This window comes from Trichosurus vulpecula, chromosome 1, assembly GCF_011100635.1.
Source record: "Trichosurus vulpecula isolate mTriVul1 chromosome 1, mTriVul1.pri, whole genome shotgun sequence".
Taxonomy (NCBI): domain Eukaryota; kingdom Metazoa; phylum Chordata; class Mammalia; order Diprotodontia; family Phalangeridae; genus Trichosurus; species Trichosurus vulpecula.
This window is the reverse complement of record NC_050573.1, coordinates 547,943,013-548,066,373: the sequence shown is the minus strand read 5'-3', so window position 1 is coordinate 548,066,373 and position 123,361 is coordinate 547,943,013. Positions and strand designations below refer to the sequence as shown.

Genomic DNA, 123,361 nt, shown 5'->3' with positions numbered 1-123,361 from the left:
AATTGTTCTTGATCATGTGTGTCACTTTCCATATCTACTAGATAGCAGATTTTTATCAGTGATATTCTCTGCAGATATCCACCCCCCTTTCACAGTTTCTTTTTATTTCTTTTTCATTAATTTTGTTAAATGACCCACTCATTACTCAAGAAGCTATTGATCTTTTTTCAGCTCATATTTCCCCTAATACTATTTTTATTGTGGTATGGTCCCAATACCATTTTTTCAAAGAAAGTATTTATTTGGTAAGTGCTACCAAAACAAGCAAATAAAATTACCTTTAAATACCTCCTTCCACCCACGTTTACATATGCCAACATAGTCTCCGCAAAAGTTCACTGGTTATATCTTTTAACAAACTACCTCAAAGAGTGTTTGAACTTTTATTAAAAAAAAAAGGTGTCCCAAATTTGCTTACCTTTCCTGTGAAAACAAGTGGCTGTTAGTAGTATGCTACTTGGCAGATATTTTCTTCAATATTTTCTGTGTCTCCTTTACCAAATTATTGGTTTTCTTGCATCACTGTCATTTCTTTTCCCAATTTTTCATCTACCTCTTTTATTTAAATTTTTTAGGGATCGCTTCCAGGAATTCTTTTTGGGCCTGATACCAATTCATATTTTCTTTGAGGGTTTGGATGTAGCAGTTTTTGACTTTCTTGTCTTCTGAATTTGTGTTTGATCTTCCTTACTACCATAGTAACTTTCTATGGTCAAGTTCTTTTTTTGCTGTTTGTTTATTTTTCCATCCTATTTCTTGACTTTTAACTTTATATACTAAAACTGGGCTCCACTCCCAGGGTGGAGGGGGCACTGTCCCAAGCTTCAGGTTTTTTGGAGCTGTTCTGGGGGTTTGTATGCTTTCAGTTCTCCCAAGGTGGTGTGATCTCAGGAGAAGTGTGTTTGCTACTCTCCTGGCCTGTGCTGTAGTCTGTGAGTTACCACAAGCATTTTCTTTCTGCCCTGAAATTGTGAGCAGGGTCCTCACTCTCCTTCAGCTGCAAGCTCAGGCATGCCAATGCTCCTCCTTGCCCTGGGACTGCAACCTAAGACTAACCCACATCTGAGTATGGGCAATGCAACAGAGTCCTGTACTCAGTGCCAGCAGAAAGGACTCCTGTTATCTCCTTATGACCAGTTGTCCAACCCCCAGTGGCTGTGGAGGCCACTGCTGCTGCTGATTCAGTCACCCTCCTCCCCTCCCAAGTCTTGTTACTAATTTGCCTGACTTGCATTAGTGTGGCCTGTGCTGGGCTGCATTTTACTCCCTCCCTGGTACAATAACTGGAAAATTGTTTCACATCATCTTTCTGTGGGTCCTGCCACTCCAGAATTTGTTTTGAGGCATTATTTAAAGTTATTTGGAAGAGAATCTGAGAGAGCTCAGGTGAATCCCTGGCTTTTCTCTGCCATCTTGGCCCTGACCCTCCCCAATGCCGTTTCACAGGATCAGTTTGTACCTATGATCAGCAAACCTCCTCTTACTGCCCTCTTCAGAACTGAAAATGGCTTAACATTTATATTTTAACAGGGGACGCCTAGGACCCAAAGGCTTTCAAGACTTAAGGGATTCAATGTCTAAGTGGAATTTCAAGCACCATGGTAGGCAGGGTAGGAGAGATGTTGTGGATCACTCCTGGCATCCTTCAAGACATGGAAAGTACTTGCAAGACTACTCCTGGCTATGACAAACCTCCTCTTTTCTCATTCATATGGTTGAATAGAGGTACAAACCATCTTCCCTCTGAATCTGTTTCCCTAGCCATAAAAATGTTGTTTGGGGATTAAATTAGAAGCATTATACAATTGTGACTATTCTTATCATCCAATCAATAAACAAGCATTTACTAAAGACATACCATGTGCCATGCACTGTGCTAAGTTCTAAGACAGGGATTCTTAACATTTTGGGGGTGATGGACCACCTTGGCTGTCTGTTGAAGCCTATGGACCTCTTCTCAGAATAATGTTTTTAAAAGCATAAAACAAAATACATAGGATTGCAAAGGAATCCAATTATATTGAAAGTTATCCCAACATCAAGGGAAAAAAGTTCATGTAATCTAGGCTAAAATACCATGCCTAGTGAGCTTTTATTCTAATGGGAAACATGTATAGAATAAGCCCATACAGAATGTGGACACTTTGAGCAAGAACTATGAGTTTCCTTGGGTCCCATGGTTGTGGGTGGACAGGTAAGATTATGGGGACCCAAGAAGCAATAAAGTCATCCCTTCCACATGGGGGTGTGTGTGAAATGTTTCATTGGGGTTTTGAGTTCAGAAAGTCTAGAAGAGGCTCATTCACAAAGGGCAGGGAAAAATCTTGAGGCATCATGGCATAGTGGATCTGAAATCAGAGACAGGAATAGCTGAATTCAATTCCCACCCAGATCCTTATGACTGTGAAACCCTGGGCAAATCACTTAACTTTTCTCTGCCTCAGTTTCCTTTGCATACGCAAAATGAGAGAATTAGATACAATGGTCTCCAAGGTTCCTTCCAGCTCTGAATCTATGATCCTATCATCTGATGACCTTTAAGAACTGGACTTGTCTATTGATCTCTACCTAGGCTGAAGAGAAATATGGTGGAAGGTCCTTTAAGAAGAAAAGAAATAAAGGATTGATCTCCTCTTACTCTTCTCCCTAGCCCACTGACCTGATCTCTGGGGGCCTGATGAAAGGTTTTCCTCAGTGCTCCTCTTCCCTAGGGGTTGGGAAAGAGGGCCATGTATGGGAAATCACCATTGATGCTGACAGCCCAACACACTTTTTATCCTTCCCTCCCCCCTTCTCACTTTGGGTAGCCAGTGTGAAAAAAAAAACAGTCAATTGCTTGTCCTCACCTTGAGGCTGATAAGAAAAAATCAACCCTTCCAAACCCAGAATAGACAACCCCTTGTGGGTGTTTGCCAGTGTTCCCCAATTTTGCTGGGAACTCCATTCACTGTTTCTACTTTTCAGACACAGGAGTTGGTTGTTCTTGTTCTTTGTTTTAATTTCTGATGGAAAACTGGGAGTCAGGATTAAAGCCAATTTTGTAGCAATGAGGAGAACAAGGAGATATCCAACACCTTCATCCTTATATGAGACAAAGATTTCTGGTTCCCAGTGTGGGGACCCTTGTGCCTGGTGACTCTCCCCTTTCCCATTCTTGACCCTCAACACTGACAGGATAAACCCACATTCAGGCACTGTGTCACTCTAGTTAGAAAGGGAAGGGAGAAGACTGACTCCATTTACACACAGTAATAGTGGTCCCCCAGCCCTCCAGCCTGCCAGACCCAAAAGGGAAGTTGCAAGACTGAAGAAAAGTGGGTTGACTCAAAGGCAAGAGGTTTTATTCAAACATGCCAAAATGACAATGTTTCCCAGGAAGTATGACAGGCTTTGCACATCCTGTGGTTGTGTCGTATAAAGGATTCAGTTCCATTCCCGGGCTGATGAAGGAGAGTTTGTAGAAGCAGCCTGACAAAGGGCTCTCATCTCAGACCTAGCTTCGTCCAGGGAAAGAGGGGGCTGAGATTCTACCCCTATGAGAACAGGCCCTAGAAGAGTGGGATGGCTGCATCCTTAGGAGAGTGGGATGGCTGCATCCTTAGGAGAGTGGGATGGCTGCATCCTTAGGAGAGTGGGATGGCTGCATCCCTAGGACAGTGGGATGGCTGCATCCTTAGGAGAGTGGGATGGCTGCATCCCCAGGAGAGTGGGATGGCTGTATCCTTAGGAGAGTGGGATGACTGCATCAGGAGCTGGGGGTCAGAGAGTCTTCATTTTTCAGATCAGTCTCTTCGGCTTTATCTTCCATCATGTCCTTATACTTACGTTTGAAGAAACCAAGCTGTGGGTGGCACAAAAGGAAGTAAAATCAGGAAGGACAAGTCAGGAGGAGTAAAGGGAACTTAGAAGCGTGGGAGGAGGGGGATGGTGGGGCTGGGGAGGAGGAGTCTCACCTTATACAGTCCAATCGTGATGAGTGCCAGCAGCAGGAGTCCCCCCACGGTGCTGCCCAGGATGAGGGGGATAGGGTTGTGGATTTCATACTGTTCCACCACTGTCTCTATCTGGTTTGGGGGAGACCCAAGCAATCAATGCATCAACATTTGTGGAATGCCTATTGTGTGCCAGACACTATGCTAAGCAAGCCCTTTCCATTTGAAAGGATCAGATTTTGCTGACAAACGTCATTATCACCTTAATTAATAATAGCCAGCATTTCTGTTAGGCTTTAAGGTTTGCATAGTGCTTCGCAAAATTATCTCACTTGAGCCTTACAACAAGCCAGAGAGGTAGGTGCTATTTTTATCCCCATTTTACAGAGGAGGAAACTGAGGCAGTCAGAGGTTAAGTGTCCTGTCTGAACCCAGGTCTCCCCGACTCTAGGTCCAGTGCACCACCTGAGCCTCCAACCACTTTTCTTCTTGGGACCCCGGGACCTGCCCCTATATAAAAACATCTGGAGACCTATGGAGAAATCCACTTTTTATTGTATGCTCTCAACCTTAAGCAAGAAAGTCCACTAAATACCGACTTACATTATACCAAGAAATGGCCTTACTGACTCCATGGTCAGTTACCTGGGTACTCAAAAAGACCTCTTGTCCTGGAAACTGGGAATACTTTAATTCATCAAAAGTTGTTTTAGCTGAACTCACAAATAACAGCTTCTTCTGCAGAGTCTGCCAAAGAGAGGAAGGAAGGCTGAAGTAGCTGGTTCTGGGGAAGTCAGAGAGCAATGAAAATGTGTCTGCTTTGGGGTGGGGAGCAGCAACATCTGAGAATGAGGACCATATAGCTGATTTGGACATAGGACCCTTGGGAGGAAGCAGAGGGCCATGAAAAGAGCACAGGCACCAGGTTGGCAGTATTTAACCTCTTTTTTGTGTCATGGACTCCTTTGTCAGTCTGATGAAACCTGTGGACCGCTTCTTAGAGTAATGTTTTTAATGCATAAAATACATAAGGTTGCAAAGCAAACCAATTATAGTGGAATATTTAAATATTTAAGATATTCAAATAAATTATTTAAATTTATTACTTAAAATTATTAATTTCTTTATTATTTGTTTCATTTACTTATTATTTAAATTAAAAGATTTAAAAATTTAAATAAAATAAATAATAAAATATTTAAAAATTTTAAAATGTTGAAAATCTTTAAATATTGAAAAATGTATTAAAGAACAAGTTCATGGACCCCAGGTTAGGAACCTCCTGATGTAGAGGATGTAGGTTCAAATCTCTCCTTGAATGCTTGCCACCTGTGTGACCTCTCAGGTTCTCAGTTATGTCAGCAGTAGAATAGGGGCAGTGGTCTCAGATGACCTTTGCCATGCTCCTACACCCTCCCCCTCCACCCCCACATACCTGGCTGACCCAGCCAAAGCTCAAATTGCCTTTAATGATGAAGTTGAGCTCCTCTTGGATTTTGAAGGTGGGGATATCACAGCCGATTCTCAAACAGACAGCAATGGAGCAATTCTGGAGAGGGAGCAAGACTAGGTTCTGAAGGAGTCAGGTTTAGGGTTTGGGCTCAGAATAACATTGACCTCTGTTTAGTTTGAAGTGAGAGAGTGGGGACAGGTAGATGTGAGACAGAGGTGTCTCTGAGGTAAAACAACAACCATTGAACATAACATTTAACTTCTATGTTCTTTTAATAAATTGGGGATCATTCTAGAGTCCATCCTCACCAGCACTGGGCTCTTCTGGATGTGGGTCAGGAAGTTAGAGTGACTGGGCTCTTTTCTTTCTACAGCACACTGAATTGATGAATCCTAGGGGGAGAAAAGTCAGACAGAGACAAGGTCTTTAGTGTGAAATAGGAGGTGGAGGATTTGTCGGAGAAACAGGGAAGCTATGGTCCAGTTCAAAGAAAGGACTTGGAAGGTAACTTGCATTTGATCAAGATTACCTGGGGGTAAGTGATGTTAGTCAGATTCCACACAGACTTCTTGTTCAATTCCACAGGGACCCAGAAGTCTATGTGGACAGGGAGAGCCCTCTGTCCCAGGTTATTTATCTGCAGAGAGGATAGAAAACAATGTTTTGAATCTTGCCCTCTCTTTGGCTCTCCCCCAACTTACACTAGATTCTATTTCCATTCCCAACCCCTCATATTTTGTACCTAAGTGCAGCCAAAGCCCATTGAAATTGACCCTGGAGCAAATTCAGTGGGGAGGGGGCAGTGTGGCTTATAAGACAGTCCTACCATTGATATGTATATGGGACACAGAGGTGAGGGATGCTACCCTGGGAGTGGGAGCAAGGGGTATTTTTCCTCTGTGCCTCTGGAGGAGTGTGAGACAGGGAAGAACTCCCACCCCGTGTCTGTGCCATGGGGCAAAGCCCCATTTTTTTCATTCTAGTTTTGGCTCTGCTTCTTGGTCACTATGTCTACTATGTCTTTCCCAGATCCCCAGGGATTTGGGCCCCTCCTCCCTCACTCGGTATCTGTGTTCAGTCATGTTAACTTGCTTGTCTTCTGAAACTGAGAAGTTGAGATATTTGGTGGAGTCTCCAATGCTGGTGGAAAAAGAGAAAGTGTTAATGGGAGAAACACCACCACCCCTGAATAAGCTTCAAGCTGAACAAAGAGGGTCAGGTTTGAGATTATTTAGGTAACATCTACACAGAATTATAGAGTTAACAGGGACCTTGGAGATCAGCTAATCTAGGGGAAATGACTTTTCTAAAGTCACACAGTTGCGATGAACTAATGGGGCCCTGTTGTGAACTGGGATGAAGAGACAATTGCTCAAGTAGAGACTATGGAAAGACTCGTTGTTTGGGAAAGTGAATTCTACTGTGGCTTTCAAATTTGGAGTGGTTTAGATGCTCTGATCACCTGTACGCCTGGGAAAGGACTGCCTGAGGAAATGGACAAAGATATATGAAGGTATAGTGGGTACAAAAGTACTCGCTATACTATGTATAGGGCAGAAAGCTGGTGCAGTGAACAGAGTACTGGAACTGGAGTCAGGAAGATCTGAATTCAAATTTGGCCTCAGACACTAGCTGTGTGATCCTGGACAAGTCACTTAATCCTTATTCGCCTCAGTTCCTCATGTGTAAAATGGGTACATAGTGGAGAAAGTAATGTCAAACCACTCTAATATCTTTGCCAAGAAAACCCCATGGACAATGTCCACGGAGTCATGTAGAGTCAGACGTGACTGAACAACTAGACAACATATCAGGTTTAGCAGAGAGTACCGTATGGGAATCAGGTGACTTGTGCTTTAATCTGGATGGCCTAACTCGCTATGGGGTGTTGGCCAAGTTCATTCCTCCTCTTGGGTTCTCAGTTTCCTACTCTGTAAAATGAAGGAGTCGAACTATATCTTCTCTAATGTAACTTCCAGTTCATCAGTTCTAGGGTCCTGAGTTGAAGACAAAATGTTTTTTTATGTGCATGTACATGTATGTGTCTATGTGTGTATATGTGCATGCATGTATATGTGTATACATGTATGTGGGTGTGTGCATGTAGGTGCATATGTACACGTGTGCATGTGTATGTGCATGCATATTTATGTATACATATACACACATATACATATATATGTATTTAGTTAACAATGATTGACTTTTTAAACTTTCATTACGTCCTCACAACAAGCCTAGGAAGTAGGTGCTATTACGATCCTCTATTTTACAGTTTAGGAAACTGAAGGAGGCAGATGAAATGACTTGCCCAGGGTCACACAACAACTAGTGAGTGTCTGTAAGTAAGTAAAGTTGGATTTGAACTCAGGTCTTCCTGATTCCAGATTAGGCATTTTTATTTCATATGCACTGTCTCATTTGAAAGTCTCAAGAAGCCTGGGAGATGGATATTATCCTCAGAAAGATTAAGGTGCCTGATCAGAGTTTCTCAGCTGTTAAGTGTCAGAGTTGGGATATGAACTTTGGTTTTCCTGACTCTGAGCCCAACAATCTTGTCTCCTGTGCCACACAAGGCCACTTAGCTTAGAAAAAGTTTCGATGAAAAACTCAAACCATAAAATACTCCCTCTTCTGATTTCAACATCTCTTCCTCTGGAAAATTCCAAATTTCTTGACCTATGCGGCCTGGGTTTGGGCCTTACCCCATTGCTCTGGTTCTGAGGGTGATGTGGCAAGGGCATTGGTGATGTGTATGTGTCTGGGGACGGTGGAGCAGAAGAAAAGCATGTCTTCCCTTCTGCCCAGTAAAGACACAATAGTGGGCTAAGTTTGAGAGTATTTCTAGCATCCCCCCTCTCAGCCAAGAGCCCTGGATGTGGAATCAGGTGGCCTAGGTTCTAATTTTCATTCTACTGCTTACTACCCATGTGACTTTGGGCAAATCACTTAACTTTGGTGGGCCTCAGTTTCCTCATCTGTGAAATGAGCCAATTGGAATACATGATTTCTCTTTTTACACATTTAATTTTTATTTTATTTTTCTCAATTACATGTAAACAGGTAATTTTTAAACATTTGTTTAAAAAATTGAACATTTGGTTTTTTTAAAATTGAGTTCTGTATTTTGTCCCTCCCTTCCTCCTCTATTCCTTCCTTGAAAAGGCAAGCAATTTGATGTAAATTGTATATGTGTGGTGGTGTAAAACATTTCCATATTAGCTATGTGGCAAAAGAAAATGGAGATAAAAAGCCCCTCAAGAGTAATAACAAAAATTTAAAAAAGTATGCTTTGAACTACATTCAGACTCCACCACTTCTTTCTCTGGAGTTGGAGAGCATTTTTCAGTGTTTCAGAAGACTGGCCTCTTGACCACATTGCTGTCGCTCACCCCCTGCAGTTAATCACCCTGCCCTGAGCTGTTCACACCTCTGCTCCCCAGGGCTTAGATCTAGCACCGCCTTTCCTTCTGCTGCTGCGAAGCTCAAACCACCGGCCACATCCCCCTCTGCGTCCCCCTCTCGCCCCAAACAAAAGAGCCTTTAGAAAAGGTCAGTCCTTATTAACTGTTAGATTCCTCTTTCAGAGAGCCCCTAGAAGCACAGCAAGCTTGCCCAAAACACGTGATATGATGGTAAACTCAATTTGACTTCAGGACTGTGCAAATCTGCGTGCTCATTGACAGTGTCCAGCGGACAAAGGTAACGGCCTGTTGCAGTGCCTGTCGCTTTTACGAACGCGTACGGAAGGGGATAGGTACGAATATGGAAGCTTTGATGTGTAGGGAAATGCGAGGCGAGTAGCACTATGGCTTAGGCGGTAGAGAGTTGACCTTGTCATCAGGAAGAACAGAGTTCACCCTAGACAAATCACTCAATCTCAGTGTCTCAGGAGATTTTCTATTAGATTATCTGTTTCAGAGTGGATGCTGGTCTGCATTAGTAGAAGGAATTTCCTATACTGAAGAAATAACAGGTCCAGTCCAAAAAACCCAAACCAACCAAAAAAGCCAGAAAGCTTCTTACTATACTAGGGACTCCATGTGAGTGAGTTTTCATGTACTTTGGTCTCACCTGCTCACAGTGGCTAGGCATCCAAAGACAAACGTCGTCAAGGACATAATGCAGGCATTCAACAAATTTTTGTTGACTTTATTTGATTTGTTGTTGTCATTCCTTTGCTCAAGAACTTTCCGTGACTCCCTATTGCCTGCCATCTCTTTTAAACTCTTCTACCTGGCTTTCAAAGTCCCTAGTAATCTGGCCGCTATGTGGTACAGTATAGAGAGGAAGACCTGAGTTCAAACACAGCTCCTGATCCTTAATAACTGTGTGACCTTGGGCAAAATGCAGATGAGCTTCCTCATCTGTAAAATGGAGGTGATAAGCGCACCCACCTCCCACAGTTGTGAGGATCAGATAATATTTAAAATGTGCCTAGCACTACGTAAATGTCAGCTGTTATTATCGATCTGCCTCGCCCCTTAGCTTTTACTACTCTTACAACCCCTCATTCGGCGCCCCTCAGCTCCAACCCAACTGGTCTCTTCATCGTCCTCTGAAAACACCACACGGGTCAAGGCTCCGGTCAAGTCTCGCCTTTTCTGTAAGATCACTCTGTGAGGTCACACGAGATATAGACTGACTTGTTCCTTCCTAGAGCTTTCAGAGAATGGGACCTAGCACTTGATTATCTTCTGTCTGTTTCTGTTTCTTAGTTGTCAGTTTTATTTCCACCACAAGTTTGTAAATGTAATGAAAGTAGGGGCAGAGATTGTGTCTTTTCCTTCTGTTGTTAGTCTGAATAGAAATGAGTTAAACCAGTTTTGGCATCGTGGAAAGAGCCCTGCATTCGGAACCACCAGAGCTGGGTTTGGGTCTGTGTGACCTTGAACCAATCACTCTCTGAGGCTCAACGTTTTCATTTATTCAGTGGGAGTAATGACACATGCTACTTCCCTCATATGGCCATTGGGAGGATGCGGTGAGATGATGTGTTTTGTATAACTTTAGTTCTAAATAAATATCATCTTCATATGACGGTGCTTCACACAAAAGGTAATCTATACATGTGAGAGGCAGCGTTATTTCTAGCGCTCAGTTATGCTCTCATGATCAGCATGATATCTTCATTTTTTTTAAAGTTGTGTCTGACTCTTCATGACTCCATTTTGGACTTTTCTTGGCAAAGACATTGTAGTGGTTTTTCCATTTCCTTCCCAGCTCATTTTACAGATGAGGAAACTCATCTTGCCCAGGGTAACATAGCTAGTAAGGGTCTGAGGTCAGATTTGAATTAAGGAATATGAGTCTTTTTGACTCTAGGCCCAGCATACTATCTACTGGGCAACCTGGGGGCCTAGATATTCTAATATAAAGGACAATGACAAAATCACATTAACATAAAAGTGCAGTCCCTAGTGGTGTTGTGAAGGAGGCCCTTGGGGATGACTGGGTATTAGAGAACAGAGTGTGGTACCTGTTGATCACTGTGTAGATGGCGTATTTCACTGGTAGTTTCAGTTGGAAGACGTTTTTACTGGTCATAGGTGTGTTGTTCTCACTGGAAAAAAAGAGAAAGGAGATCGTTGGGGAAGGGACGCCAGAGGAGAAGGCTTTCATGCTTTGGGTAAGATAAGCTAACCTCAAGTCAAGTCGAAAAGTATTTATTAAATGACTCTAGTTGCCAGGCACTGTCCTGAGCTCGGGGGATACAAAGAAAGGAAAAAAAAACAATCCTTGCTCTCAGGGAGCTGATAATCAAATGGGGGGGAGTGGGGGGAAGACACACAACAGCTATATTACAAACAAGATATATGCAGGATCATTTGGAGAGAATCTCAGAGGGAAGGCCCTAGAATTAAGGGGTACCAGGAAAGGCATCTTACTATGCTAAGTACTATATGTCTCAGCACACAGCATATAGTAAGTGCTTACTAAATGTGTCTTGAGTGAATGAGTGAGTTTTCATGTACTTGGTCTCACCTGCTCACAGTGGCTTTGATGAGTATCTGGTCTCCAAGTTCGGCTGTAGGGGACACATGAAATGTCATCACAAAAGTAACCTGATGGAAGAGAGTGAAACAGAAAAATCACGGGATGAATGAAATAGGGAAGACCAGCCAGAGGAAAAGCTGGCACATAAAGATGCTGACCTCGGCTCCCATTCGGAAGATTGGGTGGTTGATGCTACAGCTGCTGCTTCTCAAATTCTCCAACTCCGAGGCTGCTGCTGTATCACAAACCAGATGCGGGAGATGCTGCTGATGACTTGCGGTCTAGATGGGGGAAAGAGAGGTATAAAAAACCTAACCCATCAGCTAAGAATAATGCAAAGATATGAGAAGGGTCTCTAGGACTCCAGCTATTAAAGAAACATACAACCTTAAAGTTGGAAGGGAAATTCAAAGGGTACTGAGTTTAGCCTACCATTCACTCCATGATAGGAATCCCTTCTAGGGGCTGGTAGGCAGTGCAATGGATAGAGCACAAGGCCTGGAGTCAGGAAGACCTAGTTCAAATCCAGCCTCAGACGCTTACTTACTGTTTGACCCTGGGCAAGTCATTGAGCCTCTGTTTACCTCGGCTTTTGTCACCTGTAAAACGGGCACAGTGACAGTATCTAGTTTTCAGGGTTGGGGAGATTAAATGAGAAACACATATAAAAGTATTGAGCACACCCAATGCTAAATAAATGTTTATGCTCTCCTTCACGCCTTCCCTCCCCTAGGGTACCTCTAACTAGTAATCATTTTGCTTCTTGAATGTTCCCAAGTGAGGGGGGACCTCATTACCTCCCAAGTGTGTTGCCCTCTTTTGTTTTGGCCAGGAAGTTCTTTCATTTATTGTGCCAAGAGCTGCCTTCTCCTGTGTCTCTACTCATTGGTCCTAGTTCTGCGCTCTGGAGCAACACAGAGAACCAGTGCAATTCCTCTTCCTCACTTCTCCCTGGAACCTTCCACATACACACTTGAAGATAACCATCATGTTTCTCAATAATCTCTTTTTCACATTGTCTTTAGTTTCTTCTACTTTTTTACATGGCATTAAATTAAACAAATTATTGTTTATTGAGCGCTGTGGGAAGTGGAGAGAAGTAAGAAAGTCTCAAATTTTGGGGTTGCCCACCGATCGCATGGCTTTTAAATCCCTCAGCATCCTGGTTACCATTATCTGGAGACAATGACTTTTCATTGTTACTCTTAAATTGTGACATCCAGAATTGAATTCAGTATTCCAGGTATGGTCTAACAGGCCCAGAGGAAAATAGTACTGTTATTTCTCTGTCCTTTTGGACTCTACATTTGCATCAGGACCAGCTAGATGGCACAGTGGATAAAGCACTGGCCCTGGAGTCAGGAGGACCTGAGTTCAAATTTGATGTCAGACACTTACTAGCTGTGTAACTCTGGGCAAGTCACTTAACCCTGTTTGCCTCCATTTGACCTCATCTGTAAAATGAGCTGGAGAAGGAAATGGCAAATCACTTTAGTATCTTTACCAAGAAAACCACAAATGAGGTCATGGAAAGTCAGACGCAACTGAAACAACTCAACCACCACCACTACCACATTTATATCAAATAGCTGAGCCTAAGATTATACAGAGAAACCACAGCTTAGTGAACAGAGCCTTGGACTCAGGAAAAGCAGGGTTCAAATCCGGCCTCTAACACTCTCTAGCTAACTTTGTGACCATGGGCAAGTCACTTAACCTCTTGGAGGCTCAGCTCTCTCAGGATAACAAAACCTAATGCACAGGGCTGCAAAAAGGCTCAACTGAGATTATGCAAACCTAAAGCACTATGTAAGTGCCAAACCTTTTTATTATTAATTATCTCTCGTAGTAACAGTTTCACACAGAGCCTTGTAGTAGGGCCAATAGAATAATGAATGGCTGCAATGCTTTCCATAAGGGGTGATCCCTGTAGTTGCATATCCCTGTTAATAATGTATATGAGGATGTGTTTGCTATTCTGTTGCTGTTCAATTGTTTTCAGTTGTGTCCAACTCTTCGTGACCTCATTCGGGGTTTTCTTGGCAAAGATACTGAAGTGGTTTGCCATTTCCTTCTCCAGCTCATTTTTACAGATGAGGAACTGAGGCAAATAGGGTTAAAATGACTTGTCCAGGGTCACACAGCTAGTACGTGTCTGAGACCAGCTTTGAATTCAGGAAGAGGCATCTTCCTGATTTGAGACCCAGCATTCTATCCTCTGTGCCACCTAGCTGCTATTTAGGACTTGTGTAATTGTAAGCACCAACCTTCTCTCATTAATGTAAATGAATTGTTATTGCTCACCAGAAAACGTGTGTGTGTGTGTGTGTGTGTGTGTGTGTGTGTGTGTGTGTAGTATGTGTGTATATCGATAAATCGAGACCTTTTCCTCCTTAAGGTCAGAATCCTTGTGAAATCTCTCTATACCTCCTCCTTATCTAGGCAAGCAATCATATATAGAGTTTGAAGGGAAAGATCTAAGTATAAATCAGAAATTCTTAACCTGGGGTATATGGATCCCCAAAATGAACATGTACTAGGGGATAGATTTCAGGTGATCCATGAACTTATGTAGGAAAAAAATTACATCTTTCTTTTCACTCATTGAGATTTAGCATTTTTTCCGATCATTTTAAAACATTATTCTGAGAAGGGGTCCATTTAATTCACCAGACTGTCAGAAGTGGCCATGACACAGAAAAAGCTAAGAAACCCCATTTTAGAGCAGTGACTCTGGAGTAAGCGCCAAGGCCATTCCTCTTGATTTTGGTCAAGTGAGTTAGAGACAACAAAATTTTTAAAAGCCTCCTTTGGATGCTTTGACGGTCTTTCCCTTCCTCGAGGAATTTCATTATTTTGCCTTAAATCTTTAAACTGCTGGGAAAATCTCTCTTTGTCTTCAATTGGCCCTATCTGAAAATGTATAGTTCATTCTGTTTTGTCAGCTCTCTGCCAAGAGGGAGTGAGAATGATTCATTATCGGTCTTTTGGGGCATGATTTGTCATTAATCATGGTTCTTACGTTTTTCAGAGTTGTTTTCCTTTGGGGTGCTGTCACTTTATACCTTTTCCCCTAGGTCAGCTTACTTCACACCACCATAGTTTTTCTAAGTCCTTCCATGTTTCTCTTACTCTGTTGCAGTGAAATAATATTTCATTACATTCATGGCTCAGAGTGAGTGCAAATAGCAATTGTTTCTGTTCTGGGCAGAAACTGAGGATCTTCCCCTTCTAGACTGATTTTTTTGTGAAGGTAAACTAGGCCATCTTTTGCCTCAATTCTTAACTAGCCTTTAACCATTAATGAATGTTGCCTCAGACAAACTGAGACCTGGAAAAGACCTTAGCTTCAAAAGGCCAAAGTCTGCCACTTCATCCAGGTCCATCTCTAGTTATCCTGAACTACTTCTTGCCACTGGACTCTGATGACTCTGGAGGAGAGAGTGAGGCTGGTGACTTCGAACAGGCCTGCCTCACTTAAATCCAATTCACTCACAAGTCAAGATATCTCCCTCCTGATATCATTGGTCCTCTTCAAGAAGGAACAACAACAAGTGAGTACCCTTTTGTAGTGCCCTAGATTTTATAGATAACAGATTAAAAATTCTAAGGAGAGATAGAAAGGGTGACTCCTCCTGTTCCACATTCACCATTCAATTCAGCCAATCACTGTATTAGAATCCCTTGAAAAAAAATCTAAGCATCTCTACTTTCAGAAATGAGGCTCTTTTTATACAAAAATCTTGGCAAGGGGGTGGTGGGGGTGGAGGAGGGCATTGCATCACAACTCCCTTTCCCTCCAGCTATCTTTGGAGCTGCCCCTGCTCCCTCTTTTTCTTCCCCTCTAATCCCCAGCTGATTTGAGACAGCCTCTGAGCTGTCCATAGAGTCATCTCTGGTGTTGCAACCTTCCTGGAACCCCTAGTGATTACCATCTACCCTTTCTCAAGAAGGAAAAAAAATTCTTGAGTCATGTTCTTTTGATTCAGAAGCAAACATAGGTTAAGATTTAGCAAGTCATGCTGTAATGAGTTAGATTGACAAAGGGATGCCCATCAGGTGAGGAATGGCTAAACAAGCTGTGGTATATGACTGTAACAGAAAATTATTGTGCTGTAAGAGATGACAAGCAAGATGATTCCAGAAAAACCCAGAAAGACTTACATGAACTGATGCAAAGTGAAGTGAATAGAACCAGGAGAATGTTGTACATAGTAACAGCAACATTGTTCGATGAAGAACTGTGAATGACTGAGCTATTCTCAGCAATACAGTGATCCAAGATAATCCCAAAGGACTAATGCTGAAGCATGCTATCTGCCTCCAGAGAAAAAACTGAGCATTGGATACAGACTGAAGCATGCCATTTTTTCACTTTCTTTCTTTCAATTTTTCCTTTTATTCAAGTCTTCTTGTACAATATGACTAATATGGAAATGTTTTATATAATTACAAAAAAAAGGAATCAGAGTTTCCAATGGGAAAAAAACAAGTTAGACTGAAATTTCTTCATATTCTTTTACTTCCCCCATTGGCCAAACTGAGACCATAAACCTCATCAGTCTCAGATATCTAGTAGAGACCCAACTCAAAACATGGGCCTGAGAATCATCTCAACTTGTCTTTACCTGTCCTGAAACCTCTACTGACTACAAAGAATACCCTTTGAGACCCTGCCTAGATTTGTTAATTTTATGGATGTGTTCAGTTTCCTCCTCCAAGGGGTGTGGTAGTTTATTACAAATCATTCACTTAGGGGGCAATTGCCACTCAGTGTAGGAAGTAATGTGAAGAGGGACATCTAATCTATTCTCCTCTTCAATTATTCTCTGTGAACCCCAAGAGTAGTGCATGAGAAACAGCATGGTGTAGTGCAATAGGACACTAGACTTGGAGTTAATAAGGACCAGGTTCAAATCTTACCTCAGATGCTTGCTAGTCATGTGATCCTGGACAAGTCTCTTAACCCCTTTGTGCCCTAGTTTTGTATGGTAAAATAAGGGAGTTGGACTTGATGGTTTCAAAGGTCCCTTCTGGTTCTAAATGTGTAATACTAGGAACCTTGACATTTCAAGGAGGAGGAAAAGGGGAAAACAACACATAAAGCTGATATTTGATCACCAAAAAAGCACTGACCTGCAATCAGATGTTTTCTCCAAGAACCTGTCAAGCCAGGTCTTCCCCATTCTGTGTTTGTGCAGCTGAATCTTTGAGTTTACATTTGTCCTTATTTATTTTTACTCTGAATATGATCCTTCATTCTACTCTCTATGTATCTTACATGTAACTATTATTTATATGTTGTCTTTGCCATTAGAAGGTAGGTTCTGTGTTGCCTTTCTTGGTATCCTCAGTACTTAATTTGGTGCCTGGAATATAGTAAGTACTCAATAAATGTTGTTTGGTTGCTTTTCATCTTTTTACACCTCATTCATTAAGGAACTGGTTTACCTGGGCTACTGACACTCGACGGTAAGACAGTCCTGGGGGATATGTGAAGGTGACCACGGTACTGTAAGAGTCCTCACCCTGGTTCCTCACTGTCGCTTCAATCTCCAGCTCGAGGAAGTGCCCCACCAGCAAGGTCTGCAGCCTGAAGGGGGAAGGGAATCAAGATGGAAAACTTCCATTTGAACTGTAACTGGGTTTGGCCATGGAAGAGTGCGAGGCTGTTGGGACCTATAACTGGTTACATGGGTTCTAGGCAAAGTGCCAGGTTGCCAGAGAAAACCAAAGGCCAATGTACAGAGGTAGAAGACAAGTGTCCTGGATTCTATGAGGGGAGCTTAGGGATTGGGGAGAGGATAAAAGCAAAGTATCTCACCCAAGGAAACTGAAAGTGACACTGAGATCATCTTTACAGATGTGATCATCACCACAATTCTTTTCAAAAGGGAGCTATGAAAGAGAAGAAAGTAGGATTTCATTCTGGAGCTCCTTTCTTTGTGCTTCCTGGAATCCTATCACCCTCTCATCATCAGAGTATCCAGACACGGACTCACAGCTCCTGTGAAGTGGTTCTGAGAGCCCATAGCTAGGACAGGTCGGAGGTTTCCAGAAAAAGGGATGGGCTGTCCTTCCAGAGTGAAGTTGAGGCGCAGAATGATGGGAGTCACGGAGTCCTCCACGCATTCCTGTAGGAATCAATCAATGAATGAATTGATCAAAAAAGCTTTTACTGGGCACCTACTATGTGCAAGGCACTGTGCTAGGTACTGGGAATGCAAAGATAAAAAGAACCAGGTAGTTTGACCCTGAGTTCTCCAGCCTTCCAATCCATCCACACTATCTTCTCAGAATATAAGTTTATCATCAGTTCATTCTCTTCCTGCTCAAACCCTCTACTGGCTCTTCACGATTGCCTTTATAAGCTCCTTTTCAGAAACCCACACAATCATCCCCAAGCTCACTGGTAACAGCAGCTCCACAGTCTCACAGTGATTCCCCAATCCCAGGATTACAGCTCGCTTTAGTATTCGGTTTTTTGTCTCATCAAAGATAGCACGAGGACTCAGGCGTCCAGGATCCAGGACCAGGTCATAACTCACAGCACTTTGGATATCATCTGTAGCTGAAACAAGGGAAGAGAGAGGACAGAGAGATGCTGGAACTTTAAAAATCTGTCTTAGAGGTAAGATGGAGATTCTTGGGTCAGACGTGTACCCTCAGGAATGGGATGATGGACTCTACCAGACAGACTAAATGGGGCACGTCTGGATCTGATGTTAAGGGACTCACTTAGCCTGTCTCGAACACTTTTGGAGATAGTGAGGCAGATAGTGGCACTCCCTGCTTCCCTGTTGGTGGCTTCCTCTGCCTGGCACTCAAACACAGACCTTGCCAATTCCACTGGCTTAAACTCGATAGACGCTTTAACTTTCAGCACTGGTTGTGTCCTGCAGAGCATAAAACAGGGGTTAAGAGCAACATGCTTATACTCTTAGATTAGGGCGGGTTGTCAAATGGCCATCATGTGGATTTAAGGAAAACAACAGGAAGAAAGGCTGTCCTCACCTGAGCAGTAGTACCTGTCCCTGGGCTCCCACTGCCACATCCATGAGGCCATCCTGGGTGATGTCTTGTCCTCCACTCAGTGACTGCCCAAAATACTGGAGTGTGGGGGAAAGGAGGGAGCCACTGATTCTCTAGGGAGAAATTGAAAGTAGAATCAGAGATCATAGGGTTAACTAGTGAAGAACAGACTACAACTGGGACACAGAGATGTTGGGAGGCAGGTAACAAAAGAGGGGAAGGGAGAGGCTAATCAAGGGTGGCTGTAGGAAATCCTCAATCCAGTGAAGGAAGGGGGCTGCCATAAAGAAAAATGGATATGTTAGGAATGACTGCCTGGGATAAGAAAAAACTAATCAGTAAGAGACAAGAGAAGGAGGGAAGGGACATTTCCATTGAGTTCATTTATCAAGCATTTATTAAATGACTTCTGTATATCTAAGACAGTTCTAGGTACTGTGCAAGATATAAATTAAAAAAGTATATTCCTGCCCTCAGTACCTTTGGTTTAATAGTAGAGGAAGAAAAGGCATGATTGTAAAGGAAAAAATATTATTATTGTTCAACTCTTTCAGTCATGTCTGATTCTGTGACCCCATTTGGGGTTTTCTTGGCAAAAATACTGGAGAGGTTCACCATTTCCTTCTCCAGCTCATTTTACAGATAAGGAAACTGAGGAAAAGAGGGTTAAGTGACTTGCCCAGGGTCACACAGATGGTAAGTATCTGAGGTCAAATTTGAACTCAAGTCTTCCTTATACTGCACTACCTAGCTGCCTGACAAAAGTAATGAAATAGATTCTAAAAAATGTACAGGGAAGTCTGTCTATTAGCTTTTCACATAAACAAATGGAGACCCCTTTCCAACCCTCATCAATAAATAATACTGTATTATAAAAAGCCTAATCATGATGGGAAAGAGCCATATGAGTTAGAATGAGACAGGACAAGCTATGAATGGAGGAAGCTCAGATTTGAGCTGCACCTTGTTGAATACAGTGCAAGATTGGTACTAACAGAGAGCACAAGATGAGGTCATTTTAGATTGGAAGGTAAGAGATGTATAATGAGCAAAGGCACCAGGGTAGAGGAGAGCTTTGTTTTGGGAGATTAGAACAAAAGGATTAACTCAACTTGAGAAGAGAATGTATTGGAGGTTGCTGGGTGTTGTAATGGATAAGGCTGGACTTAGAGACTGGAAGATTCAAGTTTGGATCTTTGCCTCAGACACTTACTAGCTGTGTGACCCTGGGCAAGTCACTTAACCTCTCTCAGCCTCAGTTTCCTCATCTGAAAAATGAAGAGTAATAATAGCACTGACTTCACAGGGTTGTTGCGAGGATTTGCAGTCTTAAAGAACTATATATAAATACTATGATGAACATGGTGATGGTGTTCTAGAATAGGGACTTTCTTAGAGGTGATGTGCTAATATTGCCTTCTGCCAACCACCAACGAACCATTTATATGTTCTAAATTTATCATTTATTTTTTAATATTCATTTAATCTTTTTAGTTTTGAATTCTCTCTCCCACCCACCTTCCACCACCCATTTAGAAGGCAAGAAATGCAATATCAATTGTATCTATATAATCTTACAAGACGTATGTCCATGTCAGCCATGTTGAAAAAACCAAAGAAAAGCAAGTGCAAAAAAGTAATTTGTTTGAATTATAATCTGAAAAGGATGCATTTAATATTTCTGCTTTTCTGCATTTGACTGTGAGTGTTTTATGCCCTAACACAAGGCCAATTTTTGTGAAGGTGTCATGTACAGCTGAAAAAAAAGTTATGTTCCTTTATATTACCAGTCAATTATCTCTAGACATCTATCATACCTAACTTTTCTAAAATTCTATTTATCTCCTTAACTTCTTTCTTATTTATTTTATGATTAGACTTATCTAGTTCTGAGGGAGAAAAATTGAGGTCCCTCACTAGTATAGTTTTACTGTTTATTTCCTTCAGTAGCTTATTTAACTTTTTCTTTAAGAATTTGGATGCTATGCCATTTAGTGCATGTATATTTAGTATTGATATTACTTCGTTGTCTATACCTTTTAGCAAAATGTAGTTTCCCTGCTTGTCTCATTTAATTAGGCCTATTTTTGTTTTTGCTTTGTCTAAGGTCATGATTGCTACCCCTGACTTATTTTTTATCTCAGCTGAAGCGTAATAGACTCTACTCCAGTCTCTTATTTTTACTCTGCATCGTCTCTCGGTTTTAAGTGTATTTCTTGTAAACAATATACTGTTGGATATTGGTTTCTAATCCATTTGGCTATCCATATTTGTTTTATGGGTGAGTTCATCCCATTCACATTTATAGTTATGATTACTAACTGTGTATTTTCCTGCATCCTATTTTTTCCTTGTTTATCCTTCTCCATTTTTACCCAGTCCCTCCTCAAAAGCCTGTTTTGCCTCCTTTAATCCATCATCCTTTCTATTAACCCCACTCCCTGTCCCTACCTTTTCTTTTATCTCTGTCCCCTTCTCCTTCTCTGTTGGGAAAGACAGGTTTCCATATCCAACTGAACGTGTAAGTGATTCCCTCTTTGAGCCAATTCCAGTGAGAATGAGGTTCAAGTGTTGCCTCCCTCTCCATTTTTCCCTTTGACTGTAAAAGCTCTTCCTTGTACTTCACGTATGTGAGATAATTTTTCCATCCTTCCTTTCCCTTCCCCCTTTTCTCAGTGCATCCCTCTTTCTCAGCGCATCCCTCTTTCTCAGCCCTTAGTTGGTTTTTTTTTTTGAGATCATCTCATCAAAGTCAACTCACACCCATGCCCTCTGTCTATGTAGGCTCCTTATAATTGCCCTAATAATGATAAAGTTCTTAGGAGTTACAAGTATCAGCTTCTCATACAGTAATGTAAGCAGTTTAACCTACTTGAGCTCCTTATGATTTTTCTTTCATATTTACCTTTTTTATGTTTCTCTTGAGTCTTTTGTTTAAATGTCAGAGTTTTCTACTCAATTCTAGTCTTTTCATCAGGAAGGCTTGAAAGTCCTCTTTTTCATTGAATATCCATTTCCCCCCCTGAAGGATTGTACCAATTTTTCTGGATAGATTATTCTTGGTTGTAATTCTATTTCCCTTGTCTTCTGGAATATCATATTCCAACTTCTCTACTTCTTTAATGTGCTGCTAAATCTTGTATGATCTTGACTGTGGATCCACAATGTTTGAATTGTTTCTTTCTGGCTGCTTGCAATATTTTCTCCCTGACCTAGGAGCTCTTGAATTTGACTATAATATTCTTGGGAGTTTTCATTTTTGGATCTCTTTTAGGAGGTGATCAGTGGATTCTTTCAATTTCTATTTTACAGGATATCAGGGCACTTTTCCTTGATAATTTCTTGAAAGTTATTGTCTAGACTCTTTTTTTGATTATGGCTTTCAGGTAGTCCAATAATTTTTAAATTATCTCTCCTTGATCTATTTTCCAGGTCACTTGTTTTTTTTTTTCCCAATGATATATTTCACATTTTCTTCTATTTTTTTTCATTCTTTTGACTTTGTTTTATTGTTTCTTGAAGGCTCACAGTCATTAGCTTCCATTTGCCCCATCCTAAGTTTTAAGGAATTATTTTCTTCAGTAAGCTTTTGGGCCTCTTTTTCCATTTGGCCAATTCTGCTTTTTAAGGAGTTCTTTTCAGTTGAATTTTGTGCCTATTTTACTATTTGGTCCATTTTGATTTTTAAGTGGATATTTTCTTCTGACTTTTTGTGCCTTTTTTATCAAGGCATTGACTTTTTTCATAATTTTCTTGCATCACTTTCATTTATTTTCCCAATTTTCCTCTACCTCTTTTATTTGATTTTTAAAATCTTTTTGAATTCTTCCAGAAATTCTTGTTGGACTTGTGTCCAATTCACATTTTTATTTGAGGCTTTGTTTATGGCTATTTTGAAATCATTGTTTTCTGAGTGTGTGTCTTGATCTTCCTTATCATAAATTTTTATCATCAGGTTCTTTTTTTTTTTTTTTTTGCTTGTTTGTTTGCTCATTTTTTCCAGCCTACTTCTTGACTTTGAACTTTATGTTAAAGTTTGGCTCTGCTCTCAGAGTGTGGAGGCACTGGTTTTTTTTTTGTTTTTGTTTTTTTTTTTTTTTGCTGCTCTTTTAAGAGCTAGTTCTGGGAGTCTGTAAGTTTTCAATGTTTCTAAGGTAGTATGATCCAAGGAGAGGTGAGGGCATTACTCTCCTGCCCTATGCTTTGGTCTTTACTCAGGAAAAGACCTTGTTCTCCTACAGCCATAAGTGATATCACTCTTTTGGGTCCTGAAACTGAGATTAAGGCCCTTTCTGTCCTATAGCTGCAAGTGCTGGTGCTCCTTTCTGCCTTGGAAATGAGACCAGGGCCCCTATTCCCCTGTGAACAACGACTAGGGCCCTTGCTCTCCTGTGGCTGCAACACTAGTGTTCCTCTTCTCCCAAGAACTGTGCCTTGGAACCATGAATAGGCAATGCAATAGGATCCTACACCCAGTTCCAGCAAAATCTCTTTCTGACCAGTTGCCCAACTCCCAACTCCTGAAGTAGCTGCCTCCAAGGCCTGCCATTGGGGACATGTGCTGAAGTCTTGGTCAGCCTCCTGTGTTTTGGACCTCTCCTGCTGACCTAGTTGTCTTGGCTGGAAAAATGTGTCAATCTAACCTTTTGTTGGCTCTGCTGTTCCAGAATTTGATTTGAGGTGTTATTTTAAAGTGGTTTGGAGGAGAATGTTGTGAGAGTTGAGCTGAGTGGTTGTCTGTATGCTGTCATCTTGGCTCTACCTCCTGAGCCATTTCTTTATTTTAGGATCACAGATATGGACCTCAGAGACCTTCTAGTTCAACTCCTCTTTTTGCCAATGAGGAAATTAAGACCCAGAGTAGTTAATTGATTTGCCCAGGGTCCCAAAGGCACTGAGTGCCACAGCTGGTATTCAAATGCAAATTTCCTGACTCCAAATGTAGGGCTTTTTTCCATTTAACCATTTTACCAGACAACTCTGCTCAGCTCACACAGTGGTAAAGCTTCAAGATGATCATATATATTTATATGTATTAAATAGCCATGAAACACAAGGTAGATATTATTACTCTCAGAGATTTTTTAAATAGGGGAAGGACAGGATCAGAATTAGGAAGTACAGTGAAGGTTGGGTTAGGCTCAGGAGACATTAGAAACAAAGTAAATCTGCTTGGAGGCTTTGTGTTAATTCAGATTGTGACAGAACCTTACCTGAGTATAAGAAGGATTGATGCTGGATCCAGCTGCTCCATGAAACAAATAGATGGCTCCATGATTTTCTTCCTCTCCTGGTGCCCCCACGGCCACATCTATTAGCTTATCCCCATTTATGTCCCCTAGCACAGCCAAGGCTGCCCCAAAACGGCCAAAGGGGTGTCCTTGCTGTCCCTTAAGAATGGTGTTACACTGCCACTTGGCATTCTGAAAAATGAAGGTTGTGATAGGTTTGAAAATCCAAGCAACCCTTCAAATTTTGTACCAGATTTTCACCCTATAAAATCATAGAATCCCAGAACCAGAAGGAACACCAGAGGCTACGTAGTCTGACCTGGATCTAAGAATCCCCCCCTTCAACATACCCAACAAGTGTTCATATAGCTTTTGCTTGGAGATCAATAGTAAGTGGGTACCCACTACCTCCAGAGGCAGCCCATTCCACACAGACCGTTCTAATTGTTAGATAACCTCCTGAATCTTCTATCCATTTTCCCTTATTTTGCCCTCTGGCACTAAGCAGAACAAAATCCAACCCCTTTTCCACATGATGGACCTTAAATATTTGAAAATAGCTACCACATTGTCCCTCTCTCCCCTTCTCTCTCTTCTTCTCTGGTCTAAACATTCATTCAACTCCTAAGGGATGATTATGAGCTTTTTTGCCATTCTAGTCACTGGATTTCTCCAGTTTATCAGTGTCCTTTCTAAAATACTGAACAAAATACTCTAGATATGGCCTGGCTAGAGCATGGGAATGGGAATGTATAATGGGAATATAATTTCCTTTATTTTGGACACTATCCTTTTCTTAATACAGTATAAAGTCATGTTAGTTTTATTTATTTTGTTTTTTGGCTCCTGATTATACTCATATCAAGCTGGCAATCCACTAAACTCTTAGACTTTCTCCATTTTGTACTTTTGAGATTGAAGTGCATGTGTGTGTGTGTGTGTGTGTGTGTGTGTGTGTGTGTATACCACTATATTTATGCCTATTAACTTCTATTATGTTAGTTTTGTCCCAGCGTTTTAGCCTATGGAGATCTTTTGGGATCTCAGTTCTGCCATCCAACATGATGGTTCATCATTCAGTCCAATGTTCCAACCAGTCAAGAAATTTTTGTATATCAACTTTGTTCTCCAGGGTTATTAACTATCCCTCCAATCTTTGTGTTATCTGTCACTCTGCTAAGCATGATATCTATGACATTCTATGCTAATACAGTTAGGGTATTAGCTCTCTCTCCCAGCTATGGATCATCTGTCATTTTCATGAACATGACCTCTATGCCTTCATACTGCTAGAGAGGCCTGAAATCAGGAGAATTTGAGTTCAAATCCATCCTCAGACACTTACTAACTGTGTAACCTTGGACAAGTCACTTAACCTCTGATTTACCTCAGTTTCTTTATAAAATTAGGATAATAATAGTATCTACCTCCCAGAGTTGTTGTGAAGACAAAATGAACTATTTGTAAAGTACTTAGCACAGCATCTGTCACATAGTAGGCACTATATAAATGCTAGCTATTATTATTAAGTCACAGATAAAAATGACAAGCAGTACAGAGCTACCGACACATCCCTGGGGTACTTAGGTCATTTCAGGTTGTCATTGACTCATTAATGATTACTCTGGTTCCAGCAATTCAACCAGTTTCAAGTTTAGTGAATTGAACTATCCCACTGTCATCTAGCCCACATCTTTCTATTATTTTCCACAAAAATGGCGTGAGATACTTTGTTCGATGCTTTGCTGAAGCCAAAGTAAATAGCATCCCCTTGATCTAAAAGTCTAGTAGCACTGTTCATAGAAGGAAATGGGATTAATCTGTGATGAAACCACGTGAGTTCTTTGTGGTCACCACTTCCTTTTCTAGAAAGTTCCTATTCATCCCTTTATTAATTCATTCTAGAATTTTGACAGGAATTGAAGTCAGATTCACTGGTCTATAATTTGCAGACTTCCCTCTCCCCTTTCAAAAATAGGGATATTTGTCCTCTTCCAGTCTATGGAGCCTCTCTTATTTTCTATAAGGGGGAGGGGGAGGAAAGAAAAATAGAAAGTTAACAAACATACATTAACAAAATAGAAAAGAAAGCATTTGTAGATTGAATATGCATTTTAAAGATTGAAAAGTCAACAAATAAACCTAAAATCGGCATGAAAGGAGAGATTTAAAATTAGGAGAGAAACATTTAGTTGGAAGCAAAAACCATTGAAATGATAAATAAAACTAAAACCTGGTTCTTTGAAATTGATAAACATTTAGCTAATTTGAACCAAATCAATAAAATAGAAAATGAGCAAGGCGAAATCACAACAAAAGCGGTAGAAATTATAAAAATGATCAGAATCTGTCATGCACAGTTATATGCTACCAAAACTGTTAACAAAAACTGAGTACACAAAAGAAATAGAGAAATAACTTCAAAAATATGAAATACCTAAATTAGCAGAAGACTAGATATAGATCTTAAACAACCCACTCTCAGAAACAGAACTAGATCTAGCTGTAAGGGAACTACCAAAGAAATCTTAGCTACTTTTGCTTCATATCAACACCTAATTCTTACACTGCATCCAGGGTCTCCTAATGCATCCTGGGCCATCTCCAGTTATCCTGGTGAATATCAGGCCACTGGACCCAGATGGCTCTGGAGAAGAAAGTGAGGCTGGTGACCTTGCACAGCCCTCCCTCACTCAAATCAAAGTCAACTGCAAGCCATGTCATCATTTCCCTGATGTCATGGTCCTCTTTTGAGAATGACAACAACAATTCTTACACTGGAATGTAACCTGCCTGAGCCTGATATCTCAAACTCATTCAGATCAGCTAAGTATTCTTTTGTTACCTCCTTACTTGTCTTGGGTTTTCAACTCTCTAGTAGCCATTTCTGTTATATCTTCTCTAGGACAAAGATTATTTTCCTTGACCAAGAAAGCTGAAGCCAAATATGAGTCAAGTAGTTTTACCCTTCTTTCCAGAGTCTAATATTACCATCCCATCTATCACAAACTGGGCTCCTTTCTTTGGTCCTCCTCTTTTCTCCAATGAATGTGTGTGTGTGTGTGTGTGTGTGTGTGTGTGTGTGTGTGTGTGTGTATGTATATATATGACAACACAAGTTAGGGATGATATATACGTATATATGCACATACACATAAACACACTATATATACACATTTACATATATGAGTGTGTATATATATATATATATATATGTAGAGAGAGAGAGACAGACAGACAGAGAGCCAGAGACAGATACAGAGACAGAGAGGGAGAGAAGAGAGACATAGAGACAGAGATAGAGACAAAGAGAGCACTATATCCTAGCTACCCTGGGCCCATTCTCAGATTTAGCTCTCCTGACCCTAATCTTGGAGGCCTCTGCCTTATTTTAAAACCTAAGTGGGCTGATGAATTTTCTCTGTGAGTTCACTTTAGTCTCTTTAGAGACCTCTTCAGACTGCTCTTCTAACTGTACTTCCATCCCCATCTCTAACCCTCCTTACCTGCCAAAGTAATGAGCAGATGGACACCCGGCCTCCATTATTCTGTTCATAATAATGGGGAGCTCCAATGAGGATCAGGTCAGTGTTGCTATCTCTGTTAAGATCCACAGGGCAAAGCGCTGCCCCAAAATAGGAGCCAATCTGAGAAGACACAGGCTGAAATCACATTTCCCTCCCACCACAGAGGGAAGAAGTATGTATAATCCCTGTGTCTCCCAGGTACAAGAGTCTTCTTTAGAGCCCCTCTCATTACCCAGAGTGCTCTCTCTCATATACTGTTTCTTTTTTTCACAGAATTGCCCTTTCTTCTTTATAATCCCAGGTTCTTAGTTTTTTACCTGTGTCCCTTTGACCTCAGCCTTTTGTACCCAAGTTCCATAGCGATTCACAAAGATCACGACCTTTCCAATGTGCTGGTATCGAGGGGCTCCCAGAACAAGGCTTTGAGCCCCATTCCAAGTGAATGCCTCAGTAGAATAACCTGAAAAGACAAAGCCCCAATGGATTGCAGTCTTTGCCTTATGTCTCTCATTTTCTGCCTTCCTGACATTCTTCCCCAAACCAATCTCTTCCCAGACACAAGACTTCCCAACCCCCACTCCCATACCCCTTGCTCCCTTCTCCTTCCCAGCACCTCCTTACATACCCAGGTAAGCATCATTCATGTCCTTGTCTATATTGGATGTCTTGATAAAGATGGCACTTCCAGTCAGGGAGTACAAGAAGACACCACCTGACCAGTCAGAGGTCCCCACAGCTCCAAGGGCTGGCCCTTCCTGGGAGAAAATTTTTCAGAGCTGGGGATATTTGGAGAATGGGGCATCCCAAACAGAAGTGCCTGTCACTGATTCTACAGCTTTCTTCTGGGCTTTGATCGTCCCTTCCTCTTTTCCCTTCTCCCTCCCCTCTCCCCCATGTCTACCCCTAGTTAGGGATCCACTCACAGATGTAAATGCAGCACTGAAGCCCTCCTGAGACATTTCATACTGGAAGGAGATAGTGTCCCTAGACTTGGTGCCTGTGAAGAATAAAGATAAGTCAGGTTTTGGTTGAAGGAAGGAGTTTGGAGAGTCAAGAGAGAAGTGCGTGAACTTCAGGAGTATTCAGAATATGATAGCTAGGACAGAGAATACAGTATGTTTGTATATTTTGAAGGGAAGGAATGAAATGAGCATTTATTAAGCACCTACTCTATTCTAGGAACTGTAATAGGCACTTTACAAATATCTCATTTGATCCTTACAACAATCCTGGGATATAGATGCTATTCTGATCTCCATTTTACAGCTGAGGAAATCAAGACAAACAGAGGTTAAACGACTTGCCCAGGGTCTCACACAGGTAGTAAATGTCTGAGGCTGGATTTGAATTCAGGTCTTCCTGACTCCAGAATTATCACTCTATTTGCTGTGTTACCTAGTTGCCTAGGGAGGAAACTTGGACTAGAGACAGGTTTCTTATATCATGAAAGATAGGGTTGGGGAGTGAAACATTTTAAAAGCTCAGAACTAGGACTCTGACTTACCCTCAATGGCGAAGATCTTCTCTTTCAGCTGGTTTTGAATATTACTGAGTGCTTCAAAGTTGTCAACCCAAAATACATGATCCTTGGAAGGCTTTGATGCTATCTCATTGAGTTCTTGTTTGGAGTACTGACTGTCAAAGGCTTTCCCCACCTTCAACAAGGAAAAAGAGGGTTAGAGCAGCATGGAAAATGTCCTTACCCCAGGAAGTTCTGAGGGGAAAGAGGTTCATTATCTTCCAAGTTAGGACAAGGTTTACATCTTGAGAGCAAGAGGGTTGGTGAAAGATGAAGGGGAAGTTGTGCATGCAGAGAGGAAGAAGCTGCCCCTCTTTTGGGAAAAACCGTGAGAGAGAAGCTACTTGTGACTGGATAGAAAAGAAATTGGGGAAAAGATTAAGGCCCCTCTGTACCCCAATTGCATATCGGATTATTCCTGCTTTCTCTGCCATGGGGATGACATCTCTGTATTCCAGGGAATCTTCATATTTCTCCCCATCTGTGATGACGATGAGGATCTTGGTGGCATATTCTCGTGCTCCATTTGATTTGTGAAAGAGTTCAGTTCTGCCCAGAGAAGAAAGAGGGCCAAGGTCTCATGGAGTTCATTCCCACTGAGACTGACCCTGGGAAATGAAATTCATTAGATCCAAAAACATAGCTGGTCCCAGGGAAAGAATGACCAGGAAGTAGCTGTTCCAGGGAGGGAAGAGACAGAATTCAAGTATAGTTTGGCTCTGAAATATAACCAAGACTGGGAGGAAGGAGCCAACAGTATTTGTATACCTGAGACTGAATCATTCAGCTCCTACTAAACAAAATGAAAGAGATCTGGTCCTGAATAAGGATTTGGTTCTATGCTATGGTTCAGGAAGGCAGTCAGAAATACTCTTAGGAAAGTAGTCTTTTTAGTCCCTCCTCCCTTCCTTCCCAACACTGTTCATTCCTATCAAGACATGGGCATTTCTCACTCCTACATGTCCCCCTTGACCTTCTCAGCAGAGAGTGAGATACCCACGCTAGAATAGTTAGGCTTGGTGTGTCAGAAGAAGGGGACTTACACCACTTTTTTGATGCCTGTGGCAGTTTTTGTTACTCCAGTCAGTTGAAAAATATCATCCACCAGCTTTCCAGGATCACGACTGTTCTTGAATGTGTTAAAGGTGAAATGTGTCCAGAATAGGGATGCAAACTGCATCAGGGAAAACTGTGGGGGGAAAAGTCTCTGAGATCACTCTCTGTTTGAAATTCCCTTAAGGAAGCAAGATGATGAGGCTGGGAGTGTGTGTGTGTGTGTGTTTTAAGTCAACAGTGATCATCCTCTGTTCACTACTCCCACAAGAAAGCTGGATGGTGAAGGAAATACAGTTGGGTCAGATTAACACTTATTAAGTATCTGCTATGTGCCAGGCACTGTGCTAAACACTGGAAATACAAAAAGAGGCAAAAGACAGTCCCTGCCCTTACAATGTAATGGGCAACAAGCAAATACATAACAACAAGATTATACACACACACATATATACACACATACATATATGTATGTGTATGTATATATGTGTGTATATACATATATATAAATACATATATATAAAAGAAATAAGAAATAATTTAAAAAGAGGCATTGGAAAAAGCTTCCAGTACAAGATGGGATTTTAGTTGGCCTTAAAGGAACCCAGGAAGGCAATAGACAGAGACGAGAAAAGGGAACATTCTAGGTATTCAAGGGACAGCCAGAGAAAATTCCTGGAGCTGAAAATGGAATGCCTTGTTCATGAAACAGCAAGGAGGCCTTTGTCAGTGGACATGTTCTAGATGAATATGTGGTGGGAAGTAAGGTATAAGAAGGTTGGAAAGATAAGATGGGGCTAGGCCTTAATGGGCTTTGAACCCTCCAAAAAGGATTTTGAATTTGATCCTGGAGGTAGCCTCTGACAGTTTATTGAGTAGAATGAGTCACTGCTGACTCAATACATCTATACATACACACTTCTCAAACCTGGTCTTGGGGCTCTCCTCTACTCAGACCACTTCTCAGCCTTCTTTGCTGGATCCAGGTTTATTGAGGGAATTACCTAGTGGGACCTGTGATTTAGGAAAATCACTTTGGTGGCTGAATTTTGGTGGATGGATTGAAGTGGGGAGAAACTTAAGGCAGGCAGATTCACTGGCAGGCTATTGACATTGTCCAGGCATGAGGTAACAGTGGTAGCAGTGGTACAGTGTCAGAAGAGAGAAGGGGCTGTATTTGAGAGATGTAGCAAAAGTGTAATCAATAGGCCTTGGCAACAGATTGGATGGGATGGGGAACAGCAAGAGATAGTGAGGAGTGTGAAGATGACACCTAGGTTGCAAGCCTAAAGGACTGGGAAGATAGTGTTGCCCTCAACAGTAACAGGAAAAGTATGGGGGTGGAGTAACATTTATGGGGATAATTAGTTTGGTTTTTGATGTGTTGAGTTTGAAATGTCTGCTGATGATCTAGTTTGAGAAACCTGAAAGGCAACTGGAGATGTCAGAAGAGAGTTTAGGATGATTTGAGAATTATTAGCATGGGGATGATAGTAATTAAATCCATGGGACTTGATGAAATCACAAATAGAACAGTATGGAAGTAAAAGAGAAGAGAATCCAGAACAGGACCCAGTGGTACACCTATGGTTAGAGGGCAGGATCTGAATGAGGATCCAGCAAAGAAGACTGAGGAGTGGTTTCATTGGCAGGAGGAGAGCCCCAAGACCAGGACTGAGGAGTGTGTATGTGTAGATGTATTGAGTCAGCAGCGATCACCTACATGACACCAACGACTGAATGGAAAACTGAGAAGAAAGGTCTTCCTACATGTCTCAATACTTGCCTACCTAATATGCTCCCTAATTTGTGTCCCTGGGTTTCCCCGCACATAGTCAAACACAGGCAGTCTGTCCCAGCTGCTCACCTGTGTGTTAGGCTTTTCAAACTGGCTCATCACAGCTTTCACAAAGTTTTTCATTTTCTTGAAGTCAGAGTTAGAAATGCTGCCAGAGCCATCAATCAGGAAAGCGATATCACTGTCTTGTTTGGGGCACTCTGGAAGAGAGAAGGATGGTAAGAAAGTACCGAATGAGATAACATTTTGTATCCCTTAAAGTGCCAAATAAATATATGCTATCATTGTTATAGTCATCATTATCATCATGCCCATTTCACTGTGGCTACCCACTTCCCAGCTAGGTGGCACAGTGGACAGAACTCTGGATCTGGTGTCAGGAAGACCTGAGTTCAAATCCAGCCTCAGAGAAAGTCACTTAACCTCTGTTTGCCTCAATTTTCTCATCTGTAAAATGGGGACCCTGGAGAGGGAAATGGCAAACCACTCCAGCATCTTTGCCAAGAAAAAATCCTTTAAAAATGGGGTCATGAAGAGTAAGACACACTAAACAACAACTCCCATTTGCCCTCATTCATGCTAGCACTAGAATACATTCTCCAGGCCCTTCCAATTCCCTATGAGAAAAAAAATTACAGGATTGTAGGTGAAAGAGGCCTTCAACCCCTATGTTTTACAGATAAAGCAAAAGTCCCAGAGAAAATCACTTCTTCCATGATCTCGTAGTAGTATCAGAGCTATGATTTGAACCTAGGTCCTCTAACACCAAATCTAGTCTGCTTTTCCACATTTCCCTTTTGGTCTTTCTTCTTCTCTCTACCAATGAGTAGGTCTTCTCTAAGCACCCAGAATCTGGCCCTATAGATGCCCCTTTCAATTTCAGGGCCCTTCCCACTTGTCCAAATATAGGAACCTGCTCCATTCTCTGCTCCTTGCCTCTCCTCAAAGCAGGGATCCTTCAGCTCCTTCACAAGGGAAGCCCCCTCATCACAATGGGAGGGGTTCCTTTTCTTTCTTCAAGGCCCTACCATATGTGAAACACTGTGCTAGGTAGGTTCTGGGTAAGAAAACAAAGGGAAATAGTCCTTTTCCTCAAATAACTTACATTCCCTGGAGGTACCAAGGGCTTCCTTGACATTGGACAGGATGACCTCTAAGAGGAAAATATTCCAAATCATGAAATATGGATTCTCTGTAGTCTGCCTGGGGTTCAAGATAGTGATGATGGGACCAGAGCTTGTCTAGTCCCAAACATGATGGGATACCTTTGTCTGGCTACCTGGATATTCCCATAGTTGAATGTCGAACCCAGAAGTAGCTTGTTCTTGTCAGTTTATGACACGTATATCAAGCGTCAATGTCATGTCCTAGAGAATGATGGCATGACCTCTAAGCTTCCTTCAATTTAAATCTATGATCCGTTGTTCACGAAAGGCGGATGGAGGTCTACTTCCCAGCTATCCATCTGGGTTAACACGTTGCTACTACAACAGTTTGCCTAGCTCTCTCCCTATCCTTATAGACTCACATATTCTCCAATCTTACTTCACACCCACCAAGGAGTCAATTAGTCAATATTTAAAGAAATAAATTCTGAAAGTCAAATACTGAAGCTGAAGCTTAAATATTGTGGCCACATAATTAGAAGATGGGACTCATTAGATGATGATGGGAAAGATTGAAGGCAAAAGGAAAAGGGGACGGCAGAGGATGAAACGGGTAGATAGTGTCAGGGAAACAAGGAGCACAAACTCAGACTTGGAGAGATAGTGGAGGATAGAGGGGCCTGGAGTGCTACGGTCCATGGGGTCGAGAAGAGTCAGACACGGACTGAACGATAACAGCAACACCTTGCCTGTCAGATGCTGCCCAGTCCATCTGAATTACAGAGCAGTCTGGTGAAATTTAATCGAGCCTCAGGCAAGTAACTCCTATTCTCCTAGTATTCCCTCTCTATCTCCACAGAGTCCCATTCATCCAGAAAGATGATCTTCATATAATCTATGTTCTAGCCAAGCTGGTTTTCTTGTTCTAGCCTCAGCTTGAATCCAACCTTTCACTTCTGTCCCCTCCCTCTCCTCCAGGTAGGTAGGGTGGTTCAGTGAATAGAGTGCTGTGTCTGGAGACAGGAAGACCTGAATTCAAATCCAGCCTCAGATAGTTACCAGCTGTGTGATCCTGGGCAAGTCACTTAACCTCTGTGTGCCTCAGTTTCCTAACTGTAAAATGGGAGTCATAATAACACTTACCTCACAAGACTGTTGTGAGGATCAAATGAGGTAATATAGCTTTGTAAAGCTCTTGGCACATAGTAGGTGATTAATAAATGCTTGTTCCCTCCCCTCTCCCTCTCTTCTCTCTGAAATTACTTTACATTTTTATTGTACATATCTTGTATGTATATTGTTTTTTGTATGCTCTCTCCTCCATTAGAATGTGAGCTCATTTTTGTTTCCTCAGTCTTTAGCACAGGATCTGACACACAGTAATTGCTTAATGAATGTCTGTTTACTGTGTACATATGACTTCCCAAACAAGACATTCCAACCCTCTTCTCTATGCCTTTGTAGAGTTTCTCCCCTATGCCTGGAATATACTGCTTTCTAATCCCTGCTTTCTTTCAAGGCTCAGCTCAGGTACCCCCTCCAACCTGAAGCCTATCCTGATCACCTGGTTGTTAGTGCCCTGTCTCCTCCCCTGAAATTACACAGCATTCGCTTTGTCCATATTGACTATTTACTTAACTGTACATGTTTCTCCTCAATACAATTTAAGCTCCTTGAGGGTAAGGACTGCCTTGTTTTTTATCATTTGTCCTCAGCACTTAACACAGAGCATAGGGTACATGGTAGGAGCTTAATAAATGCTTGTTCTATGAATTAATGATCTGAGTTTCCTTCCCATTCCCCTCCCCATCAGAAGTATCCAGGCTCATATTTTCAACAAAAGAGTCTTACACAGTCTCCACCACTCTAGTGACTTACCTTGTAGGGTTGGTGGGAACCTCTGACGTTGCTGCAGATTTGAATTCAACACAAAGCAGAAACCTTTCATGTAAGTGTTCACCTTGCAGGCTTGATGTACTGTGGGTCCACAGGCCTAAGGAGCCAAAAGAAGAGTTTAGGGTCTGCTGGGTCCCAGGGGTTCCGCCTGAGCTCTAACCCAAGACAATTACTTTCTTACACATGCAAACGTTCTGCCCCCCAACCCCAACCTCTTCCTTTCCTCCGGGGTCCCATTACCCTCCTGTGACCCAGGCCAACTCACCAGAATCTGTGAAGGGTTTGTACCAGTTGTCAGAGAGAGCCCCAGGGACATGTTCACTGCCTCTTGAGGGACTGGAGAGACATAGACATGCATAGTCACAGACATATAAGGTGAGCAGTGCTTAGAGGGGTCACTCCCTTCGGCTTCACACAGCTCTGTTGGAAGCTATGGTGGAGCAGGCTTCAGTTTTAGGTCAAGATATTGTGTAGTACAGGAGAAATAATAGATTTGGAGTACAAGTGTTCAAATCCCGGTTCTGCCGCCTGTGAACAAGTTACTTAATCCCTCTGGGTCTGTTTTCTCATCTGTAAATGAGGGGACTGAACTAGAAGTCTTTTCCATCTCTAAATCTATGATCCTGTCTTCCTGAGAGATGTGCGGAGACTGGGAAAACACAGGGAAGACAATAAACAGAACCAAGAGAACATTGTAGAAAGCAGTAACAATATTGTTTTAAGAACAGCTTTGAGTGAATAAGTCATTTTGACTATTCTAAATACCCAAATTAACTCCGAAGGACACATGAAGGAAGACACTATCTGCATCCAGAGGAAGAACTGAGAAATAGAAGCATGTGTAGAATTATTTTACATATGCTGTTATCTCTTCCACATCGTGACTTTCCCCATCATAGCTTTTATGTATTGCAGGTTGGCATGAGAAATTAAATGGGAATTTTCAGGGAGTTTTGCAGAAATCACAGACAACACACAAAGGCCATCAGATGATGTAGAGCCTATTTTTAACCCAGATTTTAGAATAAGGTATTGTAAACACCTCATAAAAGAAAAAGAAAAAATTCAGGCTTCTCTGGTACAAAGGGAGGAACAAAAAATTTTTACATGGATTTTCTGGAGTGAGGGGGAGTTGTGTCCCTAACGCCAGCGATGTGGAAGGGATATATCTATTTGTATGTACGTATTTGTGTCTAATGGTAGCCATCCAAAGGGTGAGTGTGGGGTGGAAGGAAAAATTTACACAACTATATTATATATTTAAAAGGAATAGCAAGTTGTACACAATAGATTTGTACTTTCATGTGCAATTATCTTTTTTATCATACTATGTTATGAAAATGCCTATTTTATTCCATAAATTAAAAATAAAACAAAGAAAAATTAAAAAAAAGAAAAAGAGACAATGGGTGGGGGATGGTGTTGCAGTAGGATGAATCTGCAAGAGGCAGCAGGGCTTGGAGGCTGATGAATTAAATAATGGAAAACATAAAACCTGAATTCCAGTGAGGGCATCAAGACTCTGAAACAGAGCAAAGACTGGAGAAGAGGACAGCTGTGTAAAAAGTTAGAAGCAGAAAGTGGGATGCAGGGTGTGCTCCCAGGACAGGAGCCTTTACTCACTCTGTATGGGGATGGCCTCGCATCTCCTGGTGCCATATTCACAGTTGTAGAGTTGCCCTGTTCGGTTAGGGGATGTCTTCTCCAGTGGGGCTCCTACCACCAGCCTGTGAGCAGAAGTGGAAACCAGGTGCTTATCATGAGGACAGGAGAGAGTCACAGGAGAACTCTCATTATTAAGATGAAGTTGAGCGGATACCTTGGAGGAGAAAGCTGCATCACCCCGAGAGATGTGAGTACATTAAGGAAGGGGAGAATCACTAGGAATTCCTAGTGTCATTTTGAGAAGGTTGCCAATTCCAACATAGAGATAAGGCTGCTTGTGACTTTTTCCTACCTCCCAGGGTAAGAGAAAACTTTAGAAAGAAGAGAATACTTGGGGAGGATGAAGGCACATGGAAGGGGAAAGGGAGGAATAAGTATATAGCACCTACTATGTGCCAGGCACTTTGTAATGATTGTTTCATTTGATCCTCAAAACAACCCTACAAAGCAGGTGCTATTAGCTTCCCCATTTCACATTGAGGCAAACAGAGGCTAAGTGACTTGCCCAGCGTCAGGCATTTAGTAAATATCTGAGGCTGGATTTGAACTGGAGTCTTCCTGATTCCAGGCCCAGCACTCTACCCGCTGGGCCACGTCTAAGCCACCTCCAAATAACGTTGTGTCCATATCCTTACCGAGAACTCTCATACAGGACCACAGTGTGCCCAAACGCAGCAGCATCTGACTGGAAAATTGTAGGATTGTCTGTGTCCAGGTTGAACCCATGAGAAGAGGCCAAAGCTGAAGGAAGGAGGGTAAGCAGTGAGTCAATAACAGGTGGCAGGCAGTGTCCTAAGTGCAATAGAAAGAAAGCCACAAGACACTCTCTGCTCTCAAAGAGATTACAATCTAAGGGGAGAGACAACATGAAAACAACTAGTTACAAACAGGAAAGATTGGACATAAGAGAGGGAAGGTACTGGAGTTAAGGGTGGGGTTGGGAGAGACTTCCTATAGAAGGTGGGATTTCAGCTCGGACTTGAAAGAAGCCGGGCGGTGGAGATGGGGAAGGAGAGCAGGCATGGGGGATGATGAATGAAAATGCCCAGAGTGGGGAGATGAAATCTCATGTTGAAGAAACAGCCAGAGAGAGAGGAATTTATATTCCTGACTCTTACTCTGTCAGCTACTCAATTCGATTCGACTCAACCCAATAAACACTAAATGCCCATTATGTGTAAGACACTTTGCTAGGTTTCAAAGGTAAGACTCTCTGAATTTGTGTAGCCTATGTAATTTACTTAGGAATATGACTTATCTAAAAATAACCATTGGATGGTACATTATATAGTTTGTACTGCGATCTGCATTGGTGGAGGTAATTCCGTGTTCATGAACTCTGTAGTTCTCTTATCTGAGCACAATCTAACATTATTTCAGCTCTCCATCTGCATTGCCACCCCAAACCCTGTTCTTTGTCTACACCGTGACCTCAAATCTTTGGACTCCTCACTTCCTTCCCAGGCCACACCCTTCTCCAACTTGACCCCTTGGTGAACCAGCTCAACCCTATACTGTCCTATTCTTGAGTCCCTTGCCCCTTATCATATCATTGATCTTGCTCTGCTAAGCCTCGGCCTTGGGTCCCTCCTACCATCTGCCACTTTGGCTCACACACTGCTAAAAGAAGCTGGAGAAAAATCACAAAATCATTCTGTGTCCACTACAAATTTGTTACATAACCTCAGCTAGGCCCTCTCTACGTCAGGGCAATACTTTTTGCTGTCCTAATTGAATCACTATGCCTATCACTGTGGTGGCTTTTCCAAACCTTTTTATCCTTCCTCAAATCCTCCATGGTTTCCCCTCCCCTACCCCTTTCACCTGAGAACTTTGCTGCATATTTTACTGAAAAAATCAAGAATGCTCTTGACAGCTCCCTCTTCTCTCCTCCCCATCTCACATTATCCATGCGCCTTCTGCCACTATCTCCTCCTTCTGCCTCGTCTGACTAACGACGTGGCTCTTCTTGCCAAGGTGCATCCCTCTACGTGCGCAGTGATCCCATTCCCAAAGCCCCTTTTTCTTTTCTTTTTATTCTTCTTTCTGTTCTTTTAAAATTTTTTTAAAAATACATTTATTTTTTATTTTTAGTTTACAACACTCAGTTCCACAAGTTTTTGAGTTCCAAATTTTTTCCCCCTTCCTCCCCCCCAAGAGGGCAGGTAATCCAATGTAGGTTCTACATATACTTTCACATTGATGCCCCCTTTTTCTATTCCCACTCTCTTCTTCACTCTCTTCCTCTACTGGATGTTTCCCCACTGGCTAGAAATATACCCATGTCTTCTTCATCCTCAACCTTCATTAGATTCATCACCTCCCTATAATTCCACATCTCTCCTCCCTTTCATGGCTAATCTTCCTGAGAAGGCTGTCTCCAATAGGTACCTCCACTTCCTTTCATCTCATTGTCTGGACTCTGACCTCATCATCCAACCAAAACTGTTCCCTTCACAATTACTGTCTTTCAGTTGCCAAATCTAATGGCCTTTTCTCAATCCTCAATCTTCTTTATTTCTCTGCAGATTTTGACACTACTGACCATCCTCTTCTCGATGCTTTCTTCTCTCTCGGTTTTCATGACACCACTCCCTCTTCCTGTCTATCTGTAGAGTCTTCAGTTTCCTTTTCCGGATATTCCTCTAGGTGGAGGGGAGGGAATCCCCTTAGTAAAAGTATCTCTTCCGTAAAACTTGGACTCAATCGAAAGGCCACACTCAAGGACCTAAAAGGCCACATGTGGCCTCGAGGTCACAGGTTCTGCACCCCTGCTCTAGGTCATGCCTGCTAATTGGGGGTGTTTTACAAGGCTCAGTACTGGATTCTCTTCTCCCTGTACACAGATTTCACTTGGTGATCATATTAGCTCTTATAGATTCAATTATCACTTCTATTCTGATGAATCAAGTCTTTTTCTAGCCCTAACCTTTCAAAGGTTCTCCAGTCTTGAATCTCCAGCTATCTATTAGACATCTAGTACTGGATATCCCATACACATTTTATAAAACTGAATGAATTTTCTTCCCCCCCCAAACCCTCCTTTTTTCCTAACTTCCCTATTACTGTTGAGGGTACTATCAACTCCCAGTCACTCAGACTTGCAACCTAGGTGTCATTTTTGAATTTTCTCTCTGTCTCTCTCTCTCACACGCACACACATACGTACATACACACATGCACACAATGCACACACATGCGAACGTGCATACACACACATACACACCCTATATCCAATCTATTGCAATTGCCTGCAGGTGTCCCTGCCACATGTTTCTGCTCACTAGCTGCTGAAGTCATCTTCCTAAAATTCAAGTCTAGTCATGTCACCCACCCCCTTGACCACTCAATAAACCCATTTGGCTCCCTATTATCTACATGATAAAAGTCTTTTTATAACCTGACCCCCCCATCAACTTTCCAGTCTTCTTATACCTTATATCCCCCTACCCCCACCCCCCCCACACCCACTCTAAACCCAGTGACACTGACCCGCTGTTGTGCCTCAAACTAGATACCTGGGAGGGCATTTTCTTTTTTTTTAATTTGCACGTTAATTTTTATTAAGCAAATTTAATCAGTTGCATCAATGTTCAATACTATTTTAAAAAATAAAAACATTGATTTTTAAAATAAGAAAGTTACAAGCAGAGACAAGATTAAAATTTAGATTCTATATTCCCAACTCTGAGTTTATTCCTCTACCAGTGGCTCCCATTTAGTGGGTTGTGAACCCTTTGGAGGCTCACCATAATGATCCATGGGTTTTGAGCTAAAAAGTCTTTAATGGCACCTTAAGCAGCAAATAGTTGTGGAATACTAGGAGTAGCATATTAAATTACCTTGGGACTTCCCAACTCCTTTTTTTGGTTATTGTAAGGGGTTTATGGGACAAAAAATGTTGGGAACCATTGTTTTCAGTCAGAGGTGTTGCATTTTCACTGGCTGTCCTCCATACCTGGATGCTCTTCCTCCTCCTCTCTACTTACTTACTGGCTTCCTCAGTTTCCTTCAAGTCCAAGCTAAAATCCCCCATCTACGGGAATCCTTGCTCAATGTCTTTTAATGCTAGTGTCTTTCCTTTGTTGATTATTTCCCATTTATGTTGTTCTTGTTGTTTGTCCTTCATTCTTGAAGAGGACTGATGACATCACAAGGGTGATGTCTTGACTTGCGCATGAACTGGATCTAAGCCAGGCAGAGCTGCCCAATGGCCTGGGATTTATCCTGTGTATAGCTGTGTGCTACATAGTTGTTTGCATCCTTTCTCCCCCTTTAGGCTGAGTTCCTTGAGAGCAGGCACTGTCTTGCCTTTCTTTGCATTCTCACATCTTCTGACTGCAAGTTAAGTGCACTATCCACTATGCCACCCAGCTGCCTCCGAAATAAGGCTATTTGTATATAAAGGTGCCATATGCACCAGATTATGGAGAGCCTTGAATGTTAGACTAGGGTGTGTAGATTTTATTCAGTAGGTGATAGGGAGCTACTCAAAGTTTTTGAGCAGAGTAGAAAGATTAGTATTATTAGGAACACAAGTCTGACACCAGTATACTGGGTTAATTAGAAAGGGGTCCGGGAGAATCATTAGCAGGCTAATTAGCAGGTAAGAGACCTTGAACTAGGACAGGTCAGTGAGAATAGAAAGGAGGAAAAGGTGACAGATATTTCAAATGTAAAATCAATAGGCTTTGGCAACTAATTTTATGTAGAAAAGAGGAAAAATCAAAGATGTCTTTTTGATTTTGAGATAAAGTGACTGAGGAAATGGTGTTGCTACTAACAACAATGAAGTGGTTAAGAGAAATAGGTTTGGGGAAAGGGAATAAGGTGTCATGGGGACAGATTAAGATGCAGGTGGAAACCCAGGTTTGAAGCTCAAAGGCAACTGGAGCTAGATAGAGATACATCATGAGTGCGTCACATGAGTGACCATTTAAATCATAGGTGTGAAGGAGATTTCCAAGAATGAGAAGAGAAAGAGAAACAGAGAGAGAGAGAGAGAGAGAGAGAGAGAGAGTGTGTGTGTGTGTGTGTGTGTGTGTGTGAGAGAGAGAGAGAGAGAGAGTGTGTGTGTGTTGTGTGTGTGTGTGTGTGTGAGAGAGAGAGAGAGAGAGAGAGAGAGAGAGAGAAGGAGAGAGAGAGATTGAGAGAAAGTGAGAGAGAGTGAGAGAGAGAGAGAGAGAGAGAGTGAGAGAGTGAGAGAGAGAGTGAGTGAGAGAGAAGAGCACAAAGTATAGAGCCTTGGGGAGTTCTCATAATTAGTGAATGGGTGGATAAGTAGGAACCAACAAAGGGGACCTGAAAGGCATAATCAGAATCTGGTTTTTATCTCAACAGGGGATAATCATGTCACCTCATTAGAGCAACTAGGTAGCACAGTAGATAATGAGCAGGACCTGGAGTCAAGAAGTTGTTGTTCCCTTGTTTTTCAGTCCTGTCTGACTCTTCATAATCCCATTTGGGGTTGTCTTGGTAGAGATACTGGAGTGGTTTGCCATTTCCTTCTCCTGCTCATTTTATAGATGAGGAAGTTGAGGCAGACAGGGTTAAGTGACTTGCCTAGCATCACACAGCCAGTGTCTGAGGCCAGATTTGAACTCAAGAAGATGAGTCTTCCTGACTTCAGGCCTGGCACTCTATCTATTGTGCCACCCAGTTGCCCTTTGGAGTCAGAAAGACCCAAATTCAAATCCTATCTCTCACACTAGTTGTGTGACTGAGGGTAAGTCACTTAACTTCAGCTAGCCTCAGTTTTTTTCACTTGTAAAAGGAGGATAATGATAGTACCTCCTTCCTAGGATTGTTATCAGGATGAAAATAGAATAGAAAATATTTGTGAAGAGCTTTGTAAACCCTAAAGCTATATGAATACTAGCTATTATTATGTCACAAAATATCACATTTTATTTCCTCTTCCTTGGTCTCTAAGAAAAATAAATTGACTAGAAGTATATGTAGAAACTGTCTCAGAAAGTGAATTGAACAAGCCAGTTTTCTATAGCCTTTACAGTTATAAAGTGCATTATCTATTTTGAAACTCACAACAGCCCTATGAAGTAGGTACTATAAGTATCATTAATGCTTTAAGATTTTTTCAGCTAAGTCCATTATTAGAAAAGAGCTGGGGAGAACCATGGAGGGTTCAGCGTCTCTGAAGCCAAAGAAAGAGACAGGATCTAGGAGGAAGGGCTGGTCAACTAATTATGTCAAATGCTGCCCAGGGGTGGAAAATGAGAACTGAGAACTGCAATTAATGCCATGGATGATTAGGTTACTGAAGACCAAGAGAAATGATTCAATCCAGTAATTGGGAAGAAAGCAGATAAAAAAAGGCGTGGGAAGGAAGAGGAAGTGAGAATTCCAAAAAAAGTTGATGCAATCCGGTAGTGTGAAGGAAATCAAATTAAAAGAAGTTAGAGAAGAGTGGGAGAAGTATAGTTAGCAAATGTAGATGAGCAGTTTGGTTATGAAGGGTAAAGGGCTTACGTGAGATGAAGACATTAAGGGGCAACAGATTGGAGTGACGGTGGCTCTTTTTCTTGTTTTTTGGGAATGAAGGGAAATGTGCGTAATTTTAGGTGAATGGGAAGGAACAAGTAAAGAAGGGGCTGAAGAAGCAAGAGAGAGAAGCCTTGTCTTGTCTCTTCCTTTCAGTCCTAACTTCCAGAGGTGCCCCTGTCTCCCATTCTCAACGTCCCTTCATGTCCCTTCTCACTCCTTTCTACATGTCACAGTTTTCATATAGCCCATTCATTGATCCAGAGAGTAAGTTATTACATCGGTGTCTGGTTGATTTGACATGCTAATTCTTCTTTCATTGATCTTCCTCTTTCCCCTCACCTGCTTTTAATTCTTTCCAACAAAGTGTAAGACAAAAGGGTAACACCATAGGATCATAATCACTTCAATAAAAAGTTTGATTCTGGAAAGGAGTACATTGAATCAAGGCAGCTGCTCAGTTCTGTTTACTTTAGGTTTCTCTGAAATGTGTCCACACAGGCAACATTTTCTTGCTGCGCTTTCTTGAACAACCCCAAAGCTGAGCATCAATGACCACAATTCTTACTTTATGCTAAGTGGGGGTTCCTACTTAGCGTAGATCTCCAAAATCTCACATGCTGGCTCTCACTTTCAAAGTTGGTAATTAACTGATTCTTCTCAACCCTCCCTCCCTTTAAGCTGAGCCTGTTACCAAGTTACCCATCAAGTTGAGGGTTCCTCACCCATTAGCAGGACAAGGGAAGCAGAATCCATGGATGGAAGGTTTAGGGGAGTTGTATGTCTCCAGTCTTCATCCAAGTCCCAGACTAGCAGCTGACCCAAAGACCAGTGGACACAGCAACAGAGGAAGAGAACTCTTCTGTAGAGCAAATAGCCAGGAAGGGAAGTCTCTTAATGACTCAGAGGTAGAGGCGGGAGAAGGGAGGCCAAAAATAGATCAGTAAGGGGCTAAGTAAATGTACAAATGAATTACTTATCTTCACAGAGGATGCTTCTGACTTAGAACTTCCCTTTCTGGGTGTGACTGACAAGATTTAAATTAAGCCCGAAGATTCCTCCTCAGCAAAAACAAAGGTGGTTTTTAGGCTTTTGGAATTCAACTATAGCTGATATTTGAGGCCACTGGGTGGCAGGGTGGATAGAGTGCTGGACTTGAATGAGTTCAAATCCAGCCTCAGACACTAGTCGTGTGGCCCTAGGTAAGCATTTGCCTCAATCGTCTCAATCGTCTGACTCTCCGTGATCCAATTTTGGGGTTTTCTTGGCAAAGATACTAGAGCGGCCTGCCATTTCCTTCTCCTGCTCATTTTTACAGATGAGGAACTGAGGCACATGGGGTTAAGTGACTTGTCCAGGGTCACACAGCTAGTGTCTGAGTCTGGATTTGAACTCATGAAGAGGAGCTTTCCTGATTCCAAGCCCAGTGCTCTATCCACTGCTTTAGGTGGTATTATTGATCATAAAAACAGGGAAAAGTTGACAGGGAAGTCCAGAAAAACAAAACAAAACAAAACAAACATCCCTTTATGGATTCTGTCTAGGAAATGGAATGCTATTAAAGAGGTCAGGTATGCTCTAGAAAGTAGATCATAAGGCTACTTTTCTTTTCCCCTTTCCCTGTTTTCTCCCTCTTTCCATCCAGACCTTAGATTTTCTGACCCCCAGACCTATTATTCTCCTCCATCAAATACCAGGGTTCTTATTTGAGTCCTGATCTCTCACCCTCAGGTGTTATTTTCTTTCCAGTCAAGTAAAGTCTACAGACATTTATAAACACCTCTGGGCATACAGAGAAATGCAAAAATAGTCATTTCCTGCTCTCCAAAAACTTACAGACAACATTTACATAGAAACATATATACACACACATGATAAATTGGAAAGGCACTACGACTGAAGAGGGCTAGAAAGGCATTGCACAGAAAGTAGGTTTTTAGCTCAGTTTGAAAGAAGCCAGTAGATGTGGATGGAGACAAGGAGGGAGAGAATTCCTAGCATGGGGGGTCTGGGAGGGGTAGGTACAGTCAGCAAAAATGAATAGGGTAAGATGAAATGTCTTGCTCTAAGAACAAGAATAGTAAGAAAGCAAGTGTTACTTAGAGTAAGCGGAGGGAGAGGGAGGTAAGATGTAAGAAGACTGGAAAGGTGGGAGTGGGGAGGGTCATTAAGAAGGACTCTTAGAACTGAGATACAGTATACTGCTCTTTAACTTCAGAATTCCTCCTCTAGTTTTTCCTAGACTTCTTCCTGACCCCAAACTTTTAAAAAAACTCTTCCCATTCATTCATCACATGTTTATATCAAAACAGCTTATGGGCATGGCCTTACTCCTCATTTAGAACCTGGAGAACTGATTCCTAGGTATTATGGATATTCTTTGGAGAAATGTTAAGAAGGATATGTGGCTGCCTATTTTCCCTCCAAGCTTTGGAGGGCTCAGAACTCCCCTAGGAAATCCAGAAATGTTGTGGCAGAGGTTCTCAAACTTATTTGGCCTACCACCCCCTTCAAAAAAAAAATTACTCAGCACCCTCTTGGAAATCTACTTTTTTTTTAATCCTTTAACATTTTTTTAAAAATTTGTGTCATTTCAAAAAATATATATATTTTTTTTAAAAAAATGACATGCCTTAAATTTGATAATTTATTGTAAATTTGTGTTTTTTTCCTATATTGAAATTTTGATGGTGCAATATTGCATCATGTAACCATATGGTATTGTATTGTAAACAAGTCATTACACGCACATATTCCTGCCAGTGCGTGCTGGACTTCCCATCAATGTGCTATATGCTCACCTGCCAACACTTGCTTGTTAAGACCTGTTAGCATTTTGTGTGTTTATTTGGAAACTAATATAATCTCTATGACTTTAAACCTGTTACACAACAGATGATACACATATGAATGGTTTTTCAAAATTTTCTTCTCCCTTTTCCTTATGCTTCCACTGCCCCCTTATTTTTATTCAATGCCCCCAATTGCACCTGAGGTTACTCCAGGGGCAGTATCACCCACTTTGGGAACCTATGGATGGTAGATTTTGATAGGTATGTACTCTGAAGAGAATACTTTTGGTCTTATGAAGAGAATTAGAAGTGGCAATGATAATAATAATTAATAAGAATAATGATAACTAGCATTTATATAATGTTTTAAGGTTGGCAAAACACTTTACAAATATCTCACTTTATCCTCATAACAACTCTGGGAGGCAGGTGCTGCTATTATCTCAGTTTATTACAATTAAGGAAACTGAGGCAGACAGCACTTGAATGACTCATTCAGGGTCACACTCTGGGAGAAGGGGGAATCAGAATGCTTAGGTCAGTCCTGGGAAAAGGGTTTTGGTTTGTTTTTTGTTTTTTTTTGGTATGGGTTAATTTAGGAAGTTGAAAATCTTCTAGTTGGACTAAGTAGATTTCTTTTATATCTACATTTGCTTGCCTTGCCTTATTATTCCAGAATTTGTATATTTTCTTTCATTATTCAAAATAAACAAGAAAAAATATATTGGGGTATTCTAAGGTGTATGAAGAAATGTGGGGAGGGGGGAAGGAAAGAAGGAAACAGTGCTAGGAAATGGAATCCAGAGATATTGGACAAGGGGGAGGGGGCCGAATTAAAGGTCAAATGTGGCAGTTCTCTGAACTCAGGAAGTCAAGCTGGCTCTGGGGCTTGTGATATTTGCAATTATAATAATAGAAATCAGGTAAATGAAGGAGGGAAATATGTTACCCCTAGAAGCCTTACTTCTTATGAGGGAAAGAGAGAAAATATAGAACCAAAAGAATAAAGAACAAATATAGGCTAGCCCACGAGTTGGAGAATATATTTCAGAATAAACCAGAATAGTATTAGGATAAAAATGTAAAAAAAAAAAACAAACTTCTTAGAAAAGTGTGCCATAAATGGATGTTACTCAAATTATGAGGTTGGGGGAGGGGACAGGATGCAATTTTGAACAACTTGCTTATCTGGAGAAAGGAATAAGGTGGGAGGGGGGAGGGTGACAGAGACAGAGAAAAGAAAAGAAGGAGCAAACAATTTAAGTGCAATACCGTGTTAAAATAATTAGCTCAAGTCCTTTGAGTAGGGGGAGGAATAAGGCATGTTAACCCCTGGGACTAAAAGCAAGGGGCTTTTAGTGGCTTCCAGTGACTTCTTAGTCAGTTTCCCAAGAAGCCGAGTGTATGCCAATGAGACCTAAACCCCGGGGCTGCACCCATGGCATCCATTATTGTTGGTGTTATTTATCCTTTGTTCCCTGAGGAGGTCCGTGACGTCAGGAAGGTGATGCCATGAATTGCAAGTGAATTGGATTTAAGCAAGGGAGGGCGGTGCAAAAGACATCAGCCTCACTTTCTCCTCCTGAGCCATCTGGGCCCAGTGGCAAGGTACAGATCAGGACTGGAGATGGCCAGGGATTCAGTGGGAGACCTTTTTGAGTTAAAGTCTTTCCCAGGTCTGTTTTGCTGAGGCAATGCCCATTCAGTGACTAAGGCTAGGCAAAAAATGAGGCAAAGAATGGCCTCTTTTACCTAGTCAAAAAAAATTAATCTGGGAGGGGAAGACCCTCAGGGTTTCTGGCCAAAATAGAAAAATTGCTATTTACTCTCACTCTGAACCATCAGATTTCAAACAATGATCAAGTAAGGCTTGGGCTGGGACCTATTATTGGCCAATCAACGAGAGCCAGAGTGATTTGGGTTTAAGGCATGGTCTTTAAGAAAGAAATCTTGAGTGTAAACCCCAAGATATCTTGTGAGGTTTCAGGAAACAAAATTTATCTTCCTTTGGGCTGAGCATCTGCAGCTGAGGTCATGATACCCTATGTGGACAGAGGGAGAGGAGGGAAGGAGAGGAAGAAGGGAGAGGAGGGAGGGAAAAAAGGAAGGCAGGCAGGAAGACAAGCAGGCAGGAAGGCAGGCAGGAAGGAAGGAAGGCAGGAAGGAAGGCAGGAAGGAAGGAAGGAAGGAAGGAAGGAAGGAAGGAAGGAAGGAAGGAGCTGCATTGCCCAAATGGAACTGGCCAGTTGCATCTCCAGTGGGGCAGTTACTACTACTCACAGGTTGTTGTTTGTCCTTCATTCTGGAAGAGGACCATCACATCAGGAAGGTGATGCCATGATTTGACCAATGAATTGGATTTAAGTGAGGAGGCCTGTGCAAAGTCACCAGCCTCATTCTCTTCTCTGGAGCCATCTGGGTCTAATGGCAAGATATAGATCAGGATGACTGGAGATGACCCCATATCCATTATATTAAATTTTGCAAATGTATTATCTCCACTTTTTTTTAAACAAATGAGGACATGCATATTCAGAGAGCTTGATTTGGGTCATGCAGCTAGTAAATGTTAATCTGGCACAAAATTCCAGATCTAACTCCAAAGTTCACTACTCTTACTACTCTAGTCCATACAACTCAGATCTTTCATCCTCCATTAACAAAAAAACCCAACAAACCAACCCCTCCCCGCCCCCCCAAATAACAAACCAAACAAATCAGCAAATACTTATGTATTTTCACTACAGGAAGCAATTACTTCATGAATCTAGGCCAAAGATTACATATACTGGGGAGAATTCATGTGTCAAAATTGACCTTCTTTGAGGTCATGTTAGTATCTTTGTATAGATCTCTTTGCTTTAATGGATGTTTTCTGTCTTAATCAACAATAGTGAATGTGACTTGAAGGAAAGGGCTGTCCGAAGTGCTGTGGTCAATGACTACTGGGGAGACACATAAAGTTTTGAATCTTGTGGGTTGGTGTCAACTGAGGTATGTGTTTTAGAAACAGTTGTTTCCACTGCATTACATTTTAGCTAGAACCAGGGTTGGAGTTTTTCTAAGTGAGGTGTTAGTCTGTAGGGTTAATGGAATATGAAGATCTTCCCTGTCCATTAACAGGCCTATGTATTCCTTTTTTCCCTTGGAACAGGGGCCATGTTCCTAGTTTAGGGGGTACACCAGTATTTCACCTCACCAATCACTGATGTTTTGCTCCTTTAAGCCCTGGTGCAGTTCACAGCCGTGACACATCTGGTGCTGAAGTCACAGAGAGCCAGCTAGGCAGGTAGGTTGTCACGATTTTTGGCACTGCACACATGGGCTTTCATGCCTTTCTGCTCTGAGCTAATCAGGTGCCGAGTCTGTCGGAAAACTATATATATATCCTAGAAGATTGATATTGGGGGCAACAACTCGCTTGGGGCAGGAACTTGCTAGGAGAGGGGAACTCGTTGGAGAGGGACCCACCTGAGAGAAGGACATTTAGCTTAAGCTAGAAGCTGTAATAAAGGAGCCTCAAGTCTGTGAAAGAGAACCGAGATGGTGGTGTTCTCAGGTCTGGTGATGCGTGTAAATATTTTTGTGGCATTGTTGAGCTTTGTCTTTCTGTATTTCTATAGATGTTTTGTCTTATCCTAGTGTACAGAATAAATGTTATACTGGTTTAGTTTTGAGTGAAGAGTGCTGATTATACCTTGTGATTCGATCCTTAAAATATATATACATATTCATAGCAGTTGCTCATATCCCATTACATACACAGTCTCAGTCCCCAGAGACTTTTTTTTTGAGTAGAGAGATAGGCAGGTGTTCACTGAACCCTCCAGTACCTCTTTGAACTCTGTGTGGCAGAGTTACTCATTTACCCTGGGGCAGGTTTGTGTGCATCTCTTGGATTTTATCTAACTGTGTGCTTAGGTTGTAAGTGTGTCAGTTGGGCTTTATGTCCCCGGGTCCTGTATCAGTGTATTCTCAGCCTTTGTGTCCCTGAGCTGTGTGGGAATTCCTGTGAGGGATCCAGGCATTCATACAATCAGACCACAAACAGTATTGTTCTGAATACTTGTCCAAAGACCAAAGGCCTAATAAATTAATATCAACCCATCAGCAAACATTTACTTAGTGTTATATTGTAAGCTACTTGAGGGCAGGGACCGGCTTCGTTTTTATTTGTATTTTTATCCTCGGTGCTAATGCATGGCATTTAATAGCTACTTCATAAATGTTTATTGATTGACTGATTTGTCAGGCACCATACTAGGTCCTGGGAGATAGATAGATAGATAGACCTCTACTGTAAAAGGATAAAGCAATCTTTACCCTAGGGGAAGCTTACATTCTAAGAGGAAGACAACCAACACTTCCACCAGTTCCCTCCAGTCCTGCCCTTGGGGCAAGTTCCTAGTTTCATTTGGCCTTGTAAACAAACTACTCAAGCTTTAGGTCCTTTACTTGGCTAAATCATACAAAAAAGGGTTTCACCCTTACACCTCATACTATGCTCTACGTAAAGAATGTATAATGTGAATTTGGATGCAGGGAAGGGAGAGAGGGTGGCAGGAAGGAGACCACTTGGCCCTGGAGGGAGGGGGCCAGCATCCTGTTCAAGGAACACAGTGGAGGCCAGAGACAGAGGAGAGAGCAGGAGAAGGAATTCAATGGGGCAGGGCTGCCACTTGGGAGTCTGGAAAGAAGCTAGAGAAGACCTTCACAACTAGGCTAAACTTCTTTGGGCCAGATAGGTTAGACAAGAGACAGAATGACAATGGCTGGTTGTCGTGGGTCACGTGAAGACAGCAGAGAGTGTGCAGTGGCAACCTTACATTTTTCCCAGCCAAAGGCCTGGTGTTGTACAGGCAGACACATTGGGGCAGGACATAGACACAGACAGGAAGAAGCCAGGGACAGATGTAGTACTCCAGCAAGGGTGGAGGGAAGACAGACAAGCAAGGCCTTGTGGGCTGATGGAGGGGGCAAGGGTATCCTTTCTCAGAGCTGGAGTTCTCAAGCCGAGCCCTCTGATCCTGCTGTGGAGGTCTCTCAATGTATGTCACTTGGAGGCTTTTTTTAGTTTAGTTTTTTTTGGGGGGTGGGGTTGAGGGTGGAAAGCCAGAGAGTGGGGAGAGGAAGGGCAGGAACAGAGAAAAACCACGGTACTGACAGTAAAATTACCATATTTCCCCATATATAGGACACACCCCTTTTCAAAAAATTTGGGGTCTAAAAACTGGGTGCATCTAATACAGTGGTGGTAGTTTTTTTTTACTTGCGTTTCCCGCTTTTTCGTGCTTGTTGTCTTTGCGCTCCTTGTTTCGCATTTGTGACCGGTATATTAGGTTACATTTTGCCATGCTCTACCCAGAAATGGCTCAGAAAAGATTTTTGTACAGTGCTGAATTCAAGTTAAAAGTGATCCAGTTTGCAAAAGTGAATGGAAATCGTGCTGCTGAATGTAAGTTCGGTGCTTCTCCAACTGCGAAAACAATCTGAGACTGGCTACGGGAAGAAGAAACCCTCCTGAAAATGCCACAGCAGAAGAAGGTCACGAGAGGCAAGTCAGCAAAATGGAGAGGGAATTGAACATATGGATTGAAGAGCAAAGGGCAATTGGAATTCCTGCGTCCACAAAGATGGTTCAGCGTGAGGCGAGAAGAATTACTGATGAAAAAGAAGTTACTGATTTCAAAGGAGGACACAACGGGTGCTTCAGGTTCATGAAGCAGAATGGACTAAGCACGCGTGCACGCACCAGGCTTGCTCAAAGGATGCCTGAAAGCTACGAGCGGAAGGTCCGTGAATTTCATTGTATTATTGTATTAATTTTATGATAAATAAAACTTGAGTTCAATAACTTTATGTGATACATTTTTTTTCAAATTTTGGGCCCCCAAATTAAGGTGCGCCTTATACATGGGAGCACCTCATACATGGGGAAATATGGCAACATAAGTGATTTCTTTCAGAATCCTTTGTTTAAAGTCAAATTAGTACAATGTGAAATTACAAAAAGTGGGAACTGTCTTTATATGTTATATCATCTCAGTTCAATGTGAGCTCTTTGAGGATAGGGAATGGTTCCTTTCTGTCTTTGTATTCCTACGGTCAAGAGTGCTTCGTATTTTTTGATAAATTTTTATTGATATCTTTTGTCTTTTTAATCAGAATTTATCCTAGTATCGACCCCTACTGCCAGAGAGCCATTCTGTATAATTTATCACATTTTTAAGAAAAAAAAGAGGAAGAAAAGACAAACCCACCAGCAAAACTAATTGATAAATCTAAAAAGTCCGAAAATGTAGGTTATGTGCCACACCGTGGAGTTCCCACCTCTCCAAAGGTCTGGGGTGGAGGGTATCTTCTCATAGTTCTTTTTTGTTTGTTTCTTTTGGATCCATACTTGTTCTTTGTAACTTAGCAGCATTCGTGTCTGATTGTTTTGTGGTTGTTCTTTCCATTTACATTGTTTTAGTCATGGCATATGTTGTTTCCTTGACTCTGATTACTTTACTCTGCATCAAATGGTGTAAATTTTTCCATGCTTTTCTGTAGTTTCAGCACAGTAACATTTCATTACATGCTCGTGCCACAATTGGCTTAGCTGGGGGGTGGAGCCAAGATGGTGGCAGGAAAACAGGGACTTGCCTGAACTCCCCGCCAAGTCCCTCCAAAAACCTACAAAAAATGGCTCTGAACAAATTCTAGAACTGCAGAACCCACAAAATAGCAGAGGGAAGCAGGGTTCCAGCCAAGGATAGCCTGGATGGTCCCTGGGTGAGGTCTATCGCACACAGAGCTGGGAGCAGAAGGGAGCAGAGCCCAGCATGGGCCACGTGGACCAACCAGACTGGGAGCCAGGTGGAGCGGGCCCTGGCGCCCTGAATCAGTGAGCTGTGGCAGTTAGACCAGACTTCTCAACCCACAAACACCAAAGACAACAGAGAAGGTTAGTGGGAAAAGCTGCAGGGAGTGGAAAGAGTTCATGGTTTGGCCACCTGCCCCGGGGGCAGCAGGGTGGTGCAGCTACAGAACTACAGCTGCAGTTGCTTCTGGACCGAGGCCCACCTGGTGGGAGGAATTAAGTGGCGGATCAGAGTGCAGAGCCTGCATAAGATCTGAATCCAGTCCGGGTTGGGGGTTCTTGGGGAAGGAGGAGTGCTGGTGTGGCAGAGCTAGCTGTATAGAAATAGCTCAGAAATCTGCAGTGCATCCCCTCAAGCTTGGAACAAAGTACTGTTTACTCTACAAGCAGTCATACCCTGCTGAAAAACTCAAGAGTCAAGTAAGTTGGCTGGGAACATGGCCAGGCAGTGAAAATGTACTCAGATTCAGTCTCAGACTTTGGAATCTTTCTTTGGTGACAAAGAAGACTAAAACATACAGCCAAAAGAAGTCAACAAAGTCAAAGAGCCTACATCAAAAGCTTCCAAGAAAAATATGAATTGGGCTCAGGCCATGGAAGGGCTCAAAAAGGATTTGGAAAAGCAAGTAAGAGAAGTAGAGGAAAAATTGGGAAGAGAAATGAGAGTGATGTGAGAAAACCATGAAAAACAAGTCAATGACTTGCTAAAGGAGACCCCAAAAAATACTGAAAAAAAATATTGAAGAAAACAATACCTTAAAAAAATAGACTAACTCAAATGGCAAAAGAGCTCCAAAAAGCCAATGAGGAGAAGAATGCCTTGAAAGGCAGAATTAGCCAAATGGAAAAGGAGATCCAAAAGACCACTGAAGAAAATACTACCTTAAAAATGAGATTGGAGCAAGTGGAAGCTAGTGATTTTATGAGAAATCAAGATATTATAAAACAGAACCAAAGGAATGAAAAAGTGGAAGACAATGTGAAATATCTCATTGGAAAAACCACTGACCTGGAAAATAGATCCAGGAGAGAGAATTTAAAAATTATTGGACTACCTGAAAGCCATGACCAAAAAAAGAGCCTAGATATCATCTTTCAAGAAATTATCAAGGAGAACTGCTCTTATATTCTAGAAGCAGAGGGTAAAATAGAAATTGAAAGAATCCACAGATCACCACCTCAAATAGATCCCCAAAAGAAAACTCCTAGGAATACTGTCACCAAATTCCAGAGCTCCCAGATCAAGGAGAAAATACTGCAAGTGGTCAGAAGAAAACAATTTGAGTATTGTGGAAACATAATCAGAATAGCACAAGATCTAGCAGCTTCTACATTAAGAGATTGAAGGGCTTGGAATACGATATTCCAGAGATCAGTGGAGCTAGAATTAAAACCAAGAATCACCTACCCAGCAAAACTGAATATCATACTCCAAGGCAAAATACGGATTTTCACAATTGGCTTAGCTATACCTACCAATGCAGTAATGCAGTGCCTCACACATTTTGTTAATATTTTGGTTTTTTTTAAATTACATATGAAAACAATTTTCAACATTCTTTTTTTTTAAATCGAGCTCCAAAATTTCTCCTTCTTGGCTTCTCCCCCCCCATTATTGAGAAAGCAAGCAATTTGATATGGATTATACATGTGCAGTCATGCAAAACATATTTCTATATTAGTCATGTGAAAAAATACAGCTAAAAACCCCCAAAGGCAAATAAAGTTAAAAAAAAAGCATGCTTTGATCTGCATTCAGAATCCATCAGTTCTTTCTCTGGAGGAGGACAGTATTTTTCATCATAAGTCTTTCAGAATTGTCTTGAATCATTGTATTTCTGAGAATAGCTAAGTCATTTCTAGTTGATTATTGTACAATATTTCTGTTACTGTGTACACCGTTCTGGTTCTGCTCACTTCATGGAAGTCTTTCTTACATTTTTCTTAAAGTATCCTGCTCATCATTTTTTATAGCATAATAGTATTCTATGACAGTTATATACCACAACTTGTTCAGCTTTTCCCCAATTGATGGGTATCCCCATAACTTCCAATTCTTTGCCACCACAAAAAAGAACTGCTATAAATATTTTTGTACACTTAGGTTCTTTTCCTTTTTTAAAAAAAGTCTTTTTGGAATACAGACCTAGTAGTGGTATTGCTGGGTTGCAGGGTTTTATAGCCCTTCTGGCATAGTTCCAAATTTATCCCCAGAATGGTTGAATCAGTTCACAACTCCAACAATATTGCTTTAGTGTCTCAATTTTCCCACATCCCCTCGAACATTTGTCATTTTCCTTTTCTGTCATATTGGCTAATAGGTGTGGGGTGGTACCTCAGAGTTGTTTTAATTTGTACTTCTCTAATCAATAGTAATTCAGAGTGTTTTTTTCATATTATGGATAACTTTGATGACTTCATCTGAAAACTGTTTATATCCTTTGACCATTTATCAATTGGAGAATGATTGTGTTTTTACGAAATTGACTTAGTTCTCTATATATCTGAGAAATGAGGTCTTTATCAGAGAAACTTGTAATTTTTTTCACAGTTATGATTACTAACTATGCATTTTTCTCCATCCTACTTTTCTTTTGTTTATCTCTCTCTCTCTCTTTCTCTCTCTCTCTCTCTCTCTCTCTCTCTCTCTCTCTCTCTCTCTCTCTCTCTCTCTCTCCTTTCTCCCTGCCCCTCCTCAAAAGTGTTTTGCTTCTAACCAAAACCTCGTCCACTCTGCCCTTCCTTCTATCCTCTTCCCGCCCCCCCTTACCTTTTTCCCCTCATAATTTGCTGAAGGGTACACAACTGAGTATATAAGTTATTCCCTCTTTGAGCCAATTCTGAGAGTAAGGTTCAACTGTTGTCCACCACGCCCCCATCTTCACTTCCATTGTAAAAGCTCTTTTGCATCTCTTTCATGTGATATAATTTACTACATTCTATTTCTCCCTTCCCCCTTTGCCTAGTGCCTCCCTCTTTCTTACCCCTCAATTCAATTTTTTAAGATATTATCCCATCATAGTCAACTCACACCGATGCCCTCTGTCTATGTCTACTCCTTCTAACTGCCCTAATAATGATAAAGGTTTTTAGGAGTTATATGTACCATCTTCCCATGTAAGATTGTGAACAGTTTGACCTTTAGGATTTCTCTTTACTGTTTACCTTTTTATGCTTCTCTTGAGTCTTGTATTTGAAAGTCAAGTTTTCTATTTATCTCTGGTCTTTTCATCAGGAATATTTGGAAGTCTTCTGTTTCATTAAATGTTTAATTTTCCCCATGAAATATTATACTCAATTTTGCTGGGTAGGTGATTCTTGGTTGTAATTCTAGCTCCTTTCTACTCTACAATATCACATTCTAAGCTCTCCAAACATTTCATGTAGAAGGTGTTAAATTTTGTGTTATCCTCACTGCGGCTCTACAATATTTGAATTATTTCTTTCTGGCTGCTTGCAGTATTTCCTCCTTGACCTGGGAGCTCCAGAATTTGGCTAAAATTTCCTGGGAGTTTTCATTTTGGGATCTCTTGTAGGAGATGGTGGATTCTTTTATTTTCTATTTTACTCTCTGGTTCTAGGATATTAGGGCAGTTTTCCTTGATGATTTTTGGGAAGATGATGGTTAAGGTCTTCTTTTTTTTGATCATGGCTTTCAGGTAGTCCAATTGATGAAGTCTAGCCACTGCCTCCAATATCCCAACTTCCTCATATGTCTCATTGCCTTGCTAGAACAGCAGATGTGTCAACCACGTCCATCTAGTTTTAGACAGGACCACAATAGCCAGCCAATCAGAAAACAGAACCAACAGGATGTTGAGCAGGATGCTTGACCATTAAATCACAGCCTAAGTGGATGCCTGCTCAGTAATAGTAAAGAACTGTCCTAAGATGAACTTATAATGTAGAGAGGCTTATTATAATATCATTATCATATGTAAATACCCCCCAGTGGATTTTTCTGTATGCATTCTGAGTAACTACATGCACAGCTCCATCAAATATAAGACTCCCCTCATATCAATAAATCCCTCTTATATTTAATATCCCAATATTCTATAATGATGTAATTGTATATTTTGCTCTGTAAAAATCCCTGTCTTGCTTTGCTAGCTGCTGATTCCTTCTTGGAGCCTAGCCCACTTTCTGAGAGATGTAATTCTCAGTAAAAGACTTTGCTTGGGTTGGAGATTTTCTGAGTCTGTGGATTCTTTCAAGATGACCTCACAACATACCTTGAACCTCAACACAATAGTTCTTAAATTATCTCTCCTGGATCTATTTTCCAGGTTGGTTGTTTTCCCAAAGAGACTTCACATTTTCTTCTATTTTTTTTTTCATTCTTTTGGTTTTGTTTTATTGTTTCTTGATGTCTCATGGAGTCATTAGGTTCCACTTTCCCAATTCTAATTTTTAAGGCATTATTTTCTTCAGTGAGCTTTTGTGCCTCCTTCTCCATTTGGCCAATTCTGCTTTTTAAGGAGTTCTTCTCTTCAGTGGGCTTTTGTGCCTCTTTTACCATTTGGCCTATTATGTTTTTTAAGGTGTTATTTTTCTTCCAAAATTTTTGGGCCTCCTTTTCCAAGCTGTTAACTCTCTTTTCCATTATTTTCTTGCATCACTGTTACTTCTTTTCCCAGTTTTTCTTCTACGTCTCTTACTTGATTTTTACAATCCTTTTTGAGCTATTCCAGGAATTCTTTTTGGGCTTGAGACTAATTCACCTTTCTTTTTGAGGCTTTGGATGTAGCTATTTTGATCTTCCCTGTCACCATACTAATGAAAAAAAAAACCTGACTACAGAAAGTTACTATGGTGGCAGGGAAGATCAAAACACAAACTCAGAAGAAGAAAACAAAGTCAAAATAGCTCTTCTCCTGGGATGGAGGGAGCCCTGTCCTAAGTTTTAGGTTTTTTTGTACAGCTGTTTTCAGAGCTAGTTCTGGGGGGTCTGTAAATTTTTAGTTCTTTCAAGTGGCACAATCTAAGAAGAAATGTAGTACTGCTCTCCTGGTCTGTGTTCTGCTCTGTAAGTGATCACAAGCACTCTTTTATACCCTAGAACTGTGACCAGAGTCTCTGCTCTGAGTTGGGAGCTCTTTAGTGTTTGTGCTCCTCCTCACCCTTGGACTATGACCCAGATCCATATATTGGCAGTGCAACAGAGTTGTGCACCTAGTACTAGCAAAGCAACCCCTATAATCTCCTTTTGACCAGTTGTCTGACCCCCTTACTGTTTGTGGGAAACTTCTAATTCAATTGCCTCCAAGGTCTGCAATGGAGAGCATTTCACTTTCAGTTCAGTGAGACGGACCTTTCCTGCTGACCTCCTAAGTTGTCTTGGGCTGGAAAATTGTTTCGTTCCATTCTTTTGTTGGTTCTGCCATTTCAGGATTTGTTCTGAAGTGTTGTTTTAAAATTGTTTGGAAGGGAATTTAGGAGATTTCAGGCAAATCCCTGCCTTTACTCCACTGTCTTGGCTTCACCTTCCCAGTGCCTCATGTGTTAATGAATGTTTATTGAACTGAATTGAGTTAACAACTGGTCATCTATATATCTACTTTTCCATCCCTGTAAAATATTTGAGAATGACTTATGTATACAATGGTATACTTGATGAAAACCTAAGAAAGGAACAGCAGATAATTTTCTATATGAGACCAAACCTTCTGAGTCATACAGTTGACTGGGAGGTGTAGAGAAAACGACATCACACAATGTTTACTGTTTGTTGGTCTAAATAAAAAAAAAATCATTTATCTCAATATAGCAAAAGATGTGTTTTTCTCTCTCCCCTAGTCTCTCTCCTAGACATTTATCTCTCCCACATATATGTAAAGATCATGCTAGATCCTAGATTGACTCTTTTGAGCCTTACAACAATTCTGTGCGGCAAGTACTACAGTCATAAGTAGGTGGTGGTGATCAGGGCCTTGTCCCAGGTCACACAATTTAAAAAATATCCCTCCTTCCAGGTTTACCCCACATGAGCTTCTCTTCTGCCCCCACACCTAGGGACCTACTTCCCTCCACTCCCAGCAGCCTTCAACCATTTTGCAATGTAGAAAGCTTAAAGTGTCCCATTTTTCCTTCCACATTAGTACCACCCCAGGTAAGGTCCTTTCTTGCCCAGTACTTCCTGATGCTCATGGCTTTTTCTCTGGCAGCTGTGCTCCTTAAGCTGTTAATAAAAATAGGTGGCTATTTGAAAGCAAAATAAAAGCAATGGAGGGGTTAGATTAAGGCAGAGGAAGGCAATCCTCACCCTAGAAAGGGAAATTAAAGAATGTTGCCAAGAGGGAGAGATATGTCAGTAATGGATAACAGAGACCTTGTAACATTTCTTGTCTGGGTGAGGGAGATAGACACAAAAAGAGACCCTTTCCTCTGAACAAATGTTATGTTGCTTGCTAGAAGGGATATGTAGTGCCATGGGGGTGGGGTGGGGGGACTGAAAACCAAGTTGGTATGGGATGATGCAGTGATGGCCTTAGGAGCAGTGAGAGATTATGGTGAGGGCAAGGGATAGGACTGGGCTCATGATTCAGGATTTGGAGGAAACGTGACTTGTTTGTCTAACAGCAAAATTTAGTAGAAACAGGTTTCATCAAAACCAAAAAATTATTAATATAGAAGGGGAAAATAAAATGGGGTAACCCCTATAAATATAACAGAAATCAGAGTAACCAAATCCAAGTAAAAGCAAACTTAGAAAATGTTCCCACGAAAGAATGTTATTTAAACTGTGAGGTTTGTGGGGAAAGGATTGATTTTGAACAACTTATCTGGGGAAAGAGATAGGATGAAGGAAAGGGCAGTAGAAAGATGGGGGGCGGGGAGGGAAGGAAGGAATTAACTATTTGAGTATAACATTATGTTAAAATAAGTAGCTCATTTAGAGCCTTGGGGCACTATGATGGCCTCTGAGGTCTATTTGGTTCCTTCCTCTACTGCTTTAGGAAGTTTACAAACAGTTAGGAATATCATCACAATCACAATGAGCCACCAGGTAGAAAAATTCATAATATTTAGGCAGAGGTATGTTTCTCTGCCTTAATTTAGACTTACATTTATTTCTTGCTAACTTCTGGTCTCTTTATGAAAATTTCAGGTAAATTTTCAGAAAACGTTTGGGTGAAGCAGAGTATATTACAGTGGGTATGAATAGAAAGGTACCCAGAGGTGGAGAAAGAACAGATCATTTTTTGGAACTTTCATCAGTCCTTGAGGAACTATGTACAGCTAGTAGCTTGAGCAAGAATGTTTTGTTCTGAGATGTCTTGAGGGCCAATGGTCATCCTCTGTCTCTCCCTTTTCTACTCAGTCCTAATTTCTCTTTCTTCTTATCGATTGTCTCTGCTCTTCTTTCTTTCCAGCTCAGCTCTCAACGCTCATAGTCTTTCTTTTCTGTTGCCACATCTTTGAAATTTCTTAGGTCCTCAACTAACTCTTCTTTTTTGGGGAGGTAGGATCTTGAGGGTTTAGCCCACTTCCTCAACATAACAGACTAACTGCTCTGTACCTAACTGAAATGCTTTGATTGATTCAAGGAGGTGTCTGGGCCTTGTTGTGAGATGTGTTTTCATTTGGTAAATGCATTATATTTTAGCATCTTGACATTTACTTTGAATAATGTTTTGATTAATTTACTCAGTCGGACCTTTTTTTCCCCCTCTCCACCCCCATTCCCCTATTATACATAAGAATCCTGAACATGATAACACACTTCTTATAACAGTAAACCACTCCTTTCCCAGGCAACCTTCCCACCCTTCTAATGTCTTTGGGTTCCAGGTATATTCCTACCTTCCTGAGAAAACACTTATTCAGTCCCTACCTGCACATGGTGATGTGTAAAGGGAACCAAACAACTCTCCCCTTAAAGGTATTCCAAAGTTTCACTCTGCCTCTGACATCCATCCCACCTTACCGGCTTTGCTACTACTGTTTCAACCTTTCATCAAACGCTTTCTTGGCTTTCCCTGGAAACACACTCACATGGGGAAGGAAAAAAATCCCACTTCTGTTTATTTCCAGTTAGAGCAAAGAGTTCCCTCCTTACCCCACCTTGCCATTCTCTGTCCTATATCCAAGGACAGACATCCACTCAAGGGGAAGAACAGGTAGTAATTTGCTATTTCAGGTTTTATGTACACATATGTGAACCACAAACAATTCTTATCCTGCTGGAAGGGTTTTGCCAATTGCAGCCACCTCTGCTTAAGCAAGTCACACCCTATGTAAGTGTGTATTCAACAGTGTGCATACACTGTTGAAAAGCCAAGCAGTTCATTTCCAAGAGGTATTTCACATATCCCTTCATTCAATGACCTGCTTGCACTCCCTTCTTCTGAAGGAAACAAGTGGTTTGGCTCCTGGGCAAGAAGAGAACTGATGCATTTGTTTAACAAAATCTATTGGTCTCCATCAGAAGAAGCTGGTGGTGAAAGAAGGAGCACTTATTCAGGAGGTGCTGTGTCAGGTGCACTTTCCCCAGGATTATTCATCATATCTTTGTATTGGCGTTTGAAGAATCCAAGCTGTGGGGGTGAAGAGAGAGTTGGTGAGAAAGGGATGAGAATCATAGATATTTTCCTATTTCTCACTTTCATATCAGGAATAAATCAAGGAGGTGGGAACTATGATGGGGAGCTCGACAGGAAAGAGAAAATTATGAAGACCCAGGGAGGTGGAAATGAGAGATGAAGAAGAAACAAAGAAAGATAGAGCAAGGATGTGGGAAAATAGGAAGGGAAACACCATATAAGTAAGGAAAGTAGAATGAGAAGAAAGGAGAGATGAGAGGTGAAAACAATGAAAAGAGAAGAAAAAAAGCTATGCAAGATGGTGTTGTGAGTAGTTGTAACTAAGTCAAGCTTCTGTGTGCTAATCCAAATCTCTGGCAAATCCTCCAAATAAAACGTAAGAACAGTGATGAAGAAACAAAGGAAAAGAAAGAAATAACCAAAAAAAAAAAACTTCACAGGAAAACTAATAGAAAAACCAATGAAATTAGTAAACACAAAAAAGGTCCCATAACAATGAATCAAAAAAAGGACAAATCTTCAGAAGGAAAAAGTGATGACAAAAATAACAACTATACTTCTAAAAGAGAGAATGAACATTCCTTAAGAGCATGGTTTATAATCAAAATATAAAAAATAAAGAAATCTATGTGATTGAAAATAAAATCACTGAAGGAATAATTCAAGAAGTTAAATGAGAATTGAGAAAGGAGAAAAGTCAGTGGAAAATCTCAGTGAAGTGATAGACTATGATAGAATGACTCAGAATGAAAAATGAAAGAGACAGAAGAAAAAATAACAATCAATTTTTTAAAATGTCAAAAGCAGATCTCAGATCTCCATAAACCAAAAGAAACAAAAAGACTAAGTATCATAATCTAAGAGATAAAGCAATTACCAAGAATTATTATAAATGTAGGGCAGAGGGAAAATTTATAGGATTCTCAGAATGCTGCTCAAGAATAATCCTAAATTTAACTCACTCAGAACTGTAGTTGTCAAGTTCTAGTGCTTCACAGTCAAGAAAATAAGTATCATAAGCAACCAGGAGAAAGCAAGTTACATATCAACAAGTGTCCATTCAAATGACACAAGAAGAATCAAAGAAGACAAAAAAAATAGATTGAAATATAACATATTGAAAAGAAAAGGAAGTTGGCCTGTGCCTCAAAGTTGGATCTCCTACAAAACTGAATGGAATCCATCACAGAAAGAAGATAGTTTTTCACTGATGTAAGAAATTTTAAGTCTTTTCTTATGAATTGATCAAGACCTAGGAAGAGCCTTTGACATACAAATTAACCAAGCAGATGAAATTTAAACAAGTTAATAAAGAATTGAATGCAAATAAGGAATAAAGAATAACTTTGTGTTAACTGAATGTAACAGGAACTGTTGTTGGGTAGCAGTTTTCATTTTTTGTGAGATAGGGGAATGAAAAGGGAAGCTTCTTTTATTTCTTCTTTTTTTCTTTCCCCCAAGTCATATGGTTCTCATATGTTCTCAAGCTAAGGAGCTGGTATTACTGCTTTATTTTACATATTTCACATATGTAGCATGTATATGTTACAAATGTTGTGGGGGATTGTTTTTATACAAGCATCAACTATGTAGCAGCAATAGTCATGAAAGAGAAGCTCAATTGCATGGAAATTGATCATTTAGTACTCAAAGAATAACTTCTTGTAGTTGTGAGTTGTATAGAAATCAATATTTCTTAAAATTAGGTCTCTCCAACCAGTGAATCAATTTAGAGCATCCTACTGGACAGAGGCTTAATGGTTAACTTGAGTTACTATAGACTAAAATTGTACTTTTGGTTCTTAAAGACAATCCAGCCTTGAATTCAGTTTTACATTAAAATATTTAACATTGAATTATTCACAGATTCATTACTTTTCTAATGTGTGTTGAAGTATATGTGTTCTGTTTACTAACAAAAGCTATCTTTGCAATGACTCATGTGGTATAAATACTATTTCTGAATTTCCTCTTCTAAAATAAGGCTTTGTTGTTTTGAAATCACACCTAACATGACACTATGATCTTGTGATCCTATAAAGGTCATTGAACAAAGGTCATGAATTTGAGGAAAAGTTTCTTTTACAAAGGTCATCTGAAGGATTGAAAGGTTTGGAGAGAAGTGAAAAAAATATTTCTTGAAATCAAGGACCACAAAGTAAAGTTAAACAAGATGGGGAAGGAGGTAGAGGAAAAATGCTAGTCCTTTTTCACATTTTCATCTGGGCTATACAAAGAAGGATAAACAAAAATAAATAAATCAGTGAAATAGAACCTGAGGGCCTGTCTTTGGTGTGTTTAGGAGAAGTGGCTAGTGACTAGTAAGATTCTTAGAAAATAAGATAGCCTTACCTGTGTTTGATATGGATAGGAGACTGAATAAGATTAGAATGTTAAAAACAAAATAAGTAGTATGGTATCTTATACTAATAAAAAAGAAGAAATTAATGTAATAAAATCAAAAAGAGAGAAAACCAAATTTAACAAATATAACTTTGAATGTTAACAGGCTGAATTCGCCAATAAGAAGGAAGCAAATTTCAGAATGGATTAAAAACAAAACCCAATAATCTGCTGTGTACAAAAAAGATATCTAGAGCCCTATTATCCATATAGATTTAAAGTAAAAAGCTGGGACAAAATGCGCTGAATACAAAAAAACTAGGAATGCATACTCTGAATTAAAAAAAAGACAAACAGGATTTGCAGTTTTGATTTTGGATAATCCAGTAGCGGAAGAGACAAGTAAAGAAACTATATTATTACAGGAATCATAAATAATGAAACAATACAAATATTAAATAGATATGCATCAGATAGTTCAGTAACTGAGCTCTTAAGGTTAAAGTTAAGTTAAGATCTGGATAGTAAGACATTGATTTGGGGTGACTGTAATATTCCTCAGACCTTGAAAAATCCAACAGAAAGATCATGCTATTTTAGCTCTAGAGTTGGAAGTATCTTTAGCAGTCATTAGGTTCAAGCCCCTCATTCTACAAAAGTGAAAAAAGAGGCCTAGAAAAGTTGAGTCACATGTCTAAAGCCTCATAGGTAAGTAGTAGATCCAGGATTTGAATTCAGGCACCATGTGGTAAATTCACTGCTCTTTCATCCACATGGCCCCAAAATTTTGACTAAAATTTTAGACACCTGCATTTGACAGCACAATGGCTCTGCAGACCTTCAGTTTGATAATCAGTCTAATACCTCTTCTCTCCCATACTTTCCTTTGGAGCATCCCAAACACTGAGCTAGCTCTGGCAGTGTGTGAGTCAACCTCATTATCAATGTGTACATCCCTGGAAAGTACACTAACCAAGGCAAGTGAACTTATCCACAGCATTCAAAACTTTTCCGTTTGCTGTAACTGATGGTTCCACACATGAATGGTGTGGTAGCGGCTGATGGAGCACCTGTGTTTTCTTGGTGTTGTTAGGTCAGCATTAGCACAAGCAGCAGAGAAGTGATCCATACTTTGTTGCATCTCAGCTTCAGAGGCTGCGTTGAGTGCACAATCATCTGCAAACAGAAAACCATGCACCAACACTCCCTCCATTTTGGTCTTGGCTTGTAGCCTTTTCAAGTTGAAAAATTTACCGTCAGTGTGGTAGCTGACCTTGATGCCATGTTCATCCTCATTGAAAGCATTTAGCAACATGGCTGAAAATTATGCTAAAAAGCATGGGAGCAAGCACACAACCTTGTTTCACTGCGTTGGTGACTGGGAAGGCACAAGAGCATTGTCAAGAACCCGGGCAAGCATGCCGTCGTGAAATTGACATTCAATGCTGATGAACTTCTCCGGATAACCAAATTTTGACAATTTTCCAAAAGCCCTTACAACTAACGGTATTGAAAGCCTTGGTCAGGTCCACAAACGTTGTGTACAGACTTCTGCTTCTGGCACTTTTCCCGCAGTTGTTGATTGTTCCTTGGCCCTTTCTGCAGCCACAGTGGCTCTCAGGTAGATGACCATTTTCCAGGTGAAGGATCAGCCTATTAAGAATCTTGTCTGCAATAACTAAGAGAGAAACCGCCCTGTGATTGTCACAGGACAGTCTATTTCCTTTACCTTTATAGAGATGGACAATGGAGGCACCCATGAACTCCTGGGGGATAATCTCCTCTTGCCATATAATCTGGGAAATTTCAGTCAGCTTTTGTATGAGATGGACCCCCTACCTTGTAAATCTCACCTGGAGTAGAATCAGCACCAGGTGCTTTGCCACATGAAAGGAGCCTAATGGCATTCAAAACCTCTTCATCAGTTGGAGCTTCAGCTAGAGAGGGATTGACTTCAACTTGAGGTAAGCAGTCAATGGCCTCAGCATTGATTGATGATGGTCTGTGGAGAACACTATAGAAGTGTGCAGCCCATCTCTCTAGGATCATGTGCTTATCACTAATCTATGTGGCTCCATCAGCACTGAGTAGTTAAGATGCATCATAGGTCTTTGGCCCATAAATAGCCTTCAGGGCATCATAAAAGTGCTTTGGATTATTACTATTCACATAAAACTTAATTTCATCTGCTTTCTTACTGAGCCAAGAATCCTGCATCTCTCTAAGTTTTGCTTGTACTTTAATAGACTTCTAAATGGGAATCTTAAGGAAAATACATATTTACACATGGGTACAAAAATAAAAACTGACTAAAAATACCCCCAATGTAAAAAGCAGTAATCTTAACAATATGGATCATAAAGCAATAGAATTATATTTAATAGAGGAAGTATTATCTAAAGACGAAGACAAATTGATACTAAAAAGTCTTAAAAAACTAAGTCAAAGACTAAATCATAGGAATAATAGTTAAAGCAGTACTTAGAGGAAAATTTACATCCATATACACTTACATTAACAAAAGACTAATGAAACATATGATAAAAAATCTAGAAAATCAACAAGTAGGCACAAAAGGCTTTGAAAATTAAAGGTAAGATAAATTGAATTAAAAATTAAAACTGAACAAAAAATAGGAAAAAGAAACCTTTTTGAAAAGAGTAACAAAATTGAAAAACCATTAACTGATTTGACCTCTCCAGTCAAATAATTGATTATATCAAGAGATGTTTAAAATCTCTCAATAAAGCACAGCATTCATTTATATTAAAAATACTAAAAAGCATAGAGATGAAAATAAGTTTTTCTTTAATGTGATTTTTTATTATCTGAAACCAATCGATACTTTTTTTTGCTGTAAAAGAAAAAGACTGGAAGCTTTTTCAGCAATATCAGGACTGAAGCAAGGATGTCTTCTGTCACCATCATTACCTTACATGGTGCTAGAAATGCTAACTATGTCAATCAACAGAAAAAGAAATTAAGAAGATAAACATTGGCAAAAAGGAAGCAAAATTATCTCTACTTGACAATAATATGATAGCTTACTTGGAAAAGTCTAGAACCAGGGGCAGGGAACCTGCGGTCTCGAGGCCACATGTGGCCCTTTAGGTCCTCAAGTGCGGCCCTTCGACTGAATCCAAACTTCAAAGAACAAATCCCCTTAATAAAAGTCCTAGACTCTATTCAAGAATGATTGTCATCAAAATGGAGACAATAACTTTAGCAAAGTAGCAAGAAATAAAATAAACCCACAAAAATTAATTAGCAATTCTGTATGTTAATAATAACAACAAAGAAGAGATAGAAAGAGAAGAGTCATTAAAGATAATAACAAAATACTTTAAATACCTGGTTATTAAGCTACCAAAACAGACATTAGATTACTCTTGGCTTCCTACAAGTTTCAACTAGAATCCCGCATTTTCAAGAAGCTGTTCTTAGTCCCCCTCAAAACTAGTGCCTTTCCTCTGAGATTACCTTCAATTTACCCAGTATGTATCTTATATGTACATAGTTGTTCTCATGTTATCTTCCCTATTAGAATGTGAACTCCTTGAGAGTATGTACTATTTTTGCCTTTCTTTGTATCCTCAGTGAACACATAGTAGGCACTTACTAAATACTTATTGATTTGACTAACAACTACAAACACAAAACAAAATTTTACAAAATAAGTCTCAAATGAGGGCAATTAACATGACAATACAGTAAAATGATAATATTACTTAAATTCTAGTCTGCATATTAAATATGCCAATCCAATTTTTAAGAGGATATTTTAAATAATCAGATGAATAATACCAGATTTCATATGAAAGCACAAAAGTCAAAAAATTCTCTGGAAAAAAATAACAATAAAAAGGAATGAAAGTGGTTTAGCATCAGCAATTCTCAAATTATATTGTAAATGATTATTAAAAGTACCTAGTACTATATATATGCATATGTATATATACATATGCATACATACATACATACATACATACATATATACACAAATAGAAAAACTGATGAATGGAATAGCTTAGATAAACAAGACTTCCTAGTAAATTCATCGAGCAAATTAGTCTATATAGATGATACTAACCAAGAACACAAAGAACTAAGGAAAAGATTTTTTTTTAATTCAACAACCACTGGGAAGGTGATATAGCTGTCTGGTGGAAAATGGGCTCAGAACAATATCTTCCAATATAGCATCTTCTTCCATAATCGATTCCAAAGGGCTAAATAAGCTCACATCCATAAGTCTTACTGTGATGCTTCATTGTAGCAAGGAAGTGATCCTGGGTTCTTAAAGACTGTGATAACTCTGGTAGATTCTACCATGCTTTAAAGGCTTTTAGTATGGGCCTAATCACAGACTAATTGTGTTTTCTCAGGACCAATCTAGCTCAGTACAGAGAAACTCATCACTAATAGTGTGAGAACTTGATGAAAGAGTCATCCATGGCAACCTCTGCAACTGTAACCAGTGGGTGTTGCTCTAAGACATAATGGTGGACCACTGGTAATTGCTTCTTTCTAGTCCTTGCTCCTTTTTGAAAGGGTTTGGAGCTGAATCCTTCTAGGCCATACCTGTCTCCTCTCATGAGGTCAGTTCAGGGTATGACTTTCTCGTAGGTCATTGCTTTTTCTTCCCTGCTTTTGTCTTCTTTGAAACTGGAGGCTACTATTACAATAATTGTTGTCTAGGGGCAGTATAGTGACCTTCAGGTCCAGATGGCCTCTATTTCTCTGCTATTTTGTGGCATTTATATTAGATGAAAAGTTACTAATTAAATCATAACTGCTCAGGTATAACTCTAATTTAAATAGTGTATATTTTCAGCTGACCCACGGTTTCCTTCATTCCCTTTTTCTTGACATGGACTAAGTATAGCAACATTCAGTACAAGCTTTTATAACCAATGGATAAAGGAAATAGCTTTGATAAAAAGAACCTCCCCCATCCAAGAAGAGTATATGACAGTATCTGTTATTGGACAAGCATACATAAGGGAAGTTGGTGAGAGAATAGACCAGGGGTGGGGAACCTGTGGCCTCAAGGCCACATGTAGCCCTCTAGGTCTTCAAGTATAGCCTTTTGACTGAATCCAAACTTCATAGAACAAATCCCCTTAATAAAAGGATTGGTTCTGTAAAACTTGGACTCAGTCAAAAGGCTGCACCCAAGGACCTGGAGAGCCACATGTGGCCTCGAGGCTGCAGGTTCCCCACCCCTGGAATAGATGCTTTGGAACTTCTCCCAGTTCTTTAAGCTACACTTGGCAGCAACCAGCAGAAACTGTTTGAATCCTGGAGAAAACAACATTAGGCAAAATGGCATACCACTCAAGACCAGTAGAGAGCAGGTCCAAGTGGGAAAAGCAAAATAACATTACAAGAAATAATGGTTGGTCTTGTTGCATCAGAAATATGAATTGCCCCTCTGTGAAGTCTATGCTATAGATATTCCCTCAATGCATGCCTCTCTACACATGTGTGCTGTTTTTCCACATTTCATCCATTTTCCCCCATGGATCCATATGTGAGATTATGCCTCGTTTATGAGGAAAATGTTTTATTGCTACTTTCTTACTATACTCTTTCATTAATTGCCTATGATTTGAATGAATGGTGTCCTCTGGTTGACACTCCCCCACTTTAGTAGGGCTTATGAGATATGGTCTTAAGCTGATCCATAGAATACCTTGATTCTAGGGTACCCATGTGAGAGTTGGAAACTTCCCTAAAGCTACAACTGTTTTTGGGAAAGAGCTATTTATTATGTTGTATTCAATGAAGAGTATGCTGAGGGTTTGTGTGATATATTGAAAACAAAATCTAATCAATAAAATTGTTTAAAGAAAGAAAGAGGCTCAAAAAGAAGAAAACCTTTCAATCTGAGAAGAATGTTGGGGATAAAGGGATGTCACCTTGTACAGTCCAGCTGTGATCAGTGCCAAGAGCACCAGCCCCCCAATGCTGCTGCCCACAATGAGGGGAACAGGAGAATAAACTTCATGTCGTTCAACTTTGGTCTCTGCCTGGAGTTCGGTTGGTAAGAGGTGACATTGAGGGAAAAGAAATTCCAATCAACAAAAGTAATCATATTGACTTTTTTTTAACTCCCTTTTCCCAAATGTGTTTCAAAGCAGCACTTAGGACTTCCCTATCTAAATTCTGGGTTTTTTTATTGGAACCTTATTCCCCTTTAATCCAAGGTACTTAACTAACCCAACACAAACCCCTCTTTTTTGGACTCCTAAAAACAATAAGCCCCAAATTTGTACATAATGCATCTGGGAGCATTGCTCCATAGATCGGACTCTTCCCAAACCCAGGTTCTATTCCTGTCTTGGAATATTTATACTCTGCTACCAGGGTAGAGTGCTAGAATGGGGACTAGAGGACCCAAGTTCAAATTCTGGCTCTGCTACTTGTATGATACTGGACAAATCACTTAACTTCTCTGGACCTCAGTTTTCTCATCTCTTAAAAGAGGAGGCTGGACTAAATGATTTATAAGGTCCTTTCCAACTCTAAGTCTATGATCCTATGATCCCACATGTGAATGGATAGTTCCCATAAACACAGGTTACCTGGGCTCTTATAAACGTCTGTCCTGGAAGTAGGGCATATGCAGACTCATTAAAAAGTATTTCAGCCAAGCTTGTAACCAACAGGTCGTTACGCTTTGTCTGTGGGCGGGGGCGGGTGGCGGGGGGGGGGGGGGGGGGGAGGAAGAGGGAGATTAAAACAATGAGTTCTTTAAGTTTAGGCAAAGAATAGGGAATATATCTAATTCTTGTGTGGGCAGAACAGTTGGCATGAGATGGAAGCCTCTCATAATATGTCTACATACCTGCTTGACCCAGGCAAAGCTCAGGTTGCCTTCAATGGTGAAGTTAAATTCTTCCTGAGGGTTAAAGATGGGGATGTCACAGCGAGTTCTCTGGCAGACAGCAATGGAGCAATTCTAGGAGGAAGGAGTGGTAAATGAGAGAGAAAGCAGCTCATAGATCAGAAAATACAATAAGGTACTCTAAGTGACAACAACCCCTGCAATAATAATAACAGCTAACATTTAGAAAGCACTTTAATATTTGCAAAGTGTCTTACTGATATCACCTTGTTTGATCCTCGCAACTCTGTGAGATAGGCATGATTACCCCCAATTTATAGAGGAGGGAACTGAGTCTGGGGGAAGTTAAGTGATTTTCCCAAGGTCATGAAAGTGACAGTTAAATCCAGCTAACTAAATCAGGTAACTGGCTCTGATATGGTGTAAGAGCATCTGAATTTAGCAATGGGTCTTCTCTAGCTCTGACATGCAGCTGTCCCCAAAGTGTGGGTCCCTTCTTACCACTACTGAAGTTTTACGAAGCTGTGCCAGGAAGTCAGACTGACTAGGAGCTTTTATTTCTGAGGAACATACGAAATTCTAAGGAAAGAGAGAGACTGTCAAGGACGAGGTTAAAATGGGAAATCCTGAATTAGCTCTGAAGGGGAGTTTGGAACTTTATCCAAGAGAAGTCTGAGAGCTACGACAAATTTCCAAGATGGGGGAACAAAGAGGGAGAGTTTCACATTTGACCCAGGAGAATATCGGTAAAAATGTGGGAATAGGAATACCTGGGGGAGGATGAGCCCATCATTCTCCCAAATGTTTTCCTTCTTCAACGTAAGTGGGATCCAGAAGTCAATTTTGATGGGGAGAGCCCATTGACCTAGGTTGTTCACCTGTATAGAGAGGGTATGGATTTCAATGTTCAGTTCCTATGTTCTCCTACATGCTCTTTTCTAAAACCAAGTAGTATTGCCTCTAGGAAGACAACTGTTTCCTCATTTCCAAAATTTCAGGACCCAGGTGCAGAAATATAACTAGGGTAAGGCAATTCGGGCTTTGTCCCATATACCATCTGGTTGGAGTACGGGGAAAGTGCTGTTTCCTCTCTTCTATTGTCTGGAGACCTCTTTGCTTGAACCTCGATTGTCTGCCAGTTTGTTCTGTTACAGGGATTAGGGTGGGGGAGTAGGTGGCCCCAGGAGAGGGCAAGGAAGTAAAGTTAATGACAGGAAAAGTCAGGAGAGGGGAAAAGGACAGGCAATCCCTTCTCCAGAGGTTGTACCAAAAATTGAACTGTCTCTACTTCTTCCCACTTTCAAAACCCCTTTTCCCTGTTACCCTTTATTCTAATTCCAATTCAATTCAGTCCTAATCCTCTAAACCACCTCTCTCCCACTCTCAACCCACCGTATCCTTCTTTCCTCTGCCTTCTTTCTCATTGTGAACTCTGGAATTAGCTGTTGCCTAAATTCCTTTCCTCTTAGATCTTTTCCTCACAGTTCTTCTCTCTTCTGGTGTTCACTGAAACCTGGTTTTCCCTTGAATACTTCCTACCTCTTGGCATCATTCCTAAGGCCAGCTGCTCTTACATCTCTTACATCACTTAGCACACAGGGCCATGATAAAGAGTTGGTATACTTGTTCTACACTGCCATCTTTAGACTCTCCCTCTACCCTCATCACTCAGCAATCGCCTCCTTTAAAAATTACTCTTTCTTGTCCAGATTCCTGCTGCCTCAGCTGTGTACCTCTAGCTCATTCTCCCAAGAAATTCAGTATCTCTCTTCTGTGCCACTCCAACATCTACCCCCTTCAAAAACCCTGCTCTTGCCAGTACTTTATCCTCCAGGTGATCAGAATGACCTTTCTCCAGTTTACATCAACCATGCACAGCAGTGGTCATACCTTTAAAATTATGCCTCATCTCTACACCCCTCCCCCGCCCCAACCTCAGTAGGCTCAATTGCATTTGTTTCAGGTGTTAGAATTCCTAATTACAACTCTTCCCATATGTCATGGCCTTCTACACCATCCCCCTACTTGGTATTTGTGCTTCAAACCAGGTCTGTTCTTCTCTTCTGAGTCCATGAAGTTGAGATATTTTGTAGATTCTTCATGGCTGATGGAAAAAAGATGGAAAATGATACAAGATTAGAAGCAGTTGCACTAGATTTTAAGCCCCTGAAAGGCATGGGCTGTTTATTAACCACTATTGTATCTGTCTATAATACCTTGCACTCTATATAAATATTTGTTGACTGGATGAATGAAATGGCAGTTAGAACCCAACACTAGGGAGACTTGTGCAGCATACCTCAGTTGGAATGCCAGAGGGTAATAAAAAGACAGGTAGGTAGTGGGCAAGAAAGAGAATATAGGATCAGAGATTTAGAACTGGAAGGGAACTTATAGGTCATCTAACTCAGCTCCATCATTTTAGAAAGAAAGAAATGTAGCTTCAGAGAAGTTGAGTGACTTGCCCAAGGTAACACAAGTGGTCAAATGGCAGAGCCATTATTTAAATTCAAGTCTTTTGGTTGGGAGAACCAAAACAGTGTCCATTCCATTGCATCACATTGCCTCTTCTAGGATAAAGAATTCAGAGACATGGGGTAAAGAAGCAGTAAAAGTAAAAGACAGGGAGATTATTATCAACCTGAGTATGAAATGCTAGCAATACACATACACTTATGCAGCACATACAGCGACACCATACTACAACTACAGAGCATGGCAGGAAGGCTGACCGCATCAGCAGCCCTCTGGGGGAGTGGAATGAATGGAGTTGGTACCTGCTGATCACTGGGTAGATAGCATATTTCACTGGCAACTCCAACTGGAAGGAAGTCTTGTTGGTGGTGGGTGCATTATTCTCACTAGAGAGAAGAGAGGGAGGTCCATCCAGATGAGATTATAGGGAAGATTTGTTTGCCCAGGGACATCCAGTGGGCACAGAGTGGAATCCTACCATCAACAAGAGGTAGGGTTTTCCATCAAAGGGCACTGATCTTACCTGACCACATTTGCCTTGAAGACCATTTTGGTTCCAAGGGAAGCCATAGGGGAGACATCGAATGTTACATTAAAGTTGATCTGAGTAGGGAGAGAAGAGGAAAGTGAGAAGAGACTAAAAGGGAAGGAGTGAAGGAAAAAAGGGGAAAGGAGAAGGAGATGAAGGTGGTATTGCTGACCTCACTTCCTTCCCGAAAGATGGGGTGACTAATGCTACACTGGCTGCTTATTTCACTTCTAGCATCAGCTGTTGCTGACTGACACATCAGTGGCATGGAACGATACCGTGGCCAGTTCTGGGGGAGGGAAGGAAAGCAGAGGCAGCCAAGTTTAGCAGAGAAACAAAGATCTCTGTAGAGGGTAAAAACACTAACTTAGGATTGAGTTACCTGAATCCCTGATACTCGTCGAAAGGACAGTCCTGGGGGATAGGAGAAGGTCACCAAGGTCTGATAGGAATCTTCGCCCTGGTTCCTCACGGTCACTGTCACATTTAGCTCTCGGAGGCTTCCCACCACCAAAGTCTGTAAGCTTCAAAGGAAATGAGGGTGGCAGTCAGTAATTAAGAACTTAGAGGAAGACAACATGAAAAACAACTACGTACAAACAATGTATACATGGGATAAATTGGAATTTTTTTAAAGTAGGGGGGTGATGTGGTCAGACTTGTACTTCAGGAAAATCACTTTGGTGGCTGAATGGAAGATGGACTGGAGAGGGAAGAGACTTGAGGCAGGCAGACCCTGAAAGTTTGAATTCTCTGGGTCCTTGCTGCCCAGGTTAGTGACTGACCCTTTACTTAGCCCACTATTTTATATGGGCTGAAGTCATGCTTCACCTCACTCTCTAGTCCCTGCCTATCTTCTTGACCGTTATGCCAAATGCCTTGCCACCAAGCCTCTCCTTCTACCTCCCTACCCTCTAGTTCTGGAGCCTTGATCAAATCCCCTCTGTTAGTGTTCCGGGAAGAATGTTGTGATCTATGTGGCCCTGCTTACCACCCCCAACACTTTCTAGACCAAAGTAACCTTCCCTGGCTACCCCACTTTTCTATGTGTATTGTCTCCCTCAGTAAGAATGTAAACTTGAGGGCAGGGACTGTCATCTTAAGCTGTCATTCAATCATCTGATCAAAAGCATTCTTGTGCAATGTTGGGGAGAAAAGTGTCATCTTCCCAGTCACTCAGGCTTGCAATCTAAGAGCTATCCTCAACTCTAGTCCCTACCCTGTCCCCAACATCCAATCTGTTGCCAACGTCTGTTGATTTTACCTTCCTAACATAATTTAAGCTCAGACCTGAGAAGATTAAATCAATTTCTGGAAAAGCCTTCAGAAAAGCAAAATTAGAAAACTTTTCCAAGAAATATGTCACAAGAGGTTATTGAGGAAATACACAGATGAAATATAGAACTAACCAGAAAGTTGGAAAGGGAGTATTTTACTTTGCATAATATTAAAAGAAGATCATCATTGATGAGAGAAGATGAAAGGCAATACTCTAGAGAAAGAGTTGGAAAACAAGGTCTTACAAGAGTAAAACCTTCAAGAAAAAGTAGCCAAGAGTTCCTATTTAGCAATTCACCAGAAGGAATAATGAAACTAGTGTTAAGAAGGGAACGAAAAGACCATAATTTTTTTTTAGTGAGGCAATTGGGATTAAGTGACTTGCCCAGTGTCAAGCATCTGAGGCTGGATTTGAACTCAGGTACTCTGGATTCCAAGGCCAGTGCTCTATCCTAGCTGCCCTGAAAAGATCATAATTTAATGCAACTACCACAAGTAGAAAAAAGTAGTTTCAAAAAGGAGACGTATGTGGCTGCTTCAATAGACCAAAAATAGACCATCCAAAGGCTACTTTTAAAATCAAGCCTCTGGAAACAAAATGACTGTGAAGGAAAAACCTAAGCCAATAGTCATATCATGTGTCCAGAATTTTGAAGTCCAACCAGAAATTAAAGAATATTTCTACAACAAAGTTACCCTCATCAAGTAATACTGAAGCTTATTTAACTTCAGACAACGAGAAAGAAACAAATTTGAAAGACCAATGTTATGGGAAGTCCAAAGAGAACAACAACATGAAGAAGCCACTACTAACAGTTCCACAATTCTAGAAAGAGCTATAAGCCGTTTATGTTGAGCCAAAAGAAACTATAACTGAAAGATGATCAACAACCACACAATCTTTTGACTATAGTAGAATTGTAGAAATTAACAATTCAAAACCATCTATGTTCCCAAAAGTCTTAAAAAGAGAAATCTTAAAGCCTAAACTTCAACAAGAAAGAGATTACATTGAGAAACAAAAATGGCCCCTTTTCAAGACAGTTAAGATATTAGCAGCCTCACAGCCTGCCACATAACTACTATTTCTTTTTCGATTGTTTTCTTTTAATAGCATTTTTCATGAGACTACTTTTTTTATTTTTTTTATTTTTAGTTTACAACACTTGGTTCTACATAATTTTGAGTTCCAGATTTTCTTCCCTCCCCTCCCCCCCTCCTTCCCCAAGACAGCATGGAATCCCATATAACTTCCATGTATAACTTTGTATTGAATTAATTTACACTCTAGTCAAGTTATGGAGAAGAATTATAACCAATGAAATGAATCACGAGAAAGAAGAAACAGGACCAAAAAAAAAAAACCAACCCCAAAACAAAAACAAAAGAGAGAAAAAGAAAAAAAAGTGGGGGGGAAAGGCTAGCATAAAGTGTTCCTCAATCTGCATTCATACTTCATAGTTCTTTCTCTGGATGTAGATAGCATTCTCCATCGTGAGTCCTTTGGAGTTGTCTTTGTACCTTGTACCTGAGACGAGTAAAGTCTGTCAGGGTTGGTCCTCACAGAATCCATATATCTGTGGTTGTGTATAATGTTCTCCTGGTTCTGCTCCGCTCACTCAGCATTATATCGTGTAGGTTTTTCCAGGTTGTTATGAAATCCGTATCATCCCCATTTCTTATAGCACAATAGTATTCCATTACCTTCATATACAACAGCTTGTTCAGCCATTCCCCAATTGATGGGCATCCCCTTGATTTCCAATTCTTTGCTACCACAAAAAGAGCCACTATAAATATTTTTGTACATATGGGTCCTTTTCCCACTTGTGTGATCTCTTTGGGATATAACCCTAGAAGTGGTATTGCTGGGTCAAAGGGTATGAACATTTTTATAGCCCTTTGGGCATAGTTCCAAATTGCTCTCCAGAATGGCTGGATCAGTTCAAAACTCAACCAGCAATGTAACAACGTTCCAATTTTCCCACGTCCAGCATTTATCATTTTCCTGTTTTGTCATTTTAGCCAATCTGACAGGAGAGATGTGGTATCTAAGAGTTGTTTTGATTTGCATTTCTCTAATCAGTAGTGATTTAGAGCATTTTTTCATATCTCTATAGATATCTTTAATTTCTTCCTCTGAAAACTGCCTGTTCATATCCTTTGACCATTTCTAAATTGGGGAATGACTTGTATTCCTATATATTTGGCTCAGTTCCCTGTATATTTTAGAAATGAGGCCTTTATCAGAGATACTGGTTGTAAAGATTTTCTCCCAATTTTCTGCTTCCCTCCTAATCTTTGTTGTATTGGCTTTTTTATACAAAAACATTCCAATTTAACATAATCAAAATTATCCATTTTGCATTTTGTAATGTTCTCTATCTCTTGTTGGGTCATGAATTCTTTTCTTTTCCATAAATCTGATAGGTAAACTATTCCTTGCTCTCCCAAATTACTTATAGGATCAGCCTTTATTCCTAAATCATGAACCCACTTTGACTTTATTTTGGTATATGGTGTAAGATATTGGTCTATGCCCAGTTTCTGCCCTACCATTTTCCAATTTTCCCAGCAGTTTTTGTGAAATAGTGAATTATTAGCCCAGAAGCTGGCCTCTTTGGGTTTACCAAAGAGTAGATTGCTATAGTCATTGACTTCTCCATCTTGTGTACCTATCCTATTTCACTGATCCACAACTCTGTTTCTTAGCCAGCACCAAGTAGTTTTGATGACTGCTGCTCTATAGTACGGTTTAATATCTGGTATGGCTAGGCCAACTTCTCTAGCATTTCTTTTCATTAATACCCTAGATATTCTAGACCTCTTGTTCTTCCAGATGAATTTTGTTATTATTTTATCCAGCTCAGTAAAATAATTTTTTGGTAGTTCAATTGGTATGGCACTGAATAGATAGATTAATTTAGGTACAATTGTCATTTTTATTGTATTAGCTCAGCCTAACCATGAGCAACTGATGTTTTCCCATTTATTTAGATCTGACTTTATTTGCATGAAAACTGTTTCATAATTATGTTCATATAGTCCCTGGGTCCGTCTTGGCAGATAGTCTCCCAAATATTTTATAGTGTCTACAGTAACTTTGAATGGAATTTCTCTTTCTATCTCTTGCTGTTGGGCTTTGTTAGTAATGTATAGGAATGCTGAGGATTTATGTGGGTTTATTTTATATCCTGCAACTTTGCTAAAGTTGTTTATTATTTCAAGTAGTTTTTTACTTGATCCTCTAGGATTCTCTAAGTAAATCATCATATGATATGCAAAAAGTGATAATTTAGTTTCTTCTTTTCCTATTCTGATTCCTTCTATTTCTTTTTCTCCTCTTATTGCTACAGCTAATGTTTCTAGTACCAAATTGAATAGTAGGGGTGATAATGGACATCCTTGTTTCACCCCTGATCTTATTGGGAATGCATCTAGCTTATCCCCATTACAAATAATGCTTGTTGATGGTTTAAGGTAGATGCTATTTATAATTTTAAGGAAGGCTCCATTTATTCCTATGCTTTCTAGTGTTGTTTCTTGCAAGATTTTTAAATATGTATTGATTATCACCTGAGCTTCTTCCCAGATCAAACCTTGCTCTTGCTTTTGCTTTTTCAAGAAACTTACATGAGGTCAAATGTAAATCTTCCTTTTTATTATCTGAAGAGTGCTGACTGGTGTCTACTGGGTGTTCCTGCATACCCAATGTGATATTTGGCTCCCTCTAGGGGATGATGTATATTTCTTTTTCCAGACCACATAAACAGCAGTGTCCTTTGTGGAGATTTCTTTAGAAGTAGTCTCATGGGGGGCAGAGCTAAGATGGCTACATGAAAACAGCATCTTACTGGAGCTCTCTCACAAGGTCTGTCAGATTCCTATAAAAAAGTGAATCTGAGCAGATTTGAGAGAGTTAGAAACCGCGAGCAGTCTGAGTGAGTGGGGCAAATTTCCAAGCCAGGAGAGTCTGGAAAGCTGAAGGAGCAAATCTGTAGGCTTGGAGAGCGCTCAGTGTGTGGAGCTGCTCCAGACAGCACCAAAGCAGAAGCGGCCGGCCAGGAAAGCCATATGGGAAACAGGCTGGGAGAAAGCTGGGCACCTGAAACCGGCAGAGATCCCCAGGCCTCCCAACACAGGACGGCAGTCTGTGGAAGTGAGGAGAGGCAGCGCAACACCACCAGCCCTAAGACATCAACTCCTGAGGCTTGCAGACCAAAGGTATGAAACGCGGCTTCTTGAACTTCTGGGAGACATAATGGCCAGGTAAAAGGCTCTAATCCCTACCCCCCTCACCCAGAGAATTCCTCAGAAAAAAAAGAACGCTGGAACAGAGGAGATAGAAATGGGGCTTCAGTGGCCAAATAGTAGAAGCTCATTAGTCCCAGAGGGGCAGAGCCAGCAGCGATCAACACCAGGAGCCCAGACGTAATCTTGCTCCGCCAGGGGAAGTGCCAGACACCAGCTCAAACAACAAAGAGCTGAGACCATTGCTGAAGAGCAACAGTGCTGGAGAGCAACCCTAGGGAAAGAGACATCAGGGAGCCAGACCCCTCTCCCACACCCCAGGAAACTGAAGGCTATAATTCACAAAGCCAACAACTAGACTCACAATCCCCAGAATCAGAAAGCTGGGACAGAGAGCCCTGAGGCCCAAAAGCAGAAATTTATTGTAAAGCCAGGAAAAGGCTAACCAACATGAAGAAGAACACAATAAAACCAAGGACCATTGATTCTTTTTATGGAGACAGACATGATCAAAATACCAATTTGGAAGAGGATAGCAACGACCCTATAGCCACATCTGATACCTCAAAAGGTAATGCGAACCTTGGTCTCCAGCCCAAAAAGCATTATTGGAAGAGCTAAAGGAAGATTTTAAAAACCAAATTAGGGAGGTAAAAGAAAAAAGGGAGAAAAAATCCACTGATGAAATCAAGTCCCTAAAGAATAAGATTGGCAAAATGGCTATGGAGATTCAGAATCTAAACAGAGAAAATGACACCCTGAGAGGTAAAATCAACCAATTGGAAAAGGAGACTCAAAAACAAAATGAAGACATTAACTCATTAAAAATTAGAGTTGAGCAAGTGGAAGCTAATGAATCTATGAGGCATCAAGAAGTAGTAAAACAAAATGTAAAGAATGAAAAAATAGAAAAAAATGTGAAATATCTGATTGGGAAAACAACTTACCTGGAAAATAGATCCAGGAGAGACAGTTTAAGAATTATTGGTCTACTAGAAATCCATGATGAAAAAAAGAGCCTTGACAATATCTTCGAAGAAATTATCAAAGACAACTGCCCAGAGGTCCTAGAACCAGAGGGCAAAATAGTCATTGAAAGAATTCACCTATCACCGCCTGAAAGAGATCCCAAACTGAAAACACCAAGAAATATCATAGCCAAATTTCAGAACTACAAAGTCAAGGAGAAAATACTGCAAGCAGCCAAAAAGAAGCAATTCAAATATCATGGAACTACAGTCAGGATCACGCAGGATCTCTCAGCTTTCACATTAAAAGACAGGAGAAATTGGAATATGATATTCTGAAGGGCAAAGGAGCTGGGACTACAACCAGCAAAGCTAAGAATAATTTTTTCAGGCAAGTAGATGGACATTCAATGAAATAAGGGAATTCCAGACCTTCCTGATGAAAAGGCTAGAACTCAATGGAAAATTTGATCTCCAAATACAAAACTCAAGAGAGACATAAAAAGGTAAACAGGGGGAAAAACCCCCACAAACCTTATTAATCAATAAGGGCAAATTATTTGTATCTTTATATAGGATTATATCATCTTATGTATGTTTTATATATATACATATATACGTCAGTCTTGAGAATAGTACAGCTATTATGACAATTGAAAGGGATACACATAGATTGTGAATGCCTGTATAAAATAACTGATATAAGGATAAAAAACATAATTAAGAGATGTAAAGGGAGGGCCATGAGAGAAGAGGTAAGGAGGTAGTAGAAAAGGGTAAATTACACCAAATGAAGAGGTACAAAAACACATTTCAATAGAGGGAAAGAAGGGAGGGAGAAGAGCAGTATTTGAGCTTTACTGTCATCTAATCTGGTTCAAGAAGGGAATAACATACACTGATAAGTATAGAAATCTAACTTGTCCTACAGGAAGTAGGAGGGGAAAGGGGGTAAAAAGGGAGGGGGCTGGTCAGAAGGGAGGGGAGAAGTAGCAAGTGGGAAACGGTAAGACAAGGGAGGGGAATAAAGAGGGAGGGTAAACTAAGGAAGGCGGCTGTCAAAAGCAAAACTTTGTTGATGAGGGGAAGGGGAAAGGGAGAAATAAAAGCATAAACAGGGGGAAATAGGATGGAGAAAAAGACACAGGTAGAAATCATAACTGTGAACGTGAATGGGATGAACTCTTCCATAAAACGGAAGCAGATAGCAGAATGGATTAAAAACCATAATCCTATAATATGCTGTTTACAAGAAACACATTTGAAACAGGGGGATACACACAGGGTAAAGGTAAAAGGCTGGAGTAAAATATTTTGTGCCTCAGCTAAAGTAAAAAAGGAGGTGTAGCAATCCTAATCTCAGACAAAGCAAAAGTAAAGATAGATTTAATTAAGAGATAAGGAAGGACATTACATCCTCCTAAAAGGCACTGTAAACAATGAAGCAATATCATTGTTTAACATATATGCACCTAGTGGTATGGCATACAAATTCTTAGAGGAGAGGTTAAGGGAGTTACAGGAAGAAACAGACAGCAAAACTATAATATTGGGAGACCTCAACCTCCCCCTTTCTGAACTTGATAAATCTAACCTCAAAATAAATAAGAAAGAAGTTAAGGAGGTAAACAGAATTTTAGAAAAGGCAGATATGATAGACCTCTGAAGGAAACTGAATGGGCATAAAAAGGAATATACTTTCTTCTCAGCGGTACATGGCACACACTCAAAAATTGACCATGTACTAGGGCATAAAAACCTCACAATCCAGTGCAGAAAGGCAGAAGTAGTCAAAGCATACTTTTCAGATTATGATGCAATAAGAATTATTTGTAACAAAGAACCATGGAAAAATAAGCTAAAAACTAATTGGGAACTAAATAATCTCATTCTAAAGAATAAGTGGGCCAAAGAACAAATCAGAGAAACAATAACTTCATTCAAGAGAATGACAATAATGAGACAACATACCAAAACTTATGGGATACAGCAAAAGCAGTTCTTAGGGGAAGTTTTATATCTCTAAATGCTTACATGAATAAAATAGGGGAAAAGGAGATCAGTGATTTGGGCATACGGCTGAAAAAGCTGGAAAAAGAACAAATTGAAAATCCCCAATTAAATACCAAATTAGAAATACTGAAAATCAAAGGAGAGATTAATAAAATTGAAACCAAGAAAACTATTGAATTAATAAATAAAACAAGGAGCTGGTTTTATGAAAAAACCAATAAAATTGATAAACCTTTGGCCAATTTGATTAAAAAAAAGAAAGAAGAAAATCAAATTACCAGTATCAAAAATGAAAAGGGTGAGTTCACTTCTAATGAAGAGGAAATAAAAACAATAATTAGGAATAATTTTGCCCAATTGTATGCACATAAATTTGACAACCTTAGAGATATGGATGAATATATACAAAAACATAAATTGCCCAAGTTAACAGAAAAGGAAGTAATATTTCTAAATAACCCCATCTCAGAAAAAGAAATTGAGCATGCCATCAATGAACTCCCTAGGAAAAAATCTCCAGGGCCAGATGGTTTTACATGTGAATTCTATCAAACACTTAAAGAACAATTAATTCCTATACTTTGTAGACTATTTGGGAAAATAGGTGAAGAAGGAGTCCTACCAAATTCTTTTTATGACACAAATATGGTACTAATACCCAAACCAGGTAGAGTCAAAACAGAGAAAGAAAATTATAGACCAATTTCCCTAATGAATATTGATACAAAAATTTTAAATAAAATATTAGCAAAAAGATTGCAGCAACTTATCATGAGAATAATACACTATGACCAGGTAGAATTTATTCCAGGAATGCAAGGCTGGTTCAATATTAGGAAAACTATTAACATAATTGACCATATCAACAACAAAACTAGCAGAAACCATATGATCGTCTCAATAGACGCAGAAAAAGTCTTTGACAAAATACAACACCCATTCCTATTAAAAACACTAGAAAGCATAGGAATAAATGGAGCCTTCCTTAAAATTATAAATAGCATCTACCTTAAACCATCAACAAGCATTATTTGTAATGGGGATAAGCTAGATGCATTCCCAATAAGATCAGGGGTGAAACAAGGATGTCCATTATCACCCCTACTATTCAATTTGGTACTAGAAACATTAGCTGTAGCAATAAGAGGAGAAAAAGAAATAGAAGGAATCAGAATAGGAAAAGAAGAAACTAAATTATCACTTTTTGCATATCATATGATGATTTACTTAGAGAATCCTAGAGGATCAAGTAAAAAACTACTTGAAATAATAAACAACTTTAGCAAAGTTGCAGGATATAAAATAAACCCACATAAATCCTCAGCATTCCTATACATTACTAACAAAGCCCAACAGCAAGAGATAGAAAGAGAAATTCCATTCAAAGTTACTGTAGACACTATAAAATATTTGGGAGACTATCTGCCAAGACGGACCCAGGGACTATATGAACATAATTATGAAACAGTTTTCATGCAAATAAAGTCAGATCTAAATAAATGGGAAAACATCAGTTGCTCATGGTTAGGCTGAGCTAATACAATAAAAATGACAATTGTACCTAAATTAATCTATCTATTCAGTGCCATACCAATTGAACTACCAAAAAATTATTTTACTGAGCTGGATAAAATAATAACAAAATTCATCTGGAAGAACAAGAGGTCTAGAATATCTAGGGTATTAATGAAAAGAAATGCTAGAGAAGTTGGCCTAGCCATACCAGATATTAAACCGTACTATAGAGCAGCAGTCATCAAAACTACTTGGTGCTGGCTAAGAAACAGAGTTGTGGATCAGTGAAATAGGATAGGTACACAAGATGGAGAAGTCAATGACTATAGCAATCTACTCTTTGGTAAACCCAAAGAGGCCAGCTTCTGGGCTAATAATTCACTATTTCACAAAAACTGCTGGGAAAATTGGAAAATGGTAGGGCAGAAACTGGGCATAGACCAATATCTTACACCATATACCAAAATAAAGTCAAAGTGGGTTCATGATTTAGGAATAAAGGCTGATCCTATAAGTAATTTGGGAGAGCAAGGAATAGTTTACCTATCAGATTTATGGAAAAGAAAAGAATTCATGACCCAACAAGAGATAGAGAACATTACAAAATGCAAAATGGATAATTTTGATTATGTTAAATTGGAATGTTTTTGTATAAAAAAGCCAATACAACAAAGATTAGGAGGGAAGCAGAAAATTGGGAGAAAATCTTTACAACCAGTATCTCTGATAAAGGCCTCATTTCTAAAATATACAGGGAACTGAGCCAAATATATAGGAATACAAGTCATTCCCCAATTTAGAAATGGTCAAAGGATATGAACAGGCAGTTTTCAGAGGAAGAAATTAAAGATATCTATAGAGATATGAAAAAATGCTCTAAATCACTACTGATTAGAGAAATGCAAATCAAAACAACTCTTAGATACCACATCTCTCCTGTCAGATTGGCTAAAATGACAAAACAGGAAAATGATAAATGCTGGACGTGGGAAAATTGGAACGTTGTTACATTGCTGGTTGAGTTTTGAACTGATCCAGCCATTCTGGAGAGCAATTTGGAACTATGCCCAAAGGGCTATAAAAATGTTCATACCCTTTGACCCAGCAATACCACTTCTAGGGTTGTATCCCAAAGAGATCACACAAGTGGGAAAAGGACCCATATGTACAAAAATATTTATAGTGGCTCTTTTTGTGGTAGCAAAGAATTGGAAATCAAGGGGATGCCCATCAATTGGGGAATGGCTGAACAAGCTGTTGTATATGAAGGTAATGGAATACTATTGTGCTATAAGAAATGGGGATGATACGGATTTCATAACAACCTGGAAAAACCTACACGATATAATGCTGAGTGAGCGGAGCAGAACCAGGAGAACATTATACACAACCACAGATATATGGATTCTGTGAGGACTAACCCTGATAGACTTTGCTCTTCTCAGCAACACAAGGTGCAAAGATAACTCCAAAGGACTCACGATGGAGAATGCTATCTACATCCAGAGAAAGAACTATGAAGTATGAATGCAGATTGAGGCACACTTTATGCCTTCCTTTCCCTCCCCCTGTTTTTTTTCTCTCTTTTGTTTTTGTTTTTTGGGGGGTTTTTTGGTTCTATTTCTTCTTTCTCATGATTCATTCCATTGGTCATAATTCTTCACAACTTGACTAGTGTGTAAATAAGTTCAATGTGAAGTTATACATAGAACATATATCAGATTTCATGCCATCTTGGGGAGCGTGGGGGAGGGGGAAGAAAATCTGGAACTCAAAATTATGTAGAACTGAGTGTTGTAAACTAAAAAGAAAAAAAATAAAGTAAAAATCTTGCAAGACCAAATACTGTTCCAGAGTTTAACAAACAATTGAAAGAAAACTTTGGGTGGTTTCAGCAGGTTTGTTTCATGTAAACATCACAAACCCAGATCTAGAGGAATATGACCAGAAAAAAAAGACCAAAAAGATCTTGAAAAATGTTTGATCATTTGTGATATTCTACAGTTGTTAAACAATTTATATGTGACATAAACAATTTATATGTGACACGCAAGTATGAGAATGGTTATTAAGATCACGAATCTCCTGCTAATGAAATGTATATAGGCAATTCTTTTATTTAGCAATCCACTACAAAATTCATCACGAGTCGTTCTTTTCACTGAAATACAAAATAAACATTTATGATGCAAAAAGAAAATAATAATGCTGAAGCCGTACAGTGCCTGGATATTTGAAACAGAGCAGATTTTAAGGAGAACAAAGAATGACACTAGTAATGCCTCTTACCTCTGGAAGCTAAAGGTGATACTGAGATCATCTTGACAGATACTATCATTGCCACAGTTCTTCTCAAAGGGAAGCTGCAACAGAAAGGAATCTTGCATCCTGGTATATCCCAGGCTGAGAGCAAAGGTTCTACTCCCCGGATCTCTGCTCCTCCCCAGATCCCAGCAACATTGCCCCAGGACTCACAGCTTCCATGAAGAGCCTTTGCGCATTCGCTGACAGAACAGGTCGGAGGTTCCCAGCTAAGGCAATGGGCTGTCCCTCCAGAGAGAAGTTGAGGCTTAGGATGATGGGAGTCACTGAGTCCTCTACACATTTCTGAGGGAGAACTAGCATTAGTGAATCTGGTCATGGTGTCCCACTGCACTGGTTTCAATGTCCGGCAAACATCTACTAAATGCAAGTCCCTTTGATTGGCACTTGGCATACAAAGACTGGGATACCAAAGATACAAAGATTCACCTTGAGGTGAAGGTCAGTGTCATATATACTTTTGTTAGAATGTATAATGCTAATATTTGTTTACAAATGAGGCCAGAATAGAGTGAAAAACCTGGGAGAAAGGGTAGTGCTGAAAGAACTGAAATTTATACCATGGACGAAGAGCAGGTACATCAGTAAGAAAGGTGGAAAGAAAGGATATTGTCAGAGAGAATTTCAGAATTACAATTGCAAAGAATTGTAAACAAAGTAGACGTCCATAGGTTGGGAAATAGCCACACAAATAGTAACATATTAATGTCATGGAGGAGTACTGTGCTGTAAAAAATGACAAATATGAGGAATATAGAGAAGCCTGGAAAGATTTACATCATCTGGTGCAAAGTGAAGCAAGCAGAGCCAAGAAAACAGAATACATGACCACAATGTAAATGGAAAGAACAACAAAACAATTAAAAGTGAATATTGCAAAATGACAAAGAATACAAATCTTGACAAAATATTTACAAAGCTTGGCTCCAAAGAAGAGATATGAGAAGACACCACCACGCCTCTCCTTTGTTGAAGCAGACTCATGACTGTGGTATACGTTGTATATGTTTTCAGACTTTTTCAAAATATTGATTTTGCTGATTTTTTTCTCTTGCTATTTTTTTTCTCTTTATAAAAATATTATTTGTTATATGAGATTGCTCTCTGGAAGAAATTCTAGCAATATAAAAAACAAAAGGTATCCTTTAAAATTTATTTTTTAAAAAATATTTTAGCTTGCTGTAGTAGAAAGAGCAGTAGATTTGGAGCCAGTTTCAAATCCCCACTTTTACTAGTTACTCCTGTGTAGCTTTAGACAAGTCACTAAGTCGCTTTGGGAATCAATTTGCTTATATGTAAAATGAAGGGGTTGGATTAGATGATTTCTGGTCTGTTTCAGTGCTAAATATGTTATCCTATGTAAATGGAAGCTAGGACATAAGCTTGGACAAACTACAGGGGATAGCAGAGGATAGAAGAGCCTAGTGCATGGGGTTGTGAAGGGTCGGACATAATTAAACAAATGAACAACATACAGGGGTGGGGAACCTGCGGCCTTGAGGCTACATATGGCCTTCTAGGTCCTTGGGTGAGGCCTTCTGACTGAATCCAAGTTTTGCAGAACAAATCCTTTTATTAAGGAGATTTGTTCTGGGAAGTTTGGATTCAAGTCAGAAGGCTGCACTCAAGGACCTAGAGGGCTACATGTGGCCTTGAGGCAACGTTCCCCACCCCTGATACAACAACAGCAGTGATGGGAGACAGATGCAGACATGAGTAATTATAGTTGAAGGGAGAAGGAGAGGAAGTGCAAAAGGAAAAATCCAGCAAAATTAATGTGAGCACTTTAACAAGTATCACTTTTGGGGTGGCACAAGGGAGGGGCAGGGAGAGAGAAAGGGATGAATGCTACATAGTTCCATCTTTATGGCTTTTTTTTTTGTAGATGAATACCCTTGTCTTGCCCCAGGCTCACCGGTAACAGCAATTTCACTTCCTCACAGACACTGTTCATGCCAACGGTCAGGACATGCCTCCTCCTATGGTTTTTTGTCTCATCAAAGATGGCTCGAGGCTTAGAGCGTCCAGGATCCAAAACCAGGTCATATGTCACAGAGCTTTGGACTTCTCCTGGGTAGGAATGGAAGGATTAAGGACAAGGGTCAGATTCTTGGTTCCTCTATTAAGATAAGAGGGACCGAGGATTCCATGGGTTGCATTATAGGTGAATAATTTTTTTCTCTTTTGTTATTTTTTTAAAAAATATTTTTAGTTTTCAACATTCACTTTTATAAGATTTTGAGCTCTAAAATTTCTTCCCTCCCTCGCCCCCTCCCCAAGATGGCGTGCAATTTGATATAGGCTATGCATGTACAACCATATTAAACATGTTTAGGTCAGTGATTTAATCCCTATTATTCAACTTGTTCCTACTTGGACCACATACACACCCATGTACATGCATACATGCATGCACACACACACACACACAATGTGATGAGGGAGAGAAGTAAGCAGTAATAAAGTGAGTATCTGAGCAGCTTGTGAGTAGATGTTTATCTTAGCAACATCTACTCTAGGAAATCACACTTTTCGATGATCTGTCCCCACTCTTCTGAACCCAGGCTTTATTTTATACTGTGGGAGTGGAGCCCTGGGTTCTTATGGAGGAGAATAGAAAACAGGGAGAGAAGGATGGATGAGAGCGTCTAATGTGAATTCCTTCAGAAAGGCCTTCTGTGTCTATGGAGTAAAGCAATTTGGATTGTTGGTGGGAGGTCACCACCTTACCAGCTTCACATGGCCTTTTGCACTTTTTCCTGAGGTGACTTCTATGGCAACCAGGAAAAAATATGAGGGTTGAAAGTAATGTCTTCACCACAGCTCCACCCAGCACCTTTGCAAGTTTTTCTAAGTGGAGTACTTGCAACAGTTTGAAATGATCAAGGTTCTTGACCTAGGTTCTCAACCCAGGGGTATGATAGCAGTAAAAATGAATTTTTGGATCTTAACAGAGGTCTTATTGAGAGACTACCTGAGCAGCCACTGAAGAAAAGCAGTTTAAAGGATGGACTTTAAAATGCCAGAAACTTTCTCTAGCTAGTTGGCTGAGTACTATATCACGTCTCCTTAAAGATAGTCTTGGGACCATAAAAATGAAAGTATAAACATGAGAGCAAAACACTCTTCCTGCTATGGAGAAGTCTCATCACAGCTGAAGACTTGCAGGTAGCAGCAGAGAACAGCTCCCACTAAGCTAAGGTGCCCCTGAAAGTCTGCACTAGCAGCAGCTTGGTGAAGAAGGGATGCAGCAAATAAATAATCAGCAGGGAGAACAGTATTGATGACATGACATTGCAGGTGAAGACGCATAGCAGAAAGCAGGAGTCAGCAGAGGTGCTCAAGCAGGGAGTTCAGCTGGGACTCTCAGCAGAGAAATGACACTACTAACATGAACTCTTCAGTACTGGAAGGAGGCAGGAGTTCCCCATCCAGGTGCATTCCCTAAGAATGTGCCTGGCCATATGTGTTCCTTGGCTACACATATTCCCCAGGTGTGTGTACTTCCATGCACTGCATATTTCCTGAATGTATTTCCTCTTCCACTTGTGTTGTGGTAATGGTGCAAGAGTGTAGGACCCCTGTACATACAGGAGAAAATTTTGACCCAAATGGGGTCATGAGGAGTTAGGCATGACTGGAAATGACTGAACGATTTCATCAGGGTGACTTTGTAAGCAAGCAAAGGCTGAATGCTTACTAGATAATTATCCTTAACTATTTTGTTAACAATTTTGTTCAGCCCTCTTTCTATTCTGACTTCACGAAGGCATTCCTTCATGCAAAATACACACCAACGTTTCCATCTATTCAACTTGAACAGTTCCTTCAAGGCTTATCTCAAGAGCCACCTTCTTTATGAAACTTTCCAAGATCCCTCCAGATGACAGTGACCTCTCATTCCTTAATTTTCCCATAACAATTTGTGTAGACTTCCTCTTCTACCAGCCTGTATCATATCGTCTCTGCCCTCTCCAACCCAAGTTATGTTGTGAGATCCTTGAGAACAAGGAATGGGTTATTTTTCATCTTTGAATCTTCAGTCCAAGCCCAGTACCTTACACACTGCAGATGTATAATTCATATTTTCTGAATTGAATTTTAATACCATAATACATCATAACTAATTCTTACCTAGTCGGTCTGCTATATTTTTATGGACAATGAGACAGACTCTGGCGACTCCAGCTTCTTGATTGGTTTTCTCTTGTTCCTGACACTCAAACACAGACCTCTTCAACTCTTTGGGAATAATTTGCATGGACACTTCCAATCTCAGTACTGGCTGGGTCCTGTTGGGAAAGAATACAGGTTTGGGAGGACAAGATAATAGGTTCCCTGGGTTCCAGACAATAGAAAAAAGGATACTTAGGGGTAGGATATCTTGATTGCTTAGAGAAAGCAGGCATAATTCTTACCTGAGCAGCAGCACTTGTCCGTTGGCCCCCACAGCCACATCCACAAGTCCATCCTGGGTGATGTCTTGCCCTCCACCCAATGACTGTCCAAAATACTGGAGTGTGGGGGAGAGTTGAGAACCTGCAATCCTCTGAGGAGAAAAAAAAGTAGGTTATAAAGTGATTAAACCACCAGAGTATGCTCAGAAGCTCCAATGGTCATTACTTCCTCAAGGAATTGCGGGGAACTTTCCTCTCTGGACAACAATTTTAAGACAGAATCTGGCCCCATGTTTCTACTTTAGTCCCTTTATAGTGCACATGACTTAGGACACAAGAGAGTTTTAATTAATGTGTGGGGCTCTTGTTATAGTTAAATAATTTGGAGTTAAGTAAATTAAAAAGGTACACAGGGTAGTTAGTCTGTCTTGCCTTGGCTTTGAACACACAAGCCTAAGCTTTTACAGTTCTCATCTATTTTACCGTCTGTCTATTCTGCTGCCTCTCAGCCCAAGTTTGGATGAAACCAGACCCACTGGTTACATTCTCCTACTTCAGCTTCCCTAATTACAGGTTTAAATTGCATTCTTTGAAGCCACTTGAATTCCATGCTAGTTGTTTTTCTCTTCTTACATTCTATGACCAGAATTTGTTTCAATTAGACCCCTTTTCTGATCCAAGTGAATGTCCATGCTAAGCTTTCTTTCTTTCTTTCTTTCTTTCTTTCTTTCTTTCTTTCTTTCTTTCTTTCTTTCTTTCTTTCTTTCTTTCTTTCTTTCTCTTGTCACACTGCTCTTCAGAAAGGTCTGCTCTGCACACGTTTCTCCCCTGCCCCCACCAGCCTGTTAGGTGATCAAGGATGAACTTCACTTGGGGCGGGGCAGTGACTGAGATATAAGGTCTGGTCCTTAGCATAGTAGTTTCAGAAACTTGTTTTGATAAATTCACTCTAGGATGATCAGGCTTTAGGGATTAATCCACGCTAATTACATTCCCAAGAAACTGCTTTCTAAGCAAGAATGCCAATTTATTCATTTACAATGGGGGATATACCTGGCATAAGAACTGGGGACTCCTTTTGTGGTCCCTGGGAGACTTACTCAAGAGAACAAATTAGAAGCGGGAAGGTTATTTTGTTAGTACAAGATTAGAGCAATGGGAGTTGGCAGTTCTGGAGGGATAGTTCTCTACTGAGCTCTATTTATCTAAAAAACTGAGCTTTGTCCATTGATCTTGGGGTGCACCTCACTTTTTGCCCTTAAAACATGTTATCCTCTTTTTATATTTTGGAGTCTCCTTCCTTGTCCTAGCTTATCTAAGTCACTCTTGCTCAGTTAATCACTTCTGACCCATTTTGAAGTTATCATCTTTAAAACCCACATTTATGTAACAGATCAAGAGAAGGTCCTAGAATAACAGAATTGCAGAGTTGGAATAGACCTTTGAGGTCAGCTAGACCAAGCCCTACCCAAATCAAGAATCCCTGCAAATGATCTACTTGAAAGCTTTTAGTGAATGGGAACTCACTCCTTGCCCACAATGTTCATTCTATTTTTTCTTTCTTTTTCTTTTTAATTTATTTATAATTTTTAGTTTACAGCACTCAGTTCCACAAGTTTTTGAGTTCCACATTTTCTACCCCTCCCTCTCCCCCCACCCCAATGGCATGTAATCTGATATAGGTTCTACATATATCTACTCATTTAACTTATTTACATAATAGTCAAGTTGTAAAGAAGAATTATAACCAATGGAATGAACATTCTACTTTTTTCAACAGCTATAACTGTTAGGAAGTTTTTCTTCACAATGAATCTAAATCTGCTTCTCTGAAACTTCCTCTAATTGTGCCTAGTTCTGTCTTCTAGGGACAAGCAGAATAAATCCAATTCCTTTTCTATGACATTTCTTCCACTGTAGTTATTATATTATGTCCCACCCCCTCCAAGTCTTTTCTTCTCTAGGCAAAACATTTCTAGTGCCTTCAACCTATCCTCACATGAAACAAACTTGAGAGTTTTTATCATCCTGGTTGCCTTCTAATGAATATTCCCCAGTTCATTATGGTTCTTCCTAAAATGTGGAATCCAGAACTGAATACAATACTCTAAGTATGGTCTGGCTTTGGTAGAATATATTGAGACCTTCCTAGTCTTCATCTGCCTTTTAACATAGCCTAGGACGGCAGTTTTTGAAGGTGCTATGTCACAATGTTGATTAATATTAAACTTGCAGTCCACTAAGCTCCCAAGAGCTTTTTCTACTGGCACTGTTGTCTAGCCCTATCTCTTCCATCCTGTATTGGTGAAGTTGCTATTGTTGTTGTTTGGATAGCTAAAGATAAGACTTTACATTTATCCCTATTAAATTTCATCCTATTAGGTGCAGCCTATTGGCATTTTTTCAATCTAAATTCTCATACAATGTGTTAACTACCCTCCAAACATCACATCATCTGCAAACATGACTAACATGTTATGTGTCACATCATCCAGCTTCATTTATAATATAGAAAAATCATACAATTTCTAACATGAATTACATATCCTACAACTATATTTCACAACAATATTCATAACATATTATATAATATATAATAATAAATGCTTATTCCCTCTCTCATTCATAAAAATGTTAGTTGCAGTTGTTCTTGTGATGTCTATTGGCTTGTATTCATGATGAGCACTACAAGGATAGATGCCCAACAGTTCCACAAAATAATGTTTCTTTCTTTTGGGTAGGTGATGAAACCAACTTCACTAACTCCCATCTGAGAAGAATCTCCAGACCACTCTTCCATTTCCCTGCTAAGTTTATCAACAACTTTACCTTCCACTTATAGCAAGAGTGTTAATATAGATGTGGTTCACTCCCTTCAGTAGTGTATGCATTTGTTGGTCATTGAGAAAAGTTCACATATTAAGCATAACAAGGTATCAGTTAAGACCTATAGACTGTCTATAGAAATGATTCTTAGCAGTTTCTGCTCCCTCTTCCATCACTCTACTAATGTCTGTCTCTATAGAAGCAGCAAAAGGTTATGCAAAACCTTGTATTTGCATTTGTTGAATAATCAGCCAAGGTTTAAAAAATAGAGTCATCTGGTGAGCAATCTTCTGACTATAAGCCTCTCTTTTGTCTAGTCCTAGATAGCAGATGGTCTCTTACCAAGACTATATGTGAAGCCTTTCCATTTTGGTAGACTAGGCACCATGCTAGAAGAGTCTTTAAAATGATAGGATACAAACTTATAGAAGGGTAATTACAAGGATCTCAAAAGCTGTGCAGGATAGCATTCTTAACAAGATTTGTAACAAGAATCTCTCCTCATAAGTCATCATCTGACCCAGGGGTGGGGAACCTGCAGCCTTGAGGCCACATGTGGCCTTCTAGGTCCTTGGGTGTGGCCTTTTGACTGAGTCCAAGTTTTACAGAACAAATCCTTTCATTAAGGGGATGTGTTCTGTGAAGTTTGGATTCAATCAAAGGGCTGCACTTGAGGACCTGGATGGCCACATGTGGAGGCTGAAGGTTTTCCACCCCTGAATCTTGGCCTTTATTTGAAGAGCTCCAGTGAGGCAGAAATCCCTATCTCCTGATGTATTCCATTCCACTTTAGATAGTTCTAGTTGTTAGAATTTTCTTCTTCTGTTGAGACTAGTTTTGTCCCCTTGGAACTTCTATTAATTGTTGCTAGTACAGCCCTCTGGGTCCAAGCAATACAGATTTAACCTTTCTTCCACATAGAACCTCAAATACTTGGAGAAAACTATTACTTTCCCTCCGTATTTTCTCTCCTACAGGCAAAATGTCTCTAGTATCTTCGACCATTCTTGATGTGGAAAGAACTAAAGGTCCTTCACCATCTTGGTTGTCCTTCTATGGGCCCTTTATCAGCTTATCAATGCCCTTCAGAAAATGTGGCAGCAAAAATTGAATCTAGTACCCCAGATGTGATCTGAGTTTACAGGAAGGACCACAGTGAGGCTAGCACCTCCCTTGTCCCAAACCTTAAACCTCTGTTAGGGCAGCCTAAGATCTCATTAGCTTTCTTGGCTGTTGACTCATTGAATTTGCAGCCCACTAAAATCCCTTGCTCCTCCAAAGCATGCAACCTTTGCTTTATCCATCCTCTTCTTCCATCTCCCACCAGAACTCAGACTCTGCCCCTTGAACTCTGGGTTCAAGCAGGTGAGTTTTTGACTTACGTTGCCCAGAAGCAGGCCATCATACACTTCGTGACTTCTAGACCATGCTGCTGCATACATGCGTACATACATGCATACAAACATACATACCCCTTCCTCCCCACCTGCTTCCCAGCTTCCTTCTATATGTTGTCTTCCCCACTATAATGTAAGGCCTCTGAGGGTATGAACTATCTTTCTTGCTTGTCTTCGTATTCCCAGGGCTTAGTATAGTGCCTGGCACATAATATTTTTTCATTTATTCCCTTCTCTTTTCTATACGGCCTGCTTTGAACCATACCTCCCCCAACTCGGACTTGTGAAGTGCATTTTTGAAACCACATCTTTGTATTTACTTATATATGTGTACACATATATGTAATGCAGGGTGTTTCTAAAGTCTGGACACATAGGAAATGTAGAGTTGTTGCATCGAGTTCACGTGAATCTTGCGAAGCACATCAACTTTTGCATCACAAATGATGGAAATCATATTGAAGATGTTATCTGTTAATATTCCAATTAAATAAAATGTTGTTGAAAATTTCATTCATTCCATTTCTTGAAAATATGCATTTTTGCTTATGTGTCCAGACTTTAGGAACACCTTGTATACATACATGTCCCTATTAAATTTCATCTTACTAGGTTCAGCCCAATTGTCAAACTTTTAAAGATCTTACATCGTAACTATTAATCAGTGTGGAAATTCTTTTTCATGGCTTTGTGTTATCTAATAATATATGACTTTATCCAAGACATGGATAAAAATGTTAAACAGCACAAAACCAAAACGGCTGCCTGAGACATTCCACTGGAGACCTTCGAAATTGACATGAAAACCTTAATATCTACTCTTTGAATCTAGTCAATCAACAATCAACCAGCTGTAAATCCACTTCCTTGTTTGATCTCACATTTCCCCATCTTTTACAGAAGAATCAACATGGGAGATTTTTGTCAAATGCTTCCATGACATTTTTCTGAACTTCCAGCTTAGTAATAACAATAGTTAACATTCATAAAGCACTTTACCAATATCATCTCATCTTCATTCTCACAACAACCTTGGGATATGAGATTGTATTGGGACTGAGATATGTATCGTTATTATCCTTATTTTTTATTATATTGTCCTCATTTTATAGATGAAAAAAAGAGAAATGAATCATTTGGCATGACCTGTTCCTAATGAAGCCTGCTGGACATTTGGGATTCTTGCCTCCTTTTCTTTGTTGCTGTTCAGTCATTTTCAATCATGTTTGACTCTTCATGACTCCATTTGGGGTTTTCTTAGCAAAGATACTAGAGTTGCCTCCTTTTCTGGATGTCCGCTAACCATCCCTCTAATGATATCTTAGAATTTTGTCAGCAATATAAATCAAGCTAGTTTGTAGACTCTATTCTTGTCTCCTTTTTAAAAATTGAGGTAATGTTGACTCTTCTCCAATCCTGCAAAACTTTTTTTATTTTCCATAGTCTTTTGGAGATAATTGCCAGAGACTCAGGAATTCCATTTGCCTGTTCTTTCAGTACTCCAGGATGTAGGTAATTTGGGCTTGGTGCCTTTAACTTTAAGGTAGCTAGGCATTCTCTTACTCTCTTCTTATTTATTTTGGGTATTAAGTCACTATTTTTAATTTTTGTTTTGTCCTTTCCAGTTTAAAGATCATTGTCTTTGGAGAGAGAAACAAGATAACTGTTGGGCAGCTCTATCTTCTCCCTGCCATCTTTTACCATCAATCAACAAGTATTTATGAAGCATGTACTATGTGCAAGATACTACTGGAGGTATCAGAGATATAAAGACAAAAATGTAACAGTCTCCATTCTCAAGAAGCTAACATTCTGTTGGGGAAAACAAGTACATATGTGTGCATAGTATTTTATACTCCATGTAGGACTTTAACACACTGCCAGTATGGTAGGTGAAGTCCTCAAGTGTAGCACAGACTAAAATAATTTGGGTAGAGAACCCCAAGAAAGCATTTGGTGGCACAATCTCTCTCCTCTAACCCTTTCATTGATGGCTTTTTGGCTCACTATTTACATACATATGCATACATTCACAATACGCAGATAGTCTAGAGGGACATGAAGGTTTAGCCAAATCTACCAGGTCTGTGAATTCCCAGGGAGACCCCAATGCTCAGCTGCTAGTCCCATGCTTCCTGATTGGGGGAGGGGGAAATAAATGCATCTCCTATTAGAGATGGTTTCTGGTTTCAGATTCTTTTTCTCAAATAATAACTCAAACACAGGTTAGCATGCTAAATTCTTTTGTCTAGCACTCGATATCCAATATTGAAAAAAGGATAAACAGAAAATGCAAAGGAAAAGGAAGAGTTCTGGCTAGCAATGTCCAGTGGAAATACTGTAGCCAATGGCAAGCTTACAACTGGAAGGTCAGGGAATGGCTTTTCTGCTTAGATACAGGGGGAAAGGGCAATTAACACAGTGACTTTCTCAGAGTTGGGGACAGGAAAACTGTTTCTGAGGTGGCATTCTCATCAAACTATACTTATTCAACACTGAAACCACCTTGTCTTCACCAACTGATAACCACACCACTCAATTGTCATAGTCTCTCTGAGCAAAAGAATTAGGGAGAAAAAGCCTGGGTATCAGCACCTCCCCACATGTTCCTAAGATGGAGGATAAATCTCAAACAGTCAAACTGTTTCCACTTCCTTCTCTGGCTCTCAGAACTCTCCATGAACAATCACAGGACCCTGGCACAGTTTATGATCTCAGTGCCTAGCTATCTTTACATAATCAGATTATTATCACCTAGTTAAAGCAAAGGTCAAATCTATATTAGAAGACAGGATAAGGATGAGAAGACATCATGTACAGGTATAGCAGCTCCATCCCCAATCTATACATGAGGTGTCGACCCTGAAAAATGGACAAAAGTAATGATACTGACTAACTGTTCAACCAATGAAAAATAGTTACTACAATGAAGGGATTGTTTGGGATTGATCATGTGGTGTTTCTAGGCCTGCACACAGACCTTACCCTATAGACCTGCAATTGATAAGAAACTCAGACCAGGTATCTGGACTCATGTCACAATGAGATAAGCATTCTGGGTCTACTTAAAAATATGCTTGTTAAAATGAATGAATTCGATTATATTTATGTATGGTTTGATGTCATTATAATACTCATACGATTTTGGAGAGAAGCTTTGAATCACAAAGAGAATAGGGCAAAAGGAACTTGAAAGAAGTCAAGAAAAAAAATGAGATACCCAAAGGATGACAAGTTAGGAGAAATAAATAGTCTCACCTGGCTGTAGGAAGAGTTGATTCTGGATCCAGCCGTTCCATGAAACAAGTAGATGGCTCCTCGGTTCTCTTCCTCCCCTGGTGCCCCCACAGCCACATCCATTATTTTATCTCCATTCACATCCCCCAGCACAGCCAGGGCTGCCCCAAAACGACTGCATATATGCCCTGGCTGCCCTCGAAGAACAACTTCACAGCTCCATTTAGCCTTCTGAAAAATGAACATTGTGACAGACTCCAAATCCTGGGCCACCCTTCCAGCCATTCACTTCAGATATCATCTCTACCCAAGACCTAGATTCCTTGCCTCCCATTAATCTACTTACTCCCCGAGGTAAGGGGCAGATAGACACTTGGCCTCCCTGGTTCCGTTCATAGTAATGAGGAGCCCCAATAAGGATCAGGTCAGTGTTGCTGTCTCCATTCACGTCTACTGCACACACGGTTGCGCCAAAATAGGAACCAATCTGAGGAAGATAAAGATTAAGTCACTTATCCACCTCCACAGGGACTTTAGTGTACCCTTTTACTGAGCTCATAACACTGCCATTTGGATCATGAGGAGGGGACTAGATGAGTTCCAAAGTCCCTTCCTTCTTTCACTTTCTGTGTTTTGTTTCTAAGGACGAGAGCAGGGGATGGAGTTCACTCAGGTGATGTCAGACTTCCGTGTCATCTGACTCAGGCAAGTTAAAAGCAGAGTGAAGGTCCTATTGAGGAGGCAGCTGAGGCTGACCATCAGCTGACCATGCAACTGAGGCATCACCATCAGCTAGCCCTTTGGTGTTATCTCTGCCTGTGATGTCAAGTAGCTTGCAGCATGGCCTGATACACAAGGTTTCCCCAGGGAAACACGACACAAGACAGACAAGTAGAGAAAGCTCCTTAAGGAACACCTCCATAGCCGCCACCCCCCATCCCCACCCCTACCCCAGCTTCCCTGCTCTGCCATGACTGGGTCTTACTTTTTTCTCTTGCTCTTTCTTCTTCCAACTAAGACACAGGGCTAGGCCAGGGCAATATGGTGGGCCAGCCTAAAAATAAGCCCAGAGGCTCACATGCTTTCAGTATTTATAGCTGTCTACAACCAGCCTCAGAGTGGGAAAGAGGCTGGGGTTCTCATCAGGACTATTGGCAGCACTTGCCACTCTCTTGCCTCCACGGATCAACTAGCTTGCCTTCCGGATTGTGCTAACCAGTGGCTGAATAGGAATTTGGTTCCTTCAGGTTTGCATATCATGAGGAAAGTCTTATCTTTCAGGTTGCACAAAGTACTATCCTTTATCTATTTTGTGTACCTGTAATCATTTACCCGTGTATAGTATATGCCCTTGTCAGTCTTGACTCTTGTGTTCATTTTTGTTATTCTTAAGATAACTTGGATGAAAACCTGTAAATGGAAATTACTGACCACAAGAAGCTGTCATGAAGGTGGCTATATTCCTGAGGCTACATCTGTGGGAAAGAACTCCATAGCTACAGGTAGTGGGAGTGGAAGCAGGAAACTATAGCATTTTGTCATCCTTTCTCTCTGCCCTATCTCTCTTTGCATTTATGTTAAACCTAATACCCACATCACCTACCTGTTTCCCCATGACCTCGGCTGTCTTCTCCCAAGTGTTAAAGCTCTTTTTGAACATTGCCACCATCCCCATGTGTTGATATCGAGGAGCTCCCATGACCAGACTTTGGGTGTTTCTTTGAACGACAACATCAATAGAATAACCTGAAGAGATGAACCCACAAAACGGGAAGTGTATTTTCTCTTGTGGATCTCACTTTAAATGAGGGAAGATTCTTCTCCATAGCTCTCATGTTCTCAAACATGAGGGTATCTCCCTTACCCAAGTAAGCATCATTCATGTTCAAGTTCGCCAGGGATATGTTGATGAATGTGGGTTTATCAATTTGATCATACAGAAGAGCTCCACCAGACCAGTCAAAGCTCCCCACTGTACCCAGTAGAGGCCCATCCTAGGAGAAAAAAGTATTAGAACTAGAGGGGAAGAGACAATTTGTAAAATCCTTATTGCTCAGCAGAGTGCCCACATCCCACTTCCCTCTGACATGGGAAGAACTAATGAAGTACTCCATCTGCCCATCCAGACAGGGGGAATGATTCCTACTGACTCTTCTGCCTTCTCTCTGGACCTTATTCAAGTTCATACCACTTCTACCCCATTTCCTCACCACCCTGGACTTGTGTAAAATCCACTCACAGAGGTGAAAACACCACTGAAGCCTTCCTGAGACATCTCATACTCGAAAGAACTATTGCCCCCTGATTGGGTTCCTGTGGGAGACAAAATGTCCAGATTTAGAGAAAAGTAGAGAAAGCTACATAAGCAAAATTAGTGGATGAGGATCCAGTCACCTCTATTTCAGAAGAATGGACTTTAGAGAAGATTTGGAGGGTAGGAATCAAAAGATCTGTGTTTCGGTGAACAGGAAGGAGACTAAGATCTGGGGAACAAGATACAGAATTGGTTGTTTAGAATTAGACTGCCCCAGCAGGCCAAAAATCTAGTGAGTGGGAAGGAAAGTGGTTGTGTGAGGATGAAAGATACTAGATCTGGACTTGGGCCATGGGAATCCCATCTTACCTTCAATAGCAAAGATCTTCTCCTGCAATTGGTTTTGGATGTTCTTCAGAGCATCAAAGTTATCCACCCGAAACATGTGCTCCTCTGATGGGTCAGAGGCAATGGTCCTGAGTTCTTGCAGAGCAGATGGGCTTCTAAAGGCACGTCCCACCTGTCACCAGTGGACAACAGCAGAATCAGGGTCAATGTGGGAACGGACTCTTACCTTCCGGAAATTTCTGAGGAAACAGAATCTCAACTCTGTTCCCTTTGTTAGGAGACAACAGGGTTCATGGGTGGACAAAAGGAGCTGTAGGGGGTATGTTTATGTCTTAAAAGAGAAACTACAAGAGAGGGAAAGCAAGAATTATAGCTAACAGCTTAAGAAAGAGCCAGGAAAAAGTTCTTCTTGTTCCATACCCCAATTGCATATCGGATGACCCCTTCTTTCTCTGCCTCTGGGATGACATCTCTGTACTTCAAACTATCTCCCTGTATCTGACCATCTGTGATGACAATGAGGATCTTGGTGGCATCTTTCCGGGCTCCATTCCATTCTTTAAATAGTTCTCGTCTGTCCAAGAAAAAAAGGGTGGAGTTTTCAATTTCCACTAGACTAAGTTGTGACAGACTTTGAGAGGGATATCCTGGCAGCTTAGCTAATACAGAGAGTTAGGGACATGACAGATCATGATCTGAACTCTGAGGCCTGTCTAGTCTGGAGGAAGGGAGAACAGAAGATGAGTATAGTACAGGGCTGCACTACAACCAGTTTTGGGAAGAGGCATGCATGGAGGAAGGGCTTGATGGATGCCTGAGATAAGATAAGAAGGTTCTTGGTAATCAGGCCCATTTACCAGTGTTCTAATCCAACCATCACTTTTGAAGTGCCAGGCACTTAGAGGTACTTGGAAGAAACACCAAACAAACAAAAAATTAGTCCTCTTGACCTGAATGAAGGGGAAATGTTTGAAAAGAACACTGGGAAGATCTCAGAGAAGATGGTTATAAAGGAGCATACCTTCTCATGCTCTCCTTCACAAATAACAATAAGAATGTTGAAAAGAAATTAAGTTCTCAGAAATCCTCACATGAAAATTTAAAATAAACAGGTGAACTGAAAGACAGCTCTGTCACAATGAAAATGTGTTTTGGAATAATAGGTAGAGACAAAAATGTCAGAAGAAATGTATATTGAAATAGCATCCACTGCTGCATAAGAAACAGTATGGGGCTTTATGAAATATACAATTACATCTTAGGAGGAAGTGATGGTGAAACTTTGCAATTTTGAAATCAACATGGAGAAAATATCAAGAAAATCGAAGCAGATGAGATCAGAATTGACATAGTGGAGAGCAGAATGCTAGGAGATACGGGTGAGACAACACAAGATCAGAAAATAATTGAATTGGAAAAAGATTGTAAAGTAACATGTTTAGAAGTGATAGATTTGGAGAACAGATAAAGAAACAAAGCCTTAAAGTTATAGTGGTTAAAGAAAATATTAAAGATCACAAGAATCTGACCATTATATTTCAATGTATTGTAAAAGAAAACTTCCCAGAAGTATAAAAAACAATGACATGCTTTAAATATAAAAGATTCATAGAACCCTCAAAAGGAGGAAATCAAAATTGAACTCTCTTAAATGTACACCTGTTATGCTTCAAAACTACATCAAAGCAAAAAAAAAATACTTCAAGATGCCAGAAGGACAAATTATAAAAATATCAATTTAGATCTCATAGGATTTTTGTTTATAAAGATGCCACCCCTACATTCTCCAAACCCCATCTCAATACAGACCTGAAACGTGCAGGTATCAGTTTACTGGAGTTCCAACTAGGAACAAGCCTGCAGTTATGTTACCTAGACCTAAACGTGCATTAGAAATTTATAAGTTTAGACCAGTAAGGCAGTAATCAGACTTCACCCTACATTACTTGGGACACAATGAAATCTGCAGTTCCCTAGCCTTAGCCAATCCAGAGGTCCTAAGAACCCAGCACTCGATACCCCAAGAAAACAACGGGGTCCTAGAAAATAAAGATCAAGAGCAAACAAGACCTTAAGATTCCCTTCAGAAGTGTGCAGGCTGGAAAAAAGACTAAACAACAACAACAACAACAACAAAGACTCCCATGGTAAAGATATATTATGGAGTCAGGGACTTCCAAGACAAAAACTCAGAAGGAAAGAATAAGTCCATAATGTTTAAAAACAAAGCTCCAAAGAGAAAAACAGATTGGGCACAAAGTCAACTAGAATTCCTGGAAGCAATGATGCAAGAGTTTTTTAAAAATCATATTATGAAATACAATTTTGTGAGGAAAGAATTCGAAAAGAAATAAGAACATTAAAGGAAAGATTTGGAAATAGCATTAACAGCTTGCTACAAGAGGTACAAAACATCACCCAAGTAACAGGTTCCTTGAAAATTAGAATGGACCAAACAGAAATTAAGGACTTTATGAGGTAGTGAAAAATAGTAAAACAAAGTTAAAAGGCTGAAAAAAGTAGAAAAATATAAGGTGCCTCATATTAAAAAACAACAGATCTGGAAAACAATTCAAGGATGCCATGACCACAAAAGAGCTTGGATATGATATTTCAAAAAATCATGAAAGAAAATTTCCTGATCAATTGAAAACAGAAGAAAAAAAATAGAAAGAATTCACCAGTCACCTCCTGAAAGAAACACAAAATGAAAACTCCCAGGAACATGATATGTGAAATCCAGAGCTTAGACAAAATACTGTAAACATCTAGAGAAAATGTTCAGGCAAAAAAACCCCTGAAGCCTTCCTTTAAAGAGGGTCCAAGAACCCAGGCAACTCTTTGTTTCCCACCAGATGCACTACTTGGTTTTGACTTCACCATCATCATGCCCCCATGTTGGATACTTCCCCTACCAAACCCCATTCCATTTTCAACTTCTTTTTTCATATTGTCTTCCTCCATTAGATTATAAGCTCCTTGAGGGCAGGAATTTTCTTTACTTTTCTATTTGTATTTCTAGTACTTAGCACAGTGCCTAGCATATAGTAGATGATTAATAAATGTATTGTATTGTGTTGTATTGAAAAGTCTCACAGAGCCACAGATAACATCATACAAGTTTTGGCAGCTACCACTATCAAGGGAAAAAAATAAACCCTAGAATATGAGATTCTAAAAGTCAAATGATATAGGCATACTGTCAGGAACAACCTGCCCAAAAAAACTATGTACAATTCTATGGAGGGAAAAATTTGACTTTAATGAAATAGAAGAAATTTCAGGTATTTCTGATAAAAAGACTCCAGCTAAGTAGTAACTTTGAAAAGCAAACACAGGAATCAACAGAAATACAAATAGCCAAATATGTTTGAGCAATTGGAAAGGACAATATAAGGATAACGTGTTCACATCTTGACTGGGCAAGAAGAAACAACTACCCCTTTAGGACCCTAAAGTCATCAAGGGTTATAAAGAGAGTTAGATAAAAGTAATAGTTTTGCTGTGTTTTGAGGGTCTTACAAGAAGAAAGAAAAGAGGCAGAGGAAGGAATACACTAGTGAAGAAAAATAGAGAAAGGGGAGGGAAATTTACCATCTATACAACCTGGATGTATAAGTAGAAGATGATACATACAGAGAGGAAGGAGTGGAAGAATCTCACATTCATCAGAACTAGTCAAAGGAAATTAGAACACACACACACACACACACACACACACACACACACACACACACAGAGGTTTGGGATAAAATACATTCATTGAGTTGAATGTATTCAGCTGAATACATTAAACAGGAAATAAAATGAAATTAATACAATGAACAGGGAAATAGGAGAAAACTGAAAGAAGAGAGTAAGGAATAAGAGGGAGAACAGATGATTCAGGGAGAAATTATTCATAATCAAAATAATTGAAGGGTGAGTTGTGAAGGGGGTTAAAAGGTAAGAAAGAAAGAGTAAGAACCTATGATTAGTGTCTGGGCAAAGAGAAGAGAAAAGGAGTAAGGAAGCAGAAGTAGATTGCATCAAGCATAGATCACTGTACACATTCCTCAATCAACCTGTTCTTCTTCTTTATAAAGAGAGAGGCAAAAGGGAAGGGGGAAAAATAAAGGAATAGAATGGAAGGAAATATACAATTAATGATTATACGAGTGAATGTGGATAGTATGAACTTACCCGCAAAATGAAAGAGAATATTAGAATAAATCGGAAAGCAGAACCAAACATTAGGCTGTTTAAAAGAAGCACACTTGAAATATAAAGACTGAGAATCAGTTAAAATAAGGGTTTGGAGCAAAATCTATTGTGCATCAGCTTAACTCAAAAAGGGACAGCAATTATGATCTCAAAAATAAATTTGTTTAAAAGAGATAAACTTGGAAACTACATTATGGTTAAAGGCACCATAGACAATGAGTTGATCAGTACTTTATATATATACTAAATGGCATTTCACCCCAGACCAACACAAAACCCTGGAAACTAAGGTAGTGCCTACCTATTGGGGAACTACTAATAGAAGAGGTGAAAGAGTTATTTAGCAGCAAAAACTTGAGGACAGTAGTCAGGGTCTCACAACATCAGGGAAGACATGAAGGATGAACTTCAGACCAGAAAAGCGAAACTCTCAGTCCTACATGCTCATCCTCACTTTCTCACATATTGCACTTTCACAAGAGTTGGGCTGGCCTGACTAGGGTACAATAGCACTCCAGGTGGCACAGAGTTGGCTTAAAAGTCTACTAGACCTGGGTAGAGTCGCTGATATTCATCTTGGGTGCTCAGCCTCAAACAAACTAGTACATACAGTTGTTAGAGAGTTGGACTTGGAGTCAGAAAGACCTGGTTTTGAATCCTGCCTCAGAAACTAGCTGCATAATTTTGGCCAATTACTGACTCTTTTAGCTTCACTTTCCTATTCTATAAAATAGGGATAAAAATAGCATATAATTCTCAATGGGTTGTGGTGAGGATCAAATGAGATATCATATGTAAAGCACTTTATAAGCTCTAAAGTGTTATGTAAATGCTAGTTCTTGTTGTTCATGTCTTCTTTCCCTAGGGAGAACGGTGTCAACATAGTTTAGGAATTAGGCATAATCACAAGAGTCAGAGGAAAGAATACTTCTGGATGAAAAGTGTATGAGTCCCTCATTCATATGACAATCTTTTAAAGATTTGAAAATTGTTATTAGGTCCTTTTTGCTACACCACCTTTGCAAAGCCTTTTCTACTTCAGACTAACTAAATATCTCCAGTGCCAAGGGTGTGCTACTAAATGTTTAACAACTGGTTTTCTGGAGGAAAAATATGTACACACACAGCATTATTAATTAATCTGCATTATTAACATTTTCTCCATCACTTTCTTAAGCCTAGAAAATCAACAAAAAATTTAAGCCCCAATTGGTAGTGCTTGCTAATTTCTGAGGGGTAAACATACTGAAAATTCAATAATTGGAGCTGGTTAGAGCTAGCTCTAGTACCTTCAACCATTCTTCGTAGTGTTTAGTTTCCAAATACCTTGAAATCCTAACTGTCCTCTTATGGATATCTGTTGATATCTTGACTAAAATGAGATGACCAGAACCTAATAATATATTTCTGATGCCATTTGACTAGGCACAATTCAACAGAACTTCAACTGCATTTTATAATTCCATTAACACAGCTCAAGATCACATTAACCTTTCTGACAACAGCATTAAAAGTTGACTCGTATTGCCCCGTAGGTTATTAGAACTTTCCCAGATCCTATTTACACCAACTATTGTCTCGTCCCGGTTCCCTCATCTTGTTCTTTTGCAATTGATTTTTGAACCCAACTGTGGGACTGAACTTTGGTCCCTGGGAGGGTAATAACAGTGAGGAGAAAAAGGCCAAGTTTGGGTCTCAAGTCCCTGTGGAGGTTGGATTCCTCATTCATCCAGAGAAATCTCTCCTGCCAAATGAAAAAAACTAGTCAAACCTAGTCGAGGCCCTTTAAATCCACAGGGACTGTCCAGACCTTCGGGTAAGGCTGAGCAGGCAAATTTGAATTGTTCTAGCACACCACCCCCCAGTCACTTGGACTCCATGCTTCACTGAGGTTTTCTGCACTGACTCAGTTTTTTTCCATGTACTACAAATCTTGATTGATGTTTGACTTCACAGTGATAAGCTTAGTTTTCCTAACCAGACCATTGCCTTGCCCAGGGTAAACCCCTATGATGTAAACCACTGAGATTAGGAAATAACCTTTAGCTGATATCATTATGGTCCCTATAAGAATGTCCATAGCCCAAGATAGTAATTTCTGTTCATCATCATTATGTGGCGGCACCAAGAATTATGTTCAATACATTGTTCATTAGAAAGGATGGAAAATGATGCGCTTATTACACATGTAATTGTTGCTATTAAAATAAACATGGCATTTAAATATTTAATTCAAGTATCAGGAAACTTCACTTACCTGGAATACCTCAGTGCCTTGCTGTTCTAGTATTTGAGATTTACCTGTAGGTAAGAGGTTCATCTCCACCCATTTCATGTATTCTTGAATTGCCTTTTTGTTGTAGACAGGTTGTTGATTTGGCTGAGACGGTTCCTTTTCTATTCCACACATGGACAGTTTAAACCTCAGCCTATTTGATCAAGTTTTTCCCAGGACTTTTTCAATGGCTATTCCCATTCATTATCTACATTTTTTCCTATGTATCTAAAGTTAAGTAACAAATTGGAAGTAAGTCATCAGTTAAATAATCAGTCATCAGTTAAATAATCATTAATAACTCAATGTCAGGGGTGGAGTAAAGGCAGGGACTTGACTGAAGTCCCTCCCAACACCTCTAAATCCCTTTAAATAATGACTCTAAACAAATTTTAGAGTGGCCAAACCCACAAAAAGACTGAGTGAAACAATTTTCCAAGTCAGCAGGAAAGGTCTGTTGCATGAGGGTGATAGAAGGGTGCAGTTCAGCACAAACCACACCAGTGCATACCAGGGCCCAGCAAACCAGAAGCAGGTCTCAGGGTGATTGAATCAGTAGCACCAGTGGAAGTTTCCAGACCTCTCAGCCCATACACAGTAAGGGGATTTGGCAACAGGTCAGAAAGAAATTTACAGGGGTCCCTTTGGTGGCACCAGGGACAGGAGTCTGTTGCATTGGCTATACTTGGATCTGGGTCACAGTCATGGGGTCTTAGTTCCAGTGTGAGGAGGAGCACTAACACAGCAAAGCTTGTAGCTACAGGGGAACAGGGACCCTGGTCACAATTCGAGGACCGAAAACAGTGCACAGTACAGGAGAGTAGTAAATACACCTCTCCCTAGATCAGGCCATCTTAGAAGAGCCAAAAACTTACAGGTCCCCAGAATTATCTCTGAAAATAGTTGCACAAAAAAACCTGAATCTTGAGACAGTGCTCCCTCTACTTGGGAAGCAGAGCGCCACTTTAGCATAGAGTTAAAAGTCAAGAAATGAGAATGATGCAAGAAAATCATGAAAAAAGAATCAACAGCTTGGTATGAGGCAGAAAAAAATATTGAAGAAAATAATACCTTAAAGAACGGAATAGGTCAAATGGTAAAAGATGCACAAAAATCCAATGAAGAAAAGAACTCCTTTAAAAGTAAAATTGCTAAATGGAAAAAGATAAATAAAAATTCGCTGAAGAGAAGAACTCCTTAAAACGTAGAATTGGCCAAATGGAAAAGGAGGTACAAAAAGTTCACTGAAGAAAATAATTTCTTGAAAGTTAGAACTGGGCAAGTGGAAGCTAATGAATTTATGAGACATCAAGAAATAATCAATCAAAATCAAAAGAAAGAAAAATAGAAGAAAATCTCTCATTGGAAAAACAACTGACCTGGAAAAATAGATCCAGGAGAGATAATTTAAGAATTATTGGACTGCCAGAAAGTCATGATCAAAAAAAAGTGCCTAGACATCATCTTTCAAGAAATTATCAAGGATAAATGCCCTGATGTTCTAGAACCAGAGGATAAAATAGAAACGGAAAGAATCAACTGAACACCTTCTGAAAGAGATTTCAAAATGCAACTCTCAGGAATATTATAGACAAATTCCAGATTTCCCAAATCAAGGGGAAAATGCTGCAAGCAGCCAAAAAGAAATAATTCAAATATCATGGAGCCACAATCACGATAACACAAGATTTAGCCAGCTTCTACCTTAAAGGGTCAGAGGGCTTGGAATATGATATTCCAGAGGGCAAAAGAGCTAGGATTACAACCAAGAATCACCTACGCAGAAAAACAGTATAATTCTTCAGGGGAAACAATGGATATTCAATGAAATAGAGGACTTTCAAGCATTCCTGATGAAAAGACCAGAGCTGAATAAAAAATCTGACTTTCAAATACAAGATGCAAAAAAAGCATACAAAGGTAAACAGGAAAGGGAAATCATAAGAGATTCAATATGGTTAAGCTGTTTATATTCCTACATAAGAAAATGATATTTATTACTCCTAAAAACTTTCACATTATTAGGGCAGTTAGAAGGAGTATACATAGACAGAAAGAAGAGGTGTGAGCTGAATGGGATGGTATGATTATCTTAAAAAATAAAATTAAGGGATGAGAAAGAAGAATGCACTGGGAGAAGGGGAAAGGAAGAGGTAGAATGGGATAAATTATCTGACATAAAAGAGGCCTGAAAGAGATATTACAGTGGAGGGGGAAATGGGGAAGGATAGGGGAAGGGAGAGTGTGAACCTTACTCTCATTGGAATTGGCTCAGAGAGGGAATAGTATACACACTCAGCTGGGGGTAGAAATCTCTTACCATACAGGAAAGTAGGAAGGGAAGGCAATAAGAGAAGGTGGGGGGAGCTGATAGAAGGGAGGTAAGGTTGGGGGAGGTAAAAGTCAAAAGGAAAACACTTTTGAGACTGAACAGGGTAAAAGGAGAGAGAGAGGGAGGGGGAGAAAGAGAGAGAGAGAGAGAGAGAGAGAGAGAGAGAGTAAGTAGGATAAATAAGGGGAAAATAAGATGAAGGGAAATACATAGTTGGTAATCATTACTGTGAAAACGATTTTTTTACAGTGAGTTTCTCTGATAAAGACTTCATTTCAAAACATATAGAAACTGAGTCAAATTTATAGAAAGAAGAGATTCCTTAATTGATAAAGGGTCAAAGGATATCAACAGGCAGTTTTCAGAGTAATCAAAGCTCTCTATTACACACACACACATACACACACACACACACACACACACACACAATGCTCTAAATCACTATTGATTAAAGAATTGCAAATGAAAACAACTCTGAATTACTACCTCACACCTGTCAGATTGTCTAATAGGACAGAAAAGGAAAATGACAAATGTTGGACAGGGTGTGGGAAAATTAAAACACTAAGGTACTATTGGTGAAGTTGTATACTGATTCAACCATTCTGGACCATTCTGGAGAGCAATTTGGAACTATGCACCCAAATTGAAACCATGTATACCCTTTTACCAAGTGATATCACTACTAGGTCTGCATCCCAAAGAGATAAAAAAATAAAAAGGACCTATGTGTACAAAAATATATACAATCGCTCTTTTAGTGGTGGCAAAGAATTGGAAATTGAGGGGACATCCATCTATTGGTGAATGCCTAAACAAGCTGTTGTATATGATTGTGATGGAATATGACTGTGCTTTAAGAAATAATGAGCAGGATGCTCTCAGAAAAACATGGAAAGACTTACATGAACTGATGCAAAGTGAAATGAGCAGAACCAGGAGATCACTGTATTCAGTAATAGCAATATTGTATGATGATCTACTGTGAATGATTTAGCTATTCTCAGCAATACAATGATCCAAGATAATTCTGTAGGGCTTATGATGAAAGGTTCTGTCAATATCGAGAAAGAACTGGTAGAACCTGAATGCGGATCAACGATGTTTTTTCTTTATTTTTCTTGTTTTTTTTTCTGTTTTCTTTCACAGAATGACTTACATGGAAATATGTTTTGCATGACTACTAATGTATAACCTATGTCAAATTGCTTGCTTTCTTAATGGGGGATAGGGCTGGGGCCAGAGGGAGAGGATTTGGAACTCAAAATTTAAAAAAAATGTTAAATTGTTTTTATACGTAATTGGGAAAAATAAAATATTAAACGAGACTTTTAAAAAATAACTCAGTGTTAACATGGAAAGAGCAATTGAGTGGATTGCCCCAGGATTTTTTTTTGGCTTGGCCTTGTGCTGCTTAACATTATCAATAATTTGGATAATAGCATGCTTAGCAAATTTTTAAAATTGATTTAATATTTGAAAAGTGCTTAGCACAGTACCTGTCATGTAGTAGGCACTTAAATGCTTATTCCCTTCCATTCTATTACACATCTGGTGATGGTACAAAACTAGGCGGCATAGCTAATATATTGTATGTGAGAGTCAAGATCCAAAATAGTCTTAACAAGCTATAATATAGAGCTGAGTCTAATAAAAGGAAATTTAATAGAGCTAAATGGAGTCCCACACTTGGCTTAAAAATCGGTTTCACAAATACGAAATGTACAAGACATGGACAGATGGGTTGTCTGAAAAAATTTAGGGTTTGCGCAAGTACAACATGACTCAACAGTGTGATATGGTAGCTAGGGGGAAAAAACCTAATGCCATATTAGTTTTGACTTCTTAACAATTTGAGAAATCTGAAAGGAGAATTATGTGCCAGTGGAGACACTGAGCTCTCCCTCAATGGAAGTCTTCAAGTCAAGGCTGCATGACCTTGGAAATGCTGTAGAGATAATTATTGTTCAGAAATGTCTTGGATCTGACCTTTAAGGTCCCTTTCAATTCTGAGATTTTGTGATTTGGTATTCATCTTATTAGTTTTGGCCCATTGTTCCAGTCTATCGAGTTCATTTTGGATCTCAGTGTTCTCATCCATCATGTTAGCTATCCTTCCAATTTTGTGTTATGTGCAAATCTATATAGGTATGCTATTGATGTTTTCATCCAAATAATTGATAAAAACGTTGAACAAAACCAAGTTTTAGACAGACTCCCATGGCCCTGTATTCAGCGCTACTTAAACTGTGGGTCTCGACCCCATATAGAGACGTGAAAAATTTGGCCACAGTAAAAATTTTCTGAATGCACAACCAAAAATTAATTCAAAATCAAACACTAAATGAATGTGAGGCATCACTTGCCCATGTTGCATCTGCAACTTCACTGCAGCCTTGGTTCTAAGTTGAAATGGGTAAAGGGGTCAGGAGTGGAAAAAGTTTAAGATGTCCTGCACTAGATGGTGATCATGATAATAAATTAATACAGCAAATAATAATAATATAAAATTCTTATAATTAAATGTTATTATTGCTGCTTTAATGTTTTCAGAAGGCTTTACATATTTTATCTCTTGTTTGATCCCCACTAGATCTCACTTAACACCTCCTAGTCTGAGGAGGTATTCATTAACAATCTTTGGGTAGGGCCGTTCCACTAGGTCTGAACCTAACTATACAAAGAACGGATAAAATAACTCAGAAGAGAAAAGTCAGGGTTTATATCAGTCTTCAAATATCTGTAGGTCTGTTATACTTTACAGAGATGTTATACTCTCCTCTAAAGAGAAGGAACCCCTTTCCTGTTATAAAAAGGAGCTATTCAACTAGTGCTTTGTTATTCCAGGAGGCTGGATTAAGACCATTAGGTGAAACAATATAAGATTATAGGATCATAGATTTAGACCTAGGGACCATCTAGTCCAATCATCTAATTGTGCAGGAGGAAACCAAGGCAAAGGAGTTTAAGTGATTTGCTCAAGTTACCTCAGTCAGTAAGGATCAAAGGCAAGATTTGAACCCAGGTCCTCTGAATTCAAAATCAGTGCTCTTTGCATTGTATAAACTGCCTCCCCAGGTTACAAGGAAGCAGATTTTACTTCACCATAAGAAAGGACTAGCAACTAGAACTGGCTATCCAACAAGGAAACAGCCCTCCTCGGGAATGTTTCTGTCAGAAGTCTATAAATTAAGGCTGGAAGATCATGTTTCAGGGATCCTGCAGGAAGGATTTCTACATGGGATAAGAGGTAGTATGATCTCAAAGATCCCTGAAAACTCTAAAATGTTATTATTCCAACTTGTGAGTCAGGAGCTTACACTACTTTTCTAATGCCTGAGGCTGTGTGTGTGCTCCCACGTAGCTGCGTAATCGGATCCACCAAGGTTTGTGGAGCAGGATCATTCTTGAAATCATTGAAGGTGAAATGTATGTCGAAGTCATCAGAATACTGCATTAGAGAAAACTGGCAAGAGGTGGGGGAGAAAGTCTCGGATTACTCTGGAGAAGGAGCCCCCAGTCAGAGCCCCTATCCAAAAAGGCCAGATATTTACTCCAATCCTATCTGACTTTTGGAAACTATTTGCCTCCCCAGTCTTCCCCACCACCAATAATTTTTTCTTTTCACCCAGATATTTAACATTCTTCTCCTACTCCCACTCCTACTTGTTTTGAGTAACACAACTGAGGTGTCTGCAATTTACCTCACAGCCCTCACCTGTGCATTGGTTCCCTTGAACTGGTTCATCACTGTTATGACAAAATTCTTCATCTGTGCAAATTGCTTTGCTGCAATACTACCAGAACCATCAATAAGGAAGACAATGTCATTTGCTTGCTTTGGACACTCTGGGGGAAAGCAAGGAGAAGAAACATTACTTATTATAAATAATCATAAAAAATAGAGTTGGAAGGAAAAATCACTATGGTTTAGCTCTCTCCCTTCAGGCAATGAGTGATTACATCTTTGGGACATTAGAACATCATTCGTTGGAGTCTCCATAACCTTAGTCCCTAAATAAGTCCAGTATCTCTCAAGAACCCAACTAACCTGTTTCTCTCCCAGAAACCTAATTCATTGCCTCTGAGCACATCTGTATCCCTGAGCCTCCTTCCCTTCTGAGTATGGGTTTCTAAACTTTACTTCAAAAGTTCAATGAGTCTGAGATCTCACTGATGTGGTATTTCTTCCATCAAAGCAAAATGTAACCCATCCATGTGATCTCATCTTGTGTGATTGTTTTTGGCTTTTAGCAGTTGAAAAATAAGACTTTATTATATATTTTGTTTTTAACATCACCTATATTTCCCAATGGGGAAATGCTAGCTGTTGCAGTGTATCATAGAGTGCTGGGCCTGAAGTCAAGAAGACATCCTCCTGAATTGAAATCTGACCTCAGACACTTGCCAGCCATGTGACCCTGGGCAGTTTCCTCATCTGTAAGCTGGAAGAGGAAATTGCAAATCGCTCCAGTATCTTTGCCAAGAAAACCCAAATGGAGTCACAAAGAGCTGGACACAATTGAAAAGTGATTCAACAACAACAAAAATGTTTCCCAGTGTATCTCTCCTCTTGCCCCTCCCAGAGAACCATGCCTTATAAAAAAGAATTAAAAAGTAGGGGAAACATCTCTAGTTCAGTTAACCTAATATATTGAAAAATTCTGACTTTAAATGCCCGTAGTTTCTTACCTCTGCAAAGAAAGTAAGATTCTGTCTCATATATTTTCACTGGGGGCCAATTTTGGTCTTTAAAATCTCAACAACATTCATTTTCAATTATTTTGTTCTTTTCATTTATATTGCTATAGTCAATTCATATTTTGTTTCGTTGGTTCTGTTTACTTCACTTAGTATCAGTTCATGTAAGACTTCCCAAGCTTCTTTGTATTTGTCCATCATATTCAGCTTCTCTTACTATACAACAATATTTCATCATATTAATGTACCACAACTTATTTAGCCATTCTACAATTGATGAAAAATCTATTATGTTTTGAGTTCTTTGCCACTACAAAAAGTACTGGTGTTTATGGGGCCCTTCTTTCTATCATTCACCTATTTGGTATAAATGCCCATGAGTAGGAACTCTGGGTCAAAGGACATGGACATTTTAGTCACTTTTTAGGATAATTGCAAAATTTCCTCCAGAATATTTGGACCAATTCACAGCTCCATCAACAATGCGTTAGTGCTCTGGTTTTTCACATCCTTCCAACATTCACATACTAACTTTTGTCATCTTGGCTAACTTGCTAAGTGTGCGAAGAAGTCTTAGAGTTATTTAATTTATATTTCTCTTTTTATTAGTGATTAGGAGCTATTTCACGTGGTTAATAGCTTACCATTCTTCTTTTGGGAATTGTTTTTTGCTATCCCCTGACCACCTATCCATTGGGCAGTGGCTTTAGTTCTTATAATCCTATGCCCCTCTGGTCCATGTTCTCCTTTAGATGCTCCTTAGAAGAGCTACCCAATGGTCTAGAGGCCTTCCTGTAGGTGCTTTTACATATTCATGCTGTTATTTTTTGCTCTCACCACATGGTTATCCCACCCTCTTCTCCAGTCCTACATTTCCTCTATAGCAAGGCTTCTTAATCTTTTTTGAGTCATGGGTATCGTTAGCATTTTGGTGAAGTCTATGGACTCCCCAGAATAAAAGTTTTCAAGGCACAAAGTAAAATATATAGGATTGCAAGGAAACCAATCATGTTGAAATATAGTTTTCAAAATATTAGAAAAACAAGCTCATGGACTAAGGTAAAGAACCTCTATAGTGTCTCTTACTCTATTTCACATGCTTAGGTTTATTCCATTTCCTTCTCTCTCTTTTCTTTTCTTCTCTTCTTTATGCTCTATTCCTTGGCAATTTCTCTAGTTTCCTTCCAATCTTCCTTCTATAAGTATAAATCTAGGGGCAGCCAGGTGGTGCAGTGGATAAAATACCAGGCCTCAAGTCAGGAAGACTCATCTTCCTGAGTTCAAATCTGGCCTTAGATGCTTACTAGCTGTGTGACCCTGGGCAAGTCACTTAACTCTGTTTGCCTCAGTTTCCTCATCTGTAAAATGAGCTGGAGAAGGAAATGGCTAACCACTTCAGTACCTTTGCCAAGAAAAACCCCAAATGGGGTTATGAAGAGTCAGACATGACTGAAAAGTGACTGAACAAATATATGTAAATCTAATCACAGCATTCCTCTGCTCTGCCAATACTTAGCATAATGCTTGGCATACAGTTGACACTTAATAAATGCTTGTTGATTTGATGTCTCTATTCAAAGCCTTCTAATGGCTTCTGGTAGCTTACCAAATAAAGTCCACATACCTTAGGCTGGCTGACACAAGTTGGCACTATCTTTTTGAAGTCTCATTCATCTTCATGACTTCAACTATCATTTTATGACTCTCAAATCTATGTTCTTGTTCTTGTTCAACGTCTGATTCTTCATGACCCCATTTGGAGTTTTCTTGGCAAGGATGCTGGAATGGTTTGCCATTTCCTTCTCCAGCCCACTTTACAGATAAGCGAACTGAGACAAACAGGGTTAAGTGACTTGCCCAGTCACACAGTTAACAAATGCCTGAGGCCAGATTTTAACTCAAGAAGATGAGTCTTTTTGACTCCAGGCCCAGCACTCTATCCACAATTTCACCTAGTCCCTAAGTTGTTACCCTAGAGCTTTTTCACAGTTGCATTTCTAATAGCCTACAGAATACTTGCTTGAAATCTCTGGCATCAGGGACTCAACATGCCCAAAACTGAGTTTATCTTTCCCCCCAAACCTAATGTCTTCCTGACTTCCTAATTTCTGCCAATGCCAAAACCATTCACCCTGTCTTCCATATTTGATACCTTTGTGTTACCTTTGATTTTTTCTTCTTCACCTCCCATGTCTTATCAGCAATCAAATCCTATTGCTTCTATTTCCAAAATCTATCCGAACTCTGCTCTCCTCCTATTTATTTCCATGGCCGACAATCTATTCGTATTTACTTAACTTACAGTACAATCCTATTTCATTACATTCGTGTACCACAATTTACTTACCCATTTGACAATTAATGGGCATTTATTATTTTTCCAGTTCTTCGTTACTACAAAAAGCACTTGATGTTTATGGGGCTCTCCTTTGTGTATATGTCCAGCAGAGGGCTCTCATTACTCAGGTCTTCTTGATCCTAAACCCAGTGCTCTGTCCATGGCACCTCCTGGCTGTACACTGTGTCTATGTGCATGTGTGTGTTTATGTGTCTGGATTATTTTCATAAACTTCAGCAAAAATAGCATATTGTGTCAGATTGACTATAGAAGCAGATGTGAGAATCTGTTTTCTATTAAGCCAGATGTTGAAGGGATTTGCAAAAAAAAAAGTTAATGCCACTTTTATAATTTTTTGTGGTTGTGGAAAATACAGTTATTTTTTCATAAAAATGTGTTATGTTAATATGTAATGGGCTTGTTGTTGTTATTTTAAAATGGATTAACAAATAAATATTTTAAAATTGATCAGTTTTAATTTCTAATATGATAAATATTAATAGAAATAACCCACATAAACAAAAGCTCTTCAGAGTCCCCAATAATTTTTAAGAGTTTAAATGGATCCTGAGACCCAAAAGTTTGAGAACTATTAGCCTATAGCATGCCAGTAGCCTCCTAACTGGTCACCCTCTCAATAGCCTCCCTCCAATTCATCCTTCACACCTCTATTAAGTTAATCTTTCTTAAGGCACAGATCTTACTGTGTCATTCCTCTGCTCAAAACTTTTCAACGGTTCCCACTTGGCTGCCAAGTAAAGTCCATATATCTTGGGCTGACACTTGAGGCCTTCCATACATTGTCACAATCTCCTTTTATTGAAATCCTGGCTATCCTTCCATGAAGTCTTACTGTTCCTCCACAGCCACCACCTACCTCCACCCCTGCCCAGTTTGAAATAACAATTTCTTTCTAGAAAAGAACACTTTTGTACCCTTCTTGTGCTCTTATCCTATTCCATTCTTTACTTTGATTATTTATAAAGTTACGGTAGATATAGGTAATGTGACATAAAGATTTGGGTTCAGATCTTATCTCTGATGCTTACTAGCTGTGATGTGGGGGAGTCATTTAATCCCTATGTGCTTCAGGCAACTGCCTAGTAGATCTCCTAGCTGTAGACAGGTGAATTGGTGGAAGGAATTTCCAAGCTGGGAGTTCCCTGTGCTGATAAAATCACGGACTCTTTGTGCATTCAGGTATATGGTAGATTTGTACATGTATAAACTCCAAGAGAGTTATTATCTTTGTGTCTCTCCCAGTGCCTGTATGTAATACATAGTAGGCACTTAATAGTGAAACAGTGAATGAATGAGTGAATGAATATATGATACATAAAAGGTACTTAATAGTATTGAAATAATGAATGAATGAATCTTTGTTTTGATTGGGACTCAGGAAGGATCACCTGGGATGGTGGTGACCTGGCCCAGAGTTGTCTGATATCCTCTAGGACTTTGTTTAATTGCATTTTAGTATTCTAACAACCCCTCCTGGGATAATCGTGTGTCCCATGTTGAAAAGTGGCCCACTTATATCACTGATGTTATGGATACTAAATATAGTATGTTCAGGAGAGCCTGACACAACACCCCTAAATTGACCGAATCAACACCGGGCAAATGATCCCTCCTTTCCCAGGACCCCTGACACACACACACTTATTGGTTCAACTCACAGCCTGGTGGCTGCTCTTTTCATATCCTCCATACAAGAATCTGGGCATCCTAACAGTGACCTACCTTGTAAGGATGCTGGGAAATGACGCTCTTGTATCAGGTTTGAATCCAACGTGAAGCACAAACCATTTATGTATGCATTCTCCTTGCATGTTCGGTGTACTGTAGGACCACAGGCCTGGGGAGCAGGAGGAATTGGAGGGGAATTCTCCAAAACATCAACTTTTTCCACATCTAGACATTTTGCTGACCAGCCTCCACCCTTTCCTGACTTCTAGACTCCATTATTCTCCCATTATTCAGGCCGACTTACCAAAAGCTGTGAGGGGTTTGCTCCAGTAGCCAGAGTGAGTCCTAAGGACATGTTCACTGCCTCTGGGGGGACTGGGGAGACACAGACATGCATTGAGTGTGTTGTCAAATATTTGGACTTGTGTATAGCTAAGCTGAGAGGTATGGTGGAGGATACCTCCATTCTAAGAAATATGTAGGGTCTGGGAAGTCCAAGGGAAAATATCTAGCTTTGGGGGAGGGGGAGTTAAGGGGAAGAGGGGTGATGGTTTGGGATAGAAGAGTACAGTAAGGGTGGAAAAGTGATGAGTTAAATTGTGGAGAATAGGAAACCAGAATTCTAGAGGAGGAGCTCAGTCTGTGAGGGAGAGCAGAGGCTGAGGAGCAGGGTAGCTGGATTCTCTGGCATATAAAGTCCTGGAGTAGAGAGAACAGCAAAGATACAGGGTGGGCTCCTAAGTCAGGGGCTTTTACTCACCATTAATGGGAATGGCCATACAGGTCTTAGTACCAAATTCACATTTGTAGAGTTTCCCTGTCTGGTTGGATGATGTTCTCTCTAGAGGTGCCCCAATCACCACTCTGTGGAGAAAAGGCTGAATCTAATATCACAGGAGACAAGGTGTGCAAAAGACCTCCCACTTGGCAACGTAGGGAATGGAGGAGAAAGCTATATCTTCTTTTTTTTTTAACAATGGATTAATTTTTATTATTTACTTAGAAAAGAACAACAAACTGCAAAAAGTAGAAACTTGTATTTTCATGAACAACTTTTTTCCCTTCTACGTATATGTCAATAACCATTTTATATTGTGTTTAAGTTCATAAAAATTTTTTGCATTTGTTAATTTATTTTCAGTTTTCAACATTCACTTCCACAAGATTTTGAGTAGAAAGCTATATTTTCCAGAAAGAATGGGGAAGGGGAAGGGAGGGGCACCTAATCAAGGGTAGAGAAAGGAAAGGCTTTCACAAACAGAGAAAGAATTATTGCAATCTGTAGTTTTGCTTTAATTCGTGCAGAATTCTTGAGTCTAAGTGAGGGAAGGTTGTGGTTTTTCTCCTGAACTGTTAGAAATGGAGATCAAAGAGGGGGCTGGGGTGGAGGGAGGGGTAAACGTGCTGAGACAAAGGTTTCTCCAGACCGCTTAACTTCCAAAGTTATAGGATTATAGATTTAGAATTGAAAAGAATCTTAGAGGTAATAGAAATCATCTAGTCCAGTCTCTTTATTATTGTTGGTTGTTTTTTTTTCAGTCACATCTGTCTCTTCATGACCCCATTTGGGGTTTTCTTGGCAAAGTTGCTACAGTGGTTTGCCATTTCCTTCTCCAGCTCATTTTACAAATGAGGAAACTGAGGCAATAGGGTTAAGTGACTTGCCTAGGGTCGCTCTGCTAGTAAGTGTCCAAGGCCAGATTTCAACTCAAGAAGACGAGTCTTTCTAACTTCAGGCCAGGCACTCTATTGCATTGCACCACCTAGCTCCGCATTTTACAGATGAGGAAACTAAAGTCCTTACCCAGCTTGCTCGAACTGGACCACACTCTGCCCAAACCCAGCTCCACTTTCCTGGAAGACTGCTGCATTCTCAGTGTCCAGATTGAAACCATGACAGGAGATCAACCCTGGAGAGAGGAGTGTTGGGAGACAGTTTGGAGAGAAATTCATTCCCCCTCTCCCTAGACTTCTCCACTAGAATCTGCTGCTTTTCAGACCTACTCTGTCCCCCAGACACAGGTCTGTTGTTGCCATCATTGTTTGTCTCTATCCTCAGTCCTACTCCTCTCTAAAGTTGTTAAGGCCATTTCTCCTAACTCTTGGGTTTCTAGTACTGTCCCATTGTTAAATGGCTGTCCTTCCTCTGTCCTACTGCTTTGCCCAATATAGTTTTCTTCTTTCTACTCTATTGTGTAATTTCCCCATTAAACAATTAGAGTTCTCTTCCTTTCTTTTACCCTTTCCTTTTTCCTCACCCCCTAAAAAAAATTATACATGAAAACAAAATAGCTAGTCCATTTCTATCCCTCCTCTTACAGAAATCAGATAACAAAATTCAACTCTACTCCAAGCCCTTCTCCTCCTGAAAAAAACAATCAGAACAATAGAGAAACACCTTGGTGTATTCTCCATCCGATCCAAGGGTTCTTAACCTAGGGTCCATGGACTCCCAAGTTGGCAGGGGATAGACTTCAGGGGATCTGTGAACTTGGATGGGGAAAAAAAACCCACGTTTTTACTTTAACTTAACCTCTAACTGAAATTTAGCATTTCCTTTCCTTCAATTACAATTTTAAAAAAAATTCTGAGGAGTCCGTCTGTTTCAGTGAATAGAGGTCTGGTCCTAGAGTCTGAAAGACCTGAGTTCAAATGTTGCCTCAGATATTTACAAGCTGTGTGACCTTGGGCAAGCCACTTAACTTCTATTTGCTTTAGTTCCTCAACTATAAAATGAGCATAAATCATTATTCTATCTTACTAAACTATTACATTATGCTATAAATTATACATTAACATATTATTAATATATTAACATATAGTAATAACATATTATAGAATAGTACAGTATAAATTATTATGCATCTACCTTACAGGGTTTTTGTGAGGATCAAATAAGATAATATTTTTAAAGTGATTAGCATAGCACCTGCACATGGTAGGTGGTACATAAATGATTGTTCTCTTCCCACCCTAGACTGCCAAAGACACACGAAAAAGTAAAAACCCCTTGTCTATTCCTTTTCTGTACAGGTTCTCAAAGCCCTAATCCCTGCTCTTTTGCCAGCTCTCGGTATCTAGAGCCCTATCCCTTATCTCACTCTCTGTTCTTATCGTGTGCTGGTAAATATCTAACAATGGATGTTCCAAAAATGTGTGCACAATGCACATTTAAATTTAATCTGCATCATTAACATTTTCTTCATCACTTTTTAAAATCTAGATAAACAACAGAACAATAAATCAAGCTCTGATTTGTGTGGTTGGCTTATTTTCAAGATGTAAATGCTCACGCTGAAAATTTAACAATGGCTAGAGGGTAAGATCTGGCTCCAGCATGCCCTTTCCTCTGTTACTTGCCTTCCTCCCTATTTCTATTCATCTATATCCAGCTCCCCCTCTCAATCCAACAAGCCCCTAAGATGTCTGACCTCTCCCTCCATCTGAAACCTTCATCTACTGTTCCAATTCGGAGGGACTCTTACTCACCTATTAGTAGGAAAAAGGCACCTGAGGCCATGGTTGGAGTGTGCCCCATTGCGATGCCCCAGGTTTCAGAGCTGTTTCTAAGAAGCAGCTAAAAAACAGAAAAAAGAGATGGAGGAACAACCAAAAAAAAAAAAAAAGTGGGCAGGAGCAGCTAGGGAGGAAGAGGGTGGAGAAAGAAAAGAAAAAAATTGATTTGTTCTCATTCTTGACACACAGCCTTGGCTTTGGTTCCTCCTGGACCCCAGTTATCTTATCTTTTGTGGTTTATTCTCTACACAAACCTTACTCCCCAACCAAGATCAGTTTCATGTGAAGTAATGTGGATGAATGAAAGTAGAACTATCACCGTCAAGACACACACACACACACACACACACACAAACAAAAATAAATAAAAAACAAATTCCAATCAAAAACCAGCTTGCTCATTGCGTGGTCATAGGAAACCCAGCAAGATCAATAGACTTAGTGTGACTTTTATCTTGGAAATTTCAATGTGAACAGGGCAGAAAGTAGGCAAAGAAGTGAATAGATCTAGAATGGAATGGGACTCAAGAGCTTTTCCCTCTTCATTGTTTTTTGTTTTAAGCTTATTTACTTCATTAAATATTTCCCAATTACATGCAAAAAAAATTTAACATTCATTAAAAAATTTTTTTGAGTTCCAAATTCTCTCCCTTCCTCTTCTCCTCCACCCCTTGAGAAGGCAAACAATATAATATTGATTATACATGTGAAGTCATGCAAAATGTATTTTCCTATTAGCCATTCTTGCAAAAGAAAATATGCAAAAAGCAGCTCTTTTTGTGGTGGCAAAGAATTGGAAATCAATGGGATGCCCATCAGTTGGGGAATGGCTAAACAAGTTGTGGTATACAAATGTAAGGGAATACTATGGTGCTAGAATAAATGAGGAGCAGATGGACTTCATAAGAACCTGGAGAGTCTTATATGATCTGATGATGAGTGAAGGGAACAGAACCAGGAGAACATTGTACACAACCACAGACACATTGCTTCTGTGATGACTAACTTTGATAGACTTGGCCCTTCTCAACAATGCAAGATTCTAAGACATCTCCAAAAGACTCCTGATAGAAAAAGCTATCCACATCCAGAGAAAGAATTACAGAATCTGAATGCAGATTGAAGCAAACTATTTGCTCTCTCTTTTTATTTTATTTTATTTTATGTTATTTTTGGTTTTGCTACATCATTTCTCATGGTTCATTTCATTGGTTATAATTCTTCTTTACAACTTGATTATTGGGAAAATAAGTTTAATGTGAAGGTATATGTAGAACCTATATCAGATTACATGCCATCTTGGGGAGGAGAGGGGAGGAGAGGGAGAGGGAGAAAATCTGGAACTCAAAAACTTGTGGTACTGAGTGTTGTAAATGAAAAAAAAAAGAAATTAATTAATGAAAAAGAAAATATGCAAAAACTCCAAGAAAAATAAAGTTTTAAGATGTGTGCTTCAATCTTCACTCAGAGTTCATCAGTTTTCTCTCTGGAGACGGATAGCATTTTTCATCATGGGTCCTTTATAATTATCTTGGATCATTTATTGTCTTGATCGGAGTAGGAAAGTCTTTCCCAGTTGAACATCATTATAATATTGCTGTTACTGTGTACAATGTTTCCCTGGTTCTGCTTATTTCACTTTGCGTTAGTTCATATAAGTCATCCCAGGTTTTTCTGAAACCATCTTGCTCATCATTTCTTACAGCTCAACAGTATTCCATCAAATTCACAGAACACAGAATTTTTTTCAGCCATTCCCCAATTGATGGGCATCTCCTCAATTTTCAATTCTTTGTTGCCACAAAAAGAGCTACTATAAATATTTGGTACAAACAGGTCCTTTCCCCTTTTCTTTGATGTCTTTGGGATACAGACTTGGTAGTAGTATTGCTGGATCAAAGGGGTTGTACAGTTTCACAGCCCTTTGGACATAGTTCCAAATTGTTCTCCAGAATAGCTGGGTCAGTTCACAAGTCTATCAACAGTACATAAGTGTCCCTATTTTTCCGCATTTCTTCCAACATTTGTCATTTCTCTTTTCTGTCATGTTAGCCAATCTGATAGGCGTTGAGGTAATGTCTCAGAGCTGCTTTAATTTGCATTTCTCTAATCACTAGTGAGTTAGAGAATTTTTCCATGTGAGTATTGATAGCTTTGATTTCTTCTTCTGAAAATTGCCTGTTCGTATTCTTTGGCCATTTAACAATTTGAGAATGACCCAGTCTCTCTTTAACAGGTAAGAACCTTGGGGCATGCCTTAAAGTCTAATTCAGGGGTGGGGAACCTGTGGCTTTCTAGGTCCTTGGGTGTGGCCTTTTGACTGAGTCCAAGTTTTATAGAACCAATCCTTTTATTAAAGGGATTTGTTCTGTGAAGTTTGGATTCCGCCAAAGG

At 40.0% G+C, this 123,361-nt stretch overlaps 2 protein-coding genes across 2 annotated transcripts; both read right to left on the bottom strand.

The window, feature by feature from the left end:
• Positions 1-3,314: 3,314 nt before the first annotated feature.
• LOC118834155 (integrin alpha-X-like) lies at positions 3,315-43,575 on the bottom strand. Its single transcript, XM_036741603.1, has 30 exons — positions 43,436-43,575; positions 36,845-36,950; positions 36,168-36,271; positions 34,810-34,880; positions 34,527-34,641; positions 31,612-31,742; positions 29,735-29,880; positions 29,087-29,240; positions 28,677-28,827; positions 28,096-28,169; positions 27,798-27,927; positions 27,490-27,632; positions 27,152-27,292; positions 23,628-23,837; positions 18,397-18,527; positions 18,121-18,278; positions 17,793-17,953; positions 17,385-17,516; positions 17,207-17,280; positions 16,834-16,975; positions 11,541-11,663; positions 11,371-11,450; positions 10,865-10,948; positions 6,447-6,525; positions 5,915-6,022; positions 5,694-5,777; positions 5,368-5,481; positions 4,578-4,679; positions 3,954-4,064; positions 3,315-3,841 (listed from the first exon to the last, which is right to left on the bottom strand). Exons 1-30 carry the CDS (start codon positions 43,464-43,466, stop codon positions 3,746-3,748), a joined length of 3,486 nt encoding a protein of 1,161 aa, XP_036597498.1. The 5' UTR covers positions 43,467-43,575; the 3' UTR covers positions 3,315-3,745.
• Positions 43,576-60,445: 16,870 nt separating this feature from the next.
• On the bottom strand, positions 60,446-120,989 carry LOC118841617 (integrin alpha-M-like). Its single transcript, XM_036749178.1, has 30 exons — positions 120,941-120,989; positions 119,256-119,361; positions 118,212-118,315; positions 117,756-117,826; positions 117,506-117,620; positions 112,442-112,572; positions 112,044-112,189; positions 100,334-100,487; positions 99,935-100,085; positions 99,551-99,624; positions 99,176-99,305; positions 98,915-99,057; positions 97,658-97,798; positions 97,333-97,542; positions 89,873-90,003; positions 89,589-89,746; positions 87,370-87,524; positions 85,608-85,739; positions 85,422-85,495; positions 73,490-73,631; positions 73,280-73,396; positions 73,102-73,181; positions 72,881-72,964; positions 72,129-72,207; positions 70,874-70,981; positions 70,605-70,682; positions 70,104-70,217; positions 69,841-69,939; positions 69,175-69,285; positions 60,446-60,904 (listed from the first exon to the last, which is right to left on the bottom strand). The coding sequence occupies exons 1-30, from the start codon at positions 120,987-120,989 to the stop codon at positions 60,824-60,826; spliced, it is 3,468 nt and encodes a 1,155-aa protein (XP_036605073.1). The 3' UTR covers positions 60,446-60,823.
• Between the last annotated feature and the right edge of the window lie 2,372 nt (positions 120,990-123,361).

Coding starts and splice junctions, on each gene's coding strand:
- LOC118841617 (XM_036749178.1), bottom strand. CDS start 120,989: ATGGGGCACACTCCAACCATGGCCTCAGGTGCCTTTTTCCTACTAATA. Junction 100,488..112,043: donor TCAGGCATTAGAAAAGTAGT/GTAAGCTCCTGA, acceptor TTTCTTGGACAG/ACGAGAACTATTTAAAGAAT. Junction 73,182..73,279: donor TCTTTCGGGAAGGAAGTGAG/GTCAGCAATACC, acceptor CTCCCTACTCAG/ATCAACTTTAATGTAACATT.
- LOC118834155 (XM_036741603.1), bottom strand. CDS start 43,466: ATGGATTCTGCTTCCCTTGTCCTGCTAATGG. Junction 17,281..17,384: donor AGAACCACTTCACAGGAGCT/GTGAGTCCGTGT, acceptor TCTCTTTCATAG/CTCCCTTTTGAAAAGAATTG. Junction 5,482..5,693: donor TCCAGAAGAGCCCAGTGCTG/GTGAGGATGGAC, acceptor CTCCCTCTCCAG/AATTGCTCCATTGCTGTCTG.